General features: G+C 43.6%; 2 protein-coding genes across 8 annotated transcripts; both read right to left on the reverse strand.

Moving 5' to 3' along the window:
• Positions 1-11,306: 11,306 nt before the first annotated feature.
• Positions 11,307-17,147, reverse strand: LOC121576649 (transcriptional repressor CTCF-like). 3 transcript variants are annotated; one of them, XM_041889968.2, is made up of 12 exons: positions 16,785-17,147; positions 15,437-15,527; positions 14,704-15,207; positions 14,197-14,551; positions 13,910-14,080; positions 13,568-13,822; positions 13,323-13,472; positions 13,002-13,162; positions 12,560-12,742; positions 12,316-12,451; positions 11,921-12,166; positions 11,307-11,797 (listed from the first exon to the last, which is right to left on the reverse strand). In XM_041889968.2, the coding sequence occupies exons 2-12, from the start codon at positions 15,458-15,460 to the stop codon at positions 11,592-11,594; spliced, it is 2,391 nt and encodes a 796-aa protein (XP_041745902.1). In that variant the 5' UTR covers positions 15,461-15,527; positions 16,785-17,147; the 3' UTR covers positions 11,307-11,591. The 3 variants fall into 3 exon arrangements, with proteins under 3 accessions (XP_041745902.1, XP_041745900.1, XP_041745903.1); XM_041889966.2 differs by having other exon boundaries at positions 11,307-11,800; positions 16,785-17,146; XM_041889969.2 differs by lacking the exon at positions 15,437-15,527 and having other exon boundaries at positions 11,307-11,800; positions 16,785-17,146.
• Positions 17,148-17,457: 310 nt separating this feature from the next.
• On the reverse strand, positions 17,458-99,764 carry ripor1 (RHO family interacting cell polarization regulator 1). 5 transcript variants are annotated; one of them, XM_041889963.2, is made up of 23 exons: positions 99,260-99,764; positions 39,042-39,165; positions 37,707-37,856; positions 37,478-37,556; positions 37,344-37,367; positions 37,099-37,152; positions 31,071-31,220; positions 30,747-30,810; positions 30,547-30,590; positions 29,923-30,048; positions 28,626-28,774; positions 28,341-28,470; positions 27,285-27,443; positions 25,695-26,654; positions 24,937-25,079; positions 24,438-24,606; positions 24,148-24,283; positions 23,805-23,966; positions 23,277-23,435; positions 22,709-22,905; positions 22,475-22,558; positions 22,258-22,348; positions 17,458-18,958 (listed from the first exon to the last, which is right to left on the reverse strand). In XM_041889963.2, the coding sequence occupies exons 2-23, from the start codon at positions 39,137-39,139 to the stop codon at positions 18,858-18,860; spliced, it is 3,429 nt and encodes a 1,142-aa protein (XP_041745897.2). In that variant the 5' UTR covers positions 39,140-39,165; positions 99,260-99,764; the 3' UTR covers positions 17,458-18,857. The 5 variants fall into 5 exon arrangements, with proteins under 5 accessions (XP_041745897.2, XP_041745896.2, XP_041745898.2 ...); XM_041889962.2 differs by lacking the exon at positions 99,260-99,764 and adding an exon at positions 58,627-58,850; XM_041889964.2 differs by lacking the exon at positions 99,260-99,764 and adding an exon at positions 54,042-54,174.
• Between the last annotated feature and the right edge of the window lie 44,415 nt (positions 99,765-144,179).

The following is a 144,179-nucleotide window of genomic DNA, read 5'->3' on the forward strand; positions in this document are numbered from 1 at the left end:
CATTTGGTGTGACTAAATACCTGTAGACATTGTGGTGAGTGGTGAGTAAGATAAACACGATGCTGTTGCTGTCCTACACAGTCCTATGCTTCATAACACTTCAGAGCCTCCACTTCTGTTTTTAAATCATGTCTGTGGCCCTGAAGCCTTTTCAAATGTCAGGGTCAACTAATATTTCCAGATGATCCCTCACTTCCTTGTCACTGTGAGTGTGACAAAACCACAACACATCATGCATTCTCACCAGGGGTTCTACAGATTCTCACTGTCATCATGGTGTCACTAAGCGACAGCCAGAGAGAGAATGACAGTGTCTGCACATGCTCACTCCCCCCTGAGGACCTGAACCAGTGGTGGTGACTAATGTTTCCCATCACAGGACGGAGAGTTTTAACCTCTGAAGCGCTACAGAAGAGGAACCACCAGTCTCAGAGCCCTGACAAAAATCTGGTGACCTTTGACTGCATCCTGTGCATACGGACTGGGACCAGAGGTGTGCAGACAGAGGGGATTCTTCAGATGAGTGGATGGAAATCTGAAGTTTTGGTATAATAGTTACCATCTCCTTATGTGGTAGGTCCAATTGTCACATTCGTTCATGAACGGGTCAGACCAAGGCGCAGCGTGATATACATACATGTTTATTTGACTATTAAACACAACGACAAAACAAAAAACCGAAACGTGAAGTCCAAGGTACACAAACAACATACCTAACACGGAACAAGATCCCACAATTACACAGTGCCAATAGGCTGCCTAAGTATGGTCCCCAATCAGAGACAACGAGCGACAGCTGCCTCTGATTGGGAACCACACCGGCCAACATAGATCTACACATAATAGAACACCAACATAGAAATACACAACATAGAACATACACACCCTGACTCAACATATACGAGTCCCCAGAGTCAGGGCGTGACACCAATACTGATAGTAAACGGATGGTGATGGATTGCAGGACATTAGGAATGTTAGACTGTTCATTTTCTCTGATTCAGCACACTAATAATTTACATGATCAGCAGTGATCAGAGCTAGCCTATGGCCAATCAGGGCTGTTAATTTTCAAACGGACATAAATATTTTAACACCCATACAAAGGTAACCATGGTGGTAAGGATGTGCTCAGCCAGCAACACACTATCACTACCCCCTCCCTTTACATACTGTATGTAAATATGAAGTGGATTTAATCAAAATAAAGAGGAAAATGCAGTCCCTTACTTGCATCCTACTGCATGGCAGCTTTCAAATATGTCAATGAAGAACTAAAAAACACAGAATTCAAATCATTCAAGTAAGGAACGACATACTATAAAACATATGTAACTTCAGACATAGAAGAAGTTCATTTGTTTTACCTGATTGAGGCTCTCAATGCTGACAGCATAAATCTCTAGATACAGTAGCTGAAGGAGCTTTCCACCTGCAGGGAGAGACCAGACTGTGGTCAACAGTGAAGCACTGATACAAACACAGGAAAGGCATACTGACTCAAACAGGTTAACCCCCTAAGGTCGATGTCCGCGCCCCCCATGGACATCTAATTAGCATAATTAAAAAATCCCCATAAAATATGTCAGTTTAAGATAGAGACACACTACATGACCAAAAGTATGTGGACATGTGCTCATCGAACATCTCATTCCAAAATCATGGGCATTAATATGGAGTTGGTCCCCCCTTTGCTGCTATAACAGCCTCCATTTTCTGGAAAGGCTTTCCACTAGATGTTGGAACATTGCTGCGGAGACTTGTTTCTATTCAGCAACAAGAGCATTAGTGAGCTCGGGCACTGATATTGGGGCGATTAGGCCTGCCTCACAGTCGGCGTTCCAATTCATCCCAAAGGTGTTCGATGGGGTTGAGGTCAAGGCACTGTGCAGGCCAGTCAAGTTCTTCCACACTGATCTCGACAAACCATTTCTGTATGGACCTCGCTTTGTGCACGGGGGCATTGTCATGCTGAAGCAGGAAAGGGCCTTCCCCAAACTGTTGCCACAAAGTTGGAAGCACAGAATCGTCTAGAATGTCATTGTATGCTGTAGCGTTAAGATTTCCCTTCACTGGAACTAAGGGGTCTAGCCCGAACCATGAAAAACAGCCCCAGACCATTATTCCTCCTCCACCTAACTTTACATTTGGCACTCTGCATTCAGGCAGGTAGCATTCTCCTGGCATCCGCCAAACCCAGATTTGTCAGTCGAACTGCCAGAGAATGCGTTTCCACTGCTGCAGAGTCCAATGGCTGTGAGCTTTACACCACTCCAGCCGACGCTTGGCATTGCGAATGGTGATCTTAGGCTTGTGTGCGGCTGCTCAGCCATGGTAACCCATTTCATGAAGCTCCTGACAAGCAGTTATTGTGCTTACGTTGCTTGCAGAGGCAGTTTGGAACTCGGTAGTGAGTGTTGCAACCGAGGACAGACGATTTTTACGCGCTACATGTTCAGCACTCAGCGGTCCCGTTCTGTGAGCTTGTGTGGCCTACCATTTCGTGGTGAGGGAGATTTTTTAGTGGACTATGAGATAAAACTGAGTTAATCACGAACACATAGTTAGAATTCTCTGTTGCTAGGCAATAACTTCATTGGGTCATTTCACTGTGTGTGTGTGGGTGAAGTGGGAATCTGACCTAGGGTCGAATTGCTCGCTCTTACTTAAATCCATGGCTGTCCTACCTTATCAGAGACTGAAACCAGACTGTGGCCTAATGCAGCTCTCCTCAAACAAAGGTTCTGAGAGAGGAGCCAAAGTTGAACAGCGTTTAGACTAGTCATGAGTAATTACAGCATGGTGGGAGGGGAAGAGGGGTAGGTTTGGGTGTGTTTGAAAGATTAAGTGTGAACGTGTCATGTCCAACAATCAATCTCCAGGTCAAGCTCAGGAGAGCTGGGGTTGAACAGAGTTTAAACTAAACATGAGTGTTTTTGCAAGATAAGGGATTGATTGATTGTATTACTATTGATTCTGAACTGAATAAAAGTTGAATTTAGCCGCCATCATAGACAAAGGAAGTGGGCGGAGCGATAGAGAGTGGGAAACTGAAGAGGGAGGGATTTTAAGCTAGGATGTGTGTGAATGAGACTATATAGAGGGGGAGGAGAGAGAGAGAAAATGGGCTACTCTGCAGATCAGCACGGCTTTGTTTGAATTGTAAATAAAGTCAAATCTTGATTCTACAAAAACTCTGGAAGAACTTTGATTTTTAATAAAGTATAGTGATTATTTTTCACAACAGTGGCGGAGCCCTTGTTGCTCCTAGATGTTTCCACTTCACAATAACAGCATTTACAGTTGACCGGGGCAGCTCTAGCAGGGCAGAAATTTGACGAACTGACTTGTTGGAAAGGTAGCATCATATGACGGTGTCACGTTGAAAGTCACTGAGCTCTAGTGTTAAAAGACTCCTTTAGAAATCTCAACTTCTCCTTATATGGTTCCTTTTGAAACAAATGCTTTGTTTCTGAATGATGTCTGAGGGTTGGAGTGTGCCCCTGGCTATCCGCAAATTTAAAAAACACGAACAATTGTGCCAACTGGTTTGCTTAATATAAGGAATTTCAAATTATTTATACTTTTACTTTTGATACTAAAGTACATTTTTGCAATGACATTTACTTTTGATACTTAAGTATATGTAAAACCAAATACTTTTAGACTTTTACTCAAGTAGTATTTTACTGGGTGACTTTCACTTTTACTTGAGACATTTCCTATTAAGATATCTTTACTTTTACTCAAGTATGACAAATGGATACTTTTTCCGCCACTGGTAGGTGGCAGCATCGAGACCCTGAGGGATGACTGCTCTGAGAGATGAAGTCGCAGCTGGCCCCTATTAATTATTTTCGGCAGTAAACATTGTCCATATATACTGTACTTCCATTAATTTTTTCAACTGGTACAGACGACTCTTGTGAGGCCTGTAGTGTGTAGCCCAAACTGATCGGACGCTACAGACAGAAGTTAGCAGATCGGCTGTACTGACTTCAGACGAGTCCCAAGACGCTTGTGAGAAGACTGATTTTCGGGATGTCTCATCGTCTGACAAACACCGCTCTAGCTCTGCGACATAGGCAGATGCGGTGGATTGAGACGCATCCAATGCAAAAAAACAGATACAGTTTGTAATCTCTCAGTGGAGTGTATCTCTCAGGAAAAGTGGGGGTGTCGAAAGGAGTGGGCGTTTTGAAAGGTACCATATAAGGAGAAGTGGGGATTTTCTAGTCTTTTAACACCAGAAGCGCTGGAATTCCATAACCACTAGAAACGCCATGACTTGATACTTCAATTATTATTATTATTATTTTAAATATTCAATAACAAATAATGCATTGTAAATGTAATGCATTTTTCATAAGTTAAGGTAGCTAACGTTGGCTAGCATTTACATGTACGAAAAACTTTACATTACATACATGGCTACCGGTAGGAAACATTCAAAGACAAAGCTCACAGTGAGTCAATAGACATTTATTTTTGCATAACTGAAATTCCTTACTGTCATATCTGCAGACCAGGACTAACGGCCGATAACCCAAACGACGTCTTGAGTGGCACCTTTGGAAACCCCCACTTCCGCTTATACTGTATGGTTCCTTTCGAAACATCCACTCCTTTCGAAACCCCCACTTTTTCAGAAAAATGACATGTCAGTAGGTGGCAGCATCGAGACCCTGAGGGATGACTGCTCTGAGAGATGATGTCGCAGCTGGCCCCCTCTCAAAATAAGGGGTTAAATGCATGTCAATTATTTTTTTTACATGTTTCCCTGATCTTTGTTATATCTCTCAGATATAGGACAGACACTTCAGAACAAACTTTCTTTTGATTTTGTTTTTGGGACTATCTGTTGTTCCATGTAGTGAATCTGTTATTCAATGTGTTTGTATGGGCTAGCAGTTAGGCCAAAAATATTTATTCAGCAAATAATTATTGTTTATTTTTGGGATACTTCAAGGGGTCTTAAAATTCTAAATCAAATAGCTAAATGATCCTTGGTATGACCTTCTCAAAACAATGCTCCCTTCCTCTGCTCTGTAAGTTAATACTTGACTTGAGCCTGAGGTTTCCATGTGTTTGCTGTGTGTGCTGGGACTCTGTTTGCACTGGCTGGGTATTTATTCTAGAGGGAGATAGGTAACTGTAGTGTACCAAAAGTCTCTGTTTAAATAATTTCCTCATTCCTCTGTAAGCTATCAGGCTAGTACTGTAGGTCCTACTGAAGTTAGTACTGACTGATCACAACCAGGCTCAAGTAAGGATGTACGCATCTACAGTAGTTGGTTTACAGATTAACTTAGAGGGACAGTATTTAAGACACGGGTAAACACACAAGCACTCACAAATGTGTGACTTAACCTGACAGATTGCTTGCTATGGACAACATAAGAGTCATCACCTGGTGGGAAATTGTAAACAGAAACAAACCTTTGTGTGTGTGTGTTTGTGTGTGAGAGAGAGACATATATATATATATATATATATATATACATACTGCTCAAAAAAATAAAGGGAACACTTAAACAACACAATGTAACTCCAAGTCAATCACACTTCTGTGAAATCAAACTGTCCACTTAGGAAGCAACACTGATTGACAATAAATTTCACATGCTGTTGTGCAAATAGAATAGACAACAGGTGGAAATTATAGGCAATTAGCAAGACACCCCCAATAAAGGACTGGTTTTGCAGGTGGTGACCACAGACCACTTCTCAGTTCCTATGCTTCCTGGCTGATGTTTTGGTCACTTTTGAATGCTGGCGGTGCTTTCACTCTAGTGGTAGCATGAGACGGAGTCTACAACCCACACAAGTGGCTCAGGTAGTGCAGCTCATCCAGGATGGCACATCAATGCGAGCTGTGGCAAGAAGGTTTGCTGTGTCTGTCAGCGTAGTGTCCAGAGCATGGAGGCGCTACCAGGAGACAGGCCAGTACATCAGGAGACGTGGAGGAGGCCGTAGGAGGGCAACAACCCAGCAGCAGGACTGCTACCTCCGCCTTTGTGCAAGGAGGAGCAGGAGGAGCACTGCCAGAGCCCTGCAAAATGACCTCCAGCAGGCCACAAATGTGCATGTGTCTGCTCAAACGGTCAGAAACAGACTCCATGAGGGTGGTATGAGGGCCCGACGTCCACAGGTGGGGGTTGTGCTTACAGCCCAACACCGTGCAGGACGTTTGGCATTTGCCAGAGAACACCAAGATTAGCAAATTCACCACTGGCGCCCTGTGCTCTTCACAGATGAAAGCAGGTTCACACTGAGCACGTGACAGACGTGACAGAGTCTGGAGACGCCGTGGAGAACGTTCTGCTGCCTGCAACATCCTCCAGCATGACCGGTTTGTTGGTGGGTCAGTCATGGTGTGGGGTGGCATTTCTTTGGGGGGCCGCACAGCCCTCCATGTGCTCGCCAGAGGTAGCCTGACTGCCATTAGGTACCGAGATGAGATCCTCAGACCCCTTGTGAGACCATATGCTGGTGTGGTTGGCCCTGGGTTCCTCTTAATGCAAGACAATGCTAGACCTCATGTGGCTGGAGTGTGTCAGCAGTTCCTGCAAGAGGAAGGCATTGATGCTATGGACTGGCCCGCCCGTTCCCAGACCTGAATCCAATTGAGCACATCTGGGACATCATGTCTCGCTCCATCCACCAACGCCACGTTGCACCACAGACTGTCCAGGAGTTGGCGGATGCTTTAGTCCAGGTCCTGGAGGAGATCCCTCAGGAGACCATCCGCCACCTCATCAGGAGCATGCCCAGGCGTTGTAGGGAGGTCATACAGGCACGTGGAGGCCACACACACTACTGAGCCTCATTTTGACTTGTTTTAAGGACATTACATCAAAGTTGGATCAGCCTGTAGTGTGGTTTTCCACTTTAATTTTGAGTGTGACTCCAAATCCAGACCTCCATGGGTTGATAAATTTGATTTCCATTGATAATTTTTGTGTGATTTTGTTGTCAGCACATTCAACTATGTAAAGAAAAAAAAAATATATATATATATATATAGAGAGAGAGAGAGAGAGAGAGAGAGAGAGAGAGAGAGAGAGAGAGAGAGAGAGAGAGAGAGAGAGAGAGAGAGAGAGAGCGAGAGAGAGTATGGACCTCGTTGTATGTAGCCAACTGTGTATTGGAGGTTTATTCAAAGTTTCACCCATTCAAATAGCAGTGCAGACTGTCAACTGTCAGATTGAGCTAGAATCAGCTCAAGAGCTCCACTTGAAGGTGGAACCTGGTAACTTCAGCCACATTGCAAACAGATACAGTATTCACACCCCTTTACTTTTCCCACATTTTGTCTTGTTACAGCCTGAATTTAAAATGTATTACATTTAGATTTTGTGTCACTGATTTACTGATTTAGTGGAATTATGTTTTTATAAATGTTTACAAATTAATTAAAAAAATGAAAATCTGAAATGTCTTAAGTCATTGTATTGTATTCAACCCCTTTATCATGGCAAGCCTAAATGAGCTCAGGTGTAAAGATTTGCTTAATAAATTGCATAATAAGTTTCATGGACTCATTTTGTGTTCAATAATAGTAGTTAACATGATTTTTGAATGACTACCCCATCTCTATACCCCAAACATACAAATAATTATTTGTAAGGTCCATCAATCGAGCAGTGAATTTCAAGCACAGATTCAACCACAAAGACCAGGGAGGTTTTTCAATACAGATTGGTAGATGTATAATAATAATAAAAAGCAGACGCTGAATAGACCTTTGCTCATGGTGAAGTTATTAATTAGGCTTTGGATGGTGTATAAAGATTTCACTATGAGGCCAATGGTGATTTTAAAACAGTTAAGAGTTTAATGGTTGTGATGGGAGAAAACTGAAGATGGATCAACAACATTGTAGTTACTCCACAATACTAACCTAAATGACAGAGTGAAAAGAAGGAAGCCTGTACAGAATACAAATATTCCAAAACATGCATCCTGTTTGCAACAAGGCACTTCAGTAATACTGCAAAAAATGTGGCAAAGAAATGAACGTTTTGTCCTGAATACAGTGTTTGGGGCAAATCCAACACAACACATCACTGAGTACCACTCTTCATATTTTCAAGCATGGTGGTGGCAACATCATGTTATGGGTATGCTTGTCATTGGCAAAGACTAGGGAGTTTTTTTAGGATAAAAATAAATGGAATAGAGCTAAGCACAGGCAAAATCCTAGAGGAAAACTTGGTTCAGTCTGCTTTCCAACAGACACTGGGAGACAAATTCACCTTTCAGCACGACAATTATCTAAAACACAAGGCCAAATATACACTGGAGTTGCTTACCAAGACAACAGTTGGTATTTTATTAGGATCCCCATTAGCTGTTGCGAAAGCAGCAGCTACTCTTCCTGGGGTCCACACAAAACATGACATAATATAGAACATGAATAGACAAGACCAGCTCACGGACAGAACTACATCAATTTAAAAAAGGCACACGTAGCCTACATATCAATACATACACACAAACTATCTAGGTCAAAAAGGGGAGGCATTGTGCCATGAGGTGTTGCTTTATCTGTTTTTTAAACCAGGTTTGCTGTTCTTTTGAGCAATATGAGATGGAACGGTGTTCCATGCAATAATGGCTCTACATAATACTGTACGCTTTCTTGAATTTGGGGACTGTGAAAAGACCCCTGGTGGCATGTCTGGTGGGGTAAGTGTGTGTGTAAGTTGACTATGCAAACAATTTGGGATTTTCAACACATTGTTTCTTATAAAAAGAAGTGATGCAGTCAGTCTCTCCTCAACTCTTAGCTAAGAGAGACTGGCATGCATAGTATTTATATTAGCCCATTGAATGTTCCTGAGTGGCCTAGTTACAGTTTTGACTTAAAATTATATGGCAAGACTTGAAAATAGCTGTCATGCAATGATCAACAACCAACTTGACAGAGCTTGAAGAGTTTAATAAAAGAATAATGGGCAAATATTGTACAATCGAGGTGTGCAAAGCTCTTAGACTTACCCAAAAAGACACAGCTGTAATCACTGCCAAAGGTGATTCTAACTTGTATTGACTCAGAGTTGAATAATGATCTAATCAAGATTGACAAAAAAATACAATTACATCCATTGGCTATATTGTACAAATGTATGGATTTTGTTGTTGTTGCTTTTTGGTCTTAATTTAAAGTTAGGAGTGTGGTTATGGTTAGGTTTAAAATCAGATTTTATGATTTATGAGCTAGTGATCACTCCGCAGGGCAGCCTCCAGAACAAGATTCATGACAGAAAACAGTAACCTGCTTTAATTAGGGGTGAACAACCCTCCGCCTGGAAACCCTTCTGAAGCACTTTGTTCCAGATAACCAGCTGCTGCTCTTCTACACACTAAAACAAACACAGCTCATATAGTAGCCCCTGTGGTCAACATAAAACAAATGGCCAAAAAGATAAACAAGCCCCAGCCGATGCCATGTACCAGGGTTTGCAAAGCTGTCAATCACACTCAGAGTGAAACCACAGCAAGCTTGAAGCCCTGAGACAGGATATGACAAGCCTTTCAGTATCACCTTTGATAAAGATCCCTACATGATCTGCTGTAATAACATAGTAATATCAAGAGAAACATTTCCACAAAAAGAACACAGTAGGCCAATATCTTTTTATTAGCTGTACAGCAATACATTCCTCATACATGCCCTCTCAGCCCAACCCAGCCATAATACATGTATTTATGTTGGTTTTCAGATCATTGCAAAATTCACACAGTACAGCCAGGTACAAAAATGCATTAACCCAGAATTTAAGCGCTTGACAAAAAACAATTTCAATGCAATTACATATAGGAGGAAATGTCAGGTTGTATCAGCATTAAAATGTTGTGAAAGAAAGTAAATAGTCATCTTAAACGAGTAACAAACTTTATACAAAATATCCTTCCCTCATAGTTCTCTCCTCCCCTTTTTGAACTTCATTATCAGAATTTCTCAAGGCCCTCTGACCGCTCCTGTACACATCCCAAAACAAAACTATGCAGTTAGGACAAAACGGTCTGAGAAATTAACAGTGAACTGGGAGAAACATTCTGCTTCACAAGATTACCAAAGCCTCAACAATCATATTTCATTTACAGTTAAGACCTGAAGCTAGTTCAATTGGACACCTCCCTCTTCAAATTCAACTCTGGACCGCGAAGCCAGTTCCACTGAATTTGTTCATTGTTCCCCTCTAATCAGGGAGTGATTTAGACCTGGGACACCAGGTGTGTGCAATTAATTATTAGGTAGAACAGAAAACCAGCAGGCTCCGGACCTCGTAGGGTAAGAGTTGAACACAGATCTTGACTAAAGCTTTTAAGAATATTAACACATTTTACATCACTTTATCTCTTTACCTCATCTTGAAATGCAAAACAAGACATGGTCATCTTTCAAAAACTATAACATTAGTGACTGTGGTTTGGGATGAACAGTGGGATAAGAATATGTAATGTACCTCCATAACGCCACTACAAATATTCTGGCTAAAAAGCTCAAAACAGGGAAGGTCATATTGCCAACATGATTCTCAAAGTGGGCAAAGCCTCCCACATTAGAGATTAGAAAGCCACATAGGACCTGTGTTCCAAACAGCTACGGTTGAGTTCCTTTCCTCCAGCATTAAAGGTCTTTAAATCACTAGAAAAATATTAAAATGTTGGTAACAAAACTAAAATAAAAGTATTTACAAGCAAAACCAGCCCAGATTACCTTTTGTACAACATAACAACCGCGGTCTTAAACTTTGTGGATGGATGAATCCATTGTCCCTGGCCTGATTATAATAGTTAATTTGATGTTGATGTAAGGCTCTACAAACTTCATAATCTGTGACAAGTATAATAATAAGTCAAATGGAATATGCAGTAAATAAATGTCAAAAAAGAAAGGAGTTCCTTTCAAAAGTCAGTTTTAGTCTACAGCAGATATAAGGTTCTAGATTCCAAGGCTCACTTGGCACTCACTGTTGCCATGTCAAGGTCACAAACCGGTTAAGAGAATAGTTGTTAGAGTGAAGGGGGGGGGACACAACTGACCACTACAGTAAGTCCCAATGTCCACCATGTGTAGAACCTCAGCTACCACCCCTCCATGCACTAATAGATTACAGTAGAGAATGGATCCATTATTTCACCAATTTATCCACCCTCCAAAATCTACATTTCTACAGACATTTTTACATTTACATTTTAGTCATTTAGCAGACGCTCTTATCCAGAGCGACTTACAGGAGCAATTAGGGTTAAGTGCCTTAAGGGCACATCGACAGATTTTTCACCTAGTCGGCTCGGGGATTAGAACCAGCGACCTTTCGGTTACTGGCACAACGCTCTTACCCACTAAGCTACCTGCCGCCCCAGACCAAAGCAATTGGAACTTAAACTGTTACAGTGAATGCATGGAAGGATGTGGGTTTGAGAGTGAAAAGAAACACAGATTTGTTAAAAACAAATTATGAAAATAAAGAGTAAAGCGGAGTGGTTTGTAATATGGCAGATCATATGAAGAGGGTGGACTTGAAGGGAAATGTTGAGAGAAGGGGGAAGTCCTTGAGCTGTCTGTGTGGGCTAGATCACCGGTCCATCATGCTGAGGATCATCTCAGGGGTGAGATCTCCGTTGGACGCAACCTCTGCTACAGGCAGCGCCACCCCTGCCTCTGCCTCCTCTGACTGCTCAACCACCACCTCTATGGCAGCCTGCTCAGCCTCTGGCTCATTCTTCACTATGATGTTCTCTATGGCACCTGTATTCTCATCCTCCACCTGGATGATGGCTGCTGCTGAGGAGACAGAGGTAACACCAGGCATTATAACGCAGCATGAAATGGTCATTAACCTTGGCATAAAATGGGCATAGAGTTAGACATTCCATGACATAGGACCAGTGGGGTTTAACTCACCTGCAGCAGCCTTGCCCTTAGGGGTAGCCTTGCTAGCTTTGGCAGGTGAGGCGGGTTTGGGCGCATTCTTGGGGGGTCTACCGCGTTTCCTCTTCACGGGAGGCTCCACAGGGGCAGGGATAGGCTTGGTGGGTGGAGCCTGCTCCAACTCCATCTCCTCCTCCTCTTCTTCATCCTCCAGCAGTGCCGCCTCAGCCTCCTCATCCTCTTCATCAATGTCATCCAGCTCAGGATCAGCATTGTCCTCTGGAGATGGGAACAGTTAAAAAGAGTAACACTGATCTCATTACATTCAACAAGCAATAGTAAGTAGAGGTGTGAACTGAAAAAGCTTACTATAGCAAAGTTAATAGGCCACTACAATTAGATATGTTTCTGTAAAACAGGCCTCTCACCACTGTCGTCGTCATCATCGTCCTTCCTTGAGCGCATCTTCCTCTTCCTCCCACCTCGTCCTCTCTTGGGTGGGATTCCATTCTCTCCTTCACCAGGATCCCCGTTACAGTTCTCTGCATGTCTGGCCATGGTGTTCTAAGGAGAGGAACACAAAATGTAAAATAAAATAAAATGAAGGGCTATGTCCAAAACATAGGTGTATTCTTCCACTCAGTTAATTTGTGTTTGAGTAAGTGTCCATACCCTGCGGGTGAAGGTCTTGCCACACTTTGTGCACACAAAGGCAGTCGGCACAAAGTTGGGGTCATGGTAGCGCCGGAAGTGCATGTCCAGGAGCTGCTTCTGACGGAAGGTCTTCTCGCACTGGCTACAGGAGTAAGGCTTCTCTCCTGTGTGCGTGCGCCTGTGCATCAGCATGTGGCGCTCCTAGTCAATGCAAAGAAAGCAAGAAACACAGCATAAGGACAGAGAAACTGCTGGGAATTTTACCAACTCCATCACAAAACAATCAGCATAGAACCAATTTCCATAAACCCTTGCCTTCCTGCCAATGACCTTGATTGGATAATTACTGACAAAAGGGGCATTGACGCCATCGCCGTAGCTACCCAGCATCCTACACTGTACATTTACGCTGGTCTAGATCCATCAATCATCCCAGGTTACAGACAGCAGGCCCTCTTACTTGTCTGCAGCAGTAGTCACACTGGTCACACTTGAAGCGTTTCTCATTCTTGTGGGACTTCTGGTGCTGGATGAGAGCGTAGCGCTCGTGGAACACAGCATCACAGTAACGGCATTTCCTGCCCTGCTCAATGAACGAGTGCTGCTTACGCAGATGGACACCTGGAGGAGAGAGGGGTGTTAAAACCAGCTTAATGAGAGAGATGTCATCTGTATACACATTAGGCAAGTTCAAGCACGATTAAGTTTACGGTGGAAATGTCCAAATCATGCGGTCATCATATTGGGATGATCAGGTCAAGTCAACGTCTAGGTATCTAACCCAGGTCACTCTTGCGGGCGATAACTGTGTCACAGTGGGGGCAGTGGAACTTGGCCACGTTCTCTGTGTGCTTCTGCAGGATGTGCATCTTCATGGTTCCACTCTGGGTGAAACGGGCGTGGCAGATGTAGCATTCATATGGCTTCTCTCCTGGAAAACAAAGCAAGGAAACATGAGTGAACAAGTTCAACAATCAGGTCAGTCACTAATTGTGTTTACACAGTTTCCTTGTGGCTGTGCCTCACCCGAGTGTGTCCTCATGTGTCTCTTCAGCTTGTAGGTGTCTCTGCTGGCGTAGCTGCACAGACTGCACTGGAACGGACGCTCCCCGGTGTGGGAACGGATGTGCCGCTTCAGCTTGCTCACCTCCACACTGGCATAGTCACACATGGAGCACTTGAAGGGTTTCTCATGAGTGTGCTTGTAGCGACGATGTCGGACCAGCTCTCCGCTGGTCACAAAGGCCATGTCACAATCTTGACACTTGTGTGGTCTGGTACCTGTAGACAGAACAGTTATAACGGTATCCAACATGGACAGGACTAGCAATATAGGACCGTCCTTCAATGTGACTGATGACATCATACCTGTGTGTGTGTTGAGGTGGTTCCTCAGCAGGGTAACGGTCCTGAAGGCCCTTCCACACAGATGGCACTTGTGGGGCCTCTCGTCCGTATGGCTCTTCATATGTCGGTCCAGGTTGGAGCGGCGGGGACAGGTGTAGCTACACAGCTCACACTGGAATGTTTTCTTCACACCTGGAGCATACAAATGCCTAGAGTCAGCACTTGCAGAGGCAAACAGCACCACAACTTGAGTTACAACATTCACTATAAACAAAGGACACAGCAAGCAGGGGTGCTAGTAATCTCACCCTTCTTCTTGATCTTGGTGGGTTTGGGGGGCTTCATGTTGCCCACCACCTTCTCCGCGTTGACCTCAGAGAGCATCCCCTCCTGCTGCTCCTCCTCAAAGTCATAGACAGACACATCCATGTTGTCTTTGTCCCCCTCTGTGTTGTAGCGCAGCTTGCTCTTCTTTGCCTTCTTGGCAGTCTTCTTGGCTGGGGGCTGGTAGTCTGGGTCCGTGGTCCATTGTGGGTCTTCAGCCTGGGGCTCGCAGTGCAGCTCCTCCTCCTCCTCCTCAGGCTGGACCTGCTGCTCCTCCTGGTGCTGGAGCTCATCCTGCTCCACTGTCTCCACCTCACCATTCGCACCCACCTTCACCACCTGAAGAAGCAGTAGTGTTGAAAGTTTCTCTAGAACTAGTACATCTAGATATGCACCAGTGGCACAAAACTCTGCTGTACACCACTGGGAAAAGATGCTTCCATTAGCTCTGAATTATGTAATATCTAGTCTAGTGAAGTGCAGTCTCTTACCTGGAAGCCCTCTGGCAGGGGCAGGGTGTGGCAGATCATAGGATTTCCATCTTTGGGCATGGCCGTGGCGTCCACAAAGGTTCCCTGTAGCTCCTCTACAGTGGCCTGCGTTACGGGCACAGCAGAGACAGGCACCTGGACTAGCTGTAGCTCCCCAAGGCCTCCAAGCTGCTGCTCCTCCAAATTGACAACCTGCAGAGTGATGATCTGGGTCTCATCCACAGTGGTGACAGTGGCCTCGTGGGCTGTGACCACAGGGGCGTCCATCACCTCAGTCTTCATCTGCAGCAGGGCCGGGTCCAGGGAATCCATTACCATCATCTCCACATTGACTCCATCCACCAGCTGCTGGGGATCTAGACATGCCTCTCCCGCTGGCTGCTCGTCCATCACCCCCTCTGCTGCTTGCTGGAGCAGGTCTGCCACCACCTCCTCCCCCTCATAGGTGATGCTGTCCTTGGCCTCAACCACAACGTCAGTTGGTCCTCCGTCCATTGGTAATACCTGAGAGAGCCAACCCAAAACCAACAATCAGCACACAATCTAGCAATGTAATGTAAACTCATTTATTCATAAATGTTGAAACTGTATTTTCTATTTGCAGGGATTTTAAAACACTTTTCAGTACCTGGACATATGATCAATCTAGCTAGGCCTAACAGACAGAAAATGGCATAGTGTTCAGTTCACTCAAGATCTCAGATAAAGTTGATGCAACTTCCTAAATTGTTACCTGCACCAGAAAGGAATACTTCATCTTTCTAGACCTGCTTGGCTTCCTCAATTTCTGACTCAACTCTCCTGACTGTTACCTGACACTCAACCTGCGGGGAAGACAAACAAGTTGAACTTTCTACATAAACCTACTGCATGAATTGAATGCGCGCAGACATTCGTAGCTAGTACGGCCAGGCTGCAATTGCGGGCCGCAATTTTGATAGAGGACATGAAGTCATATAGCTAGCTAACGTTAGCTAGTCATGTTTTTGTACCGCTACCAGCCGGGTTGTAGAGGGAGCTCTACCCTGTTTTTATCAATTCGAGCTAGCTAGTGTCGTTGTAGCTCAAGGTAGGATTTGAATCAGACAACGGACACTGGATGGAACATGAACTGCAGTGAGCTTGCAGAAGACATTTCGTTAAAAATTCTAGATTACATGCGCATTAAATTTAGGGCGGAGGGAGACGTCGTTTTACTGGAAACGGCTATCGGGGTCATTTAGCTAGCTATGCATCTTCCTTGTTTTAATTCGGTCTGCGCAACAAGCCAATCTAGCTACCTAACGTTAGCTAGTAAGAAGCTGGCGCCTGCTAAAATTGTGAATCGTCTTGACTTGGACTTGTTTAATTGCTAGCTTTTAAAATATGATAATTAGTTAGCTAAACTATAACCTCTATCAAACTAACAGTTAGCAAGTTATCCAAGTCAATGGTAGGGGTTTGCTAGCTGTTGCGAAGGCCGTTGTGCTTGTGGGCGAAAACATTGACAGCAAACAGTTTTGTTACTGTACTTATAATTTCGATAATTGCTGGCTTTATTAGTTAACAATACTAGTTAGTGGCGTTGAAAGTAACGTTACATAGTTAACTTAGCGGTCTAGCTAACAAGTTATGCGTTGGACGGGTAGTTAGCTAGCTGTATACAACTAACGTTCGCTATGAGTTACTGTAGCAAAATTGTATGTGCGCTTTAGAAAATTCGTTGTTCTGGGCTGCAATCTGGCGCGCGTTGAGTTGATACGCAACCGCGAGTTTCCATCTCGACTCCGTGAAAAGGCAGGAAACAAAGACGAAGAAAAAGAAAATGGACGCCTGGCCTTAGAACTAAACCAACACGTTGAAGTCTTTATTGGTCGATCCTTTCCGAAATGCAAACTAATATAGCTCCAAAATGAGTCGTTATTGCAAAATTTCGTTGAACTTCTGGGTTATAAATGTTTTTTGCTAAATTTTCAATAACGATAGAGGGAGACAAACACCCCCCGTCTGCCGCCTGGACCGGGAGCCCCATCGTGACACCTAGAGGCCGATTAAAGCTCCTGCAAAGCTCCCCCCTTTTCTGGAAAGTACTCTTACTTTACCTGCTCTTCGCCGTTTATTTCCTCGCTGAATTCGATAGAAAGCCCAGAGTATGTTCTTCAATCTGACCGAGATGGCTGAGAATTTCGCCCTTCTCCTCCGGGGGTTTTAATCCTCTCCCGCTTTTTCAGAATAGGCTCCGCACAAAATGGCGGCCTTGTGAAGTTCGTGCGCCTGTGCAGAGTGAAGGGGGGCGGTGGCGAAGGGGTGGGTGTAAACATTGAATTATGGGGATTGGCCATGTGGGGCGCTACTTTTGAAATAAGGTACAGTCATGAATAGATCATTTGAGGTTATTTATCATAAATCTGATAGAATTTCTAACTTCATATGAATGTCAAGTTAAAATCTGTTGTCACAGGGTGTATTATATATTTATTCAACAGGCCTATAATAAATAATAATAAACCCTATCTGAATGTGTCTGCCTCTAATGTAGTTGTACCAAAATTATTGAAAACCTGTACATATAATTGAGCCATTCAATGTTAGTCATCAACTTTTTCCAGGTTTTTCTATCAGTTTGAACAATAATGTGTGTCTGCCCCTCATTGCTGTGCCAAAAGCCATGGCTACAGTTTCATTAGCTATGTGTCTGTTTATTTTAATATGACCAAATGTAATTAACATAGAAGGGTGATAATGTATAATTTCCCTATCACAGCAAAAGGAAACTTCATTTTTGAACACATTTTTATTAATAATTCGTTTACATTTGATGCCAGGCAAGATATCTGCCAGACTATACTCTTATAGAAAAAAAAAAAAATCTAAAGAAAATCACTTATTTTAATGCTGCACAATTTGAGTCATGGAAAATATACTTTGCTGCAGTGTTTCTATTAGCACTGCATCTCTTCATTCTTAGTCTCATCTCATGTCTCATTAAACCACTCTCCACTAACTTGAGGCACTTATACACTGAAGGAGCTTTTTAAGTTGTCTATTGTTATTTTGAAGTCCTATATAATAAAACGGATGACTCTGCAAAGTAAATAATATACAGTGAATGCAGGTTCTCATCACTCCCTAATTCCACACTATATTGCCAGCAGGTGGCCAGTCCTAGCACAGTCTGGTTGTCTGTTTAAGTGAGAAGTTGTCTGCTCCAAAAAGGCAAAGTCCAGTCCACCACAGTTTTAAGTTTTCAATAATAATAATAAAAAAAGAACTCCACCACCCATACAGCAGAAATGATCTTCAGTTATATCAACAGTGGCGCGAGTCCAAGGAAGTGCATGGTGACTTGAGGCATCAGCACTCAAACCAAATATGAATTTACTCAGATTGTTTCTACAATGGCAACCGAATTACACTACAATTATATAACATATACACTTCCAGTGGGAATATATGTTTCCATAAAGCATATAATGATAGTATGGAATGATGGCACTGTAATAACTTTCTTCAGACTTCCTTTCCCAGCCGGCATTTCAACAAGCTCCTCATCAGACCGTGGTCCTAGAATTTGGAACTGATGCACCACCATCATCTCCTGAGGAACAACCCAATCCTTCCATCCCCATGACTTACTTCAGTACTCCTACCACACACTCAGTCATTCTCAACACAGACCAACGCCAACCTGCTTCATCACAAATTCAGCAGATCAAAAGTGCATTTCCCCAGAAAAGTAATCATGTCACTTTTCCACTTTGTTCTATCAATGCCATGATCTGACACAATGATTGTTGTGTCCTACCATCCATTCATCATCCCAGCTATAATTACCTGACTCAGAAGGCAACACCACCAGACCAAAACATACTGTAAGGCAGTAAAATATTTCTACCACTCTTCATCGATTCTACAATTCCACAGTTCTTCATGAGTAGTTATCACTTATTTACACACAGGTTGGTAATATGCGAGTTTAGTTCACTGACTTCGTGTCAAGCTGTAGATGTCATCCCAGTGTTAGTGAGTGCATGTGCAACAGTCAGCATCCTCTTTGCATATGGGTATATTGTACCCTCTTTGACAGTGTATATTTTGATGTGTGTATGGCATAATGGCTCTGTAACAGTGTGTTGACATGGGCATGATGGTATCAGTATTCCGTTGTAGTGGCATTAGAAGGCTGTGCTGGCCATGCTGCCAGGGGAGAAGAGGCGTGGCACTCCCTCCTGCAGTGATGTCTCAACGTGTCTGTGGGCCAGCTTCCCCTCCTCACCTGGATGGAACACAGAGAACGTCAATCACACATACGTGTCTCTTTCCCCTCAAACATCTTATCCCATTATTCCCTCATTCACTAGATGCCTCCCACAGAAACCCCACCCTCTGTGCCCTTGTACCCCTTGATCAACGTTTATTGGTCACGTACACACATTTGCAGGTGCAGCGAAATGCTGGTGTTTCTAGCTCCAACAGTGCAGTAATACCTAGCAATAAAACAATACACACATAATCCAGAAATATTATTTTTTCTAAAGAAATATCAGAACGAGTAATGTCAGAGACATGACCAAAAGTATGTGGACACCTGCTCGTCGAACATCTCATTCCAAAATCATGGGCATTAACATGGAGTTGGTCCCCCCTTTCCTGCTATAACAGCCTCCACTCTTGTGGGAAGACTTTCCACTAGATGTTGGAACATTGCTGCGGGGACTTGCTTCCATTCAGCCACAAGAGCATTAGTGAGGTCGGGCACTGATGTTGGGCGATTAGGCCTGGCTCGCAGCCAGCGTTCCAATTAATCCCAAAGGTGTTAGATGGGGTTGAGGTCAGGGCTCTGTGCAAGCCAGTCAAGTTATTCCACGCCGATCTCGACAAACCATTTCTGTATGGACCTCGTTTTGTGCATGGGGGAATTGTCATGTTGAAACAGGAAAGGGCCTTCCCCAAACTGTTGCCACAAAGTTGGAAGCACAGAATCGTCTAGAATGTTATTGTATGCTGTAGCGTTAAGATTTCCCTTCACTGGAACTAAGAGGCCTAGCCCGAACCATGAAAAACACCCTCAGACCATTATTCCTCCTCCACCAAACTTTATAGTTGGCACTATGTATTGGGGCAGGTAGTGTTCTTCTGGAATCCGCCAAACCCAGATTCGTCCATCGGACTGCCAGATAGTGAAGCGTGACTCATCACTCCAGAGAACGTGTTTCCACTGCTCCAGAGTCCAATGGCGGCGAGCTTTACACCACTCCAGCTGACGCTTGGCATTGTGCATGGTGATCTTAGGCTTGTGTGCGGCTGATTGGCTATGGAAACTCATATCATGAAGCTCCCGACGAACAGTTCTTGTGCTGACGTTGCTTCCAGAGGCAGTTTGGAACTCGGTAGTGAGTGTTGGGGCGGCAGGTAGCTTAGTGGTTAAGAGCGTTGTGCCAGTAACCGAAAGGTCGCTGGTTCTAATCCCCGAGACGACTAGGTGAAAAATCTGTCGATGTGCCCTTGAGCAAGGCACTTAACCCTAATTGCTCCTGTAAGTCGCTCTGGATAAGAGCGTCTGCTAAATGACTAAAAAAAAAAAAAAATTAAAAAAAATTGTTGCAACTGAGGAAAGCCTCAGTTGCGCTACACACTTCAGCGGTCTGATTCTGTGAGCTTGTGTGGCCTACCACTTCGCGGCTGAGCCGTTGTTGCTCCTAGACGTTTCCACTTCACAATAACAGCACTTACAATTGACCGGTGCAGCTTTAGCAGGGCAGAAATTTGACGAAATGACTTGGAAAGGTGGCATCCTTTGACGGTGCCACGTTGAAAGTCACTGAGCTCTTCAGATAAGGCCATTCTACTGCCAATGTTTGTCTATGGAGATTGCATGGCTGTGGGCTCGATTTTATACACCTGTCAGCAACGGGTGTGGCTGAAATAGCTGAATCCACACATTTGTAGGGGTGTCCACATACTTTTGTATATATAGTGTATATACATACATACAGTGCATTCGGAAAGTATTCAGACCCCTTGACTTTTTCCACATTTTGTTACGTTACAGCCTTATTCATCAATCTACACACAATACCCCATAATGACAAAGCGAAAACAGGTTTTTAGAAATGTTTGCAAATTTACTACAAATAAAAAACTGAAATACCTTATTTACATAAGTATTCAGACCCTTTGCTATGAGACTCGAAATTGAGCTCAGGTGCATCCTGTTTCCATTGATCATCCTTGAGATGTTTCTACAACTTGATTGGAGTCCACCTGTGGTAAATTCAATTGATTGGACATGATTTGGAAAGGCACACACCTGTCTATATAAGGTCCCACAGTTGACAGTGCATGTCAGAGCAAAAACCAAGCCATGAGGTCGAAGGAATTGTCCGTAGAGCTCAGACTGGATTGTGTCGAGGCACAGATCTGGGAAAAAAATGTCTACAGCATTTAAGGTCCCCAAGAAGACAGTGGCCTTCAGTTTGGAACCACCAAGACTCATCCTAGAGCTGGCCGCCCGGCCAAACTCAGGGAGGTGACCATGAACCCAATGGTCACTCTGACAGAGCTACAGAGTTCCTCTGTGGAGATGGGACAACCTTCCAGAAGGACAACCATTTCTGCAGCACTCCACCAATCAGGCCTTTATGATAGAGTGGCCAGACAGAAGCCACTCCTCAGTAAAAGGCACATGACAGGCCGCTTGGAGTTTGCCAAAAGGCACCTAAAGGACTCTCAGATCATGAGAAACAAGATTCTCTGGTCTGTTGAAACCAAGATTGAACTCTTTGGCCTGAATGCCAAGCGTCACGTCTGGAGAAAACCTGGCACCATCCCTACGGTAAGTCATGGTGGTGGCAGCATCATGCTGTGGGGATGTTTTTCAGCGGCAGAGACTGGGAGACTAGTCAGGATCGAGGGAAAGATGAACAGAGCAAAGTACAGAGAGATCCTTGATGAAAACCTGCTCCAGAGCGCTCAGGACCTCAGACTGGAGCAAAGGTTCACCTTCCAACAGGACAACGACCCTAAGCACACAGCCAAGACAAAGCAGGAGTGGCTTCGGGACAAGTCTCTGAATGTTCTTGAGTGGCCTAGCCAGAGCCCGGACTTGAACCCGAACGAACATCTGTGGAGAGAAAATAGCTGTGCAGCGATGCTCCCCATCCAACCTGACAGAGCTTGAGAGGATCTGCAGAGAAGAATGGCAGAAACTCCCCAAATACAGGTGTGCCAAGCTTGTAGCGTCATACCCAAGAAGACTCGAGGCTGTAATCGCTGCCAAAGGTGCTTCAACAAAGTACTGAGTAAAGGGTCTGAATACTTATGTAAATGTGATTTCATTTTTATTTTTTTATATACATTTGTAAAAAATTCGAAAACCAGTTTTTGCTTTGTCATTATGGGGAATTGTGTGTAGATTGATGAGGGGAAAAAACAATTTAATACATTTTAGAATAAGGCTGTAAGGTAACAAAATGTGGAAAGAGTCAAGGGGTCTGAATACTTTCAGAATGCACTGTACATAAATAATCCCACTCAGTTCCCTATCAAACGTATACTTTTTATCTTTCTACTCACCAAGCACCAGCAGTGCTTGTTTGGCAGCATCCCTCACATCCTCCTTGTCTGATCGACAGAGATAGACCAGCTGGTCGATGCTCTCTTTGGCCTGCAGAACATAAAAAACAGAGTGGACTCGACAGTCTGACTCCAGACACTAGGGGAGGTAGAGGTAAAAGATAGCTGGAACACAGAGACTGTTGAAGAGATTTGAATATTAAGTGGTAAGACTGACCTTCAGACATGCAAGTGCTTTACAGCCACACACTCTCGTCTCCACGCTCTCATTCTCCAGAAGCTCCAGACAGCTTACCAGGGCCTGGGGTAAAATACCAAAATACACTATAATTTACCCAAACACACATACATCCACACTCGTGATCCTAGCATCAAGATAACACTTTTTAAGAGGTGCATTTCAAAAGTGCTACAGTGAGTATGGCCTGAAATTAATGCGTCTCGGTCTCACCCTCTCTCGATGGCGTGGCTGGTCGGCGAGGCTCCGGAGCAGGGAGCTGGCAGAGGCAGACACCTTCCCCCGCGGGTCCCTGAGCAGTAGGCTGACAGCATGCAGGCCCTCCCTCTTCAGGCTGCTCTCTGGAGGCCTCTTCAGGGCCTTCACCAGCACCTCCTGGTCCCCTGACTGCAGGCTCTGAACCAGCCACACTGAGGGGGAATAGGGGAGGAGGAGGAGGAGGAGGGTGGACAGGGAAACAGAGAAAGAAACAGGGTGTTGTGGAAGGAAGAGGAAAAGCACAGAGAGGTAGTAAAAAAGAGAGCGAATGAGGAAGGATGGGAATGGTGATAGAAAGAAGATAATAAAATGAGGTGATTATGTTATAGTGGGTGTGGTGAAACAACAACAATGAGAGCAATCAGCCATTTAAATGACCTACATTCACACATTCATCATGACTGACCATAGAGCCAAGTGGCTGTCTGTAACCTAGTAAGACACATTAATACATTCATTCACACTAACTCCAAGCAATTAAGGAGGCCCATTCACAACCATAGTCAATCTCCTAGACACTCACCCTCCTCTGCTAGTTCGATGATGTGTGTGTCCAGCTCGCTCACTCCCTCGGCCTCTAGGTAGCTCCAGAACTGGAAGAGGGTCAGCATCTCTCTGGCCGCCCCGCCCCCACGCTTGGGCAGCCTCCTCTCCAGAATCCTCTCCACCAGATGCAAGAACACTAGACACAGCACAGAGAGATGGGTCAGACGTGACAGGATAGCACATCACAGCTACCCTCTAATGTGTGTATATGTGACATCAGATAGGCCACTGGAATCAAAGTCAGGAGCATTGCTGATCCAAACTCCTCCTTAGGGAGAGTGTTTTAGACCATGTATCACTATGTTTAAATATTATATATGCCATTTAGCAGACGCTTTTATTCATAGAGACTTACATACATTTTATGCATGGGTGGTCCCGGGAATCAAACCCACTATCCTGGCATTACAAGCGCCATGCTCTACCAACTGAGCTACAAAGGACCATATTATGAATTATATAATGCATGATAGACACACACAGAGACACAACAACCGTATCATACCTGTGTCTGCCAGGCTAACTCCTCTCTCAGGCAGTCTGTTGGTGTAAGCAGCGGCCAGTGTTGTGAGGAAAGCCTCTGTGGAGGTGCTGTACACACTGCCATTATCCGTACACTGCTGCCAGAGCAATGTTGCCCCTTGGCACTGTTCTAACTGGGGAACCACTACTCCAGGAGAGATGGACAGTAGAAGGAAGGCAGACAGAAAAGAAAACAAGTTAGAGATGATAGTAATTGAATCATTTACAATTACAGTAGTTAGCCTTTGTCATTATAGCCTTAGCTCTGTCAGTGACTAAACTAATATGTTGTTTTATTGTCCTCCTTTCAGCCGTAATGAACTCACCCTCATCTGGCTGAGTGGCTCCTCCAGGGGTCTCCTTGGCAACACGTCTGATGAGCTCGAGGACGCGGGCCTCCCTGAGCAGGCGATCCAGAGCATACATCTCCCCACAGCGCAGAGGCCCAAAGGTCCCCAACCTCTGCAAAGAATACACACAGCACCAGCCATTAGGAGTCACAGGCATCACATAGACAAAACCGATACAACAAATCAGGACATTTGGTAAGACCACAGATGTCAATTTTTAAATTGTTTTATTACATTACTCATATGGAGTATGTCATGTTCCTCACCAGAAGTTGTGCACTGCAGTTCTTCAGATGGACCAGTAGGGCATGGTCTAGAGCCTGGCAGCCTGTGCTCACAGGTCCAGAGGAGTGGGACTCCCAGCATCTCTCCTCACAGCACTCATCCTCCCCTGCACTCTCCTCTGGTGGCCTACCAGGGGCGCTGTGGCACTCACTAAACACAACAACCACACAGGAGCACAGGCATGAGCACATCAGGAGAGTTGTTACCCTAGAGTGGTACCCCAGAGAGCCATGGCGCTACATATCATGCCACCTTTAGACCAGGTGAGGGAATTATCATTCAGAATACCAATTAACTTTTCTTATCATTACAAACATCTAGCATGAGAGCATATTTAAATATGTGTTACAGTGGCTCACCACTAGATGGCAGTAAGTAACCACACCGAAATACAACTAGCTCCTTCACCAGCAAAACTTCTCATCTTTAAAACTGACTGTGATGGAACATAGAGAGGGAGGCCATTTTATGGACCCTGACCTGTCTGTCACACTCCTCTTCTCCCCATCCTCCTCCTCTTCATCCTCGTCCTCCAGGTCTGAGGTGTTGAGGAAGTCAAAGCTGCCGAGGGCTGTCTCCACCGCCAGACTCTGGACACTGGACGAACAACTGCATGTATGGCCCTTCAGAACACACACATAGACACGTGATATAGAGAGACAAACACACATGCACACACGTACTCAAACATACAGTACACACACAGTAACAAAAGCAAACATTCTTCAGCAATCCACATCAACGCCATATAAGTCCTGATTGTAAGTGTACACCCCGTATTTGGAAAAGGATCATCTGAGGAAAGTGTCTGGGAACAAAACAGTGTGTTCTTAAAATTATGACATGATGAAATGAAGAATAATTCAGAAGGTCAAACATTTTCTGTGTTTCCTATCGCCTTGTCAAAGGGTTTGGCTGAGTGAGCTCTGATGCTTATCTGTGTCTCAGTTGGGAAGAAGGTGGGTGTGTGTACGTTTAAGAGGCTGACGGCCACCCAGCGACAGTACACACATCTCCCGCTGCAGCATTGTGGGATGGAAACATTTAGACTGAGCTAAAGGGCAGGAAGTTCCGCACCCTGATTCCAATCCCGCAGGGAACTGTGGGATTCTGGAACTATGAAATCTACTCAACCCCCACCAACGCCCCCCTCACTCTTATGAAGTGGTCATTTCCATTGTCAGGTGCAACATAAAACACATGAGTCAGAGCCATATACACACACAGCTATAACTCACTGTTAATGTCTCCTCCAGTAGTCTGAGCTCCTGCTCCAGGACCTGTAACTCAGGAAACTGTCCCCTGTAGTCATCCAGAGAGGCGATGACTGCACTCAGGGCTTCCTCAACTCCATTGTCTACAGCCTGCTGCTTCTCACCCTCTGTGGGCCTGGCCTCTACTACAGGCCTATGCTTCTCGGCCTCCACCACCACTGCCCTGTGGGCAGTGTATGATATGTCCTCTGTGCTCTGGGCCTGTGCTTGTAAGTCTGCCCTGAGATCCAGAGAGGCACCTTGCTGAGACACGGCATCAGTCCTAGTGGGTGCAAAGCTCTGAAGTTCTGGCTCTACCTCTGAAACAGCGCCTGAAACAACCTCAAACCCAGTGTCTGACTCTATAGACACTGCAGAATACCTTCTCTCCGGCCTGCTCTCCTCCACAGTCACAGTAGCTGGGGCGAGTGGCTCAGAGGGGTCCCCGACCACCACAGTCTCAGCTGGGACAGGGGCTGACTCTGCCCTGGCAGGCATCTCCATCTCAATATCGTTTATAGAGATCCCAGACTGCAGGGAGGTGGCCTCAGAGGGCTCCACTGATTCGCCAGTTGACCTGTCCGTCAGTACGCCATCGGCACTGTTCTCACTGATATGGCTGAGGGAGCGTGAATAACGTGCGTGGCCGTTAGGCACAGCCTGTTTCCCAGAATCCTCCTCTTTCCCTGCTGCTCCAGTGTCTGGCTCATCCTTCTGCACATCCTCCACTTTGGCTGAGCGGGTAGGGGTGGAGGTGGCAGAGTCTCTGGGAGCAAAGGAGATCTCAATGGAGGGCGCGGCGGCCTGGACCTCTAGCTGGACCAGATTCTTGTTGGCGTGACGCAGCCCCAGGGAGGGCTGGGGGCTGGATGAGTCGTCTGATGACTCCGAGGAGTTAGACCAGGCTGTGCCATTCTCCATCTCCTCCTGCCTCCTCAGCATGTTCTACATTGAGAGAAAAAGAGAGACAGAGGGAGGGAGGAAGAGCACAAGGGTGACAAAGTAAAATGGAGACACTACCATCACATTTTGAAGATGGGACTAGTCCAGCAGACATTCAGTATGATAACTGAGAGTCAGACAGACAGACAGATGGCTGACGGCCCCTGTAAACCCATGCCAACCATTATAGACCAGAGCAGAGCAGAGCTGCCTGGCCTCTGGCCCAGAAAGCAAACAGACTCCCTGCTCCCTTTAATTAACTTCTCATTTATCAGGCCTCTGCTTCGCTGGGCATCCAGGCCTACCTCACTGGAACAATAAGAACAAATACAGGCTTCATATTGAGAGCTGGAAGCTGTGTCTGTTTCCCAGCGCTCTCTGTCATTGAGAATACTACTAAAGACTATTTAAAAACCCACAAGGAACACATCTAACCATCAACACAGAGATTCTACAGTGGCCAACAGTACAGAGGTTCTAAACAACAATTGACAGCACAACACAATCTACAAAGATCTACTGTGAGTTCTTCTACGGAGGTTCTATTACCATGCTCTACCACAAATACCACACCTTTAACTAGTAACTACTGAGGGGTCTAGTGGGATGTCTGTAGTGGCTAGCAGCACTTACGTCAGTCTGCATGTTAGCAGAGCCCACGCGGACTGAGGAAACGTCACTGCAGGAGCAGCTCTGAGACAGTCTCTCAGCCAGAGTGTCACGGAACACATCCAGCAGGGACCAGCGCTGTTTGGGGGACATCATGCTCCTTGACAGGCTCCTCGGAGCAGTCTTTACGCCACCAGGTAAAGCAGGAGAGGGCCGTGAGAACGGTCCACTGGTGGACCAATGCTATTACACATCACAGCTAGCCTACACAGTCATTCTCTTCACCGCAACATGGAATTCTTTTTTTCTAACTCAATCAAGTTATTTAAGTAAGACAAATAGATGCTGGAAGTATTTAGCTTGCCCATTGACAAAACAGACCAATACATCCTGTTAGCTTTGTGAACCAGCGGATGTGTACAGAAAACCTCCTGACGTTCTAATGCTGCATCTTAACAGCACAACAACCACCGCTGACAGACAACGTGTTGCATTACAGAGAACAGAACATGTCCTGGATACCTGGCAGCAGATTAACCTGGCGGCAGACTATCAGTGAGTCACCAGGGAGGAAAAAGATAAGGCTCAGTACAGCTGGTAGAACTGTACCAGGCTCTGTGCTCTATGTGCCATAATGAACAGAATGATCTATAGCTGAGACACCCCCTTAAAGGAAAACTCCACCCAAAAACTATTTTGGTATTTTGGTTTCATTAGTCCATTGTTGATATAGTCTCAAAATGTTTCGCATGACAGCAATCAAGTTTTCAAGATATATAACTTTAAAAATACAGAAATACAGCCGGTATGATGCATTTTGCATCATATGATGCTGCGTTTTGAATCATATGACAGTTACTGTCTCAGATGGAAAAATCATTAATCAAACTGTGCCTCTGAGGTAGACTGGATGAGATGACAGCAGGAGACTTTGGTGCCATGGATGGAAATGAAAAATGGGTTGAGAGAGCTATCACTCAGATTCATTCGAATAACCATTCCTCAATTACAGCTCATCACTCCATGGATTATGGATCATATTAAGAAAGAGGACACTGTTTAGAGGACTGGGTTACTCACATAGAATGCCTGTTCCCGTAAGGAGGGGGTATCAGGAGGACTCTGGTTGTAGGTGGAGAAGCGTTTGTTCACCGTGGGGGGTTTGTTGACCGTGCTGGCGGCCGAGGCTTGGTCATCCTTGTCGAAAGGGCTGACAGAGAGATAAAAAGGGCACAGAAACTTAATACTAGACCCACACACAAATATATGCGCACCACACATACACAAATACACAAAGACGTGTTTGTGCACTAGTGGTGGTATCCACTTAAAGCAGTTCACCACACTGATGTGATAGCCACTCACTTCCAGGTGACCTCCAGGCTCAGTTTGATGGTCCCCAGGTCATTGATGTCCACGGCCACCGTCCGGGGTAGAGCAGCAAACAGATCTTTGGTCTCACACGACACGTTCCCCACCACCACGTGATTGGCCAGGCTCTTCAGCTCTGTCACCTAGGAAACCATAGTAAGACACATCACAATCAGTGATTCGGGTATGATCTAAATCTCTCCAAACCCCACTCCAATGCCTGCTTTTGATAAGCATTAGCTCTCAAAATGATACATTATTCTCCATGGCAAACTATTTCTCCCGCTCTCTCCCTCTCACTCCCTCCCCCTTCCCCTCTCCCTCCCTCTCCCTCCCCCTTCCCCCTTCCCCTCTCTCTCTCCCTCCCCCTTCCCCTCTCTCTCTCTCTCCCTCCCCCTTCCCCTCTCCCTCCCCCTCTCCCTCTCCCTCCCCCTCCCCCTCTCCCTCTCCCTCCCCCTTCCCCTCTCTCTCTCCCTCCCCCTTCCCCTCTCTCTCCCTCCCCCTTCCCCTCTCTCTCTCCCTCTCCTTCCCCTCTCCCTCCCCCTTCCCCTCTCCCTCTCCCTCTCCCTTCCCCTCTCCCTCTCCCTCCCCTTCCCCTCTCCCTCTCCCTTCCCCTCTCCCTCTCCCTTCCCCTCTACCTCCCCCTTCCCATCTTCCTCTCCCTCTCCCTCCCCTTCCCCCCTCTCTCCCTCCCCCTTCCCCTCTCCCTCCCCCTCTCCCTCCCCTTCCCCTCTCCCTCCCCCTCTCCCTCCCCTTCCCCTCTCCCTTCCCCTCTCCCTCTCCCTCCCCTTCCCCTCTACTCCCCCTTCCCATCTTCCTCTCCCTCTCCCTTCCCCCCTCTCCCTCCCCCTTCCCCTCTCCCTCCCCCTTCCCCTTCCCTCTCCCTTCCCCTCTCCCTCTCCCTTCCCTCTCCCTCTCCCTCCCTCTCCCCTCCCTCTCCCTTCCCCTTCCCCTTCCCCCCTCTCCCTTCCCCTTCCCCTCTCCCTCTCCCTTCCCTCTCCCTCTCCCTCCCCCCTTCCCCTCTCTCTCCCCCGTTCATTCATTCTGTGTCTCCTGACTTTCCGATCCCGTGACATGATTGGGCAAAGTAATGAAATCAGTGAGGGAGAAAAACAAGTTGATATCCAGCTGCTCTCCTCTCTCACTGAGCTGTTATATCCATTACCCCTGAGCCCTCGCTTCACACACAGATGTGACAAAGTGAATGTGAGTGAGAGTGACAGACGGTCTGTGTGTGTGTATGTGTGTTCATCTGTATACTAGTTTTAGGCCAGGATTTGCTGCTTCATACCTTTATTGATAGGAACTCTGTGATGAGAGGCAGGAAGACCATGTCCTCGCTGTCCCACACCTGCTTGCCGTTGATCTCCATCCTTCCCCTCAGCTTCCAGCGCTGCCGCCCATACTTCATAAAGATCTAAAAGGTCAGGGGTCAGGTTTAGGTTCAATATGGAATAACAGAAACACACAATGAGCCAGTCACTGTCACATTCATCTTGGTCTTCACACATTTCCTTATTCTTAAGTCTTCGCTGAGTCATTTGTGTTTTGCTGCAAGCGGAGTTAAGCTCTGGAGGTTCTGTTTATAGGTGCCTTCCCCCTGCGAGGTAACGGAGTGTGCCACTGACTCACATCGATTATGCTGTCAATCATCACTAAATCTATGCATGTTAAAACAGATGGAGGCAGTACTGACACATTAACACCTTTCCTTTTCCAATGACCCTCCTCCTCCTGCAGATAGCCCAGCTCTGAGAGCCCATGTTACGGTAGCATATACACTCCCTCCACCAGCACTAACACTTAGAATGATGATGCTGGGGCAGCCATGCAGAAACTACTCCTGCAAGGACAGCAAGAGTGGAGGGAACAGAGACAGAGAGAGAGACAGAGAGAGAGAAATAAATAAACTCACCTCATATGTGTCCCCAGCACAAAGCCGTGCGAACCCTGCTAGACCTACAACAAACAAAAACATTTCAAGGCCACATACAAGCAAACAAACAATCTCACAATGCAACCGTTTGATTGGACTAGACCAACAGGAAGCGAAGATACACTGGGGCCCGGAGTCACAACAGACGAAGAGGATGGAGTTGACTGATATGAACATACCCTTCATCTTAACATGGAACTCCCCTAGCTGGTTTTCCAGCTCGCTCTCCAACATGCACATGTTCTGCAAAGAGCAGGAGAGAGAAAGAGAGAACGTTATGGAAAAGCCTTAGAAACATTAGGCAGTCAACACTACAATTATTGTACTAATATCATAGAGCAAAGCCCTGGGAGAACGAGAGCATCTGTTCTTAGTCAGGTTACCCTGCAGTCTTTGAACTCTGTCTCGGGACAATTACTCTGTCCTCGGCTTCCTGTACATCTTATCCTGGTACTCCCTCCCTTCTTTCCCTCACTGATCAGCTCTTCTCTCTCACCCCTCACCTCTGTGTACTCTTTGTAGCCCTTGTTGGCCTCAGACAGGCTCTCTCTGGCCTCGCGGCTGCCCTGGGAGGCTGTGTAGGCCTTCACCATTTTGTTGGCCCCATCCCTGAGCCGGTGCTGCATACAGTAGGCCTCATACAGCTCGTCAATCTGAGGAAGACAAAACACATGGATGGTTACATTCATTTGTCCTTTACAGTAGTTATACAATTGTATATCTTTATTATACATTTTTTTAAATGTTCGTTTATTTTATTTTATTCACCAAACATTAAAACATACACCGTACACCCTAAAGGTCTCTTCATTAATCTTTTTCAATAGTAGTAATCCATTTAGTCGTGACACATTCTATTTCCATTATCATGGAACCATAAAGCATGTAATTGCACCATAATCCTTCCCTTGGTTCTTGACACTTTAACGACCTCTGAAAAAAGTGTGTCTGTAAAATTAAGAAGCGACTGCAATACAGTGGAAGTCCAGATGGTGACATTCCACTGGCCTCACTGCACCTCATACACACACACACATATATAAATATAAGTAATAACCTCTGCTTCCTGTTGTTGGCCTTGTTATTGGTCTACGACTTCCTCCTGCACCTCATTTTCCCACATATACACTATGTATACAAATGTATGTGACACCCCTTCAATTTAGTGGATTTGGCTATTTCAGCCACACCTGTTGTATAAAATCGAGCACGCTGCCATGCAATCTCCATAGACAAACATTGGCAGTAGAATGGCTTTACTGAAGAGCTCAGTGACTTTCAATGTGGCACCTTCATAGGATGCCACCTTTCCAACAAGTCAGTTCGTCAAATTTCTGCCCTGCTAAAGCTGCCCCGGTCAACTGCAAGTGCTGTTATTGTGAAGTGGAAACGTCTAGGAGCAACAATGGCTCTGCTGTGAAGTGGTAGGCCACACAAGCTCACAGAACGGGACCGCTGAACACTGAAGCATGTAGCACGTAAAAATCATCTGTCCTCGGTTGCAACACTCACTACCGAGTTCCAAACTGCCTCTGGAAGCAACGTCAGCACAAGAACTGTTCGTCGGGAGCTTCATGAAATGGGTTTCCATGGCTGAGCAGCGTCGGCTGGAGTGGTGTAAAGCTCACCGCCATTGGACTCTGGAGCAGTGGAAACACGTTCTCTGGAGTGATGAATCACGCTTCACCATCTGGCAGTCCGACGGACGAATCTGGGTTTGCCGGATGCCAGGAGAACGCTACCTGCCTGAATGCATAGTGCCAACTGTAAAGTTTGGTGGAGGAGGAATAATGGTCTGGGGCTGTTCTTCATGGTTCGGGCTAGGCCCCTTAGTTCCAATGAAGGGAAATCTTAATGCTACAGCATACAATGACATTCTAGACGATTCTGTGCTTCCAACTTTGTGGCAACAGTTTGGGGAAGGCCCTTTCCTGTTTCAGCATGACAATGCCCCCGTGCACAAAAGAAAAGTGGAGGCTGTTATAGCAGCAAAGGGGGGACCAACTCCATATTAATGGCCATGATTTTGGAATTAGATTTTCGACGAGCATGGGTCCACATACGTTTGGTCATCGAGTGTACATCCCCCCTCCAAGGTGCTTCTCTCCTGGCTATCATACTGGTAACACGGCCTCCGTTGCGTTGCTGTTTTGAAGGGCCCCAGCATTTAAATCGCTTTGAGTGAGTCACCACTCTCTCCTTGTGTTGTTATGCTGGCGAGTTCTGTGCCTTGGTTGTGTTTATTGTGGGTCCTAGTGCTGGCTGGTTTCTAGTCTGTGGTTGGGTTCTGGCTTGCTGCCTCTAACTGTGGTGATCCTACAAACTGTGTGATTCAATCTAACTAACTATTACACTGTGTGGATTGATTGACTTTTAGCGGATTCCTTGCCAACCTACACTATTTTATTTGTGGGGATTTTAACTGATTTTTTCCAAAATAGTGTCTACCACTTTCTGCCATACAGGGAAACTGACTTTTTCCAGATTGGCGGCTACCACCTTCAGAGACTACGGTGATCGTTTCATACCATGTAGGAGCTGCACCTATTTTTCACAGTTCCGGGATAATATTGACTGGCCAAATTTTCAATGTGGAAACTGTCAGCTTATTGCGGAATATACATGTCTGTCTGAGCTGGACATCCAGAGTAAGCAAATTGAGACATTGCAGCGTATCCTGGATAGGTCCCACTCTAAGGCCTTATCCTTTCTACTGCTCAGCCTGGTTGTCGTGCCACTGCCTCGTCACCATGTTGCCACTCTCTGACTGACTGGCCAGAGCTGCCCTGCAGAGACCCCTCCCTATTGAAGTCACCTCTTCGTGACAGAACTCAGGCCATCGTGATTGATGGGGTTACGTCTACATTTTTTGAAGTACATAAAGTGTACAACAGGGATTTTGGGACCTGTTCTCTTCACTATTTATATAAACACCATTGGTCAATCTCATAAAAATGGTCAACTTCATCAATATGCGGATGATGCTATTGCCCTGACTGTTGATACGGGCAAAATTAAATACATGTTGTTTTCAAACTCTCGTAAGAATGTTTCAGATGAACTACATGTTCACTCATTCGATGGTTCTCCAATCGAACGTGTTCCCGCATATAAATACTTAGGCATTTGGATTGATATGGATTTGACGTTTAAAAAAAACATATAGATGAGCTAGTTAACAAGCTAAGATTTAAAGTTGGCTTTTTCTACAGAAACAGATTGTGCCTTTCTCTATGCAGTAGGAAGCAGATTATTCAGTCAACCTCTTTATCTGTTATTGATAATGGTGACATTCTTTATCAAATTGCAGCTGCTATTACTCTTAAACCTTTGGATGCCATCTACCATAGTACCCTTTGTTTTGTTACTGGCGACAGTTTTGATACTCATCACTGCATCCTGTATCAAAAGGTTGGCTGGACTTCGCTAAAGACCCATAGATCTCTACATTACTCCCTTTTTGTTTACAAGCCCCTACTTCATAAACTTCCATCTAATCTGACTTTGCTGTTGAAGTATAGACACCTGAGTTTCCTAACCTGTTCACTGGGTTGGTTAACTCTTGAGGTTCCTAGGGTCTCCACCGAGCTAGGTACATTTTTAATGCGCCATATTGCTGGAACAAAATTCTAAATACATTTCATCTCGATGTTCTGGTGCAGTTCGGGCAATTTAAAGTACTGATTGGGGACTTATTTGTGGAGGAATGTAACAGTTTTTCTGGGTGATTTGTGATATTTTATTTGTGCTTTTGTGTTTTAATGTGTATATATATAGAGAGTTTGGGTATAATGTGTATAATTCTGTTGTATATACAGGGAGCATTTGTAAAAGAGACCTAGAATATGTCTTCCCTGTTCAAATAAAGGTTCAATACAACCTCTGACACACACAAAAACAACACTGTCTGCATGTCCCATCAAATAACATTGTAGCAGACTCTCACAGATTAAACTTTCATTCACCTTGTCCAGAACATCACAAATTGTTTTCATTCACAGGAGAAGTGTGTTATTGTGTGTTTTTACTTTGTCCAGGTTTTCTGAATCAGTGCACATCACTTCCAGCGCGGAGACTCATTCACTAAATGATGCCCCACTCTTTCTCCCCACTTTCAGACACCCTGATTCATCACAGTGAGTGACCCATAATGTCAGGCCCACACTGTGTCTGTGTGGATACATAAGCTGAGCTGCTGCTCACACGCCAGCCTGAATGAATTAGTTAACAGACAAACACCATGAGAGCTCCATTCACTAAAGCTGACTCCACGGGAGATGTGTTTTATGAGTGAGTGAGAGGGTGCATCACAATCCTTTCATTCTGATAGCATTGAGAGCTCCACTCCCTTCAACTTCTACACACTTCTGTCACATTCCCTCAATTTACTGATGATCACAGAGGGCTAGCTCCACCTGACTGGTCTGGTCCACTTAGCCACCACTCCACACAACAGCACTCTGTAACTGCATTCCTGATGACCCACTCATACAGTCTCAACATGTTGTTCTGAAGACTATCCTCTTTGTTACATAGAACTACCCTCCATGTGTGTTTACGATGAAACACTAGTTGATGTGTGTTTAAGATGAAATAACTGATTTTTGGAGTGAGTAACGGTGTGTGCCTCCTTTAACTTCACTCACAGCAGCCAAAAACAAAGCCACCTGCTAGACTACTAGCTAGTGAAACACAGTTCCGGACAGCCTGGACAACCCATCAGCGGTGGGAGAGAGAGGTTAACCTGGAATAAAGCTACACTAGGTAGGCAATATGCATAGGTCAGAGGTCACTCTGTGTAGAGGTCAAACAGGACCAAAGGTCAGACTAGCGGAAAATCACCATATTTAACAGGACAAGTCTGCAGACGTCCAGCAGGGCTGGTTTGGCCATTCCCTAAATGCTTCTCCATTGAGATGTGATGATTAAAGCTGAAGTGCTCCCCTGTGGAGCTACTGGGAGACTGAGAAGGATGCAGAGGGGGAGAGGGAGAGCAACCAAATCCTCTGCATTGCAGAAGCACTGAGCAGAGCAGAGCAAACTGAAGGATTACAAACAGTAAATGACTGCACTCTGGCACAGTCCTATTCCTGGAAGTTTACATACGTAGGCTCACATATTGCACTTTCAAACACACGCTCATATAGTATAAACATGAGCACGTAAACATACACACATGCACACATATCGGGCTGGCCACAGAGACGCCATTGCTCCCCAGGGGGGAAACGGGGTAAAAAAGGAAAGGAGGAAAAATAAAAAGAATGCAGCTCTTTAAAGTTTTAATGCAGAGGGAGAGGCCAGGCCAGGCCAGGCAGAACTGGAGTGAGAGGGAGGGAGAGCCAGATTGATTCCTCTGTCATCCCAATCAGCCCCCTCTATCCATCTGGAGGTGGTTACTGACTGTTACTGACTGTTACTGTGAGGCTGAGGCAGTCTCAGCAGGGCAGCCTTCAACTGCATCGCTCACTAACTGCTCCAGCTCAAGTTTCTCTCCCTCCCGCTCTCTCTTTCTCCCAGAGGAACTATGTGCCCCACAAGGGAGGCCCTGTTCAGGAACATCTAAATTATGACACATCTGTTGTAGTCTAATCTGTCGATTAAAAGCAGTTATCACCGTTATTTTACCAGAAACATTTTAATATCTCTAGGGGATTGCACATCTGCCCTCGACCCAACCCCCCCAACCAGCCCTGAGACAGACCGCTCAAGGAACCTTCAGAATAACAACCAATCACTGCTGTTACCTTCTGGAGGGGCAATCAGCCTAACTGTCACCAGTAAGAGGAAGGGCATGTCAACAAGTGGTTAAGTTTACTTTCAAATTCAAAAGAAACCCTCTGCTCTCCTTACCTAGGTGATGGGCCATGACATTTGACCCCTAGGGAGGTCAGAGGCTCCCTCTGCTCGTAAAACAAAAACTAATCGTACATCAATAAGGTAGGAGGAGGAAGACGAGGAGGAGGAAGAGGAGGAGGATGTGTTCCTGTGCTGCTGCAGCTGTGTCAGGTTAACAGCCTGGCCAGTATCCTGCTCTCCCAGGATAGGGTTAAAACACTCAGAAAACAAACCAGGAATGTGAGACAAGCATGAGGCCGCCCCCTGCTAGTGAACCATGTCCAGGGATACTGTGTGTGAGTGTACAAACACAGGGCTTATTTTAAAAGCTAGAGAGCAGCACTCAATGTTCACTAATTCATAAGCACAGTGAATAAGCCAAGAGCTGCTGGACCTTACCCCTAGACTGAAGCCTGCCAGTTACACCCACACATAATCATTGTTAGAGGCCCTTTCTGTATGTGAGGCCTGCTGTAGTGTGTGGGTACTCAGTTGTAATAAAATGAAAACCTACCTACATAATGTATGTAGCTTACATCATTTTTCTTAACACGCCTTTCCACGTCTATTTCTATCATCTGACACATCCAAGATAACTTAAACAAGCGCACAGTTTATTTACCAATCAATCACACAATCATTTTCTGTTTTCTCTCACACACACACACACACACACACACACACAGGGCTCACCTTGCTTAGATGGAACTCAAGCCGTCGCATGAACCTCTCAATCACTTTCACTTGCTGTTGGAAGAAACACAAGGAGGACTCTTTCAAATTGATGCTCAAATAATGAATAGAATGTAATCTGGGACCAATGGATTGCTGTCTGATTGTTTTATAAGACCTAAACTTTTGGATAAAGCTCATATGATTACTGTGCGATACTGTACAATGGAGTGGGTGAATAACATAGAAGAGAGGGTCAAACTAACCTTATCCAGCTCATAGAGAAACCCCTGAAAAGGAACAAGAAGATCACATGACTATACTGTCCAGTAAAAACCATTACAAGGTCAAGTGAGCGTACGTCCATTTTAAGGCAGATTCAAGACATGGTGGTACCTACCAGACGAGAGTTCCTCTTGGACTCCCTCATCTGTCGGCTCAGGCTGTCCAGCTCTATCTGATGCACCTGCAGGTAAGACCTGAGACAGACACATGGCAGGTCAATTTCCTGTCTGTCTGAGCAGGCATGCATGACAATAAAGTTTTGTGCAAAAGTGCTTTCTGTGTGTGTGTGTGTGTGTGTGTGTGTGTGTGTGTGTGTGTGTGTGTGTGTGTGTGTGTACACTCACTGCAGGCCTCTCTTCAGAGCCTCATAGACCTCGTCCAGCCTCTCTGGCTGGGGGACCTTGGGCGGTGGGGATTTGGCGGAGAGGGTGAACATCCTGCTGGCTCTGGAGGGATTCCTGGTGACCCTCGGGGTGCTGAACACCGACAGGTTCCTAAAACACAACGCCTTTTACTAACGGCACTGCTGAAACTGTAGCGCTTCAATCACCGTGACTGTTGGTGAGTTGATGGAATCAATGCTTTTCTAATCAGTAAGAGGGATTTAAACATTTAATGCTATGGAGATAAGTATCATTCATACAGAACAGGCCATCTCCAACCCACCCTTCCAGAGAAGGTTTTATTGCAATGTGTGCAAGCATGGATGTGCACAGTCAGGGGTGATGATAACATTCTGAGTTGATGAATAAAATAATAAATATAACTTCATAAAATGCAACAGGTAATCGATGTGAGGCAAGACTCCTCTTTCACAGATGACAGGCCAGTCAATATGCTACGGAAGAGAGATTATGTGTCTGTCTAGGCTGCTCATGTTCTCTTCAGCTGTGAAAAAAACTAAAGCAAGATACTGCTTGATCAGAGTCAACACACCTTTCCTCCAGACATATAACTCTAGTAACTGCTTTATATTCATGTATTTCTGATATGTAGGCTGCAGAAGGAATATTTGTATTTTTTCTGTAATGTGCCAAATGTAAGAGAGAGATTGATTTCCTCTCTTCCTCTGTATCTCTCTTTACTACAATCACAAACTCATGCTCCTTTTACTCAAGCATACACACTCCATTCTCCTCTCTCTGTCCTTCCTTAAATATTTTGACGCCATTCTGTCCTGTTTTCTAGCAGATGGACTCCAGAGCCCTTCATTTTCCTACATTCTACCTGACAACAGGGAACACTTTGAAAATCACTTTGTTGATAGACCAAAGCTTCCCCCACATGCATGCACACACACACACACACACACACGTGTATGCAGACCATATGCCCCTATTAAACTCAGCTTTGAAGGCAGGAAAATTACAATGAACACTAAATCTTTTTCCCTCGTCATGAAAGGAGAGGCCTCCAATACCGCCGCCTCAGGAAGTGTGGGCCTTACAGGACGTCCTGTCGAGGTGGGGCTCCACATGAGACACACAGTCTGTGTGTGTGTGTGTGTGTGTGTGTGTGTGTGTCAAATAGATAAGTGTGTATCACAAATCTTCCAATGTCAAGAACAGTAGCCTAGAGCTGCATTGTTGTATGTGTAGAAAGTCAACGCAGAAGTGTGCTCACCAGTAAGGTCTATAACAGTAATGTACACTTGACCTTATCAGACGGAGTGTCCTCACCTGTAGGGCTTATCGTAGGAGTTGACCCCGGCAAAGGACTGGCTCCTAGTGATGGATCTGGAGATGACTCGGCGCGATGGGCGCACGGAAAGGGACATGGTGGACACAGCTCTGGAGGGGCTCCCTGCAGAGGCAAAGGAAGGGGAAGGCTTTAGAGGTTGCACAACGACAGACAAAAGGGGGCCAGTTTGGCTATTCTGTCCGGGCACTGCAGGAAAACACCACATCAAAATGAACAGAGCAGAATCTTTATAATTGAACCCTGTTTCCACTGGCATTGTTCTTTCACAGGAACTCTTATGCAATGTTTTTTTCTCAAATACAAGTTCCTGAAATCTTGTTAGGTCCATGCACTCTTGGTTCGGTGCACCTTGAGCCTTGTGAATCAAACTGGATTTTTTTCCTAAACGTGTTACCTAATAAGCTGCAGGGGCTGCACCCTCCTGGGACAAAATACCCGTTCTTCACATCAAAGCATTTTATTATCAATCCACCCCTGAGAGCTCTTGGAGAGATTATGTAAGAAAAATGAAATTTAGTGCCTTGCAGAGATGTTGCTCTGTGCATCTCTCTATTGCATGAACAGTGATGTCCAAAAGCCACTCAAACATAAAACACAGAACTGCATTGCAACATCAATTATTTGTTGTTTTTGGATTTAAAAAGTACAAGCAAGTAGTCTAATCGTCTGACAGATCAGTTCGTTTTGGTTTGTAGGAAATCTGCAGATTCAAATGATCTTACATGTCAACATCCATTCGGTTATCTAACTTTCAACATGCCATAATTTTCCTTAATGCATTAAGCAACTAAAATGTTAAATATCAAAGGCAGTCAAAGTGTTTCTGTACTGTAGGCCTACCCTCCCACTACCCTGCCTCTCACCCTGTACCCTCTACTCTGTGCACCTCCATATTCCCTCTCTCTTGCTGTGGTGAAGCAGCGAGGGTACTGTGTGTCACTGCTTCCACACTGGAAACAAAGGCCAGTGAAGATCCAGGGATAACGGAGACACAGTGCAGACTGAAAACACATTACTGCTGCCTGCCCACTATCTCTGTTCTCTACCACCCACGTCCTTCCTCTAGAGCTGCCTGGGCACAGCACAAAGTTACAACCATGTGATCTGCACTTGAATCAAGGAGGATGGTAGTGCGGGGGACGGTAGAGAGAAAAATAATTGGTCTTTCATCGTCTAGATAAACTGCCAGTGCGTGAGTCTCTCTCTGAGTTCATTGTGAGTGATCAGCAGTGGTGCTCCAGGCCCTGACACTGGGGACTTTGTCGCAGCATTAGTGACATCTCCATCACACAGGGCCCCAAACAAGGTCCTCTTTGATAGAAGAAGAAAAGGGAGTGATTGAGACTAGATTAAACACACACCAATCACCGGGGACTCAGCCAGGACAAGAGACCAACACAGAGAGACACAGGCCCTGTGAGGTTAGGCAGCCTCGGGTGAGCCAACTACGGGCAGGCCTCAGGCATAGATATTTTAGCTTCAAGACACAGGATCAGCCCGGCTGTTACCCATACATTAAATGGAATTGTAAACTTTTCTCCCCAGGAGGAAGTGGTTGTTTTTGTCTGTGGTAGCTACAGTTCTACTGAGCAGTGGGGTTTTGGCCATCCCCTTTAGTTTGATCAGTGTTGTCTTGTTTGGTCAGCAGCACTGATATCAGTTCCTTAGATACAGCGATGCATCCCGGCCCCAAGGAAGGAAGCCAGGGTTTATTTTAAACTTGCAGGAGTGGTAGTCAGGAAACAGCAGTCACAGCTGGTCATTTCAATGGAAAAGGAACCATGAGCACCAACATGTGCAGTTCATAGGAGCATGTCAAATTGGGTGTCAAATGAAAGCTAAGAGTTTATATTTTTTAGAAATTAAGGCACATATACAGTACATTTTCAAACATTTTCCATCCTAAAAATGTTGAATAAGCAAAGACTTTGATTTCTGGTTAAATAGATGGGAAAGGGGTCTTAGAAAACATCTACCAGAAAAGTCTTAAAAGGTATTAGAAATACATCAAAACAAAATAATGTTGCACTAATAGCAACACATATTTATTTTTTGTGCCTTGAAATTCCGTTACCAAAATCCAAAATATCTTTAAGATATTTTCTAATTTCCCTCCCTCATGAGGAGTGAGGATAATGAAAGTTCACAGAGGTAAAGGTAGACCTATCAATTAGTTAGTTTTGTTTATTAATTATTAAGTGAAATTGAAAAGGAAATTCCTTTACATAATCGCTAACGGAATTTCTGCAATTGAATTGGCTACAACGGGAAATCATAGTAGTCATAAACCACAGTTGGGTTCACAAGTTTGGACAGTACAGTACAGCAAAGAAACGTAGAGCATAGTTCAGTACATTACAGTAGAGTCGAGTTCAGTACACAGTAGAGTACAATAGAGTTGAGTACACTATAATATACTGCAAACTGAACTCTACTGAACTACAGTGCATTCGGAAAGTATTCAGACCCCTTGACTTTTTCCACATTTTGTTACCTTACAGCCTTATTCTAAAATTGATTAAATTATGTTTTTTCCTCATCAATCTACACACAATACCCCATAATGACAAAGCAAAAACTGGTTGAGAGACAATTTTGCAAATGTATTAAAATAAAAAACAAAAATACCTTATTTACATAAGTATTCAGACCCTTTGCTATGAGACTCGAAATTGAGCTCAGGTGCATCCTGTTTCCATTGATCATCCTTGAGATCTTTTTACAACTTGATTGGAGTCCACCTGTGGTAAATTCAATTAATATGACATGATTTGGAAAGGCACACAGCTGTCTATATAAGGTCCCACAGTTGACAGTGCATGTCAGAGCAAAAACCAAGCCATGAGGTCGAAGGAATTGTCCGTAGAGCTCCGAGACAGGATTGTGTCGAGGCACAGATCTGGGGAAGGGTACCAAAAAATATTCTGCAGCATTGAAGGTCCCCAAGAACACAGTGGCCTCCATCATTCTTAAATGGAAGAAGTTTGGAACCACCAAGACTCTTCCTAGAGCAATCTGAGCAATCGGGGGAGAAGGGCCTTGGTCAGGGAGGTGACCAAGAACCCGATGATCACTTTGACAGAGCTCCAGAGTTCCTCTGTGGAGATGGGAGAACCTTCCAGAAGGACAACCATCTCAGCAGCACTCCACCAATCAGGCCTTTATGGTAGAGTGGCCAGACGGAAGCCACTCCTCAGTAAAAGGCACATGACAGCCCGCTTGGAGTTTGCCAAAAGGCATCTAAAGGACTCAGACCATTAGAAACAAGATTCTCTGGTCTGATGAAACCAAGATTGAACTCTTTGGCCAGAATGCCAAGCATCGCGTCTGGAGGAAACCTGGCACCATCCTTACGGTGAAGCATGGTTGTGGCAGCATCATGCTGTGGGGATGTTTTTCAGCGGCAGGGACTGGGAGACTAGTCAGGATCGAGGGAAAGATGAACAGAGCAAAGTACAGAGAGATCCTTGATGAAAACCTGCTCAGGACCTCAGACTGGGGTGAAGGTTCACCTTCCAACAGGACAACGACCCTAAGCACACAGCCAAGACAAAGCAGGAGTGGCTTCGGGACAAGTCTCTGAATGTCCTTGAGTGGCCCAGCCAGAGCCCAGACCTGAACCCGATCTAACATCTCTGGAGACCTGAAAATAGCTGTGCAGCGACGCTCCCCATCCAACCTGACAGAACTTGAGAGGATCTGCAGAGAAGAATGGGAGAAACTCCCCAAATACTGGTGTGCCAAGCTTGTAGAGTCATAGCCAAGAAGACTTGAGGCTGCAATCGCTGCCAAAGGTGCTTCAACAAAGTACTGAGTAAAGGGTCTGAATACTTATGTAAATGTAAATTTCAGTTTTTAATATTTAATACATTTGCTAAAATTTATAGAAACCTGTTTTTGCCTTCTCATTATGGGGTATTGTGTGTAGAATGGAGAGGGACAAAAAACTATTTGATCCATTTTAGAATAAGGCTGTAACATAACAAAATTTGGAAAAAGTCAAGGGGTCTGAATACTGTACTGTAGTCTACTCTACTGTACTCTACTGTGCTGTACTTTGATGTTCAAACTTGTGAAAGATCGACTATGATTGGTTCAGATTTGGTCCAAACCAACCAAATTTGCCCTGATTTGGGGGCAGAGCTCATTAAAATAATAGCCAGTGTGTAGAATAATACCCAAATATCCAAAGGAGGATTTTGCATATTTCTACATTTGTGTACCTATTTAGGATACATCACCATGAAGAGAATGACATTCATATCCATAATTATTAGGGATGTAACGATTCACTGATAGGCATCGGTCCCCCATTCAAATGTTTAAGATATGACTGCATCGGTCTGCAGACAAAAAACCTATCCAAATGTAACTAACACGCATAGGTCAGAAAATCGATTCATACATTGCTGATTCACATTTTTTTGGGCTCCTTCTTTCTACCTTCTGAAAATACATATTATTTCTGTGTCGAACTAAGCATGTAACTGTGTTGACAGTCATTGATCTACAAGTCATTTTGCATGCCGAACAACCCCAGGGAATATCAGTAGCCTATTCAAACTGCACCCAGCTTCGGGCCCTGTGCCCAGCTTTGTGCACTGACCAACGCGAGGTAGGTGGCCTGTTCCTAATCTTGCACATATGCACGGCACCATCAGCATTCAAATCCAAAAATTACTTGTGCGATATTAGGCTTTATTAAGTGAGTGACAACCTATGCCATTTGCTAGGTTATTGTTATCTATGCGCTGTTGGAAATGTTGTTTTACTGGAATAAAAGTAAAACGCTACCAGAGACAACTCATCTGGCTATAACCTGCAGAATGGGGCTTACAATAGATTTTATTTTGATTGTTCAGCTTCACCATCAGCAATAGATTTGGTTGTTTTGCTTTAAACAATCAGTGTATATGCTAATTTTTAGATGTACAGGTTACAGTTGATAATTTCATAACAAGGACAGCAATCACTTTGCGAGGCGCAGTGCATGGCCAAAGCAGGAGTAGAAAAGAAGCTCATTGAAAACTTCTAAACGGTCAAAACCATTTGATTTTGAGATGGGGGTGAAATCCTAAATTGTGCTATGTATTCATTGGCTATGTCATAGCTAATTTGTAAATGATAAACAATGATACATTACTAGCTCAAACACTTAATCTGCAAAAATGACCCGTTAATTAGTGGGTGATGGTGATTTCAGAACCAAACATATGCTTCATTGCCCCCCCCCCCCTAATCTGATAGTGGGATGGGTAGGTAGATGCCAAGTCTCCCTTATGGCTCAGCTCAGGTGCCTACATAGTACATTCACCATATACATACATAATTATCAGACACACCCCCAGCTCAGAGAGGCCCGGCTCATGAGCTACATCGTATATGTTTTATTTAGAATGGAAAATGAATGTGTTTCACATCAAAACGATTTATTTTTTTATTTTATTTAACCTTTATTTAACCAGGTAAGCCAGTTGAGAACAAGTTCTCATTTACAACTGCGACCTGGCCAAGATAAAGCAAAGCAGTGCGATAAAAACAACAACAGAGTTACATATGGGGTAAAAAAACATAAAGTCAAAAATACAACAGAAAATATATATACAGTGTGTGCAAAGGTAAGGCAATAAATAGGCCATAGTGCAAAATAATTACAATTAGTATTAACACTGGAATGATAGATGTTAAAGAGATGATGTGCAAATAGAGATACTGGGGTGCAAATTAGCAAAATAAATAACAATATGGGGATGAGGTAGATGGGTGGGATAATTTCAGATGGGCTGTGTACAGGTGCAGTGATCGGTAAGGTGCTCTGACAACTGATGCTTAAAGTTAGTGAGGGAGATAAAGAGTCTCCAGCTTCAGAGATTTTTGCAGTTCGTTCCAGTCATTGGCAGCAGAGAACTGGAAGGAATGGCGGCCAAAGGAGGTGTTGGCTTTGGGGATGACCAGTGAGATATACCTGCTGGAGCGCATAATACAGGTGGGTGTTGCTATGGTGACCAATGAGCTAAGATAAGGCGGGGATTTGCCTAGCAGTGATTTATAGATGGCCTGGAGCCAGTGGGTTTGGCGACGAATATGTAGTGAGGACCAGCCAACAAGAGCGTACAGGTCACAGTGGTAGGTAGTATATGGGGCTTTGGTGACAAAACGGATGGCACTGTGATAGACTACATCCAATTTGCTGAGTAGAGTGTTGAAGGCTAGGATCGGTAGGATAGTCATTTACGAGGGCATGTTTGGCAGCATGAGTGAAGGAGGCTTTGTTGCGAAATAGGAAGCCGATTCTAGATTTAACTTTGGATTGAAGATGCTTAATGTGAGTCTGGAAGGAGAGTTTACAGTCTAACCAGACACCTAGGTATTTGTAGTTGTCCACATACTCTAGGTCAGACCCGTCGAGAGTAGTGATTCTAGTCGGGTGGGCGGGTGCCAGCAGCGTTCAATTGAAGAGCATGCATTTAGTTTTACTAGTGTTTAAGAGCAGTTGGAGGCTACGGAAGGAGTGTTGTATGGCATTGAAGCTTGTTTGGAGGTTTGTTAACAGTGTCCAATGAAGGGCCAGATGTATACAAAATCGTGTCGTCTGCGTAGAGGTGGATCTGAGAATCACCAGCAGCAAGAGCGACAACATTGATATACACAGAGAAAAGAGTCGGCCCAAGGATTGAACCCTGTGGCACCCCCATAGAGACTGACATAGGTCCAGACAACAGGCCCTCCGATTTGACACATTGAACTCTATCTGAGAAGTAGTTGGTGAACCAGGCGAGGCAGTCATTTGAGAAACCAAGGCTATTTAGTCTGCCAATAAGAATGTGGTGGTTGACAGAGTCGAAAGCATTGGCCAGGTCGATGAAGACGGCTGCACAGTACTGTCTATTATCAATCACGGTTATAATATCGTTTAGGACCTTGAGCGTGGCTGAGGTGCACCCATGACCAGCTCAAAAAACGGATTGCATAGCGGAGAAGGTACGGTGTGATTCGAAATGGTCGTTGATCTGTTAACTTGGCTTTCAAAAACTTTCGAAAGGCAGGGCAGGATGGATATAGGTCTGTAATCGTTTGGATCTAGAGTGTCACCCCCTTTGAAGAGGGGGATGACCTCTGCAGCTTTCCATCAGCTGTCTGAATTTGTGTGAAGGAGAAGCGGGGGGGGCATGGGCAAGTTGCAGCGGAGGGTGCAGAGCTGGTGACCGGGGTAGTGGTAGCCAGGTGGAAAACATGGCCAGCCGTAGCAAAATGCTTGTTGAAATTCTCGATTATTGTCGATTTATCGGTGGTGATAGTGTTTCCTAGCCTCAGTGCAGTGGGCAGCTGGGAGGAGGTGCTCTTATTCTCCATGGACTTTACAGTGTCCCAAAACTTTTTGGAGTTAGTGCTACAGGATGCAAATTTCTGTTTGAAAAAGCTAGCCTTTGCTTTCCTAACTGCTTGTGTATATTGGTTCCTAACTTCCCTGAAAAGTTGCATATCGCGGGGGCTATTCGATGCTAATGCAGTACGCCACAGGATGTTTTTGTGCTGGTCAAGGGCAGTCAAGTCTGAGGAGAACCAGGGGCTATATCTGTTCTTAGTTCTGAATAATTTTTTGAATGGGGTATGCTTATTTAAGATTGAGAGGAAAGCACTTTTAAAGAACAACCAGGCATCCTCTACCAGGATACCTGGACCAGGTCAATTAGGAAGGCCTGCTCGCTAAAGTGTTTTAGGGAGCGTTTGATAGTGATGAGGGGTGTTCGTTTGACCGCGGACCCATTACGGACGCAGGCAATAAGGCAGTGATCGCTGAGATCCTGGTTGAAGACAGCGGAGGTGTATTTGGAGGGTAAGTTAGTCAGGATGATATCTATAAGGGTGCCCATGTTTACGGATTTAGGGTTGTACCTGGTAGGTTCCTTGATAATATGTGTGAGATTGAGGGCATCTAGTTTGGATTGTAGGATGGCCGGGGTGTTAAGCATATCCCAGTTTAGGTCACCAAGCAGTACGAACTCTGAGGATAGATGGGGGGCAATCAATTCACATATGGTGTCCAGGGCACAGCTGGGGGCTGAGGAGGGTCTGTAGCAAGCGGCAACAGTGAGATACTTATTTCTGGAAAGGTGGATTTTTAGATGTAGGAGCTCAAACTGTTTGGGCACAGACCTGGATAGTATGATAGAGCTCTGCAGGCTCTCTCTACAGTAGATTGCAACTCCACCCCCTTTGGCAGTTCTATCTAGACGGAAAATGTTGTAGTTGGGGATGGACATTTCTGAATTTTGTGTGGCCTTCCTAAGCCAGGATTCAGACACTGCTAGAACATCAGGGTTGGCGGAGTGTGCTAATGCAGTGAATAACTCAAACTTAGGGAGGAGGCTTCTGATGTTAACATGCAAAAAAACAATGCTTTTACGGTTACAGAAGTCAACAAATGATAGCTCCTGGGGAGTAGGAGTGTTACTGGGGGCTGCAGGGCCTGGGTTAACCTCTACATCACCATAGGAACAGAGGAGGACTAGAATAAGGATACGGATAAAGGCTTTAAGAACTGGTCTTCTAGTGCGTAGGGTACAGAGAGTAAAGGGGGCAGATTTCCGGGCGTTGTAGAATAGAGTCAGGGCATTATGTACAGACAAGGTCATGGAAGGATATGAGTACAGTGAAGGTAAACCTAAGCGTTGGGTAACAATGAAAGAGATAGCATCAATGGAGGCACCGATTGAGCCGGTCTCCGCGTGTATGGGGGGTGGAACAAAGGAGCTATTTCAGGCAGTTTGAGAGGGACTTGGGGCTTTACAGTGAAATTGTATAATAAGAACTAACTGGAACAGCAATAGGCAAGGCATATTGACATGGGAGAGAGGCATAAAGCAATCACAGGTGTTATTCGAGAGAGCTAAGACAACAACTGGTAATGGCGATGAAAGGTTGGGCTGAGGCTAAAAGGACAGGGTACCGTGTAAAGGAACAGTCCAGCAGGCATCAGCTGTGCAGCTGAGTGATCATAAGGTCCAGTGAACAGCAATATGTGAGTCCGAGAGCAGTTTGAGTTGGTGCTACAGCACAGGCTAGCAGGAAGCACGGCTGTTGTTTGCGTGTGCTAGCGGGCAGGGGCTAGCAGATGGATCTTCGTGGTCGTCGCAACGGGAAGCCTGTTGAAACCACAGACGATTACGTCAGCAGACCAATCGTGATGGATCGGCGGGGCTCCGTGTCGTCTCTAGGAGGTCCCATCCGGTTGAGAGAGAGGTAGATAGCCGGGAGATGGGCCTGACTCGAGGCTAGCTCAAGGCTGATTAGCCAATAACAACATCCATTTGGTTGCAGCTAGCTAGTTGCGATGATCCGGAGTTAAAGGTCCAGTGATTCAGTGATTCCGGCAGAAAAACCGATATGTTCTGGGTCGATAACGCACTGTGCAGACAGTGCAGACTGGCCGATAATAGTCCAGGTTAGAGCTGGCTGGTAGGTAGTGCAGGCCACGGACAATGGTGAAAAACCGCTAACGGTGGCTAATAGCAAGTAGCTAGTTAGCTGGCTACTCCCGTCCGGTAGACAGAGAGGTAGATAGCCGGGATATGGGCCTGGCTCGAGGCTAGCTCAAGGCTAACTGGTGCTTGCTTCAGGGGCAGTGGTGATTAGCCAACAGCAACATCCATTCGGTTGTGGCTAGCTAGTTACGATCCGGTTTTACAAAAAAAAAATACAAAAAACAGGCTATTTACACGGACACACACAGAGTACACGAACGCACTGCTACGCCATCTTGGGTTCAATAACATACTGAAAGGTACCATTCTTGTACCGTATTGGTGCCCACATATTTAGATACTGTGCGTATCGAATTGTCTTGAAAGGGAAAGATGCATATCCCTAATACGTATGCATTTCTGTGTAGTACAGATCAGGGACCCATGATGAAATTCCGTTACCACAATTCCATTACCGGGTGTAAATCCACTTCACTTACTGTAATTCAATAACCAAAAGAGATTTTTTCAAAGTGAATGTGTCATGTCATAGCTGACACCCCATTCTTGGAAAACCGAGGACACATAAAAAACAGAGGGAGATTTTACCAAAATTCTTTGCATCTGCACAGTTCTTCCAGAAAATGTGCTATTATAAAGTGTTCAGTGTAAATTGCTAAAAGAAGCCCTTGTGCATAGAGTTAAATGGTTTGTTAAACTTTGAAATTAATGTTTATTGTTAAAAAAAATCTGTTTCGTTACTGTGGAACTGCCCTGAGTCAACTGTGCTACTGCAAACCGCAGAGAAACCCAGAGAGACACCTAGCCAGCCACACTCAGGGCAGAGGAAATGGTGCCATTCTACAGGATGTCTGAAGTCTGGAAACTCTAAAAAGGAAGATAATTGAGAAAAATAAAAACATCTTGAAAGGACTAGAGACTGAGCTGGACGGAGCCTTCTGCCTCCCCGCCTGGACTTTTGACTTAACACGTTTTCTTTTCATTAGAAACGTAGACAGAAAGAGGCGAACCAAGCCCCCCAAAAATGAACAAGACTGGGCAGACAAATAAATAGTTGCGCCTCTTCAATATAAACTGGTAAATTCCATTTGATTTACACAGTGTATAAAACATTTTATAAACAAGGGTGGTTCAAGCCCTGAATGCTGATTGGCTGATAGCCGTGGTATATCAGACCATATACCACGGATATGGAAAAACATTTATTTTTACTGCTCTAATTATGTTGGTAACCAGTTTATAATAGCAATAAGGCACCTCAGGGGTTTGTGGTATATGACCAATATACCACGGCTAAGGACCGTATCCAGGCACTCTGCGTTGCGTCGTGCTTAAGAACAGCCCTTAGCCGTGGTATATTGGCCATATACCACACCCCCTCGGGCCTTATTGCTTAAATGAACACCTGTTCTTTCCATGAAACAGACTGACCAGGTGAATCCAGGTGAACTCTATGATCCCTTATTGATGTCACCTGTTAAATCCACTTCAATCAGCGTAGATGAAGGGGAGGAGACCGGTTAAAGAAGGATTTTTAAGTCTTAAGACAATTGAGACATGTATGTGTGCCATTCAGAGGGTGAATGGGCAAGACAAAATATTTAAGTGCCTTTGAACGGGGTATGGTAGTAGGTGCCAGGCGCACCGGTTTGTGTCAACAACTGCAACACTGGTGGGTTTTTCACGATCAACAGTTTCCCATGTGTATCAAGAATAGTCCACCACCCAAAGGACATCCACCCAACTTGACACAACTGTGGGAAGCATGAGTCAACATGGGTCAGCCTCCCTGTGGAAAGCTTTCGTCACCATGTAGAGTCCATGCCCCTATGAAGCAATGGCGCCGGAGGAGATGGCTGCCATTTTACGGGCTCCTAACCAATTATGCTATTTTGTGTGTTTTTCCTCATTGTTTGTAATTTATTTTATACATAAATATTTCTGCCACCTTCTCTTATGACCGAAAATAGCTTCTGGATATCAGAACAGCGATTACTCACCTCGAACTAGATAAATATGTTTCCTTTAACGAGTCGGACGCAAATGATTTATTGCTGATACCAGACCAGGCCCAAATCCTCATCATTCGCATGAAGAAGAGACACAAACAGGGGACGCAGGTCCGGGTGCCTTGTGAGAATTTGTTGGTGAGTGGGTAACACGTCTCTACCCTCCGTCCTATTGGCCAACGTGCAATCATTGGAGAATAAACTGGATGAGCTCAGTTCAAGACTATCCTACCAACGGATAGTCTTAAAAACGGACATTAAACAAATAATATCTTATGTTTCACAGAGTCGTGGCTGAACGACGACATGGATAATATACCGTTGGCTGGGTTTTTCCGTGCATCGGCAAGACAGAACAGCTGCCTCCGGTAAGACAAGGGGTGGCGGTCTGTGTCTATTTGTCAATAACAGCTGGTGCGCAAAATCTAAAATTAATTAGTCTCGAGATTTTGCTCGCCTGAGGTAGAGTATCTCATGATAAGCTGTAGACCACACTATTTACCAAGAGAGTTTTCATCTATATTTTTCGTAACTGTCTATCTACCAACACAAACAGATGCTGGCACTAAGACCGCACTCAACAAGCTGTATAAGGCCATAAGCAATAAGCAAACAAGAAAATGCTCATCCAGAGGCGGTGCTCCTAGTAGCCGGGGACTTTAATGCAGGAAAACTTAAATCCGTTTTACCTCATTTCTACCAGCATGTTACATGTGCAACCAGAGGAAAAAATCTGACCATAATTCCTCCTGATTCCTGCTTACAAGCAAAAACTCTAGCAGGACGTACCAGTGACTCACTCAATATGGAAGTGGTCAGATGACGTGGATGCTAAGCTACAGGACTGTTTTGCTAGCACAGACTGGAATATGTTCTGGGATTCATCCGATGGCATTGAGGAGTATACCACAGTCACCAGCTTCATCAATATGTGCATCGATGACGTCGTCCCCACAGTGACCGTACGTACATACCCCAACCAGAAGCCATGGATTACAGGCAACATCTGCACTGAGCTAAAGGGTAGAGCTCCCGCTTTCAAGGAGCGGGACTCTAACCCTGACACTTATAAGAAATCCCGCTATGCCCTCCGACGATGCGCGATTTGAGTCAAGCAACACTGAAGCATGCATGAGAGCACCAGCTGTTCTGAACGACTGTATGATCACGCTCTCCGTAGCCGATGTGAGTAAGATCTTTAACATATCAACATTCACAAAGCCGCAGGGCCAGATGGATTACCAGGATGTGTACTCCGAGCATGCACTGGCCAACTGGCAAGTCTGACCGAGTCTGTAATACCTACATGTTTCAAGCAGAACAACATAGTCCATGTACCCAAGAACACGAAGGTAAATTGCCTAAATGACTACCGACCAGTAGCGCTCACGTCTCTAGCCATGAAGTGCTTTGAAAGGCTCACCAAGGAACTTGAAGCTCTCAACCTGCTCCACTACAGCCCCATCGATTAGAATGGGGGCGTGCTCGGCCCTCCTTTTCCTGTAGTCCACGATCATCTCCTTTGTCTTGATCACGTTGAGGCAGAGGTTGTTGTCCTGGCACCACACTGCCAGGTCTCTGACCTCCTCCCTATAGGCTGTCTCATCGTTATCTGTGATCAGGCCTACCACCGTTGTGTCGTCGGCAAACTTAATGATGGTGTTGGAGTCGTGCTTGGCAACGCAGTCATGAGTGAACAGGGAGTTCAGGAGGGGACTAAGCACGCACCCCTGACGGGCCCCCGTGTTGAGGATCAGCGTGCCAGATGTGTTGTTGCCTACCCTTACGACCTGGGGGTGGCCCGTCAGGAATTCCAGTATCCAGTTGCAGAGGGAGGTGTTTAGTCCCAGGGTCCTTAGCTTAGTGATGAGCTTTGAGGGCATAATAGTGTTGAACGCTGAGCTGTAGTCAATGAACAGCATTCTCACGTAGGTGTTCCTTTTGTCCAGGTGGAAAGGGTAGTGTGGAGTGCAATAGAGATTGCGTCATCTGTGGATCTGTTGGGGCGGTATGCAAATTGGAGTGGGTCTAGGGTTTCTGGGATGATGGTGTTGATGTGAGCCATGACCATGGACACCAACAAACTATCATGGTCCAAACACACCAAGACAGTCGTGAAGAATGGGGGCGTGCTCGTGAAGAATGTGGTCCTCTGTAGCTCAATTGGTAGAGCATGGCGCTTGTAACGCCAGGGTAGTGGGTTCGATACCCGGGTCCACCCATACGTAAAAATGTATGCGCACATGACTAAGTCGCTTTGGATAAAAGCGTCTGCTAAATGGCATATTATTATTATATTATTAAGAAGGCACGACAACGCCTATTCCCCCTCAGGAGACTGAGAAGATTTGTCATGGGTCCTTAGATCTTCAAAAAGTTCTGCAGCTGCACCATCGAGAGCATCCTGACTGGTTGCATCACCGCCTGGTAAGGCAACTGCTCGGCATTCGACCGCAAGGTGCTACAGAGGGTAGTGCGTACAGCCCAGTACATCACTGGGGCCAAGCTTCCTGCCATCCAGGACCTCTATACCAGGCGGTGTCAGAGGAAGGCCCTAAAAATTGCCAAAGACTCCAGCCACCCTAGTCATAGACTGTTCTCTCTGCTACCGTACGGCAAGCGGTACCGGAGCGCCAAGTCTAGGTCCAAAAGGCTTCTTAACAGTTTCTACCCCCAAGCCATAAGACTGCTGAACAGCTAACCAAATGGCTACCCGGACTATTTGCATTGACCCCCCCACCTTCTTTTTTTACGCTGCTGCTGCTACTCGCTGTTTATTATCTATGCATAGTCACTTTACCCCTACCTACATGTACATATTACCTCGACTAACCTGTACCCCCGCACATTGACTCGGTACCGGTACACCCTGTATATAGCCTCATTATTGTTATTTTATTGTTGCTCTTAATTTTTTTTACTTTAGTTTATTTAGTAACTCTTATTTTTCTTTAAACTGCATTGTTGGTTAAGGGCTTGTAAGTAAGCATTTCACGGTAAGGTCTACACCTGTTGTATTCGGTACATACAATTTGATTAGAATTTAGGTTGTTCTGAGGGCAAAAGGGGGTGCAACTCAATATTAGGAAGGTGTCCCCAATGTTTGGTACACTCAGTGTATATAATAGTTGTTGAAGCACTACCAGAGTGCCATATACAGAAACTAGTATTTCTTACACACTAATCATATACTGTGTCAAAACATATTTAAGTATATGCCTTTGCATCTGGTATTACACGGCACTAACTGCACACACATCCACAGACACAGACACAGACACAGACACACCTTCAAGAGGATCCTTCTCATGGGCATCACGTAGTAAACAGGAAACAGGTAAGCGACACATTCTCCTTCCTTTACTCTAGTGTTCAGCCTCGGATGGTTACCCTGCTACACTCCCCACCCACACACAGATCAGCGCAGTGAGGACCCAGTCAGCCATCCTAACAATACCTCCAGTCTGTCATGCCTGGTTCCTACCTGTCCCAGAAGAGATGGGTCAGCCCAGGAATAAATACAGTGAAATCACACGATGCGGAAATCTATTGAGAGTGACATAAACATAAAACCATGCGAGCTGTATGCCACATAATTACAGGCTTCCATTGGTTTCCATGATGAGTGTGGTTATGGCTGGACACTGTCCGAAGCCCATAGACACGATCACGCCCATTGTTCTGCTGCCTGGCTGGTCTCGTTCCAGGACAGTTCTAGAAAACAAAGCACACTGGGGCCAGCCACTCCACTATCCCCCACCAAACCCTGACATCACTGCATCTTTCACACCCACTCTGATCACGCTCAGCATTGTGATGCACATCAAAGCCACACTGTTCTCAACATCTCATCTCTAATGTGCATATTACACCTGCAGGTTATGCATGGGTGTTTATAAACAAGGTGTTTGTTTACATGGTGTCTGTCTTGTGTTGTGAATGAGTGTGAGCGAAAAACACACCGGCTGTTTTGTGATCAGCCACAGAGAGAGGCACAGCTGGGGTAACAAAAGCCCTAATGATACTGCCAATGGAGATGGAGCTAGGCTTCGGATACAGGCTGCACCCCTCATCAACCAGCCCGTCTCCCCCCTCTACTATGACATTCCAAACATGGTTTTTTTTTTCTTTACACCGTTCAGAGGGGGAGGGGAGCCGCCTGGGTCGCAGAACTGAACAGCAACAGCAGTGGGGGTAGGATGACGGGGTGGAAGGGCATGCCAGTTCCCTAATACAACGCTGAGCTGATGGACAGGGAAAGGGCTAGTTGGCTCTAAAAACAACACTGGGGACAGACAGTGGCGCAACAAGCACAAGAGTAGAGGAGCACTTAGCACCACAAAACACAGCCGGTAGACATTTCTGGGGTCACCCAGTAACTCCACATGCACTATAAACATAACTTACTGACCTTATCATAACCATTAAATCTCTGGATTATAGGAAATAGACTGGAACTATATAACACAATAAAGCATGATAAAATGTCCAAGCAGTAGGGCTAGGCATCAGCTCTCTGTAACCACTGACATTTGGATAAACTTGAAAAAAGAAAGAACAGGAAAGCATAACAAGCTAATGAGGAACCTAATGAGTATTTGATGTGCATATTGAAATGACTGGGTTTATGAGAGGCTGCTTGTTGCTCGCTCCCTCCCCCGATCCAGGATATGATCTCAGGTTGGTTCCTGATCCTGATGGCCCCCAGCCAGGCGTCATGTGTCTGCTTTCTCTGAGAAAGCCCCTAAACACACGTGTCCCCTTCCTTCCCTTCTGTTCTCTCTGCCAGCACCTAAAAAAGACCCACTACATCCCTTCTCCATCCCTCCACGTCTGCTTGACTCTTATCCAACACTTCCACTAAATTAAGATTTATAACACTGTTTACGACTCATCTCAGTACTACGACTCCGTACTCTGACTCAGTCAAGCCCCCTAGTCACTGTTCATTGTCTCATGGGTATGTTTACAACACTGGTCATGAGGGACTGGTTTGAAAAACTGTGAAATAATGCTCTTCAAATCTCCACAGCAACAGGCCCTGACCAGAGTGTGACCACACCTAAAGTGAGGGGAAATCACGCCACACACACTTATGGACGTCCCCTAGGGATTATTAGTACGTCACTGACAGCCACAGCACTGCATGAACACTGAGGTGTCCGTGTCCACACACCATCCCTGGGAACAGCTGGTCTACCTCAATGCCACCAAAGATAGATCTGTGGGGCTAGCGTTGTTTTTCCTCCCCACAGACCGAATTAAACCACATTCATTTGGACATGCAGTGGGAGACCACCTGGATGTTACTACAAACTGCAGTCAGCCCCCTCGCCCACAAACCAGAGGCCTATATAGACCAACACCAGGGACTTAGACTGAGACAGTGTGGCCAGAGCTATTAGGAGGAGGAACACTATCATTCTCCAACTCCAGGGATTTCAGTTTCATAATGGTCCCCTATCCTCCCGGCCGGCTCGGTCCACCCCTCCAGCTCCGTGGCTTGATGACTCATTGCGAGCTCACAGAACAGAGCTCCGGGCAGCTGAGCGGAAATGGAAGAAAACTAGACTCCCTGCGGACCTGGCATCTTTTCACTCCCTCCTCTCTACATTTTCTTCATCTGTTTCTGCTGCTAAGGCCACTTTCTGCCACTCTAAATTCCAAGCATCTGCCTCTAACCCTAGGAAGCTCTTTGCCACATTCTCCTCCCTGCTGAATCCTCCCCCCCCCTACCCCCCCTCCTCCCTCTCTGTGGATGACTTCGTCAACCATTTTGAAAAGAAGGTTGACGACATCCGATCCTCGTTTGTTAAGTCAAATGACACTGCTGGTCCTGCTCACACTGCCCTACCCTATGCTTTGACTTCTTTCTCCCCTCTCTCTCCAGATAAAATCTTGCGACTTGTGACGGCAGGCCGCCCAACAACCTGCCCGCTTGACCCTATCCCCTCCTCTCTTCTCCAGACCATCTCCGGTGACCTTCTCCCTTACCTCACCGATCAACTCATCCTTGACCGCTGGCTATGTCCCTTCCGTCTTCAAGAGAGCGAGAGTTGCACCCCTTCTCAAAAAACCAACAACTACAGACCAGTATCCCTTCTCTCTTTTCTCTCCAAAACTATTGAGCGTGCCGCCTTTAGCCAACTCTCTTGCTATCTCTCTCAGAATGACCTTCTTGATCCAAACCAGTCAGGTTTCAAGACTGGTCATTCAACTGAGACTGCTCTTCTCTGTGTCACGGAGGCTCTCCGCACTGCTAAAGCTAACTCTCTCTCCTCTGCTCTTGTCCTTCTAGACCTGTCTGCTGCCTTTGATACTGTGAACCATCAGATCCTCCTCTCCACCCTATCCGAGCTGGGCATCTCCGGCGCGGCTCACTCTTGGATTGCGTCCTACCTGACCGGTCGCTCCTACCAAGTGGCGTGGCGAGAAGCTGTCTCCGCACCACGTGCTCTCACCACTGGTGTCCCCCAGGGCTCAGTTCTAGGCCCTCTCCTATTCTCGCTATACACCAAGTCACTTGGCTCTGTCATATCCTCACATGGCCTCTCCTATCATTGCTACGCTGACGACACACAACTAATCTTCTCCTTTCCCCCTTCTGATAACCAGGTGGCGAATCGCATCTCTGCATGTCTGGCAGACATATCAGTATGGATGACGGATCACCACCTCAAGCTGAACCTTGGCAAGACGGAGCTGCTCTTCCTCCCGGGGAAGGACTGCCTGTTCCATGATCTCGCCATCACGGTTGACAACTCCGTTGTGTCCTCCTCCCAGAGTGCGAAGAGCCTTGGCGTGACCCTGGACAACACCCTGTCGTTCTCCGCTAACATCAAGGCGGTGACCCGATCCTGTAGGTTCATGCTCTACAACATTCGGAGAGTACGACCCTGCCTTACACTGGAAGCGGCACAGGTCCTAATCCAGGCACTTGTCATCTCCCGTCTGGATTACTGCAACTCGCTGTTGGCTGGGCTCCCTGCCTGTGCCATTAAACCCCTACAACTCATCCAGAATGCCGCAGCCCGTCTGGTGTTCAACCTTCCCAAGTTCTCTCACGTCACCCCGCTCCTCCGCACACTCCACTGGCTTCCAGTTGAAGCTCGCATCTGCTACAAGACCATGGTGCTTGCCTACGGAGCTGTGAGGGAACGGCACCTCCGTACCTTCAGGCTCTGATCAGTCCCTACACCCAAACGAGGGCATTGCATTCATCCACCTCTGGCCTGCTGGCTCCCTACCTCTGCGGAAGCATAGTTCCCGCTCAGCCCAGTCAAAACTGTTCGCTGCTCTGGCACCCCAATGGTGGAACAAGCTCCCTCACGACGCCAGGACAGCGGAGTCACTCACCACCTTCCGGAGACATTTGAAACCCCACCTCTTTAAGGAATACCTGGGATAGGATAAAGTAATCCTTCTACCCCCCCTTACCCAACCCCCCCAAAAAAAAATTTAAAAAAATAATGTAAAGTGGTTATCCCACTGGCTATAAGGTGATTTGATATAACCTATTTGTAAGTCGCTCTGGATAAGAGCGTCTGCTAAATGACGTAAATGTAAATGTAAAATGTCTCCATGAGAAGGAAATGGAGGAAGGTTTTCTTCCCCCTGCATTCAGGGCAGTGTAAGGCAGATCCGACTTCAGTCCTGACAAACAGGACAATGTGAAGCCGAAGCAAAGGAATTTAGACTCAAACAGAGAGATAATGAGGGAACATATATTGAGGGTGTAAGAAATCACACAGGCTGATAAAACACTCCCACAGAATGAAAACTAAACCCTCACAATCAGATGGGAACACACACACTGGTGGGGGTTAAATGGGTGGTAACATTTTACAAGATACCTCATACTGAGTGAAATACTTCAAAACCCAACACAAGCAGTGAGCAACTGATGTTTGACTCACCACAATCACCACCATTCCAAAACAAGAGTAACACTACAGACAAAACTAACATCCTGTACTTCAAAACTCCATCCTACCCTAGAACAAAATAGAACTATAATATGTGTATGTCTACAAGCCCCACTTTAAATCAGATTAAAGGGGAAAGGGTACCTCCATATCCACTGTACATCTTTTTGTCGATATCTGGCTTCCTTCCAGTGTTGACAACCCAGACCAGGAGAAGGTTCCTTGGGTTTAATGAGAACCACCTCAAAGAGATAGAGATAGATAGATAGATCCACGGACGGAGATCCAGCAGCGTCTACTCGTCTGAAGTTTCATCTCTGGCACCTCTCTCAAACTCCGAGGAGAGAGAGAGAGAGAGCGCAGAGCAGAGGCGCCGCCAGGAAATGGGAAGGCGGTCAACCTCCCAGCAGCCCTCTCCTCCTCCTTCTCTGGCTTCCTCTACTCTTCCCTGACTGACATCACACTCTTCCTGCCTCTCCCTCTTCCAGCAAGACCAGCGCATTGTTTCCAACTCATAAATTACATGTATGTAATTATACATTTGTGTTCTCTACTACTGCCATTACATATCATGAATAGGACCCCAAAATAGCTTTGTGTTAAACTGTGGCAACTCAAGGGATCCTAAGAAAAGAAAGTGTTTTGAAACTTCTCAACTCTGCCCTTAATATATTTTTCCTAAGCACTACTAAAGTCTGAAATAACAGAACACAATGAGAGATGATTCTTATCAGCCTTGAGTCATTCATCCATGACAAATACCTACTTGTCTTAGCGTGACAGACTGTCTATCGATGTTGTAAACAGTTTACAATAAATACCCAGACACCCCAGAGCACGATGCACCAAATGGGAAATGAACGCTCATAACCACTTCAGAAACACTGTTCTTACTCTATATCGTCATCATAGATTCTGAGGCTCTTGCCTGCATAGTCTCACTCCGCAAGACAAAAACATCTAGCGGATCTGCTTTTTGTCGGCTCAAGCCTGTAACTAAAATTACAGAGATGAGTGACTCCGTGAACCTTGTGTGATCAGGTCAAAGTTGTGTGATGACCCCAAGTCTCATTCTTAACAGTGCACCTTGAAAATGTTTAACAGAGGACAGGACTGGCAAAAGGGACTTGAGAACCTAGCTGCAAGCTTATGATCAAACTCAAGGTGACACTGCTCTAGTTCAAGTACTTAACCTGATTAGGTATACGGCTGCACTTTACGCTGAGGAATGAAAGTAATGTCAACAATAATCTAAAGGGACATCCGTCACTGTCAGCAGTACGCCATCAGAAAAACAGCAGGATATTAGTCAAACTGTTGCAACAACATGCTGAAAACTACAGTGACTAATAAATCAGTAGAGCATGGAAGTGGACTGAGAATAGATGGGTATATGCAAATACAAACAGCTCGTAAGACAGGTTTACGCATCGCTGTTCCTCATTGGGCTTTTCCCCATAACCCAGGCCACTGCCTTTCTCCTGGACCTTTTAATGTCTTCAACATGACACACACACACACACACACAGTGCTCCCTCCATATGTGCTGCACATTTACAGGGAGAGGGAAGCCTTAAACGACATGTTAATTCAGCTATTATTTTCAGCCCAAGCTTCTCTCGCTGCGCGTTCAGCTTTCACTCAGATTAAACTCGAATGACATTCATGTGTTCCCCTTAGATCCAAATGTACCACTTCATTACACACATGGGGAGACATTTTGTGTTTAGTTCAAAATATGTGCACAAATATGCACACAAACCTAGTTTTCCTAAAACACGCCCACAACCACACAAGTAATTAAGTAAACAAACAAAGACACTTAATAGAAGTTTTTACCCCCCCCACATCACAACCATGATTGTCACCAAGGGTTTCTAACAGGTCCTGACATAACCAACCTCATCAGAATCACATTCTGCACATTTTAGATTTGTGTGTATTGTTGTGAATTGTTAGATATTACTGCACTGTTGGAGCTAGAAACACAAGCATTTCGCTACACCCGCAACAACATCTGCTAAATATGTGTATGATACCAATCTAATTTGATTTGATGACGTGCAGGAGAACTAGCTGACATTGATACTTGATGACAGTGATTGGTATCAGAGCCAGTAAATGGAGTAACCGAGGCAGTCGAGGTGAATCAAATCAAGGTCTGTTAACCACATCGGATCAGCTCATTAGCATCAAGGGGAAACCCCACACTGAGTCTCAGCCTGGCTGAGACAAAGAGGAACATAAGACCAGGAATCAACATGGATCAACATACACCAAATAGACATAGGCCTACACAATGAAACAGAGCGTAACAAGAGATCAGGGGATCAGCATCCAACGTACGAAAGACACATACAGTACCAGTCAAAAGTTTGGAGGTATACAGAAGATAGCCCTATTTGGTAAAAGACCAAGTCCATATTATGGCAAGAACAGCTCAAATAAGCAAAGAGAAACAACAGTCCATCATTACTTTAAGACATGAAGGTCAGTCAATACGGAACATTTCAAGAACTTTGAAAGTTTCTTCAAGTGCAGTCGCAAAACCATCAAGCGCTATGATGAAACTGGCTCTCATGAGGACCGCCACAGGAATGGAAGACCCAGAGTTACCTCTGCTGCAGAGGATAAGTTCATTAGAGTTACCAGCCTCAGAAATTGCAGCCCAAATAAATGCTTCACAGAGTTCAAGTAACAGACATCTCAACATCAACTGTTCAGAGGTGACTATGTGAATCAGGCCTTCATTGTCGAATTGCTGCAAAGAAACCACTACTAAAGGACACCAATAAGAAGAAGAGACTTGCTTGGGCTTGAAACACGAGCAATGGACATTAGATCGGTGGAAATCTGTCCTTTGGTCTGAAGTCCAAATTTGAGATCTTTGGTTCCAACCGCTATGTCTTTGTGAGACGCGGTGTGGGTGAACGAATGATCTCCACGTGTATTTCCCACCGTAAAGCATGGAGGAGGAAGTTTTATGGTGTGGGGGTGCTTTGCTGGTGACACTGTCTGTGATTTATTTAGAATTCAAGGCACACTTAACCAGCATGGCTACCACAGCATTCTGCAGCGATACGCCATCCCATCTGGTTTGGGCTTCATTTGTTTTTCAACAGGACAATGACCCAACACACCTTCAGGCTGTGTAAGGGCTATTTGACCAAGAAGGAGAGTGATGGAGTGCTGCATCAGATGACCTGGCCTCCACAATCCCCCGACCTCAACCCAATTGAGATGGTTTGGGATGAGTCAGACCGCAGAGTGAAGGAAAAGCAGCCAACAAGTGCTCAGCATATGTAGGTACTCCTTCAAGACTGTTGGAAAAGCATTCCAGGTGAAGCTGGTTGAGAGAATGCCAAGAGTTTGCAAAGTTGTCATCAAGGCAAAGGGTGGCAATTTGAAGAATCTCAAATATTAAATATATTTTGATTTGTTTAACACTTTTTTGGTTACTACATCATTCCATATATGTTATTTCATTGTTTTGATGTCTTCACTATTGTTTTATAATGTTAAAAATAGTAAAAATAAAGAAAAACCCTTGAATGAGTAGGTCTGTCCAAACTTTTGACTGGTAGTGTAATTCTACATCTCCTTTAGAGCACTTCTAGTCAGTGCACCGATAACAAACATACACCAGGACATTCGCACACACACTACATGACCAAAAGTATGTGGACAACTGCACGTCAACCATCTCATTCCAAAATCATGGGCATTAATATGGAGTTGGTCCCCCCTTTGCTGCTATAACAGCCTCCACTCTTCTGGGCAGACTTTCCACTAGATGTTGGAACATTGCTGCGGGGATTTGCTTCCATTTAGCCACAAGAGCATTAGTGAGGTCGGGCACTGATGTTGGGCGATTAGGCCTGGCTCGCAGTCGGCGTTCCAATTCATCCCAAATGTGTTCGATGGGGTTGAGGTCAGGGCTCTGAGCAGGCCAGTCAAGTCTGGAATGTCATTGTATGCTGTAGCGTTAAGATTTCCCTTCACTAGAACTAAGAGGCCTAGCCCGAACCGTGAAAAACAGCCCCAGACCATTTTTCCTCCACCACCAAACTTTACAGTTGCCACTATGCATTTGGGCAGTTAGTGTTCTCCTTGGATCCGCCAAACCCAGATTCGTCTGTCAGACTGCCAGATGGTGAAGCGTGATTCATCACTCCAGAGAACGTGTTTCCACTGCTCCAGAGTCCAACAGCAGCGAGCTTTACACCACTCCAGCCGAAGCTTGGCATTGCGCATGGTGATCTTAGGCTTGTGTGCAGCTGCTCGGCCATGGAAACCCATTTGATGAAGCTCCAGACAAACAGTTATTGTGCCGACGTTGCTTCGAGAGGCAGTTTGGAACTCGGTAGTCAATGTTGCAACAGAGGACAGACTATTGTTATGCGCTACATGCTTCAGCACTCGGTGGTCCCGAGCTTGTGTGGCCTACCACTTCGCGGCTGTGCCGTTGTTGCTCCTAGACGTTTCACAATAAAAGCACTTACAGTTAACCGGGGCAGCTCTAGCAGGGCAGAAATGTGACAAACTGACTTGTTGGAAAGGTGGTATCCTATGACGGTGCCACGTTGAAAGACATCGAGCTCTTCAGTAAGGCCATTCTACTGCCAATGTTTCTCTATGGAAATTGCATGGCTGTGTGCTCACTTTTATACACCTGTCAGCAACGGGTGTGGCTGAAATAGCCGAATCCACTAATTTGAAGGGGTGTCCACATACTTTTGTATTTATAGTGTACACGTACGACATATTTGCACGCACATACGGGAACAGCCACCCCCACAGTTGCACACACAAACCATATATTCTCCCTAGCCAGACTAGATTCCGACCTTACGCTCATTGTAAGTACACCTTACCCTGTTAAGGTTGGACAAGGCTTCTGTTTTGATTAGGACACAGCAGAGCAGTCGCGAGATAGGGCTTGAAAAATGTACCTCAATCCAGGAATACTCCATGGCACTGTCTTTTTCGTCATTGTGCTAGGTCCCAGAAGCCACAGCAGCCATTTTGGAATGCACATCACGTTGAATAACAAGGGGCCTGATCAGTGGTGGAAACATTACCCAATTGTCATACTTGAGTAAAGGTAAAGAGACCTTAAAAGAAAGTCACCCAGTAAAATACTACTTGAGTAAAAGTATAAAAGTATTTGGTTTAAAATATACTTAAGTATGAAAAGTAAAAGTATAAATAATTTCAAATTCCTTATATTAAGAAAAGCAGACGGCAACATTTTCTTGTTTTTAACATTTATGGATAGCCAGGGGCACACTCCAACATTTACAAATAATGCATTTGTGTTTAGTGAGTCTGCTAGATCAGAGGCAGTAGGAATGACATGTGTTCTCTTGATAAGTGCGTGAATTTGACCATTTTCCTGTCCTGCTAAACATTGAAAGTACTTTTGGGTGTCAGGGAAAATGTATGGAGTAAAAAGTATGTTATTTTGTTTAGGAATGTAGTTAAGTAAAAGTAAAAGTTGTCAAAAATATAAATAGTAAAGTAAAGATACCCCAAAAAACTACTTAAGTAGTACTTAGCATGAGGATGATGTAGCTTTTTGGATAATGGGGACAATGTAGCTTTTTGGATAATGGGAAAATCTGGAGTACAGTGCCATGGACTATTCCTGGATTGAGGTACTTTTTCAGAGCCATATCTTGCGCCAGCTCCGCAATGTCCGAATCAAAACAGAAGCCCTGTCCGACCTTACAGGGTAAGGTGTACTTTCAACGAGCGTAAGGTCGGAATCTAGCCTGGCTAATATTCTCCCCTGCTCTTACAGCACTGTGCAGAGTACCTGCAGCTGCATCATTCCGTGGGAGACAGGCACAGAGTAACCTACTGGGTATACTCAATGTGAGGGCAGTGGAGGTGTGAAAAGGGGCTCAGTGCCACTTGACCCCAGAGTGCTGATGGTGTGATTATGGGATGGAGGATAAGCAGGGGATCGGGAGAGGAGCAGCCGCCCGGAGTGAGAGGTGGGCTGGGGATTTAGGGAACCGTTTTCCTGGGAGGCAGTTGTCCCCAAAAGAGACATAAGGCAGACTGGGACACTACGACTCTGAGCTACACAGTCATTGCACCTGTGCCCGCACACCAAGAGAGATGAGAGAGAGACAGACAGGGGGGCGCGCACATGCACAGTAAAGAGTGCATTCACGGTTTCTCTCTTGTACGACCTCCCCCAAGCTTCACCACTATTTACGGAATGCACATTTCCTTCACTGCTCTCATCTCATACAAAGCCTTCTCTGCAAAAGCCCATATGCACTTCCATATCGGCTTGGGATTCTGTTCTGACCAGAAGGTCTGGAACTCTCCCTGAAACTTCAAAATGTTTATTGAATGGTTTAGTAATATTAAAGAGAGGTTATGCAGCCATGGTGATAGATTTGCCTGCTACTGTATCACTGCCTATTAGAAAGCAGGTAGAGACAGCTATGCCACACAAGAGGCAGCCACAGGACATAAATATCCCAGGACAATGTAAGTCATCTGGGTCATACTTAGAGACAGGGTTATCAGACACACACAGGCCTGACAACTGGATCCTGGATTTCGGTGCATGTCCAAGGGGATTTACCCAACTAGCTGTATTTGTTTAGTCTACGATTAATCATTACACCAAACTCACGTACACAGTCCAAAGTGTAGGGGGTGAGAAAAACTAAATATATCAGTACTTCCTTGCTGTTGCACCTGCGCAATTCTGGAATTGAGCAGGGACTCAGATGTATTTCTCTTAAAATGTATACCAAACAAGCAACTCTATGCACAACGACTACTTTTAACAATTTACGGTACATGGAACATTTTACAAAAACACATTTACTGGAAGAACTGTGCAGATGCAAATTTTGGTAACAGAATTTTTGTAAAATCTCCCTCAGTTTATGTGACCACGTTTTCCAAAACCTCTTAAATATCTTCTCCGAATTAAGATTCAAAGATGTCTGCAGAAACAAAATGGGGTGTTAGCTATGACATGACACCTTCAGTTTGAAAAAATCAATTTTGGTTATTGAACTACAGTAAGTGAAGTGGATTTACACCCGGTAACAGAATTACGGTAACAGAATTACATCATGGGTCCTTGATCTGTACTACACAGAAATGCATAATTATGGATATGAAAGTAATTCTCTTCATGGGGATGTATCCTAAATAGGTACACAAATGTAGAAATATGCAATATCCTCCTTTGCATATTTGGGTATTATTCGCCTGTTTCACAAGTTTGGACATCAAAGTACACCACTGTAGAGCTCAGTAGAGTACAGTAGAGTTCAGTACAGAATAGTCAAGTAGAGCAGTGGTTCCCAACTTGGGAACCCCTTAGCGTGATCTCATTTGCTTTGAGGTTAAACATGCATAAAATGTTCCACTATAATGTATTTGTCAAATTAATACAATTTAAAATGTCATTAAGATCATATGCTTGCAATGCCAAGGCCAATCTAAAAAATTATAATAATGTCAGAGAAATGTAAAAGCGGTAATTCCCCGGAAGAAAGTGTGCACGTCAATGACCTGCGCTCAATCAGTTTCAACTAGCAGCTCGTTTTTCCTGCAGTCAGAGCATCACTATTTTATTAATAAAACAACATATCTAAGAAACGTAAAAGTGCTGATGACTCATCATCAAAAAAGAAAGTAAGGCTATATCGAGAGAGTTATCTTAACTTCGGTTTTATTGAAGGACAGAATGTGTCATTTGTGGCGAGAAGCTAGCTAATGACAGCATGAAGCCAAGCAAAATGCAACAACACAAGGAAACAAAACACCAGGAGACTATTGGTGAAGGTCAGGATTGTTTTGAGAGGAAGAAGCAGTTGGCACTATCAAAAAGATCCACAGACATCAAAAAAGCATTTGAAAGAGCAGGCAGTGATTTACACAGAGCCGTCATTTGAGTGTTCGCTATTAATTGCCAAGGCTAAAAAGCCACACAATATTGGAGAGCAGCTAATCAAACCCGCCTGCCTGAAAATTGTAGAGAGGGTGTGTGGCCCACAGGTGGTGGATAAAGTCAGAACCGTCCCACTCTCTGACAACACTGTCAAAGACAGAATTGATAAAATGGCTGGAGATTGTCAAAACCAGCTGCACAAGAAGCTTAGGAATGTTCCCTTTGCCATTCAGTTGGATGAAACAACAACAGTGTCAGACGAATCCGTGCTCATCGTTTATGTGCAATATATTGACGGTGATGACTTGAAACAAGACATTCTTATGTCTACCAATCTAGCCACAACAATAACAGGCCAATATATTTGTATAGCTATGGACTCATATCTCTCGTCCAACAATCTGCCCTATGAGAATATTGTTGCATGCTGCACTGATGGGGCTGCAGCGTTGATGGGCAAAAACAAGGGATTTAACAGCGGATTGAAGGAAAAAGCCCCGGGATGCGCAATTTTCCACTGCATGCTACATCGCCAAGCATTGGCCAGTAAAAAACTTTCGGGAAGACCTTAGTAACACCCTGGCAACTGTTGTTAAAGTTGTAAACTTTATTAAGGCTCACCCTACTAAGAAGACTGCTTGCCCAGCTGTGTGATGGAACTTATATTTGCAGTCCCGAGGATGTGGAATACCTCGGCTGTGAAAATGAGCTTGCTGACCTACAAGCCGATTCTATGTCAAATACATATTTCCACGAGAACGGATACAAAACGTTTTGGATTGTCAAAGGACATAATGTTGCACCCAGACTGGCCAAACACGCAGCTACAAGGGTTATTCTACCATTCAGCACTACGTACCTGTCTGAGACAGCCTTCAGCGCACTTGGAACAATAAAAACAAAAGCCAGTAACAGGCTCCATGTCCACCAGGACTTTAGGCTGGCTGTCACTAGCATCACACCTGACATCCCATCCCTGGTCAGAGGTATGCAGGACGAAGGTGGCCATACGTTTTTTAAGGAAGGAACAAGTTATTGATTGTAACGTACTGTTTGTTATTGTTACTTATTGTTATTTTTATAACACATACATTATAGCTGTGTCAAAACCAGTGTTCACATGATGTGCATGTGTGTATGCAACAAACTGCCCCGTTTCAGTTAATTGGTCTGAGGGAGATCTAGGACAGAGCTATATACGGTTGAAGTCGGAAGTTTACACTTAGGTTGGAGTCATTAAAACTCGTTTTTCAACCACTCCACACATTCCTTGTTAACAAACTATAGTTTTGGCAAGTCGGTTAGGACATCTACTTTGTGCATGACACAAGTCATTTTTCCAACAATTGTTTACAGACAGATTATTTCATTTATAATTCACTGTATCACAATTCCAGTGGGTCAGACATTTACACTAAGTTGACTGTGCCTTTAAACAGCTAGGAAAATTCCAGAAAATGATGTCATGGCTTTAGAAGCTTCTGATAGGCTAATTGACATCATTTGAGTCAATTGGAGGTGTACCTGTGGATGTATTTCAAGGCCTACCTTCAAACTCAGTGCCTCTTTGCTTGACATCATGGAAAAATCAAAATAAATCAGCCAAGACCTCAGAAAAAAAATTGTAGACCTCCACAAGTCTGGTTCATCCTTGGGAGCAATTTCCAAACGCCTGAAGGTACCACGGTCATCTGTACAAACAATAGTACGCAAGTATAAACACCATGGGACCACGCAGCCATCATACCGCTCAGGAAGGAGACGCGTTGTCTCCTAGAGATGAACGTACTTTGGTGCGAAAAGTGCAAATCAATCCCATAACAATAGCAAAGGACCTTGTGAAGATGCTGGAGGGAACAGGTACAAAAGTATCTATATCCACAGTAAAACGAGTCCTATATCGACATAACCTGAAAGGCCGCTCAGCAAGGAAGAAGCCACTGCTCCAAAGCCGCCATAAAAAAGCCAAACTATGGTTTGCAACTGCACATGGGGACAAAGATCGTAGTTTTTGGAGAAATGCCCTCTGGTCTGATGAAACAAAAATATAATTGTTTGGCCATAATGACCATCGTTATGTTTGGAGGAAAAAGGGGAATGCTTGCAAGCCGAAGAACACCATCCCAACAGTGAAGCATGGGGGTGGCAGCATCATGCTGAGGGGGTGCTTTGCTGCAGGAGGGACTGGTGCACTTCTCAAAATAGATGGCATCATGAGGAAGGAAAATTATGTGGATATATTGAAGCAACATCTCAAGACATCAGTCAGGAAGTTAAAGCTTGGTCGCAAATGGGTCTTCCAAATGGACAATGACCCCAAGCATACTTCCAAAGTTGTGGCAAAATGGCTTAAGGACAACAAAGTCAAGGTATTGGAGTGGCCATCACAAAGCCCTGACCTCAATCCTATAGAACATTTGTGGGCAGAACTAAAAAAGCATGTGCGAGCAAGGAGGCCTACAAACCTGACTCAGTTACACCAGCTCTGTCAGGAGGAATGGGCCAAAATTCACCCAACTTATTGTGGGAAGCTTGTGGAAGGCTACCTGAAACTTTTGGCCCAAGTTAAACAATTTAAAGGCAATGCTACAAAATACTAATTGAGTGTATGTAAACTTCTGACCCACTGGGAATGTGATGAAAGAAATAAAAGCTGAAATAAATCAATAATTCTCTCTACTATTCACATTCTAAAAATAAAGTGGTGATCCTAACTGACCTAAAACAGGGAATTTTTTACTAGGATTAAATGTCAGGAATTGTGAAACTGAGTTGAAATGTATTTGGCTAAGGTGTATGTAAACTTCTGACTTACACTGTAGGTGCTGTTAATCACTTATTACGCTGATAATGAATCATGATTATTATTTTGGTAACAATGTGTGTGTATATAGGCCTACAGTTAATTATACACAAAGATAACCAGGGCAAACCAAAGAGAAAAGGAAAGAAAAACTATAATTGATGTACATTTTTGCCAATAAAGATTTGGATTGAATCACAATTTATTAAAAAAATAATAATAATTGGGGGGGGGGGCTCAGCTTTTCTTAGATACAAGTAGGGGGGGCTCCAAGGAAAAAAGGTTGGGAACCACTGAAGTAGAGTATAATTCAGTAATAATAATACAACTTCTGTGGGTGCTTATATTTGTCCTGTCATTGGCAATGTAGTCCTTTTCAGAAGAACCTATGGGTACCATTTCACCTTTGGAAAAGGTGACCCAGGCTGGCCTGTCCTTTCCATTTTTTAACTCCAGGACCTCTGAATTGTATTATCAACACAACACCCAGAAATGTTCTTATCACTATAATAATACTTTTTTTTTTAAATTTTTTGGTGGGTGCTTATATTTGTCCTATTTCACACATGTACAAGTGTTTATTATACACGTGTGAATTGGAAATGTGTTTTTTGCATATCCCAACTCCCCCTGAGACACACTCGGAAAGAGGGGTTACAGCCAGGGTCAGCCATTATCAACGACGACACCCGGAGCAATTAGGGAGCCTTTCTCAAGGGCACCGACAGATCTTATCACCTTGGCTCAGGGATTCGAACTAGCGACCTTTCGGTTACTGGCCCAACGCTCTAACCGCTAGGCTACCTGCCGCCCCCCAGTAGAGTACAGTAGAGTACAGTAATGAAAAAACAAAATGTACAGTGCATTCAAAGTATTCAGACCCCTTGACTTTTTCCACATTTTGTTACGTTTCAGCCTTATTCTAAAATTGATTAAATTATTTGGTTTTCCTCAATCTACACAATACCCAATAATGACAAAGCGAAAACAGGTTAAGACATTTCTGCAAATGTATTAAAATAGAAAACAGAAATACCTTATTTACATAAGTATTCAGACCCTTTGCTATGAGACTCGAAATTGAGCTCAGGTGCATCCTGTTTCCATTGAGCATCCTTGACCTTGTTTCTACAACTTGATTGGAGTCCACCTGTGGTAAATTCAATTGATTGGACTTGATTTGGAAAGGCACACAGCTGTCTATATAAGGTCCCACAGTTGACAGTGCATGTCAGAGCAAAAACGAACCCATGAGGTCGAAGGAATTGTCTGTAGAGCTCTGAGACATGATTGTGTCGAGGCACAGATCAGGGGAAGGGTACCAAAAAAATGTCTGCAGCATTGAAGGTCCCGAAGAACACAGTGGCCTGCATCATTCTTAAAATGGAAGACGTTTGGAACCACCAAGACTCCTCCGAGAGCTGGCTGCCCGGCCAAGCTGAGCAATCGTGGGAGAAGGGCTTTGGTCAGGGAGGTGACCAAGAACCCGATGATCACTTTGACAGAGCTCCAGAGTTCCTATGTGGAGATGGGAGAACCTTCCAGAAGGACAACCATCTCTGCAGCACTCCACCAATCAGGCTTTTATGGTAGTGGGGCCAGACGGAAGCCACTCCTCAGTAAAAGTCACTTGACAGCCCGCTTGGAGTTTGCCAAAAGTCACCTAAAGGACTCTCAGACCATAAGAAACAAGAATCTCTGGTCTGATGAAACCAAGATTGAACTCTTTTGCCTGAATGGTAAGCATCACATCAGGAGGAAACCTTGCAGCGGCAGGGACTGGGAGACTAGTCAGGATCGAGGGAAAGATGAACGGAGCAAAGTACAGAGAGATCCTTGATGAAAACCTTCTCCAGAGCGCTCAGGACCTCAGACTGGGGCGAAGGTTCACCTTCCAACAGGACAACGACCCTAAGCACACAATCAAGTGGCTTCGGGACAAGTCTCTGAATGTCCTTGAGAGGCCCAGCCAGAGCCCGGACTTGAACCCGATCTAACATCTCTGGAGAGACCTGAAAATAGCTGTGCAGCGACACTCCCCATCCAACCTGACAGAGCTTGAGACGATCTGCAGAGAAGAATGAGAGAAACTCCCCAAATACAGGTGTGCCAAGCTTGTAGCATCATACCCAAGAAGACTCAAGGCTGTAAATCGCTGCCAAAGGTGCTTCAACAAAGTACTGAGTAACGGGTACTGAGTAAATACTTATGTAAATGTATATTTCAGTTGTTTATTTTTAATACATTTGCAACATTTTCTAAAAACTTGTTTTTGCTTTGTCATTATGGGATATTTTGTGTAGATTGATAAAAAAACAACCACATTTAATCAATTTTAGAATAAAGCTGTAACGTAACAAAATGTGGAAAAAGTCAAGAGGTCTGAATACTTTCCAAATGCACTGTATACATCAGTAACAACGAACTAATTGATAGGTCTACCTTTACTTGTTACTTCTGTGAACTTTCATTATCCTCCCTCCTCATGAGGGAGAGAAATTAGAAAATATCTTAAATGGAATTTCAAGGCACAAGGCAATATTTCTTACATTTACAGAAGGGACATTTTTTAAAATAAAATATAAGTGTTGATATAAGTTGGCAGGGGTCTTTACTTCAACATTATTGTGTTTTGATGTATTTCTAAGACTTTCTCTGGTAGACCTTTCCTAAACCAAGAAATCAAAGCCTTTCCTTATTCCTAATGTTTTGTATGGAAAACAGACTACTTTCATTTGCAACCGAATTTGACATGATCCTATGATCTTCACATTGGTGCTCATGTGTCCTTTTACATGGAAATGACCACCTAAGTGCAGCTCAATCTAAGATAGACCCCCACCTCTCCATAGCTTCACTCAACAGCAAGCACTTTACTCCCCAAAACCACCCCACGATGCAGAGGACACATTCTTTCCATTCTTAACATGCCGCTAGCTTTCTATTTGTCTCAAACACAGCAGGCATGCTTGTTTTCCACACCCCATCCCCTGATTGTTAAATCAAAATGAGCTTTACTTATTTAATCTGCTGTTTGAGAAAGTGCCAGGGAATTTCATATGCACAGCGAAAACTACAGGTATACCAGAGGAGCTACACTGGGATTACGGGTGCGCAAACCGTGAACAGGACGTCTGCGCAGTAATATTTCCTGCTACCCCAGAGACGTAAACAGATTCGCGCGTGGAAGAAGAATCAGTAGCACTCGGTCTCTTCTGCAAGGAATCTATTGACTTTGGGTCCGATATGAGCAGCCTATATGACAACCATATTTCTCATTACATCAAAAATAAAGTTGAATAAAAAGTATACAATAGAACAGTAGCTGGCTGGCTGTCTGTACTTTGCAGGCCAGAACAAATGCACATCAATAGATTTTGTTGACAAAACCAGAGAGCAAGAAGCGAAGCGAGAGCTCCACTCCCGTCAAAATCTGTCCATGTGTAATGCAGCGACAAGCAGAGCGATAAGCAGACCGTTAAGCAGACCACATGCCTGCCACCTTTGGGACAACGACTCCCACTGTTAGGGTGGAGACAAGATCATCTCGTCATTATATACAGTTTCTCTGACAAAACATCTGGTTCAGAAATCAAATCAAATAACATTTTATTTGTCACATACGCCGAATACAATAGGTGTAGACCTTACCATGAAATGCTTACTTACAAGCCCTTAACCAACAATGCAGAGTTTTTTTAAGTAAGAAAGAATATATTTGCAAAAAAAAACAATTACATAAATAAAAGCAACACAATAAATTACAGTAACAATAACGAGGCTATATACAGGGGGTACCGGTACCGAGTCAATGTGCGGGGGTACAGGTTAGTCGATGTAATATGTACATGTAAGTAGGGGTAAAGTGACTGTAGTCCACGATCAGCTTCTTTGTCTTGCTCACGTTAAGGAAGAGGTTGTTGTCCTGGCATCACAATTCCAGGTCTCTGACCTCCTACCTATAGGCTGTCTCATCGTTATTGGTGATCAGGCCTACCACCATTGTGTCGTTCGGCAAACTTAATGATGGTGTTGGAGTCGTGCGTAGCCACACAGTCGTGGGTGAACAGGGAGTACATGAGGGGACTAAGCACGCACCCCTGAGGGGCCCCCGTGTTGAGGATCAGCATGGCAGATGTGTTGTTGCCTACCCTTACCACCTGGGGGTGGCCCATCAGGAAGTCCAGGATCCAGTTGCAGAGGGAGGTGTTTAGTCCCAGGGTCCTTAGCTTAGTGATGCGCTTTGAGGGCACTACGGTGTTTAACACTGAGTTGTAGTCAACAAACAGCATTCTCACGTAGGTGTTCCTTTTGTCCAGGTGGAGAGGGCAGTGTGGAGTGCAGTAGAGATTGCGTCATCTGTGGATTTGTTGGGGCGGTATGCGAATTGTAGTGGGTCTAGGGTTTCTGGGATGATGGTGTTGATGTGAGCCATGACCAGCCTTTCAAAGCAATTCATTGCTCCAGACGTGAGTGCTACGGGGTGGTAGTAATTTAGGCAGGCTACCTTGGCGTTCCTGGGCACAGGGACTATGGTGGTCAGCTTGAAACATGTAGGTATTACAGACTCGGTCAGGGAGAGGTTGAAAATGTCAGTGAAGACACTTGCCAGTTGGTAAGCGCATGCTCCGAGTACGCATCCTGGTAATCAGTCTGAATGTTGTGAATGTTGACCTGTTTGAAGGTCTTACTCACATCAGCTACGGAGAGCGTGATCACACAGTCGTCTGGAACAGCTGGTGCTCTCATGCTTGATTCTGTGTTGCTTGCGTCGAAGCGAGCATAGAAGGCATTTAGCTCGTCTGGTAGGCTCGCGTCACTGGGCACCTCACGGCTGGGTTTCCCTTTGTAATCCGTAATAGTTAGTCCTGTATTGAAGCTTTGCCTGTTTGATGGTTCGTCTGAGGGCGTAGCAGGATTTCTTATAAGCCTCCAGATTAGTGTCCCGCTCCTTGAAAGGGCCAGCTCTAGCCTTTAGCTCAGTGCGGATGTTGCCTGTAATCCATGGTTTCTGATTGGGATATGTACGTACGGTCACTGTGGGGACAACATCGTCGATGCACTTCTTAATGAAGCCAGTGACTGATGTGGTATACTCCTCAATGCCATCGGATGAACCCTGGAACATATTCCAGTCTGTGCTAGCAAAACAGTCCTGTAGCTTAGCATCCACGTCATCTGACCACTTCCGTATTGAGTGAGTCACTGGTACTTCCTGCTTGAGTTTTTGCTTGTAAGCAGGAATCATGAGGATAGAATTATGGTCAGATATTCCAAACGGAGGGTGAGGGAGAGAATCTCTGTATGTGGAGTAAAGGTGGTTTAGAGTAGTTTTTTTGGTTGCTCATATGACATGCTGGTAGGAATGAGGTAGAACAGATTTACATTTCCTGCATTAAAGTCCCCGGCCACTAGGTGCGCCGCTTGTTTGTTCATGGCCTTATACAGCTCGTTGAGTGCGCTCTTAGTGCCTGCATCAGTTTGTGGTGGTAAATAGGCGAGCAAAACCTTGAGACTTCCTTAATATTAGAGATCGCGCACCAGCTGTTTTTGACAAATAGACACAGACCACCACCCCTCGTCTTACCGGAGGTTGCTGTTCTTTCTCGCCGATGCACGGAAAACACAGCCAACTGTATATTATCCATGTCCTCGTTCAGCCACGACTCGGTGAAACATATAAAATATTACAGTTTATAATATCCCGTTGGTAGGATAGTCTCGAACAGAGCTCATCCAGTTTATTCTTCAGTGATTGCATGTTCGCCAGGACGGATGGAAAAGGCGGATTATCCACTCGCCAACGAATTCTGAGAGAACACCCGGATCTGCAGCCCCTGTATCTGCGTCTCCTCTTCATGCGATTGACAGGGATTTGGGCACGGGAGAGTTGAGCATGTTTCAGTGTGTACGTGTTGCACTCTTTCACCAAGTTGTAAAAGGTAGCAGAACAGAAACGGACTACTCTTTAGTTGACTGATGTAGCTGGCAAGGTAACTGCTGTTTAACTTAACAGAAAAATAAATAAACCAGTGTTTATTCGCAGTGCTGAGCTAGTATTGTAACTGACATGTAACGTTAGCCAATGTTTTATCCCCTCTCGACTGAGGTGAATGAAGAAGCTACTCTAGTGAGTAGCTACCACAGCCAGGTCAGCTCTAGCCTCTAGTTATCTGTCAGATGGTAATAATAGCCACCTCAACTGACAGCAGTTGTTTGTATGGAAATGTTTTGTAGCCTTTGTTTTGTCCCGATTCAGAAGTAAATTAACTTGGCAAGCTTTCGCCAGTTGATGTACCATTAGAGAGAGAGAGAGCTGGCCAAAAGTTGGCTTACATTAGCTATTATTTTTGCCTCAATCAAACTAGACCTGAATCAAACCATTGAAGATTGCACTGAAAAAACTTCAGAATATCAATGTGAGTTGTATTAGTCAGTATGGCAATGTAACTTTATTGATCTGTCAGTTTCCATAGCTAATTCCCTACTTTTCACACTGACACAGTCAGTAATAAACAGCTCTAACATTACCGATTTCTTCATCCCGCTCCAGCCCGCACCGCTACCGCAAGAACTGGTCTCAAACCCAACCGCAGTCCCGCAATGTTATTTTAGGCGTTTGTGACGCAGCTCACTTGCCAGCCATGGTCCCAGCAATATTGCGCCCTATAGGCAATATAAAATGTGCAAAGATAACTTAAGAAATAGGTTAAATTATCTGAGATTCTCACATGGCCCTTACATTGTATGAGCTATTTTTATAGCCTACCTTTTAGGAGTGGGAAGATTCCCAGCAGGGTCAGACAGCCAGGGAAGTCCAGTCTCAGGAGCTCAGGTGAATTTTACAGTATATTCAGTGAATGATACAAAGTTACATCTTGAATTGAGACCCTACAGTAGCTAAATGACAGCAGTATAAGCTTAAAGCTACAGTCTGGGATCTGGGAATAATGGTCATTTTAATTATTGAACCATTTATTCTATTCTTGGATAATATAATGTATAAAATGTACACCAAAGTAATTATTTGTCATGCCTCATTTTAGGAGGATCAGATGGTGACAGGGGTCTCAGCAGGATCAGGCAGCCAGGGAAGACCAGTCTGACAGAGTTTAGGTAAATTCTTTCAGATGCAACACTTTATTCTCTCTGTCCAGCAAACACTGGACAAGCCAGAGGCTATTTATTTTAAGGCAGTCTGACAAACCTCCAAAGTTGACTTCCAAACTGTATCAAGGGTTGAGAGGCTTTTCCCGACGACACAAAACAAAAATATGAGGAGGACCTGGGAGGCGCTATTGATGATGATAAATGGATACAGATATGTTAGAATGCCCAGTCATGTTCATATAATCTCTGACATAAATTACTGCAGTTTAAGACCATCCATAGAACGTACTATATGCTAGTGAAACTGCATATCATGCACTCAGAAATTGTACTATTCTGCTGGAGGCGTAAAGCACAAAAGGGGACATATTTGCATATGTTGTGGGCTCGTAAAGGCTGGCTGAATTCTGGCAAAGAGTATGTTCTTTTATCTCAGCATGTCTACAGATTCTTCCTTCTCCCTGTTTTTGTTTGCTTGGAAATGTTGATACTGGAGACTGTTTTCAGAAGAAACTGTGTAACCTAGCATTTATAGTGGCTAATAAATGCATTGCCATTAATTGGAAGGACGGTTATCCTCCCACAATATAGGGAAGAAATGTCAAGTTATGTACAGTATCACTAGATCTTTTTTAAGATTCAGGGTATACTGTGCAACTTTCATAAGGTCTGGATGCCTTATATGGAATACTGTACAACAAAAGGAGTCTGTATTGAAAACATGTCCACGTCAGGGGAGATACCTATTTAGGCAATCCTTATCTGCTGGGCTGCTCAGTCCTGGCCCTGGGGGTCTGCTGTACTGTTGTCACTCTGGCCTTGGCCTAACACACCTGAAACCAATAATGAATGTTTCACTAAGATCCTAAAGTTGAGTGGGTTGTGTTGGGTTAGGGCGCTACAGGGTCGTGGATTCCTAGGGGCAGGACGGGGCGACCCAGCTATATTGTGTGCAAGTAAAAAGAGCTCTACAGTACTATTAGGCCTATGATATTAATTATATGAAAGGTGTACTGTTTCTGTGTGTTAATGTGTAGGTGTATGTGTGTTTTCATTCAACATTTGCTTTCCAAACCTTTCCCTTAAGACATAAAAAAAAAAAAGATGGGAAGGAAGTTGTGTTGGGGAGAGAGTTGAGTTATTGACTAGACTGGTGGGGGTCGGGCATGTAGGCGGCTCTGGTTGGCTGGGCGGTCTGGCTGAAACTTGATACAGAGGATGTCTTAAAGACAATCAAAAGTTAAGTCTTTGTACCTTATTTGTAAGAGTTGTTCATTTGTTAGGCTATTGGTTAAAGGTGCAACACAATATTGATTATTGAATTATCATGGATCTAGTTCAGTCTTATCAATCACATAAACATATTTAATAATATCTTACCTAGCTTGATGACTGTAGGCATTTTTTCTTACTTTTTGTTGTTCTAAATAGATGGCTAGAAAGGCCATGGGTCATATTAGATTGTGTAGAAATGCAGGAAATGTGCTTTAGATGCCCCCAAAAATGGGAGGACCCCCAGACCCCCTGCCAAGTTATGTCCCCCTCTGCAAATAGCACTGCTGGGTGATTTAAAAAGTAGCAACATTTATTTTATTTTATTTACAACATGTAGAATCTATGAGAATAGAAAGGTTCTGAACTTTTGTGAAACATCACAGCACAGTTGTTCAGAGATAGATGAGAGGGGTTGAGTGGAGCTGAAGGATGGGACTAAAAACTAACAAAAGATAACTATTGTAAAATATACTGTGTCTGTAAAATGTATATAGCATGTATAAGCTGGAGGTACACTAATCAAAAAAATAAAGGGAACACTTAAACAACACAATGTAACTCCAAGTCAATCACACTTCTGTGAAATCAAACTGTCCACTTAGGAAGCAACACTGATTGACAATACATTTCACATGCTGTTGTGCAAATGGAATAGACAACAGGTGGAAATTATAGGCAATTAGCAAGACACCCCCAATAAAGAAGTGGTTCTGCAGGTGGTGACCACAGACCACTTCTCAGTTCCTATGCTTCCTGGCTGATGTTTTGGTCACTTTTGAATGCTGGCGGTGCTTTCACTCTAGTGGTAGCATGAGACGGAGTCTACAACCCACACAAGTGGCTCAGGTAGTGCAGCTCATCCAGGATGGCACATCAATGCGAGCTGTGGCAAGAAGGTTTGCTGTGTCTGTCAGCGTAGGTCCAGAGCATGGAGGTGCTACCAGGAGACAGGCCAGTACATCAGGAGACGTGGAGGAGGCCGTAGGAGGGCAACAACCCAGCAGCAGGACCGCTACCTCCGCCTTTGTGCAAGGAGGAGCAGGAGGAGCACTGCCAGAGCCCTGCAAAATGACCTCCAGCAGGCCAGAAATGTGCATGTGTCTGCTCAAACGGTCAGAAACAGACTCCATGAGGGTGGTATGAGGGCCCGACGTCCACAGGTGGGGGTTGTGCTTACAGCCCAACACCGTGCAGGACGTTTGGCATTTTCCCAGAGAACACCAAGATTGGCAAATTCGCCACTGGCGCCCTGTGCTCTTCACAGATGAAAGCAGGTTCACACTGAGCACATGTGACAGACGTGACAGAGTCTGGAGACGCCGTGGAGAACGTTCTGCTGCCTGCAACATCCTCCAGCATGACCGGTTTGGCGGTGGGTCAGTCATGGTGTGGGGTGGCATTTCTTTGGGGGGCCGCACAGCCCTCCATGTGCTCGCCAGTGGTAGCCTGACTGCCATTAGGTACCGAGATGAGATCCTCAGACCCCTTGTGAGACCATATGCTGGTGCGGTTGGCCCTGGGTTCCTCCTAATGCAAGACAATGCTAGACCTCATGTGGCTGGAGTGTGTCAGCAGTTCCTGCAAGAGGAAGGCATTGATGCTATGGACTGGCCCGCCCGTTCCCCAGACCTGAATCCAATTGAGCACATCTGGGACATCATGTCTCGCTCCATCCACCAACGCCACGTTGCACCACAGACTGTCCAGGAGTTGGCGGATGCTTTAGTTCAGGTCTGGGAGGAGATCCCTCAGGAGACCATCCGCCACCTCATCAGGAGCATGCCCAGGCGTTGTAGGGAGGTCATACAGGCAAGTGGAGGCCACACACACACTACTGAGCCTCATTTTGACTTGTTTTAAGGACATTATATCAAAGTTGGATCAGCTTGTAGTGTGGTTTTCCACTTTAATTTTGAGTGTGACTCCAAATCCAGACCTCCATGGGTTGATAAATTTGATTTCCATTGATCATTTTTGTGTGATTTTGTTGTCAGCACATTCAACTATGTAAAGAAAAAAGTATTTAATAAGATTATTTCATTCATTCAGATCTAGGATGTGTTATTTTAGTGTTCCCTTAATTTTTTTGAGCAGATATATATATATATATATATATATATATATATATATATATACATATACACACACACACACACACACACAGTGGGGAGAACAAGTATTTGATACACTGCCGATTTTGCAGGTTTTCCTACTTACAAAGCATGTAGAGGTCTGTAATGTTTATCATTAGGTACACTTCAACTGTGAGAGACGGAATCTAAACCAAAAATCCAGAAAATCACATTGTATGATTTTTAAGTAATTAATTTGCATTTTATTGCATGACATAAGTATTTGATACATCAGAAAAGCAGAACTTAATATTTGGTACAGAAACCTTTGTTTGCAATTACAGAGATCATACGTTTCCTGTAGGTCTTGACCAGGTTTGCACACACTGCAGCAGGGATTTTGGCCCACTCCTCCATACAGACCTTCTCCAGATCCTTCAGGTTTCGGGGCTGTCGCTGGGCAATACGGACTTTCAGCTCCCTCCGAAGATTTTCTATTGGGTTCAGGTCTGGAGACTGGCTAGGCCACTCCAGGACCTTGAGATGCTTCTTACGGAGCCACTCCTTAGTTGCCCTGGCTGTGTGTTTCGGGTCGTTGTCATGCTGGAAGAACCAGCCACGACACATCTTCAATGCTCTTACTGAGGGAAGGAGGTTGTTGGCCAAGATCTCGCGATACATGGCCCCATCCATCCTCCCCTCAATAAAGTGCAGTCGTCCTGTCCCCTTTGCAGAAAAGCATCCCCAAAGAATGATGTTTCCACCTTCATGCTTCACGGTTGGGATGGTGTTCTTGGGGTTGTACTCATCCTTCTTCTTCCTCCAAACACGGCGAGTGGAGTTTTGACCAAAAACCTATATTTTTGTCTCATCAGACACCATGACCTTCTCCCATTCCTCCTCTGGATCATCCAGATGGTCATTGGCAAACTTCAGACGGGCCTGGACATGCGCTGGCTTGAGCAGGGGGACATTGCGTGCGCTGCAGGATTTTAATCCATGACGGCGTAGTGTGTTACTAATGGTTTTCTTTGAGACTGTGGTCCCAGATTTCGTCAGGTCATTGACCAGGTCCTGCTGTGTAGTTCTGTGCTGATCCCTCACCTTCCTCATGATCATTGATGCCCCACGAGGTGAGATCTTGCATGGAGCCCCAGACCGAGGTTGATTGACCGTCATCTTGAACTTCTTCCATTTTCTAATAATTGCGCCAACAGTTGTTGCCTTCTCACCAAGCTGCTTGCCTATTGTCCTGTAGCCCATCCCAGCCTTGTGCAGGTCTACAATTTTATCCCTGATGTCCTTACACAGCTCTCTGGTCTTGGCCATTGTGGAGAGGTTGGAGTCTGTTTTATTGAGTGTGTGGACAGGTGTATTTTATACAGGTAACGAGTTCAAACAGGTGCAGTTAATACAGGTAATGAGTGGAGAACAGGAGGGCTTCTTAAAGAAAAACTAACAGGTCTGTGAGAGCCGGAATTCTTACTGGTTGGTAGGTGATCAAATACTTATGTCATGCAATAAAATGCAAATTAATTACTTAAAAATCATACAATGTGATTTTCTGGATTTTTTTTATTTTTTAGATTCCGTCTCTCACAGTGGAAGTGTACCTATGATAAAAATTACAGACCTCTACATGCTTTGTAAGTAGGAAAACCTGCAAAATCGGCAGTGTATCAAATACTTGTTCTCCCCACTGTATATATATTTACAAAAAATATATATGGGGGATTGGAAATGATGCAGAGAATTACATTGATGGAAGCCACAATCTATTTGCAATATTAAAGCAGATCAATTATTTCAGGCACTTTGAATGGCGCGTGGATCTGAGAAAAATAGCAGCCGCGCAACGTCTACGCTTCACACACAAACCTGTAGCAGGTAACATTGACTTCAGTAAGACTATCAACTCCATATCACGCAAGTCTCACGGACATGGATTTCACGCGCGTGGTGTAGCTGGGCCGTAACACTTCATGTGTGGAGTAGCCCTGCACAGCGCAGACCTGAACCTCCACACATACACCTATAGAGTGTTGCTAACCTTGTCTCCAGGCTATTTGGGGAGGAAGTGTCTGGTGAACGAGGCTAAAGTGTAGAGAACACTGTTTCAGTTGATTTGTTTTGCCCAGACATAATGCTGATCATATTATGTGAATGGATAATGCATAACTAATATAGTATATGTTACTCTCCCTATCCAGCAGAAATGTGTGTAGCCCCCATTGAGGAAGAGCAGCCATTTTGGCCCTGAGAGCTCATCGTCACACAGCTATCACGGTGGAGAGGATGGGAGTGACTGGGCTAAATGTACCTTAGGGATGATTCACTAGCCATTATAGTGTGAAGGGCCAGGATTAGAATTTAGTCAGGACACTGAGGTCAACTCCTGACAAAAAGTGCAATGGCTACAGAGTTAGGACCTTGGTCATCCAAGGTCTGGCACCCTGACCAGGCCCAACCCAGCTTATCTTCAGCCATAAACAAGGTTGGTAGGGCTGCTGGGCGAAGAGTTGCAAATTCCATTTCTCCAACCTTGGCTTGAAAACAGCATTTACGGTATGTATCTAAATACAAACATAATTTATATTACGCTGAAGATACAGTATGTCTGTCACTTTGAGATTTAGGATCCAGCCATTCGACTGATCCCTCTTAACAAGGCCATTAAAGTCACTGAATAACGATCTGCCAACAGAGCATAATTTCCCCCATGCCTGCTCCCAGACTGATAAGGGAGAGAAGGAGCAGGAAAATGGGGCCAACACATCAATACTGCTCTAATTTACTGACCCTTTAAAAACGTGTTGAGTGGCAAAGGCTTACCGTGCTTTGCAATTTTATTCATTTCATGTGCTAAGGTCTTTTCCCCCTCGTTACTGCTGAGCTAAGTTTGGATCAACCACTGCAAAAGCATTTAATAGTTGACAACAAAATCCACTCAAATCCAATGACATAACAGTGTCTTATTTGTATTAGCTCATTCAACTAACTCCAGGTCCTGTTAGTTACTTTAGCAAAATAAATGTGGCGGTGTTACTATTTTTCCTTTAGTTTATTTAGCAAATTTTTCTTATTTTTTAAAAACTCTGCATTGTTGGTTAAGGGCTCATAAGTAAGCATTTCACGGTAACGTCTACACCTGCTGTAATCAGCGCAGGTGACAAATACAAAATTTGATAATTGGGCTGATCCCTGAAATGGCAGGCCTTACGGCATCAGCACGCTTCAGTTCGGCTGGCGCCTAGCCAAACCGAATGAGTGTGCTCGCATACTCGCTTGAAAAACGAGAAAAAAGCGGCAATAGTACTGTTTGTCCATTTTGAGATGCCGTAGCCAGTATATAATTCCTCAAAATAGTCATAATTAATCGAGGAGATCTTAGTCACGCAATTTTACATCTAACTAAGATGTTTGGTGCAGTATTTCTCAATGAAAAACATGTGCATGAAAACGAGTCGTCTCTCGTTGAAAACTTTATTGAAGAATCCCTAGTGTTGACCAATCACAGACGAAGGGGGGTAGACTTCGGTTCTGAACTTCGGCTTGCCTCCAGAAAAAATGTAGTGTGCCCAAACAGCTTAAAAAACCCTCACCGAAGTCCAAAACGTCACATATTGTCGTCATAATATATGCACAAACTCTTCTGAACTGTTTAGGCTGGGAAGCATGAGGACACCTTTACAGATCTACAGACATGCTCATGAAAGGGGGATGGGACTGTATGGGACCAGTGGGACTGCAGAATGTCAAGTTTAACCCTGTGGTTATTTCCATCGTCCAGTGACCGTGGTAGAGCAGCGCAGCTGACCGTTGCACAGTGAGGGACTTGGACCTCCCTGAACTCAAGACTTCCTGTTTAATCCCGAGCTGGCCACTAAGAGGCTTATGTGTCACTCGATGCTGTGGCACTACAGTCCTGCTACTCTACATGCAGCCTGGACACACAGAACCAGGAGAGACTAATTGCCCAATTACTACGTACATCAACACACCATTCTCTAACTCTGTTCATGTTATTTTCTTAAACTCTTTACTATGTCAATTAGAAATGGAAATCACTGCCCATTTACGATTCCCAGGACAGAGAGACTTTACCCATACAACCCTTTCTGTTGTAATTTCTTATCATGGGTGGCAGGTAGCTTAGTGGTTAAGAGCGTTGTGCCAGTAACTGAAAGGTCGCTGGTTCTAATTCCCGAGCCGACTAGGTGAAAAATCTGTCGATGTGCCCTTGAGCAAGGCACTTAACCCTAATTGCTCCTGTAAGTCGCTCTGGATAAGAGCGTCTGCTAAATGACCAATTATTATTTATTTATTATTATCATATAATGACTTGGCTATGCCTTTAATTGGCTTCGATCTATGCATATAAACGTGGACGTCACTGCTCATCACGTCAGTAAAGGTTTACACAAGAAGGTTCTGGAGGAGGCTGTTGGTGGTGTAAGGCAGTTCTCCACCAATAAATTCACATTGGCACTTTTCAGCAGTTGAATCTAACAATCTAATAAGTAATATAAAACATGGCAGCAGAATTTCACAAAAATTCCATGGTAACGGAATCAGTTTTTTTTCCACAGAAACATTTACAAAAACTAATTTAGTGGAAGAATTGTGCAGATGCAAACTTTGGTAATGGGATTACAGTAAAATCTCCCTCAGGTTTTCATGCGACTACGTTTTCCAAAAACTCTTAAATATCTGCTCTGAATAAAGATTCAACGATGTCTGCAGAAAGAATGGGGTGTCAGCTATGACATGGCACCTTGAGTTATTGAACTCGAGTAAGTGAAGTGGATTTACACCCGGTAACGGAATTACAGTAACATAATTACATCATGGGTCCCTGATCTGTACTACACAGAAATGCATATTTATTGATATGAATGTAATTCTCCTCATTTTACAAGTTTGGACATCACGCAGCACAGAAGAGTACAGTGTAGTACAATATAGCACAGCGAGCACAGCAGAGCAGTGTATAGTCCAGTAGAGTTAAGTACAGTAAAGTAAAGTATAGTATAGTACAGTACAATGTACTATACTTTATTGTACGGTAGTATTCAGATTTGGCCCAGTCCGGTCCGTCTGTGGACGTTAACATCAAGGCCAGGTTGGACCAAATTTCAACTACTTTTCAATGTCTATGGACGTCCGGTGCACAGTAGGTGCTGGTTACAGTAAATGGAAGGAGAGGGGGCTGATGGTTAGGTGTCAGTAAGAGCTGGGAGAGGTGACATTAACTGGAGAGTGAGAGGCAGAGAGAGAGAGAGAAAGGGAGGGGTTGTCCAGACTCAGACTGTTTGACCGCCAGACAACAGAAAGACAAAGAAAACAGTTATGAGCTGAACATAATAGTATGCCAGTGGAAGGGAGGACAGTAGCAGGTGACCCAACTGTGGTTTGTGACTATTATGATTTCCCATTCTAGCCAATTCAGTTTCAGTAATTCCGTTAGATTTTTTGCTAATTCTTAAGTGTTTTAATCACTTAATAATTCATCAACAAAATGTATATTAGTAAAATTACTATAACTAATTGGTTGGACTACCATTACTTGTTACTTCTGTGAACTTTCATCGTCCTTCCTCAAGAGAAAGAAATTAGAAAATATCTTAAAGATATGTGGGTTTTTGGTAACGGAATTACAAGGCACAAGGCAATATTTCTTAAACTTACAGAAGGGAAACAATTTCACCAAACCTAAATACTGTATAATTGTTGACATTACTTGGCAGGGGTCTTTATGACAACATGATTGTGTTTCTGATACCTTTTAAGACTTTTTCTGGTAGATGTTTTCTAAAACTCCTTTTCCATTTGTTTATAAAAAAATCAAAGCCTTTACTTATGCAACATTTTAAAAATGGAAAATGGTTGAATAATGTATTTATGCCTTCATTTCCCCAAAATATAGACTGTTAGCTTTCATTTGACACCCAATTTGATATGCGCCTATGAACTTCACGTTGGTGCTTATGGGAAATACCCTTATGTTATGATAGTCAAGTTCCAATCACCAATGTGGAATGCTGTATACCTCTCACTTTGTTGACCCTGACATGTGACCTGAAACACTGACCTTAAATCTATAAGAGCATTACAGGATGGGCGTGGTCGAGGGGTTTTGACCTAGTCCACTGCTGCCAAACACACCCCAAGATGAACTCCAGAATGTAAAGAGTACACAACAAGAATGAAGCTAGGAGCTGAGGAAAAGATAAGACTTTTCTTGTATTAAAATAACGAAACATCTAGTTGTTCATATTGTAGCAAATAATTAACTAATCAATGATATGGTCGACACCTGTACTTAGGGTGGTCAAATTACATAGACTACTGTGTGCCTTCATTCTCTACATTGACTGATCACTTCAAATGATAGTCACTTCATGAAGTCACTTTAATAAATGTTTACATATTGCTTTACTCATTTCATATGTATATACTGTATTATATTCTACTGTATTTTAGTCAATGCCACTCCGACATTGCTCGTCCTAATATTTATTTATTTCTTAATTCCATTCTTTTACTTTTAGATTTGTGTGTATTGTTGTGAATTGTTAGATACTATTGTACTGTTGGAGCTAGGAACACAAACATTTTGCTACACCCGCAATAAAATCTGCAAAATATGTGTATGTGACCAATACAATTTGATTTGATTCGATCATGTTGAAGTCTCCAATTACCATGACATCATATCTCTAAGACATCTACAGTGGGGAGAACAAGTATTTGATACACTGCCGATTTTACCAATTTTCCTACTTACAAAGCATGTAGAGGTCTGTAATTTTTATCATAGGTACACTTCAACTGTGAGAGACGGAATCTAAAACAAAAATCCAGAAAATCACATTGTATGATTTTTAAGTAATACATTTGCATTTTATTGCATGACATAAGTATTTGATACATCAGAAAAGCAGAACTTAATATTTGGTACAGAAACCTTTGTTTGCAATTACAGAGATCATACGTTTCCTGTAGGTCTTGACCAGGTTTGCACACACTGCAGCAGGGATTTTGGCCCACTCCTCCATACAGACCTTCTCCAGATCCTTCAGGGCAATACGGACTTTCAGCTCCCTCCGAAGATGTTCTATTGGGTTCAGGTCTGGAAACTGGCTAGGCCACTCCAGGACCTTGAGATGCTTCTTACGGAGCCACTCCTTAGTTGCCCTGGCTGTGTGTTTCGGGTCGTTGTCATGCTGGAAGACCCAGCCACGACCCACCTTCAATGCTCTTACTGAGGGAAGGAGGTTGTTGGCCAAGATCTCGCGATACATGGCCCCATCCATCCATCCTCCCCTCAATATGGTGCAGTCTTCCTGTCCCCTTTGCAGAAAAGCATCCCCAAAGAATGATGTTTCCACCTCCATGCTTCACGGTTGGGATGGTGTTCTTGGGGTTGTACTCATCCTTCTTCTTCCTCCAAACACGGCGAGTGGAGTTTAGACCAAAAAGCTCTATTTTTGTCTCATCAGACCACATGACCTTCTCCCGTTCCTCCTCTGGATCATCCAGATGGTCATTGGCAAACTTCAGATGGGCCTGGACATGGCTGGCTTGAGCAGGGGGACCTTGCGTGTGCTGCAGGATTTTAATCCATGACGGCGTAGTGTGTTACTAATGGTTTTCTTTGAGACTGTGGTCCCAGCTCTCTTCAGGTCATTGACCAGGTCCTGCCGTGTAGTTCTGGGCTGATCCCTCACCTTCCTCATGATCATTGATGCCCCACGAGGTGAGCTCTTGCATGGAGCCCCAGACCGAGGGTGATTGACCGTCATCTTGAACTTCTTCCATTTTCTAATAATTGCGCCAACAGTTGTTGCCTTCTCACCAAGCTGCTTGCCTATTGTCCTGTAGCCCATCCCAGCCTTGTGCAGGTCTACAATTTTATCCCTGATGTCCTTACACAGCTCTCTGGTCTTGGCCATTGTGGAGAGGTTGGAGTCTGTTTGACTGAGTGTGTGGACGGGTGGTTTTTTTACAGGTAACGAGTTCAAACAGGTGCAGTTAATACAGGTAATGAGTGGAGAACATGAGGGCTTCTTAAAAGAAAAACTAACAGGTCTGTGAGAGCTGGAATTCTTACTGGTTGGTAGGTGATCAAATACTTATGTCATGCAATAAAATGCAAATTAATTACTTAAAAATCATACAATGTGATTTTCCGGATTTTTGTTTTAGATTCCGTCTCTCTCACAGTGGAAGTGTACCTATGATAAAAATTACAGACCTCTACATGCTTTGTAAGTAGGAAAACCTGCAAAATCGGCAGTGTATCAAATACTTGTTCTACCCACTGTACAAGCAAATGCGAGTGAGTTCAAGATTTGAACTAGTCTCATTCCCATAGTTCTTCTTCCAGATATAGGGTTAATTAATTTGGGGCTTACCCCATGAAAGGGGAGCTCTGAAAAGAAAACATCTAACAGAGAAATGTTCACTTCCTGTTTTGAATGCAGACATCAACTAAATTGAGCTAAATCTGATAAACATCTGACAGTCTGGTATCCTGCAGAGGGCCCTGTTCACTGTGCTGTCTGTACTGCCAGAGAACAACAGGGTTACTAGAGATGATAAACAAGGGGCTCTAGGAGGCACGGCCCACAGTTTGGGAACCCCTGCTCTACACTATACTTGCTTGTTTTGTTACATAAACTGAAATTAGGCTTACTACTACAATTTTAGCAACCAGGAAATGGCGGAGCGATATCTGCATAGTGCATCTTTAAGATAATTGTCAGTGTGTGTGAGCCTACCCACACACACTTTGGAACAAAAGTCACAAGCCTTAGATCTAAACACTCAAGTGTAGTACAAGACCCAGAGAGGATAGGCACCTTGCAGCCCCACAAAATAGGAGTTTGATTTCACTGGTGAACGTATTGGAAGTGAAAAGATTTGTATGATTTCTCCGGTCATTATTAGACATGCATTTCAGTGAGCTCTTCATACAATGGCTTGCGAAAGTATTCACCCCCCTTGGCATTTTTCCTATTTTGTTGCCTTACAACCTGGAATTAAAATTGATTTTTTGGGGGTTTGTATCATTTGATTTACACAACATGCAAAATATGTTTTATTGTGAAACAAACAAGAAATAAGACAAAAAAACAGAAAACGTGAGCGTTGATAACTATTCACCCCTCCAAAGTCAATACTTTGTAGAGCCACCTTTTGCAGCAATTACAGCTCCAAGTCTCTTGGTGTATGTCTCTATAAGCTTGGCACATCCAGCAACTGGGATTTTTGCCCATTAGTCAAGACAAAACTGCTCCAGCTCCTTCAAGTTGGATGGGTTCCGCTGGTGAACAGCAATATTTAAGTCATACCACAGATTCTCAATTGGATTGAGGTCTGGTCTTTGACTAGGCCATTCCAAAACATTTCAATGTCTCCTCTTAAACCACTCGAGTGTTGCTTTAGCAGTATGCTTAGGGTCATTGTCCTGCTGGAAGGTGAACCTCCGTCCCAGTCTCAAATCTCTGGAAGACTGAAACAGGTTTCCCTGTATTTAGCGCCATCCATCATTTCTTCAATTCTGATCAGTTTCCCAGTCCCTGCTGATGAAAAACATCTCCACAGCATGATGCTGCCACCACCATGCTTCACTGTGGGGATGGTGTTCTCGAGGTGATGAGAAGTGTTGGGTTTGCGCCAGACATAGCGTTTTCCTTGATGGCCAAAAAGCTCAATTCTAGTCTCATATGACCAGAGTACCTTCTTCCATATGTTTGGGGAGTCTCCCACATGGCTTTTGGCAAACACCAAACTTTTGCTTATTTTTTTCTTTAAGCAATGGCTTTTTTCTGGACACTCTTCCGTAAAGCCCAGCTCTGTGGAGTGTACGGCTTAAAGTGGTCCTATGGACAGATACTCCAATCTCCGTTGTGGAGCTTTGCAGCTCCTTCAGGGTTATCTTTGGTCTCTTTGTTGCCTCTCTGATTAATGCCCTCCTTGCCTGGTCCGTGAGTTTTGGTGGGCGGCCCTCTCTTGGCAGGTTTGTTGTGGTGCCATATCCTTTCAATTTTTTTATAATGGATTTAATGGTGCTCCATGGGATGTTCAAAGTTGCAGATATTTCTTTATAACCCAACTCTGATCTGTACTTCTCCACAACTTTGTCTCTGACCTGTTTGGAGAGCTCCTTGGTCTTCATGGTGCTGCTGGCTTGGTGGTGCCCCGTGCTTAGTGGTGTTGCAGACTCTGGGGCCTTTCAGAACAGGTGTATATATACTGAGATCATTTGACAGATCATGTGACACTTAGATTGCACACAGGTGGACTTTAACTAATTATGTGACTTCTCAAGGTAATTGGTTGCACAAGATCTTATTTAGGGGCTTCATACCAAAGGGGGTGAATAAATATGCACGCACCACCTTTCCGTTATTTATTTTTTAGATTTTCTTTTAAACAAGTTATTTTTTTCATTTCACCAATTTGGACTATTTTGTGTATGTCCATTACATGAAATCCAAATAAAAATCCATTTAAATTACAGGTTGTAATGCAACAAAATAGGAAAAACGCCAAGGGGGATGAATACTTTTGCAAGGCACTGTAGCAGGAAAATCACTTAACACACGTCACAAAGTACTGAGCCATAATTCATGTAGTTTCCCCCTGAATAGTGAAATACCATTGTCACACAAATTGCCCTGAGGAAAGGAGAACAGACATAAAAGGTGCAAAAAGCCCTGAAGAAGAAATATGCCATTTACACTGAATGACTGACACACTGAACAACAGCTCATAGACTTGATGATCACAAGACACTGTTGTCCCCCAGCGCCCTGGGGTATAAACACAAGAGAAGCAACATTACAACAGCAAGAAGGTATTTCAGTCAGTGAGGAGCTGCTTCCCTTACGATTTCAGTGTGTGACGTGAGGATGAGGGTGACTTGGACACCTTCCTCTCAACTCAACAGTCAAGCTATTAGCTACACAGAGACTGTAAGCTGATTACCCAACCATACCTGCTGCTGCCTGCGACCGAGAAAACCTGCCAAGACATGCAGGCAGGTTTCTGTTTTATATAATAATAATAATAATAATAATAATAATAATAATAATAATAATAATAATAAATAAATAAAAAATATACACTAAGTGTACAAAACATTATGAACACCTGCTCTTTCCATGAGAGACTGACCAGGTGAATGCTACGATCCCTTATTGATGTCACCTTTTAAATCCACTTCAAACGGTGTATATGAGGGGAGGTAACAGGTTAAAGAATGATTTTTAAGCCTTGAGACATGCCATTCAGAGGGTGAATGGGCAAGACAAAATATTTAAGTGCCTTTAAAACGGGGAATGGTAGTAGGTACCAGGCGCACCGGTTTGTGTTAAGAACTGCAACACTGCTGGGTTTTTCACGCTCAACAGTTTCCCGCGTGTATCAAGAATGGTCCACCACAAAGGACAACTTTTGGAGTCAACATGGGCCAGCATTCCTGTGGAATGCTTGACACCTTGTAGAGTCCATGCCCTGACGAAGTGAGGTTATTCTGAGGGCAAAAGGGAGCGTGCAACGCAATATTAGGAAGGTGTTCTTAATGTTTTGTACACTCACAGTATGTATGTGTATATACACACACACACACACACACACACACACAAACAGTCAAAAGTTTGGACACACCTACTCATTTAAGGGTTTTTCTAATATTTTTACTATTTTCTACATTGTAGAATAATAGTGAAGACATCAAAACTATGAAATAACACATATGGAATCATGTAGTAACTAAAAAAGTGTTAAACAAATCAAAATATATTTTATATTTGAGATTCTTCAAATAGCCACCCTTTGCCTTGATGACAGCTTTGCACACGCTTGGCATTCTCTCAACCAGCTTCATGAGGTAGTCACCTGGAATGCATTTCAATTAACAGTTGTGCCTTGTTCAAAGTTAATTTGTGGAATTTCTTTCCTTCTTAATGCGTTTGAGCCAATCAGTTGTGTTGTGACAAGATATGGGGGGGGTATACAGAAGATCGCCCTATTTGGTAAAAGACCAAGTCCATATTATGGCAAGAACAGCTCAAATAAGTAAAAGAGAAACAACAGTCCATCATTACTTTAAGACATGAAGGTCAGTCAATACGGAAAATGTCAAGAACTTTGAAAGTTTCTTCAAGTGGAGTGCAAAAACCATCAAGCGGTATGATGAAACTGGCTCTCATGAGGACCGCCACAGGAATGGAAGACCCAGAGTTACCTCTGCTGCAGAGGATAAGTTCATTAGAGTTACCAGCCTCAGAAATTGCATCCCAAATAAATGCTTCACAGAGTTCAGGTAACAGACACTGTTCAGAGGGGATTGTGTGAATCAGGCCTTCATGGTCCAATTGCTGCAAAGAAACCACTACTAAAGGACACCAATAAGAAGAAGAGACCTGCTTGGGCCAAGTAACACGAGCAATGGACATTAGACCGGTGGAAATCTGTCCTTTGGTCTGGAGTCCAAATTTGAGATTTTTTGTTCAAACCGCTGTGTCTTTGTGAGACGCGGTGTGGGTGAACGGATGATCTCTGCATGTGTAGTTCCCACCGTGGAGCATGGAGGAGGTGGTATTATGGTGTGGGGGTGCTTTGCTTGTGACACGGTCTGTGATTTATTTAGAATTCAAGGCACACTTAACCAGCATGGCTACCACAGCATTCTGCAGCGATACGCCATCCCATCTGGTTAGCGCTTAGTGGGACTATCATTTGTTTTTCAACAGGACAATGACCCAACATTGCTGTGTAAGGGCTATTTTACCAAGAAGGAGAGTGATGGAGTGCTGCATCAGATGACCTGGCCTCCACAATCCCCCGACCTCAACCCATTTGAGATGGCTTGGGATGAGTTGGACCGCAGAGTGAAGGAAAAGCAGCCAACAAGTACTCAGCATATGTGGGAACTGCTTCAAGATTGTTGGAAAAGCATTCCAGGTGAAGCTGGTTGAGAGAATGCCAAGAGTGTGCAAAGCTGTCATCAAGGCAAAGGGTGGCAATTTGAAGAATCTCAAATATAAAATATTTTGATTTGTTTAACACTTTTTTGGTTACTACATGATTCCATATCTGTTATTTCATAGTTTTGATGTCTTCACTATTATTCTACAATGTAAATAATAGTAAAAATAAAGAAAAACCCTTGAAATAGTAGGTGTGTCCAAACTTTTGACTGGTACTAATATATATATATATATATATATATATCTCCATATCCAACGCGATTTACAGTCATGCGTGCATACATTTTACATATGGGTGGTCCCAAGAATCGAACCCACTACCCTGGCTATCATCTGAGCTTCAAAGCCTAGAGCATCCACACAGGTACAGGCAGGGCGAAGACAGAGGGAGTCTGATTGAGGAATAGAGAGAGACACACAAAGAAAGGAGGAAGTAACAGCAGGCATGTCTGTCATTGGCAATGTAGTCCTTTTCAAAAGAACATATGGATACCATTTCACCTTTGGAAAAGGTAACCCAGGCTGGCCTGTCCTTTTCATTTTTGAACTCCAGGACCTCTGAATTTGATCATAAACACAACACCCAGAAATGTTCTTATCAATATAATAATAATAATAAATAATAATAATTTGGTGGGTGCTTATATTTGACCTATTTCACAATATACAAGTATGTATTATACACATGTGAATTGGAAATGTGTTTTTTGCATATCCCAACTCCCCCTGAGATACCCTCGGAGAGTGGGGTCATGGCCAGTGTCAGCCATTATCAACAGCGACCCTGGATCAATTAGCGTTAAGTGCCTTGCTCAAGGGCACATCAACAGATTTTTCACCTTGTCGGCTTGGGGATTTGAACTAGCGACCTTTCGGTTACTGGCCAACGCTCTAACCGCCCTACATAGGGGCAATTTTTTAAAAGTAGTCCTTGTGCATGGAGTTTGTTTGCTTAACTTTGCAATCAGTTATTTTTGTTAGGCATATATTTTATTGTGAAATATCTTAGTCTCAGCCTCATTCTGTTACCTTGGAATTGCCCCTATGTAGAGTTGTATGGTTTGTTTAACTTTGCAATCGTTATTTGTTTCACATACAAATCTGAGTCTCAGCATCATTCTGTTACTGTGGAATTGCCCATTGGCATCAGAGAATATAGTGCACTTAAAGTTGTCTGGACTCTGGATGTCAATACCTAGTTAATCTGTGTTTAAGCTTACACTTGTTCTGTTCTGTTGTACTTCTGTACATGAACACGTCTAGCCTTCGTATGTGCAGCATAACCATGGGTGTACAAAGCATTGAATGTGTCTGTATGCATCTGTCTGTATTTGTATATTTAAAAAAATTATACATACATATATAAATGCAACATGCAACAATTTAAAAGATTTTGCTGAGTTACAGTTAATGTAAGGAAATCAGTCAATTGAAATAAATTCATTATGCCCTAATCTATGGATTTCACATGACTGGGCAGGGGCGCAGCCATGTGTGGGCCTGGGAGGGCATAAGCTTTATTACATACAGAAATACTCCTCTGCACCCCCCTACCCCAAATTGCACGCTCCCTCAAAACTTGAGACATCTGTGGCATTGTGTTGTTTGACAAAACTGCACATTTTAGAGTTGCCTTTTATTGTCCTCCAAATGGTAGACCTCCACAAGTCTGGTTCATCCTTGGGAGCAATTTCCAAACACCTGAAGGTACCACGTTCATCTGTACAAACAATAGTACGCAAGTATAAACACCATGTGACCACGCAACAAAAAGTATCTATATCCACAGTAAAACTAGTTCAATATTGACATAACCTGAAAGGCCGCTCAGCAAGGAAGAAGCCACTGCTCCAAAACCACCATAAAAAAGCCAGACTACGGTTTGCAACTGCACATGGGGACAAAGATCGTACTTTTTGGGAAATGTCCTCTGGTCTGATGAAACAAAAATAGAACTGTTTGGCCATAATGACCATCGTTATGTTTGGAGGAAAAAGGGGGGTGCTTGCAAGCCGAAGAACACCATCCCAACCGTGAAGCACGGAGGTGGCAGCATCATGCTGTGGGGGTGCTTTGCTGCAGGAGGGACTGGTGCACTTCACAGAATAGATGGCATCATGAGGAAGGAAAATTATGTGGATATATTGAAGCAACATCTCAAGACATCAGTCAGGAAGTTAAAGCTTGGTCGCAAATGGGTCTTCCAAATGGACAATGACCCCAAGCATACTTCCAAAGTTGTGGCAAAATGGCTTAAGGACAACAAAGTCAAGGTATTGGAGTGACCATCACAAAGCCCTGACCTCAATCCTATTGAAAATGTGTGGGCAGAACTGAAAAGGCGTGTGTGAGCAAGGAGGCCTACATACCTGACTCAGTTACACCAGCTCTGTCAGGAGGAATGGGCCAAAATTCACCCAACTTATTGTGGGAAGCTTGTGGAAGGCTACCCGAAACATTTGACCCAAGTTAAACAATTTAAAGGCAATGCTACCAAATACTAATTGAGTGTATGGAAACTTCTGACCCACTGGGAATGTGATGAAATAAATAAAAGCTTAAATAAATCAATCATTCTCTCTACTATTATTCTGACATTTCACATTCTTAAAATAAAGTGGTGATCCTAACTGACCTAAGACAGGGAATTTGTACTAGGATTAAATGTCAGGAATTGTGAAAAACTGAGTTTAAATGTATTTGGCTAAGGTGTTTGTAAACTTCCAACTTCAACTTTACCTTGTAGTTAAGCCATATGACGTAGCCTGTCATTGACCCGCTCTGCACGATCATGATGTCATTATCAGCGGCCCCACGCTGTGTGCTCTAAGCAGCAGTGAGTTATACAATTCAAACTTCTCAAAATAACATTTGGATTACATTGTTGATCTCTGTCTCCTATTTTTGATTTACTGTGTTTTACAACTGGAATGAACACAGTATTTCGAACTACACTCATAGCATAGATAATGTCAATTCATTATTTATCATTCTGTATTCATTTCTTTACTCCCCACAATCAGATATTGCTCATATAACATACTGCATTATCTAAACAATTAAGCCCAGTAAGAAAAACACTGTAAACAACTACACGCAGAACAGAGCTCATGTAATTAGGGTATCTGAGTGCAGGTTAGCTGCACAGGGCTTTTATACAGCTGTCATACTTCATAGCCATCACCGCATCGCCACCACATAACTGTAATTCCTGCAGCTTCCTGTTTGAACAAGCTCAGGGAGCTTGACAGCTACACTGTGGTCTCTTATTTTTTCTGTGAGTTCTGAATAATACTCTTGGCTGCCTTATTGTAGCACAGTGTTCTGAAATAGACTAGACTGGGCTGGGCTACCCTGCACTGTCGCTTCCCTGCACTCTGTCGCTTCCAAGATGTTCTGAGCAGAGCATTCATTGTTCCCCCCAATGTCGCAGAACTAGAGGGTTTGTGCCAATAGAATAATAATAAAGAGATTAGTATTGTGAAGTAATGACTGACAGTGAACCAACAACACCCAACCTCGTAACACTCAACAAGAGCCAAACACATCAACAAACACTAATTGTGTCCTTAATTAAAGTGGTTGATATGACTGTGTGTGTGTACGCAAGCAATTATACTGTGGGTGAGCTTGGGTGCATTTGAGTGTGTGTGTGTTTTTGGTTTTACTATTCTTGTGGGGACCAGAAGTTCTCACAAGGATAGTAAAACAAGGGATATTCTGATAATTGGGGACATTTCGCTGGTCCCCACAAGGAAAAAGGCTATTTTAGACTGATGGGTTAGGTTACGGGTTAGGGTTAGAATTAGGGTTAGGTAAAATAGGATTTTGAATGGGAATCAATTGTTTGGTCCCCACAAGGATAGTAAAACCAACGTGTGTATGTGTATGAGAAAGAGAGATCACATTTAATTGGCTGCATGTCCGATTTCAGGAACACAGCCAGGGCTATATGCTGACCTTTTTTTACAAGAACATGGTGCCTAAATTGAAAGATGTAGGCACACACAAAGAAATTTAGTAGCACAATGACAAATATTTGAGGTAATAAAGCTAGGATCCTTCATATTTAGGCGCATATGCGAGTAAATTGGTCGCACTGTAGAGCCCTGACAGTCACCCACAGGAAGTCATTAACTGCAGAGGGCCCGGTGGCGAGGAGCAGAGGGCATGCTGGGAGAAGAACGTTAGGCCAAATGCACCCTACTAAGGTTGACAGTCGGGCTGTATATTTTATGTGTGTGGATGGTAGTTCAAGGACCCTAAAGTGCTCTGGCTGGTTCCTCATTACTGACTCACACAGCAAACAGAAACCAGGTGCATGACATTGGAACATCATGTCTTCCTCCTACACAACCTCAAAGATTCATCTAAGCTCTGTTAGACGGTTTCCGCTTGACCCTATTAAACACGGTACGTGTATACTATACCATAATAGGAGTATTGCTGAAGACATAGTTGGATTGATTTATCCACATACAAATCTCCAACAAAACAGAAAGTCTACATACAATCCTGCAATCTTTGCCTCACATTCTATGTTTTGTTGCATGATCAACAGGTCTCTGTTCCTAGTGGGCATCGCAGATTCATGGGAAGCAGCATAGCTGGTCTTTATTCTACCTCGGCCACAAGCATAGCTATTTTCAGTATGGCTGTACAAAAACAAACAACAACCTAGCTGTGCACAAAGTGTTTGTGTACATTCTGACACATTCTGCAGGGTTAAGGCGTCAGCATGCTTCAGTTCGGCTGGCGACTAGTGTGCTTGCATAATCCCTTAAAAGAGATTCTCTTGAAAAAAAAAACAGCAATAGTACTGTTTGCCGAAAAAACCCTTACCGAAGTCCAAAACGAACAAAAATGTCACAAATTTTGTCATAATATATGCACAAACTCTTGCTTGGGAAGCATGCAGACACCTTTAGAGGGAAGCAGGGCCGGAGACAGGGAAGGGATACTGAGATCTGTGGACAGGGCGATGGGTGTGAGAGACTACCACAACAACAACCGCATGGATGACCAGGGTGAATTGCAACAGGCCATAAAGATATATGCTATGTGTCTGTGCAAGACCAACACTGACGAACACATGCACATGGTGTAGACAGACAAGACAGAAAGACAGAGAGACACATTCCTCATATCCCAACATAACCCCACTCATTCCTCCCCCGACCCCTGTCGCTGCAAAACCACTACATGCTATCATGTTCACAAAAAAAACATTTTCTGAAGGTTGAGGGATCTTTTACTGCCCTACCAGCCTTGTCAGCCTCTTGTGTGTGAGTGTACAGACCACTGAGAGAAAAAGACTCCTAGTCTACTTCCTTCTGCATATCCCTGTCATCATAATAGTTTTTGTTGATCAAATCATCACCTAAATTAGGCCCCCTGACAGCGGTCGAGCCCTTGCACAAAGGGCAGATTGTGTGGAACATTTTGGACTTTTTGATTATATGCCATAACTGTTACATTAGGCCTAAAACCTTCTCAAGAGTGAGTCAACTTCACATCAATGACTATATCCATTTAGATTATGAAGGGAGGTTAGTTATTATTGTCCAATGTCCTCCACATGATGATGGTTTTACATTAGGCTACTACTACTACTACTACTACACTGAATTGAAGGAGACCATTTATCAAGTGAATATTAGTTTTCTGGAAACTTCTATGTTTACAAGCAGAACCTTTACTATAAACAGCTTCACTCCAAACTTGGGATGTGGTTGCCTATTTTATCCAGATGCTTTTTCTATCTATTGAAAACGTAGAAATCTGCACCCAGTGTAAGGCAGTTTCATCACTGGCAGAAATAGGTTACATTCCCTAGCATGGGTGTAAAAAAAAAAAAGTCAACAGAAGGATTAGATTGTTGGAGATTAACTATATAAGAGGGATATCAGCAAGCAGCAGCAACGAAACAAAGACAACGAGAAGATTCGCAAAACAAAATGTTACAGTGTAGCGCCAGAAGTGATTCACTTGCAGACTGACAGCTGATACACTAACATTTAAAAGGCATTGGTGCTTCCATAAACATATTAACACATGATTGTTTAGTGACATGCTGTGTATGTCGACCTCTGTTTCATAAAAAGCCTGAATTATTTTCCCGTTGCTTGAGTTATTAATACCCGTGGTTACCCGGCATTTATCTCGCATTCATTTCAAATATCAAACAAAGCCCAGTTAACAGACAAGGCTCTCTTTGTCATCATGACACTGGGCAACTATAAGCCCTCTCCGTGTACCCTGCGGTCATCATGGGTCTATCACAGCTGCGTCACCCATGACAATCTGCTGGAGGATTCCACCAACACACAACACAAAATAGACCAAAATGTCTTATAAAATAACACTTGACTGTAAATAGCCAGGCCTCTAGTCTACATACAGTCCGTTGTGTGCTTAAATGGTCTCAAAATTGTGCTTCACATGACTTCTTGTAGCCGGGCTATGCAGAAGACTGCAAAAAATCGTGTGAAAATAGAATTAAAGATACACACTTCTTAAATGCACACAGAAATGCCATACTTGGGACACAGGGTTGAACAATAAGATAAACACAAAGTCAACATACATGTCTGCCGCCAGGGTAGGTAGCCTATCAGCCGATGTTAGTCCCGATGTTAGTCACTCCAAATCTTTGAATCCGAATTTCAAATGAAAATGTCAAATCAATAAAAAGTAAACTAATTCCGCGAGTTCCTTCATCAGAAATAGGCAAATTATACAAATAAATTCCAAGAGACTTCTTCACGCGATGCTGTGAAGCTCCGTTGTCATTTGCCCTCCAATTTCTCGAGTGTCACTTTCTCCCTCTGCTGCAAGCGAAGATGAAGGCTTCCTTATTACGGAAGGGGTGTGGACAAACCAATGAGGATGAAAAAGTCGTCCATAAACCGACCTGGGTCCGTGACTTCTCAAGGGCTTTTTGGAGAAATGGCGAAAACAGGCACCAATATCATAAAAGGCGCCACCGTTTTGCGCCTTGTAGCCTACCAACTCCTGTTGAGCGCTCGAGAGTTCATCCGCGGGTGTAACTGCAAACACAGACCGACACACTCACTCAACTAGGAGGTGCTGGGTATGGCAGCAATGTGCTGGTGAAAGGAGGGAGGGCCACGGGGGATTTTCAGCCGTGTGCGCCTCTTGCGTCTTGTGAGTTGGAATATAAATGTCTCCCATTCACCCCCTGCGCTTACCCAAATGGGCTTTGGCATGCAAGCTGCACTTGGAAGTAAAGGTCTTCATGGGTCTACCCAAACCCCAATTCCTGAGACCCGAACCGGGACCTCAGCTGGTCCAGGACAGGTCCAAAATTCAATTTTCCCTCAGGTCCAGGTCGGGTCCTGTTTGATTGTTATCGGGTCTTGGGTCTATGTAACCACAGCTGATAGACCAGAGTGGACCCGAATGGACCCAACCACGGCTCTGAATAGCCTATAGCATATTTATGTTATGCTAATAAGCTGAATGTATTGACTTATAGAAGGCCTAGCCAACATATAAAGAGCTATTTGTTAACCAGAAGCGCAACTTGGCTGATAAACATTATTTTTTGTCACTCTGGTCCAATCGGTTCTGGTCTAGATGTTAGGGTACAGGTCAGTTCGAGGTCTGGTTGTCGTCGGGTCCATTCTGGTTCAGGACTGATTGGCCTCGGGTCGAACCTGAGAAGACCTCTCTTTGGAAATACACACAGTATATAAAGTTGTTGACAGGGAATGTGTAGTCTATGCTCAAACTAATGTCCCAGAAACTGATTCCATATCCTAAACTGGTCACATCTCCACTACAGGAACCACAAGGTAAGGTCGGTGCCCACATTTTCTTGACAGTTTATTTCTCACCATAATTTGCTCATATGCAGGTTTAATTATAGACTGATTAAGCTGCACAGTCCTCCGAGGTGAAGTTAGTAGGGAGAGAGAGTAAGCCTATGTGATATCTAGAGGAGAACTCCACTAGGGTGATCCTTCCTATGGACTGGGGCATATGATAACTTTAATCTCCACCAAAAGCAGTTACTAACAGCTACCATGATAACATTTGACATTTTAGTCCAGGGGTGTCAAACGTCCGGCCCGCAAACGGGTTTAATCCGGCCCGCGAGATGATAAAAAAAAAAAAAAAATTTAATAATAATTTTGTAAAGTATAAAAATGCGCTGCAATTTTTCAATAAAATAAACTGCTGTTCCAATTGCGTCCACTGGATGGCGCAATAGCAATTGTGTTAAGCAAGTAAACTGTTTATACCGGGGCAGAGCAAGTAGGTCAAGCACGTGCAGCCAATGAGCTACTTTGTTTTGCCCGGGATATTTATTACGGCTTCTACTTTTAACATTATGTGCTTTGGCACCCTCATTGCCCCAATATGTCTCTGTCAAAAAAGGGAAAAGTGGACGCTGAGTGCAGAGTGTTCCAAGAAAAATGGTCAACCTATTTATTCACGGAATTGAATGGGAAAGCTGTATGTTTGGTGTGTTCAGAGCATGTTGCAGTGCTGAAAGAATATAACCTTTGTCGCCACTATGTGAGTCTTCATGCCGACAAATATGACAACTTTCAAGGACAGCGGAGATGAGAGAAGGTGAATGAACTGTTGGCGGGTCTGAAGAAACAGCAGTCTGTGTTTACTCACAGCCGAGACATCAGTGACGCTGCAGTGAAAGCTAGCTACCTCATTGCTAATGAAATCGCAGTGGCTTCAAAACCATTTAGTGAGGGTGAATTTGTAAAAACATGCATGATGAAGGCAGCGGAGATTGTGTGCCCTGAAAAGCGGCAGGCTTTTGCAAATATCAGCCTGACAAGAAACACAGTTGCAGACAGGATTTCCGATCTTTCAGTGGATTTGGACAGCCAGTTGAAGCAAAAAGTAAAGTCATTTATTGCGTTTTCGGTTGCAATTGATGAAAGCACGGACATTACAGATGTTGCACAACTGGCCATTTTCATCCGCGGAGTTGATGACACATTGACCGTCACCGAGGAGTTTGTGGAGTTGGTGCCGATGACAGATACAACGACAGCAGCTGATATTTTTACCGCACTCGTCGGGCGCGCTGGACAGGGTCGGAGTGGACTGGTCCCGCGCTGTCAGCCTGGCTACAGATGGTGCGCCCTCAATGATCGGGAAAAAAGCAGGCGTTGTGACAAAGTTCAGAGAGAAAGTGCAATCTGCAAATGGAGGACGTGATTTTTTGACTTTTCACTGTATTTTGCACCAGGAGGCTTTGTGTTGCAAGTTATTAAAGATGGATAACGTCATGAAGGTGGTCATCCAAACTGTTAATTTCATCCGATCCAGAAGCCTGAATCACCGTCAGTTTGACAGCCTTCTCAGAGAGAAAGACCACATCTATGGCCTGCCATACCACACTGAGGTAAGATGGTTAAGCCGAGGTGCTGTGCTGAGGCGTTTCTTTGATTTACGATAAGAAATTGAACAGTTCATGGAAGAAAAGGGCAAACCAGTGTTATAATTTCATTCCGCAGAATGGATGCAGGACCTTGCATTTATGGTGGATGTTACAGAGCACCTGAATAACTTGAACAAACAGCTGCAAGGGCGCAACAAAGTTGTCACGCAGTATTATGACAGCATACGTTCTTTCAAGTTGAAGCTGTCATTGTGGGAGACGCAACTTGCCGGTGGTGATGCAGCTCACTTCCCCTGTCTGAAAAATGTGTGCGCGACCCAACATGTGGCAGACATGAAGCGGTTCAAAGATAAAATAACGGGACTGTTACGGGAGTTTGAGCAACGCTTTCAGATTTATGTTTATATGTTTTTATGTTGATGTGCTATTGTTTTTAATTGATTTTATTTTATTTGTATATTTAACCTATTCTTGACTCTGTGGTTCTTGCACTTGTTTGGGGAACAGGATTTCATTATTTTTATCTACATTTCTGCCTGAGAAATGACACCCTGATATAGTTCTGTGATCTGTGAAACAGTTCTGTTAATCACTGAGGCATTGTGTGTTTGTGTGTTCTTTTTCTTTAGAATTTTCAAATAAACTTGACGTGTTTTATGATTAATAGTGATGTTGTGCTTGTACTATTTTGGACACACTGTCCTCAGGCTCCAGCTTTATGTTGTATGTTGATCGTATTAAAACAAAGAAAACAATCTGAAGTTGTTGTTTTTAAGTTATATATACCATTATTTTTCCGGTCCGGCCCACTTGGGAATAGATTTTCCTCCATGTGGCCCCTGAGCTAAAATGAGTTTGACACCCCTGTTTTAGTCATTTAGCAGATGCTCTTATCCAGAGCGAATTACAGTAGTGAGTGCATACATTTTGTACATACATTCCACATTCTTATTTTGTACAAAGATCTCTATCAATCTGTGGATGATATTGCCCCAAGAGTCAGATACTTCAGTGAAGAGAACATCATGTTACTCTGATGCTGACAGTATTTCTCCTCAAACACTCCATCCTCTGAAAAGTGTTGTGAAGGCAGTGTGATGGAAAATTATATTTTTGTGCTTTTCTAATAACCAATTTCTGTGTTCATGCAAGTGACTGATTGAACGAATCCTCACTATCAGTATCTGCAATTTGGCAGTATGCCCAGACCCTTGTTTTGAGAATGAAAGATGTCTCAGCTTAGAGAAGAAGCCTTGTGAGGTGTTGGTCTGTCACATGCATGACCCAGTATTGGTCGGTCATATGAATGAAGCAAACGTTAATGATTAATTATGAATGATAAATAAGCTAAATCATGCAAATATAACTTGTCAGTATACAGTGGGGGAAAAAAGTATTTAGTCAGCCACCAATTGTGCAAGTTCTCCCACTTAAAAAGATGAGAGAGGCCTGTAATTTTCATCATAGGTACACGTCAACTATGACAGACAAAATGAGGAAAAAAAATCCAGAAAATCACATTGTAGGATTTTTAATGAATTTATTTGCAAATTATGGTGGAAAATAAGTATTTGGTCAATAACAAAAGTTTCTCAATACTTTGTTATATACCCTTTGTTGGCAATGACACAGGTCAAACGTTTTCTGTAAGTCTTCACAAGGTTTTCACACACTGTTGCTGGTATTTTGGCCCATTCCTCCATGCAGATCTCCTCTAGAGCAGTGATGTTTTGGGGCTGTCGCTGGGCAACACAGACTTTCAACTCCCTCCAAAGATTTTCTATGGGGTTGAGATCTGGAGACTGGCTAGGCCACTCCAGGACCTAAAAAAATGCTTCTTACGAAGCCACTCCTTCGTTGCCCGGGCAGTGTGTTTGGGATCATTGTCATGCTGAAAGACCCAGCCACGTTTCATCTTCAATACCCTTGCTGATGGAAGGAGGTTTTCACTCAAAATCTCACGATACATGGCCCCATTCATTCTTTCCTTTACACGGATCAGTCGTCCTGGTCCCTTTGCAGAAAAACAGCCCCAAAGCATGATGTTTCCACCCCCATGCTTCACAGTAGGTATGGTGTTCTTTGGATGCAACTCAGCATTCTTTGTCCTCCAAACACGATCGAGTTGAGTTTTTACCAAAAAGTTATATTTTGGTTTCATCTGACCATATGACATTCTCCCAATCCTCTTCTGGATCATCCAAATGCACTCTAGCAAACTTCAGACGGGCCTGGACATGTACTGGCTTAAGCAGGGGGGACACGTCTGGCACTGCAGGATTTGAGTCCCTGGCGGCGTAGTGTGTTACTGATGGTAGGCTTTGTTACTTTGGTCCCAGCTCTCTGCAGGTCATTCACTAGGTCCCCCACGCGTGGTTCTGGGATTTTTGCTCACCGTTCTTGTGATCATTTTGACCCCACGGGGTGAGATCTTGCGTGGAGCCCCAGATCGAGGGAGATTATCAGTGGTCTTGTATGTCTTCCATTTCCTAATAATTGCTCCCACAGTTGATTTCTTCAAACCAAGCTGCTTACCTATTGCAGATTCAGTCTTCCCAGCCTGGTGCAGGTCTACAATTTTGTTTCTGGTGTCCTTTGACAGCTCTTTGGTCTTGGCCATAGTGGAGTTTGGAGTGTGACTGTTTGAGGTTGTGGACAGGTGTATTTTATACTGATAACAAGTTCAAACAGGTGCCATTAATACAGGTAACGAGTGGAGGACAGAGGAGCCTCTTAAAGAAGAAGTTACAGGTCTGTGAGAGCCAGAAATCTTGCTTGTTTGTAGGTGACCAAATACTTATTTTCCACCATAATTTGCAAATAAATTCATAAAAAATCCTACAATGTGATCTTCTGGAAAAAAAATTCTCAATTTGTCTGTCATAGTTGACGTGTACCTATGATGAAAATTACAGGCCTCTCTCATCTTTTTAAGTGGGAGAACTTGCACAATTGGTGGCTGACTAAATACTTTTTTCCCCCACTGTATAAGAGATCTAACGGGACTGCTCCTGATCGACATATGTACTTGGTGCATTGAGTTGGTTGGAACCTCTCCAGCACGCTAATAATAAAGAATGATTCATTTAAGATTGACTTTGAGTGTCCCTGTGTAGAATTTCCACGACAGCAGCCTGATTTCCTGTCTTCTCTTTTCCTTGAGGCTTGCAAATCTAGACTTCAAAGAAAACTAGCTCCATGTGCCTTTTGATATACTGCACACCGAATAGCCTGGTTTCCAGTACAGCCGTGTGCACATCAGATAGATATGTAGTTCACGAAAGTACAATCAGTAAGGCTGGTCTGAATGGATCGTCACTTTTCATTCATCTAGTAAACTAATATAATTCACATCGCTTCCTATCTCACTCATCAGCATACTGTAGCAGGTATTTATATGGTAGTGTCTACAATGTTACCTCATCAGCATTGCACGTATTTATAGGTTAGTGTTGTAATGTTACCTCATCAGCATAGTGTCACGTCTCTCCTCCTCTTTTACTATTAGCAAGCGTGCGGAATGTCATTCACCTATTAACTTCAGCCTATGAGCATGGCACACTAAGGCAAATCCACCAAGATTGCTGATTAACCTATGGGCTCACTCGTGGTGCAATAATTAATAATAAAATTCTTTCAACCAATGGGCATTAATCTAGGAGAGTATTAATATGTCAACTCAAACCATGTGGGGGGGTTCGATGCCAGCTGCCCAGCATAGGGCAACCAGCATCTGGCTCTGAGGAGCATTCCCCAAACTATTCAAAAGAATTCCATATTGTATGCTGTCTCTGTTGTCATTCAGTTAAGCCTGTACTCGATTTGAATACTCATCCTCACAGCACACTCAGTGAAAGCATTGGAAAAGTTTGAGTGTGAGATATAAGTCCGTCTAGGGAAGAGATTTCTCAGGACCTGCATCTCCTCCTACTCTTCACACACACACACACACACACACACACACACACACACACACACACACACACACACACACACACACACACACAGTCATCAGAGTAAATGTATATGACAGTGACAAAAGCCCCCGACCCCTTAAAGACTGCGCTCTCCCAAAAGAGATGAATGACTCCTCTCACGGGCCCTGGGCAGTTGTTAACCTGGGTGATGTCATGCATTTGGAAAGTGAGTCTGCACGGCCGCCTGCCTGTGTGAGATAGGCCAAGAATGGAAAGAAAGATCAATAGAGGTCTGCCATTCACCACAATGCCCCGCCACCCCTCCACACTCCCTGCACCCTCTATTGAAACCCACCAGCCCATTATTCAGTTATCTGAATTCTTCTGTCGCCTTCAATCACCACCACGACCCCTTCAACCCACATCACCCCCCATTTACTCCACCTCAGTGCAATCCCAGCAAACCTATTTAATGTCCAAGGGATTGTAGGACATAATGCAGTACTATGCTGACAATTATTCAGGCAATGTAATGAGAACATGGAGCTAATCTCTTTTTATTAGCCAACCCCCTGTGTGGTTTACTTTGGATTAAAATTGTACATATTATTTTAAGTTAGATATAGTATGATATGAAGTATTTTTGAGTCCAAGCCAAGGAAAGTATTTTCAGTCTTAATTTGTGGATTAATTTAATATAAGGATTTGCGAATTTGACGTATGCTTTGGTATGCTTTAGTTCCGAATGACATTTTCAAATAGACATGATAAAAGTACATTGTATTCATATTTAACATGGTGAGTAACTGAATGAATGGGTTTCTGAATGAATGATTCAAGTAAAAGGACAGGAGTATTGGTGGGGAACATAAAGGAAAATGTTAATTAATAAATATCTAATATCTTAATCTCTCTCTCTTCCTCCCTCTTTTTGAGTGAAACCACGCTGATGTGTTCATTGTGTCCTCCACAGAGGAGCAACCACAGATGTTGGTCACTCACTGTAAAAAAAAAAATGTCTGTAAAACTAGACTCTGTGACTGTCTGGGCATCATGTTGACAGGTTTTCCAGGCTCCCTTACTGATCGACCCCCATGCTCACTGAACCCCTGAACCCTATGTGCAGCCCTGTCTCTGGGTCCTGGGGGAGGTGCAGCCCACTCTGGGTCCTGGGGGAGGTGCAGCCCTCTCTGGGTCCTGGGGTAGGTGCAGCCCTGTCTCTGGGTCCTGGGGGAGGTGCAGCCCTGTCTCTGGGTCCTGGGGGAGGTGCAGCCCTGTCTCTGGGTCCTGGGGGAGGTGCAGCCCTGTCTCTGGGTCCTGGGGAGGTGCAGCCCTGTCTCTGGGTCCTGGGGGAGGTGCAGCCCTGTCTCTGGGTCCTGGGGGAGGTGCAGCCCACTCTGGGTCCTGGGGGAGGTGCAGCCCTGTCTCTGGGTCCTGGGGGAGGTGCAGCCCTGTCTCTGGGTCCTGGGGGAGGTGCAGCCCTGTCTCTGGGTCCTGGGGGAGGTGCAGCCCTGTCTCTGGGTCCTGGGGGGGGTGCAGCCCTGTCTCTGGGTCCTGGGGGAGGTGCAGCCCTGTCTCTGGGTCCTGGGGGAGGTGCAGCCCTGTCTCTGGGTCCTGGGGGAGGTGCAGCCCATTCTGGGTTCCAGGGCTAGAGGGACTCTTTGATCACCATTTTCTGCTCATCTCTGGCTCCCACCTACACCCCCTTCTCTCTCTCTCTGGGGTCTCAGTTTAAGTGGTCTGCCATGCCTCTCATGCCGCTGAGGGAAAGACGGGCCCTAGTTTCTATCCCACAGGGCCACATGCCTTTTTCTAATCTGTCTGGGTGTGTCAGAGAAAGCCATGAATCTGAATGTATTTATAAACACGCAAGTCTCTCTCTCTCTCTCTCTCTCTCTCTCTCTCTCTCTCTCTCTCTCTCTCTCTCTCTCTCTCTCTCTCTCTCTCTCTCTCTCTCTCTCTCTCTCTCTCTCTCTCTCTCTCTCTCTCTCTCTCTCTCTCTCTCTCTCTCTCTCTCTCTCTCTCTCTCTCTCTCTCTCTCTCTCTCTCTCTCTCTCTCTCTCTCTCTCTCTCTCTCTCTCTCTCTCTCTCCTCCTTTCTCCTTTCTCCTTGAATCATTTCTTCCCTGTAGAAAAATAGAGAGGAGAAAGAATGAGTCTGTAGATATGTTACATAAAAACTCAACGGAGGAGAACAAGCAGAAAGATAAATCCATGAAGTGTTCTGAGAAAGAGTGCTCACAGTTATTATGAAGCCAACCATTTGTATGCAGAGACCTTTGAAATGAAGGCCATTCGGAATAACAGAATGTCCACGCAAACGCCCACCAAAACATGGTGATACACATGAGCGAACAGGCATACTTCGCTACATGCACTATATGCCACCTGTTTGCTCCATCTGTTCGTAATAAAACACACACACACACACACACACACACACACACAGTCCCTCTCTCTATACACCCTCTATATCCCACTGATTTGTTGGCTCAGTTGGGAGCTGTGTGTTAGGGACCCTCCCTGAGGCATGGGGCTCCCTATTTGGGTCAAGCAGTCCTAGGGCCCTTATTCCAGGACTGGAGGAAAATGTGCATGTAGTCTCAGAGAATACTCGCTCACGAGAGGACAGGAGAGGACACATGTCTGAAGGAATACAAAATGCACACTCTACCCCCACGTTGTCATATTCTCAGTGGGAAACAACATTTGACATTCTGGAAAATCTGGTAGACTCATCTGCTTCTGTTTGGCTCTGACTGTGCATGATTCTCTAGTGCACACGTTACATAAGTGTACCGTAATCATATCAAGGAGAATAGACTTCTGGAGCATTAACCATCCTGAGAGTCTGCTCTGCCAATGGCAATGTCCTGACCCTATGAGTCTAAACTGGACTGTGCGTGCAGATAGAGGAGGAGGAGGAGAAAGACAGGAGGAAGAGGAGGCCAACAACAATAAAGAGGAGGAGGAGGAATGGGCTTCATCACTCTCTCACTCTCTCCTCTGTGAATAATTCAGGATGTCTAATGAATAACGGAGTCTCTCTTAACTGAGACCGGCCAGAACACCCTGCAGGGCTCTACAGACCCTATGATAAATGGCTGCTGTGGTTACAGATTATGGGTGTTTAATCTATTTTATGCTAAGGTAGGCTCTCTCTCAATTATTAATCACTAAACTAATATGATTAATGGGCAAATGAATTCAGTTTGTACATACATGAATAGACAACCTTATTAAAATAACTAAAACTGATAATCAGCTGATCCAATTAACTGTTTTTTCATGGTAATCATTTAGGAGTATAAGCCAATGGGTTTAACATCTCCTAAAGCAGCACACAAACACAGATAAACACACATATGGAGAGAATTAGCTGTCCCTGAGCTGTACAGCCTAAAGACATGTTTATCTACTTCTAAGAACAGAAAATCAAAGGCTCTGTATGACACTTTGTAGAACAGGGGGGTAGAATGCAGGAATTCAAAAACATTTAAAGAAACACAGAGACAGTATTTACATGTTTGTTTACCGTGTAAAGTTTGGTTCTCTCTTCATGAGGGCCGTTTTTTACCACAGAAAGACCTCACTAAAAGGCAGGAGCTGCAGATCACTTCCCGTCAGCAGGCACCTAAAACATAGTCAAAGACTTGAAAACTATTTAGTTTGACTGAATTTGATAAACACTTTGGCAAAAGGAAAGGAGTATGATCGGTAGAGAGGAAGGAATGGTTCCTCTCCCAACCCAGCACATCAACACTCCCTTTTCCTTTATTTTCCCTATTGATCCTCCTGAGGCCAACAGCTCAACATGTATACAGTATCTTGGGCTGACTCATAATGGAGGAGGACCACTTTGTTACATATGACTGAAAGTCATTTGTAACAATCTGTAGCTGTGCCAGTTGTAACAATCTGTTTCTTTACATTGAGACACAGCAGGGGGAGACATGGGGTTGGGGCTTTGTCCCCGATTTCGACAGTTGCTCTAGGGAAGTTGGCTGACAGTGGCTAGTGGCAGTCTGGAGGATCTCCACACGATGACACTAGTCGCCCTTTACACTTCCAGCCCATGCTTGGGGTACAGAATCCCCCTGCCCCACAGCCCTGGCTAATCTCTCTCCCCTCCCTACATTCCTCCCCTCTCCTGACCTGAACCCATTAGAGCAGGGTGGGACCACGTCGGCTCAGGTCTGATCTCCTGATTACCACTATCCCCCAGCCATGCATCTCTGCGGTAGGAAGTGGAAGAGATGGCTTCTCATCTACGCTGGCCTTGATGAAGGGGGAGGCGCATGTATTCACTCTGAGCATATGGTCACATCAATCCACCTCCTATGTATTTGTTGGTAAAATGCTAATGATGTATTCCTGTGTGGACCTGTCTTTCTGAGGGAGGTTTTGTCAGTGTTCCACCTCAGTGGGCCTGGTCAGTGGTGCTGGGCCTGGGTCCAGTCCAGTCTGACCTCCTCAGTGGTGCTGGACCTGAGAAGAGAAGCATGGAGCTGCTTCAGAGACCTGAGGTAATTAAACGCCAGCTAAGGGCCTCTCCCTGAAGCTCCCATTCAAAGATCCCATTCAATCCACTGAAGAGTACTGAGTGTCAGTTACACTGAGGGGAGAGAAAGAAATAGAGAAAGAAGAGAGAAGTAGACAGACAGAAAAGATGGCATCAAAGATGCCTAAACCAGTGGAGGCTGCTGAGGGGAGGACGGCTCATAATAATGGCTGGAACGGCGCAAATGGAATGGCATCAACCCATGTGTTTGATGTATTTGATACCATTCCACTTATGCCACTCCATTACCACGAGCCCGTCCTCCCCAATTAAGGTGCCACCAAGCTCCTGTGGCCTAAACATGCTCCTGGTTTCCATTCCAGCAAACACCACCAGCGATGAGATCATTGCTCAGTGTTTCTTTTACTTCAGCTGACCATTTAATCAAAACACAAACCATTCAGTGGAGACAAAGAAACCTTCATGCATTTGTAGAAAAGCATCAAATTGAATTCCACCTCCCTCCCTTTTAGAGACTCAGCCCGTGTCTGTATGGCTAGTTCATCTGCACAGAGGCTGTGATATCTACTTATTTCTGTTTTTAGAATCCCTCTGCAGCACATGGCCCCAGCTGCTGATAATGTAGTTGTGGCCAGTAAACAACTGTAAATAAGGAAGGCAACACAAAGAGGCTATTGGTTTTTTTTGCTCGTTTCCTGGAGCTGACGTTTCCTGCTCATTCTGAACCCTGTAGAGCCCTTATTCAGACGCATATGACAATGCGCCAGCAGCAGCCATGTAAGGAAGTAAACTGTCCAAGCAAGTTATATAGTGTGTTTCTTTTGTCACAAAGGCACATACAGCAATTCCTGAATTTCCATTCCTGACTGAACAGCCTTAGCACTTCCACATTTCTCAAATATACCAGGCAGGGTTGGGTTACTCTTTAGGGATACAATTAATGCAAATGTAGCTGTAGGTTATTTACACTGTGTGTACAAAACATTAGGAACACATTCCTAATATTGAGTTGCTCCCCCTTTTGCCCTCAGAACAGCCTCAATTCGTTGGGGCATGGACTCTACAAGGTGTCGAAAGCTTTCCACAGGGATGCTGGCCCATGTTGACTCCAATGCTTCCCACAGTTGTGTCAAGTTTGCTGGATGTCCTTTGGGTGGTGGACCATTCTTCATACTGTAGACATGGGAAACTCTTGAGCGTGAAAAACCCAGCAGTGTTGCAGTTCTTGACACACTCAAACCGGTGCGCCTGGCACCTACTACCATATCCCGTTCAAAGGCACTTCAATATTTTGTCTTGGCCATTCACCCTCTGAATGGCACACATACACAATCCATGTCTCAAGGCTTAAAAATCCTTCTTTACCCTGTCTCCTCCCCATCATCTACACCGATTTAAGTGGATTGAACAGGTGACATCAATAAGGGTTAATAGCTTTCACCTGGATTCACCTAGTCAGTCTATGTCATGGAAAGAGCTAATGTTTTGTACACTCAGTATATAAGGTTTACCTTCCGTCAACCATCTGTCCGTGTCTAATTTGTTGCTGTTAATGTGTTCTTTAATGTGAGTAATGTGTATTTGTTCTAGGTACAAACAGAACGACCCTCTCCTCTCTCACCTCTTAAACATATAAACAATGTGTGTGATCTTTGCTCTGCTGAGAGGGCTGGAGTGGCGCCCACACACACAGCTCGCTGATGATGAGGCCTGATAATTACCTCCATGCTCTCTGACACAGGACCAGGAGGGAGGAAAGAGGACAAAGAGGAAGAGAGACAGACAGCTAACATTTACTACAGCTGGAGCGCAGACATTCAAATACTATGTACTTCTTTGAATGTGAAAATACTATATACTCATTTGAATGTGATTTAGGCTACTGTATAATTGAGAATTGGGATAAACATGATTAAACATGACGTATGTAAATATGCTACGTTATCACATTTGTATGTTGATGGAGAAAAAAACAGTCGGAAAGGGGGATACCTAGTCAGTTGCACAACGGAATGCATTCAACCTGAAATGCGTCTTCCGCATTTAACCCAACCCCTCTGAATCAGAGAGGTGTGGGGGGCTGCCTTAATCGACATCCACGTCATCGGTAGTAGTCATGTAGTCAACGGCTTCTTGATTGTTCCAGAAAAGGAATGTTTAATCATTCTCACCAAAACGTAAAGAGAGACAGGTCAACACAGTTAACTGAAACTCTATCCCTGTTAAACACTGCCCTCCTATGGATGGAGAGTGACACTGTGGCACTATGCAGAGAATGCCTTGATAGTGATTTTCTGGTTTCACTGGATTTACAGGACACCAGGGGTCTCTCTTTGGGCACAGAACATATGGAAGCTATGAAAATTTAATTTTTCCAACTTTTGCTGACCCTTTATCATTGATCTAATTTATAGGATTATGTCAATGAGCTTCACTTGCTCTGTGCTTACAATAAATGTCGATAGTCAATAGTCACCACAAAACATCAATAGTCACCACAGAGTTCACTGCAGCCTGTAAACTGGATCCATAGGAATAATAGATAATATTCTCTGAGGAGAGGAGGGCATGTGGCTATCCTCTAACCCTCTCCCTCCCTGCTCATTCCCAGAGTAGAACAACCTCACTGGGCTCTGGGTTCACTGCATGTTGACAAAAACGGTGGAAATAAAATAAAACAAATGATCATACTGAGGGTAAGAGAGACACACAGGCTACTAACCTGGATTCCCATAGGTTGATGACTAAACTATATTCACAACAGCGCCAATCACCAGTCATTCACTATTCATCTACTGTAGATGTATGCACAAGGATTAACTCTGCCATTACACACTATTAGTAAGGTTAGTGGAGTTCATCTTGTGCAACCCTGATATATAAGCAAACAAGGTACTGAAATAATGTTGATAATATAACAAAATATGTCAGTTACGTATATTAACATTCTTAGTTGTTTTGCTTCTTTAACAAAGCATTGACACATAAATCAGTTGGTATCCTGGGCAGAGGCAGATGTTATGGTGTGCAATGATTGGCTCGTATAATAAACTAGCCTACAACCCTGTTACTGAGAAAAATACTGTACATCCCTTAAATCAACTGTGAGCCTGGACGAGAACATCGCCACTGTAAATCAATAAAGAGATGTTAAAAGGGTTCCACGTCTGCCTGAGTCTCAGTAGACTCAGAGTGCTTTAAAGAATTTTAAAAGAATCGCCTCCCAAACTACAAATGTTACCCGTGGATAGAATTGTATCAATGTTATAATCAGTGGTTAAATTGAGCTGGAGCTACCCGGAGACAGGTTCCTGCACCTTGGGTTAATGATAGACACAAAGGCAGAGCCAAGCTCTAGCACCTTACAGGTCCAAAGAGGAAAGTAGGATAAAAAGTGGGACAAAAGTACAATAAACCAGGGTTAGAGTTTCAGCTCTAAGTGCACTGTAGTCCTAATCTAGTAGTCTCGGAAACATTGGTAACATTGTGGGAGGCAACCCGTCTTTCTAGAGAGACTATCGAGTTAGGATTAGGGTTTCAAACTGTAAGTGCAATGTATTACGAATCTCAGGTTAGGGTTAGGGTTTCAGCTGTAACTTCAATGTATTTCTTCTTTTTTTTATTTATTAAATGTTATTAACTCATCCTCTTCGGAGGAGACATATATTTTGGGGGTTTTACAGCTTTTCTGCTAAATATACATATAATTTTACATAGACATTTTACATCTCCATTTTACATACATGGTACTTTTATATCAAGCAATCACATAACAATAGTACATTACCAAACCTAAGCTCTTTAATCCCACCCCTCAACCACTCTCAGCCCTTCACACTTATCACCATAGACCACCCTCGTTTGGTTACCATGTGCCATATATTTTTCAACTGTGCTGTGATGTTTTACATAAATGTTGAACCTTTCTAATCGTATAGTATCCACAGATTGTGAGCTAAAGATGAAAACCTTTCCTACGAGTATTAATACACTGCTCAAAAAAATAAAGGGAACACTTAAACAACACAATATAACTCCAAGTCAATCACACCTCTGTTGAATCAAACTGTCCACTTAGGAAGCCACACTGATTGACAATACATTTCACATGCTGTTGTGCAAATGGAATAGACAACAGGTGGAAATTATAGGCAATTAGCAAGACACCCCCAATAAAGGAGTGGTTTTGCAGGTGGTGACCACAGACCACTTCTCAGTTCCTATGCTTCCTGGCTGATGTTTTGGTCACTTTTAAATAAATAAAATAAATAACATTATTTAGCAGACGCTCTTATCCAGAGCGACTTACATGAGCAATTAGGGTTAAGTGCCTTGCTTAAGGGCACATCGACAGATTTATCACCTAGTCGGCTCGGGGATTAGAACCAGCGACCTTTCGGTTACTGGCACAACGCTCTTACCCACTAAGCTACCTGCCGACCTTTTGAATGCTGGCGGTGCTTTCACTCTAGTGGTAGCATGAGACAGAGTCTACAACCCACACAAGTGGCTCAGGTAGTGCAGCTCATCCAGGATGGCACATCAATGCGAGCTGTGGCAAGAAGGTTTGCTGTGTCTGTCAGCGTAGTGTCCAGAGCATGGAGGCGCTACCAGGAGACAGGCCAGTACATCAGGAGACGTGGAGGAGGCCGTAGGAGGGCAACAACCCAGCAGCAGGACTGCTACCTTCGCCTTTGTGCAAGGAGGCGCAGGAGGAGCACTGCCAGAGCCCTGCAAAATGACCTCCAGCAGGCCACAAATGTGCATGTGTCTGCTCAAACGGTCAGAAACAGACTCCATGAGGGTGGTATGAGGGCCCGACGTCCACAGGTGGGGGTTGTGCTTACAGCCCAACACCGTGCAGGTCGTTTGGCATTTGCCAGAGAACACCAAGATTGGCAAATTCGCCACTGCGCCCTGTGCTCTTCACAGATGAAAGCAGGTTCACACTGAGCACATGTGACAGACGTGACCGAGTCTGGAGACGCCGTGGAGAACGTTCTGCTGCCTGCAACATCCTCCAGCATGACCGGTTTGGCGGTGGGTCAGTCATGGTGTGGGGTGGCATTTCTTTGGGGGGCCGCACAGCCCTCCATATGCTCGCCAGAGGTAGCCTGACTGCCATTAGGTACCGAGATGAGATCCTCAGACCCCTTGTGAGACCATATGCTGGTGCGGTTGGCCCTGGGTTCCTCCTAATGCAAGACAATGCTAGACCTCATGTGGCTGGAGTGTGTCAGCAGTTCCTGCAAGAGGAAGGCATTGATGCTATGGACTGGCCCGCCCGTTCCCCAGACCTGAATCCAATTGAGCACATCTGGGACATCATGTCTCGCTCCATCCACCATCAATCAATCAATTTTATTTTATATAGCCCTTCTTACATCAGCTAATATCTCGAAGTGCTGTACAGAAACCCAGCCTAAAACCCCAAACAGCTAGTAATGCAGGTGTAGAAGCACGCCACGTTGCACCAACGCCACGTTGCACCACAGACTGTCCAGGAGTTGGTTGATGCTTTAGTCCAGGTCTGGGAGGAGATCCCTCAGGAGACCATCCGCCACCTCATCAGGAGCATGCCCAGGCGTTGTAGGGAGGTCATACAGGCACGTGGAGGCCACACACACTACTGAGCCTCATTTTGACTTGTTTTAAGGACATTACATCAAAGTTGGATCAGCCTGTAGTGTGGTTATCCACTTAAATTTTGAGGGTGACTCCAAATTCAGACCTCCATGGGTTGATACATTTGATTTCCATTGATCATTTTTGTGTGATTTTGTTGTCAGCACATTCAACTATGTAAAGAAAAAAGTATTTAATAAGATTATTTCATTCATTCAGATCTAGGATGTGTTATTTTAGTGTTCCCTTAATTTTTTTTAGCAGTGTATATTATTTATTGACTGACTATGGCTTTCCAAATCGCCCAACACTGCTATTTGTAAGGTTTATTTTAAGTGAATGTTGTGATTTTTTTTACCATTCCTGAACCTGTGACAAGAAATAGGCTACATAGGGGCAATACCAGAATTAATGTTCTAGTGATTTTGTCTCTTCGCAGAAAAATCTACAGAGCTGAGATTGTTTTATGTCCCATATACAGTTGAAGTCGGAAGTTTACATACACCTTAGCCAAATACATTTAAACTCAGTTTTTCACAATTCCTGATATTTAATCCTAGTAAAAATTCCCTGTCTTAGGTCAGTTAGGATCACCACTTTATTTTAAGAATGTGAAATGTCAGAATAATAGTAGAGAGAATCATTTATTTCAGCTTTTATTTCTTTCATCACATTCCCAGTAGGTCAGAAGTTTACATACACTCAATTAGTATTTGGTAGCATTGCCTTTAAATTGTTTAACTTGGGTCAAACGTTTCGGGTAGCCTTCCACAAGCTTCCCACAATAAGTTGGGTGAATTTGGCCCATTCCTCCTGACAGAGCTGGTGTAACTGAGTCAGGTTTGTAGGCCTCCTTGCTCGCACACGCTTTTTCAGTTCTGCCCACACATTTTCTACAGGATTGAGGTCAGGGCTTTGTGATGGCCATTCCAATACCTTGACTTTGTTCACCTTAAGCCATTTTGCCACAACTTTTGAAGTATGCTTGGGGTCATTGTCCATTTGGAAGACCCATTTGCGACCAAGCTTTAACTTCCTGACTGATGTCTTGAGCTTCAATATATCCACATAATTTTCCTTCCTCATAATGCCATCTATTCTGTGAAGTGCACCAGTCCCTCCTGCAGCAAAGCACCCCCACAGCATGATGCTGCCATCCCCGTGCTTCACGGTTGGGATGGTGTTCTTCGGCATGCAAGCACCCCCCTTTTTCCTCCAAACATAACAATGGTCATTATGGCCAAACAGTTCTATTTTTGTTTCATCACACCAGAGGACATTTCTTCAAAAAGTACGATATTTGTCCCCATGTGCAGTTGCAAACCGTAGTCTGGCTTTCTTATGGTGGTTTTGGAGCAGTGGCTTCTTCCTTGCTGTGCGGCCTTTCAGGTTATGTCGATATAGGACTCGTTTTACTGTGGATATAGATCCTTTTGTACCTGTTTCCTCCAGCATCTTCACAAGGTCCTTTGCTGTTGTTCTGGGATTGATTTGCACTTGATTCGCACCAAAGTAAGTTAGTCTCTAGGAGACAGAACGCATCTCCTTCCTGAGCAGTATGATGGCTGCGTGGTCGTATGGTGTTTATACTTGCGTACTATTGTTTGTACAGATCAACGTGGTACCTTCAGGCGTTTGGAAATGGCTCCCAAGGATGAACCAGACTTGTGGAGGTCTACAATTTTTTTTCTGGGGTCTTGGCTGATTTCTTTTGATTTTCCCATGATGTCATGCAAAGAGGCACTGAGTTTGAAGGTAGGCCTTGAAATACATCCACAGGTACACCTCCAATTGACTCAAATGATGTCAATTAGCCTATCAGAAGCTTCTAAAGCCATGACATCATTTTCTGGAATTTTCCTATCTGTTTAAAGGCACAGTCAACTTAGTGTATGTAAACTTCTGACCCACTGGAATTGTGATACAGTGAATTATAAGTGAAATAATCTGTCTGTAAACAATTGTTGGAAAAATATATTGTGTCATGCACAAAGTAGATATCCTAACTGACTTGCCAAAACTATAATTTGTTAACAAGAAATTTGTGGAGTGGTTGAAAAACGAGTTTTAATGACTCCAAATTAAGTGTATGTAAACTTCTGACTTCAACTGTATATAGCATTCTGCTGGTGGCAAGAATTTTGTATAATAATTTAAATTGAAAAACTCTTAAGTGTTGAATCAAGTGTTGTTATTTGTACCAGTTCATAAACCATGTGCCATGGAATCGGTACATCGAAAATCTCTTCAAATTTATTTTGCAACCTGTACGGTGCAGCTGTCAACATTTTTGTCCTCAAATGAAACTGGTATATTTTTCTATTTATGCCAATTCCTTTCAGCCAATTTGTATCTTTAATATATGGCAGGCAAACAAGTTCTCTACCTTCTCCCTTTTCCACTCCTCCATTTTTGTGGTAAGTCTGTAATCAGTTGGTTGTAAGTTTGGATTGAGCAGACATTCCCATATATTTTCGATTGCTGCATATGTGACATAACTCCACCATTTCTATTGATAATATCATTAATAAATATAATACAATTAAATAAATAAAAATCCATAAAGAACGTTTTTTTTATTAATCAGTATATATGAGTTTAACCATAACATTTGTTGTAAAATTTGTTATATATTTTCTGGAGGATAATTGTAACCAGCTTTGTATGGCTTGTTTAAGAAAGGGCGATACTTTAAACACAATTTCATTTTCAATTAGTTGGAAATGAGAAGCTGTAATCTGCTCATATGATTTAAAAAACTAGTCATCTGGAGTAGGCAGCGCCATTAGTAAGTAAGTAAACTGTGATAGGACCAAAGTGTTAATCAATGTGATTTTTTCCATAAATAGACAAGTATTTATCTCTCCATGGTTGCAGAATCTTATCTATTTTTGCAAACTTTCTATTGAAATTGGTTGTGGTAAGTTCATTTATATTTTTTGAGATGTGAATACCAAGTATGTCTACTTCACCATCTGCCCATTTTATTGGTAAACTACAAGGTAGTGTAAACACTGTGTTTTTTTTTACGATCCAATATGTAATATGGTACACTTGTCATAATTAGGTTTTAATCCAGAGAGGCTAGAAAAGTGATCAAGATCTTCAATGGGACTGTGCAGGGATCCAGATTGCGGACTTGAGAAAAAACTTGAGTCTTCAGCATACATTGACACTTTTGTTTTTATCCCCTGGATTTCTAACCCCTTGATGAAAATGGCCCTCGAACCAATTGTGCTCCTATGTGTGTTTTTTCGTGTTTTTTGTAATTTATTCTGTACAGAATGTTTCTGCCACCGTCTCTTATGACCAAAAAAGAGCTTCTGGATATCAGGACAGTGATTACTCACCTCGTATTGGACGAAGATTTTTTCTTCAACGAGTCGGACGCGAAGGATATTCTACAGACACCCGACAAGGCCCAAATACCCATCATTCGCATGAGAAAGAGATGGACGTAGGTCAGGGTGCCTTGTAAGGATCCAACAGCGAGCGAGTAAACTGTCTCTTCCATCAATCCTATTAGCCAACGTACAATCATTTGAAAACAAAATGGACGACCTAAGATCAAGGATATTCTACCAACGGGACATTAAAAACTGTAATATCTTATGTTTCACCGAGTCGTGGCTGAACGACGACATGGACAACATACAGCTAGCGGGCTATACGCTACATCGGCAGGATAGAACGGCTGACTCCGGTAAGACAAGGGCTGGCGGTCTGTGTATATTTGTAAACACAGCTGGTGCATAAAATCTAATACTAAGGAAGTCTCGAGGTTTTGCTTGCCTGAGGTAGAGTATCTCATGATAAGCTGTAGACCACACTATTTATCAAGAGTTTTCATCTATATTTTTCGTAGCTGTCTATTTACCACCACAAACTGATGCTGGCACTAAGATTGCACTCAATGAGCTGTATAAGGCCATAAGCAAACAGGAAAACGCTCATCCAGAAGCAGCGCTCCTAGTGGCTGGGGACTTTAATGCAGGGAAACTTAAATTTCTACCAGCATGTTAAATGTGCAACCAGAGAAAATAAATATTCTAGACCACCTTTACTCCACACACAGAAACGCGTACAAAGCTCTCTCTCACCCTCCATTTGGCAAATCTGACCATAATTCTATCCTCCTGATTCCTACTTATAGGCTAAAACTAAAGCAGGAAGCACCAGTGACTCGGTTAATAAGGAAGTGGTCAGATGACGCAGATGCTAAGCTACAGGAGTGTTTTGCTAGCACAGACTGGAATATGTTCCAGGATTCTTCCGATGGCATTGAGGAGTACACCACATCAGTCACTGGCTTCATCAATACGTGCATTGATGACGTAGTCCCCACAGTGACCGTACATACATATCCCAACCAGAAGCCATGGATTACAGGCAACATCCGCACTGAACTAAAGGGTAGAGCTGCTTCCGATGGAGCAGGGCTGATGGTGGTGAAATAGAGGTCCAGCTGCAGGAGGAAACCCTGGCAGCGGGCCGCTGTCCCGTCGTATTCCCTCGGTCGAGACAGCTGAATACCTCTGGGTGCTGGGGTGTGGGTGGCTGGATCTGGTCGCTCAGCTGGTTCCACAAGGTCGGGTCCTCTCCTCTCCAGGCGCTGGACGGCCTGGAGTACCTGATCCATCGCTTCGCCCAAGCTGGCTAACATGTTTGTTATGATGAGTTTCTGGTATTGAGAAGTTCAGAATGCAAGAGAGTATGTTACACAGATGGAGATTGGTTTCAGTCATCATTTAATATTATATTCAATGACAGGGGGTACAGACATAGCCTCCTGCCATCTGAATGACTTCCATAGAAAATCTCTCAGCTTATATAATGCACTTGCACTCTATTATTATCTAACACAGTTGCTAACCATCATTGAGTGTCACTCATCTACCACAATAGCATCACCCTACATGGTATAGTGTGGCACCTTAGCCAGGCCATTCCATCACGCACCCATCCTAAGATTAGCAACAGTGGCCCCAAATCAATCTTGGCACAATGACCTTCTGTTACTCACTCGTGACACCACTAACACATGGCTTGTCCTTGTTCTCTGTCCACATACACACAGTGGGGGGAAAAAGTATTTAGTAAGCCACCAATTGTGCAAGTTCTCCCACTTAAAAAGATGAGAGAGGCCTGTAATTTTCATCATAGGTACACGTCAACTATGACAGACAAAATGAGGAAAAAAAATCCAGAAAATCACATTGTAGGATTTTTAATGAATTTATTTGCAAATTATGGTGGAAAATAAGTATTTGGTCAATAACAAAAGTTTCTCAATACACAGGTCAAACGTTTTCTGTAAGTCTTCACAAGGTTTTCACACACTGTTGCTGGTATTTTGGCCCATTCCTCCATGCAGATCTCCTCTAGAGCAGTGATGTTTTGGGGCTGTCGCTGGGCAACACGGACTTTCAACTCCCTCCAAAGATTTTCTATGGGGTTGAGATCTGGAGACTGGCTAGGCCACTCCAGGACCTTGAAATGCTTCTTACGAAGCCACTCCTTCGTTGCCCGGGCGGTGTGTTTGGGAACATTGTCATGCTGAAAGACCCAGCCACGTTTCATCTTCAATGCCCTTGCTGATGGAAGGAGGTTTTCACTCAAAATCTCACGATACATGGCCCCATTCATTCTTTCCTTTACACGGATCAGTCGTCCTGGTCCCTTTGCAGAAAAACAGCCCCAAAGCATGATGTTTCCACCCCCATGCTTCACAGTAGGTATGGTGTTCTTTGGATGCAACTCAGCATTCTTTGTCCTCCAAACACGACGAGTTGAGTTTTTACCAAAAAGTTATATTTTGGTTTCATCTGACCATATGACATTCTCCCAATCCTCTTCTGGTTCATCCAAATGCACTCTAGCAAACTTCAGACGGGCCTGGACATGTACTGGCTTAAGCAGGGGGACACGTCTTGCACTGCAGGATTTGAGTCCCTGGCGGCGTAGTGTGTTACTGATGGTAGGCTTTGTTACTTTGGTCCCAGCTCTCTGCAGGTTATTCACTAGGTCCCCCGTGTGGTTCTGGGATTTTTGCACACCGTTCTTGTGATCATTTTGACCCCACGGGTGAGATCTTGCGTGGAGCCCCAGATCGAGGGAGATTATCAGTGGTCTTGTATGTCTTCCATTTCCTAATAATTGCTCCCACAGTTGATTTCTTCAAACCAAGCTGCTTACCTATTGCAGATTCAGTCTTCCCAGCCTGGTGCAGGTCTACAATTTTGTTTCTGGTGTCCTTTGACAGCTCTTTGGTCTTGGCCATAGTGGAGTTTGGAGTGTGACTGTTTGAGGTTGTGGACAGGTGTCTTTTATACTGATAACAAGTTCAAACAGGTGCCATTAATACAGGTAACGAGTGGAGGACAGAGGAGCCTCTTAAAGAAGAAGTTACAGGTCTGTGAGAGCCAGAAATCTTGCTTGTTTGTAGGTGACCAAATACTTATTTTCCACCATCATTTGCAAATAAATTCATAAAAAATCCTACAATGTGATTTTCTGGAAAAAAAATTCTCAATTTGTCTGTCATAGTTGACGTGTACCTATGATGAAAATTACAGGCCTCTCTCATCTTTTTAAGTGGGAGAACTTGCACAATTGGTGGCTGACTAAATACTTTCCCCCCCCACTGTACATCTTATGAGTTGTACATACATTAATGAATCTTGTATCACAAATCATCATAACAATGTTGGAATGCTCCCGGACCCGCTCAAAGACTCCAGGCATATTCCCCTCTCCTGCTGACTCCATGCTGTTGGGTGTGTGATTCTGTAGCGGGTGATTTGGACGGAGTCAGGCGCAGGAGGTGTAAATCACCGAATAATGGTTTATTCGGCCAATACAGCAGTTGGCAGGTGTAACGAATACTCAGGTAGAAAAAGGTGTAGATTCACGCGCAGAGAGCGGCAGGTGTTTATTACCCCTTCGCAGAAGGCAGGAATCGTGGTCACAGGCAGGCAATTGTCATACACAGGAAAGCAAACAGGCAGGTAAAACAAAACTAGGACTGAAGGCTATAACTGGGTCTCACAAATGAGCTAGGAAAAGGCTTAGTAGAGTCAAAACGAACAATACCTCACAAGACACAAACAGAATGAACTGAACTAAATAAGGAGCTGATGAGACCAGGTGAGTAACTAACACAGGTGAAATTAATGAACAAAAATTAAAGACAGGGCTACGTTCAAGAACACAAAGTAATAGGGCTAGGTTCAAGAACACAAGGTGAACTAAGAAAATAAATGCAGAACCTTACAGCAGCAATGCGTAAAACAACTACTGTGCGACTTTAACGGCGCACTGGGGAAAACAAAACACACAGGTGAATATCCTGCCGATAAAGTACATAATGCTCCACCGAGCTATCGACACCTCCACATGGAAACAATCACACACAAAGACATGGGGGGCAGAGGGAATACTTATACAGGGACTGATGAGGGGATATTAACCAGGTGTGTGTAAAAAAACAAGACAAAACAAATGGAATGATGACAAGAGGAGCGGCAGTGGCTAGAAGGCCGGTGACGACGAACGCCGAAGCCTGCCACGAACAAGGAGAGGAGGCAGCTTCGGAGGAAGTCATGACAACCAGGCCTGGTATCTTTGATGTTTCATGATGTTCAATTGTTTCAAGTAATTGTCGCATATTATTTCCAGTATATCATCCATATCAAAAACCTGTCTGATCAGGATGAACAATATCTGGTAAAACCTTTTTTATTCTATGTGCTATGCATTTCGCCAGGACTTTTGCATCACGAAGTGTAAGAGGCCTCCTGTTTTTAAAATGACTGGATCTTTATACTTACCACCTGGGTCCTGTTTTAGTAGTAATGAAATCAGACCTTCTTGTTGAGTACCCGAAAGTCTACAATTTTTATAGGAGTAATTAAAACATGCTAATAATGGATCTTTGAATACATAAAAAAATTGTCTGATATACCACTACTGGTATACCATCAAACCCTGTTTTCCCAGACTGAAAATATTGAATTGTCTCAAAAAGTTCCTCTTCTGGAAGTTGGCCTTCACACGGGTCTTTCTGTACATTTGTTAATTTTACATTATTATTATTATTAGGAAATAAATCTTTACGGTTAACATCATTCAGTGGAAATGGAGGAGACTGAAAAGAAAACATATGCTTAAAATGTTTTGCTTCCTCTTTCAAAATATAATTTGGTAAATCATGGATGACTCCATCATTTGTAACGAGTTTCTGTAAATTATTTTTGGTAGCATTTCTATGTTGAAGATTCAAGAAAATGTTTGTGGGTTTTTCACAATTTTCCATCCAATTCGCTTGATTTTTGTAATACATTACACTTGATCGTTCTTGAATAAGTCCCTCCAATTCTTTTCGTTTTTTCTCTAACCTATTTTATGCCTCTATAGTACAGTTTCCATTACCATCTATCTACCTGCGCTGTTATTTCCTCTATTTCCTTTATTAGTCTAATCTCTTTTTATCTAAAATGCTTTTGTTTTAATGATGAGTATTGTATTGAATGGCCTCTAAAAGTACATTTAAAAGTGTCCCATACAATAAGGAGATCTGCTGTACCTATGTTGTGCAGAAAAAAGTCAATTATTAATTATTTTGTCTTAGTTAAGAACAAATTGTCATCCAATAGGCTTTGATAAAATTTCCAATATACCCATCTACATGGAAATTCTGTAAGAGTTATATGGAGGCCAATTAGATGGTGGTCCGATCACATTCGGTCTCCTATTAATACTTTATTTTACTTTTGATACCAGCAAGAATGAGACCAGGAAGTAATCAAGATGTCTAGCTTGATTAAACCTCCTCCATGTATATCTCACTAGGTCAGGGTTTTTCAGCCTCCATATATCCACTAGTTCTAATGTATCCATGATATTCGTGATCTCCTTAAGTGCTTGAAGGTGATAGTTTGTAGTGTGATTTCCTTTACGATCCATTGAGGTACTTAAAACCGTATTATATTATGTGAGCTCAATAGATTATTACATTTTCAAAGAAGTGTGGCTCATCATTAGTTGGCCCATATAGATTAATTAGCCAGATCTGTTTTTGGTCCAATAGCATATTTAAAATAATCCATCTCCCTTGAGGATCTGTTTGCACAGTTTGCACAATCGGATCAAAATTGTTATTAATTAGTATAATCACCCCTTTTGAGTTTCTTTGCCCATGACAAAATTATATTTCTCCCTCCAGTCCTTTTTCCACCCAACCTCATCTATATTTGTAGAGAGAGTTTCCTGTAAACAATATACACTGCTCAAAAAAATAAAGGGAACACTAAAATAACACATCCTAGATCTGAATGAATGAAATAATCTTATTAAATACTTTTTTCTTTACATAGTTGAATGTGCTGACAACAAAATCACACAAATTATCAATGGAAATCAAATTTATCAACCCATGGAGGTCTGGATTTGAAGTCACCCTCAAAATTAAAGTGGAAAACCACACTACAGGCTGATCCAACTTTGATGTAATTAAAACAAGTCAAAATGAGGCTCAGTAGTGTGTGTGGCCTCCACGTGCCTGTATGACCTCCCTACAACGCCTGGGCATGCTCCTGATGAGGTGGCGGATGGTCTCCTGAGGGATCTCCTCCCAGACCTGGACTAAAGCATCCGCCAACTCCTGGACAGTCTGTGGTGGATGGAGCGAGACATGATGTCCCAGATGTGCTCAATTGGATTCAGGTCTGGGGAACGGGCGGGCCAGTCCATAGCATCAATGCCTTCCTCTTGCAGTAACTGCTGACACACTCCAGCCACATGAGGTCTAGCATTGTCTTGCATTAGGAGGAACCCAGGGCCAACCGCACCAGCATATGGTCTCACAAGGGGTCTGAGGATCTCATCTCGGTACCTAATGGCAGTCAGGCTACCACTGGCGAGCACATGGAGGGCTGTGCGGCCCCCCAAAGAAATGCCACCCCACACCATGACTGACCCACCGCCAAACCAGTCATGCTGGAGGATGTTGCAGGCAGCAGAACGTTCTCCACGGCGTCTCCAGACTCTGTCACGTCTGTCACATGTGCTCAGTGTGAACCTGCTTTCATCTGTGAAGAGCACAGGGCGCCAGTGGCGAATTTGCCAATCTTGGTGTTCTCTGGCAAATGCCAAACGACCTGCACGGTGTTGGGCTGTAAGCACAACCCCCACCTGTGGACGTCGGGCCCTCATACCACCCTCATGGAGTCTGTTTCTGACCGTTTGAGCAGACACATGCACATTTGTGGCCTGCTGGAGGTCATTTTGCAGGGCTCTGGCAGTGCTCCTCCTGCTCCTCCTTGCACAAAGGCGGAGGTAGCAGTCCTGCTGCTGGGTTGTTGCCCTCCTACGGCCTCCTCCACGTCTCCTGATGTACTGGCCTGTCTCTTGGTAGCGCCTCCATGCTCTGGACACTACGCTGACAGACACAGCAAACCTTCTTGCCACAGCTCGCATTGATGTGCCATCCTGGATGAGCTGCACTACCTGAGCCACTTGTGTGGGTTGTAGACTCCATCTCATGCTACCACTAGAGTGAAAGCACCACCAGCATTCAAAAGTGACCAAAACATCAGCCAGGAAGCATAGGAACTGAGAAGTGGTCTGTGGTCACCACCTGCAAAACCAGTCCTTTATTGGGGGTGTCTTGCTAATTGCCTATAATTTCCACCTGTTGTCTATTCCATTTGCACAACAGCATGTGACATGTATTGTCAATCAGTGTTGCTTCCTAAGTGGACAGTTTGATTTCACAGAAGTGTGATTGACTTGGAGTTACATTGTGCTGTTTAAGTGTTCCCTTTATTTTTTTGAGCAGTGTATATTATATTCTTTCTCTTTTAGCCAGGTAAAAATTGATCTTCTTTTTTTATGATTTGCTAAGCCATTACAATTGTAGCTGGTTATACTTATTTCCCCACTTACCATAATGATACCCAAGTTTCAAATTATAATTACCACAATCAATGTTTGTAAACTTACCATTAAAAAGCACCATGATAATTAAGTGTCCATATACTGTACCTGTACCATAATATTTGCTCTGTTAAGCATACTGTAGCTGCAACTTTGTAAACCTCCAATTGTCCTAATATTCCACCCACTAAAACCTCCCTCATATCAAGATCTGTTGTCACTAAGACCATCAGACCATCTCCCTGACTAATCACGCACCTTTGTGTTCTAAGGCAAACCCTTGGCCGCCAATTGGCGTAGGCCAGAGGAAAATATGGGCAGTCCCATGATAACATAATTCAGTACTACCACCCTTCACAAACACATTCAAAGCCCCGTAGGTCTATTGCATATCTATGAGGGTGATTTTTAAGAGAACTAACCAAATAACATGGATTAAATTAATAATAACAATAATAGATCATATTCAAAAAAGGAAGAAGGAAAAAGGAACATAGATTGTAACGACCGCTAATGACTGCCAGTAAAAATGTGTCTTACGCATCACACTACCCATAAAGGAATACCTAAGTTTAACTTACAATTGATCCTGACACAGCCATGGCACGATAGCCAAGAATACATGCAGTACTGACAATCCAGAGCGAGTAAACCTGTAAAACCTACCCTCTCTCCACCCACACACATTTTGTTTTTATTCCAGGGTCGTTGCTCTATCACCTCAGCTGTTTTACACCTAGGCCTATATCATTAGGATCGAGAATATAAAAGGTAGCATAAATATCTAATATATATATATATAATATACCTCTCGCTTAGAGAAGTGCTTCCATAAGCCAGTTATTGTGTTGGTTCTACCGTTAACTTTAATCAGTTTATCCCAGTGTTAACCAGCCCGCCACACACTAATAGAGACAACAACCCTGTTGACAATACCTAATCCATTTGCCGGTGTGTATTTTTTATATTGAGATATATTTTTTAATGTAAAAGGATAATGACAACTATTATTTTAGGATTGTATAGGCCTACTCCAATAGTGAACCTAGACAGGTTATGTATAGGCCTACTCCAATAGTGAACCTAGACAGGTTTTTAATTCTATAATCCTTTATCCTAGCCCTACATTAGATATATTCATATTTATTACGTTTTTATCTTAAAAGCTAATCGTTCTGATTCCCATCCGCGAACAAGGGCCACACTATATAACAGCTTTTAAGTCATAACATACCCGACCTGTACAATTAGGCCATATCATATCAAACAAAAACAAAACAACTTGGTATTTCTAATGTACTACTGTGCAATCTTTAAATTAAATAAATAAACAATAAAAATAAAAAAGGTCAGCCTTACCCATCTTCGCCTTCCCCTAAATCAAAACCTGATTTTAAGTCCATATAGTCCGAAGTTCCATACTGCCTAAATAAAAAAAGTATAAGTTCATCATACCCATTTTGCATTACCATAAGTCCAACCTTATTTTAAGTCCACAAGGGAAAGCTTAAAGATCATGTAGGTTTTCTGAGAGTGTGAGACGTCATTGGTCCCAGATTTCAGTCTGTTTCAAGAGGAGATTCTTGAAACTGATTGAGCCATGTTGTGAAGGAGCTGGTCCCAATGCATGAAGTTGTATCTTTACCTTGTCAGCTCAGACAGGACGACATAACAGTGGAGTTTACGATGTATTGTAACTTCAATGTATTACCAATATAGGGTTAGGGTTACAGCTGTGCAATGTATTCATGTTCTATTAGCACTTACAGCTGAAATCATAACCCTAACCTCCACCATAGATTGGTAATACATTGCACTTACAGTTGAAACCCTCACACCAAACCTAAACTCCTCCCACTTTTAACCCAAGCAATGCTTGGTTAAGTTGTATCCTTGAACAGATTGTTCTCAAACAAATAAGAGATAAGATCATTGTTCTGCCTGCATTTCAAGCATCTAGTGACAAGACCAGCTACTCTGCTTGGAGACAGATGATGAGATTTACATCCCAGCATGTCACTGTGTAGTTAGTGTGTGGAGAGTCCTCCAGACAAGATGTCCCTACTCTGATGAATGTTTTATCAGGGCTCATCACACATTTTTACAGGGACGGGGACCAAACAGTTCCCTGGGACATCCCTCATCAATTCTGCAACACCCCTAAATGGAGAGGGCAGACACCAGCGGCCAGGTGGGAAAAACACTAGCTCTGAACAGACATCTAAACTTCATCCATCTCACACAGAGACTCACACATCACAATCAAACACTCATATAATGAATCATACAATGTTTATGATAAAGGTATTACATATCTTACTCTGTCGGCTATAGTAAAACAAACATATAGGAAGTGTGTAGGATCTGTAGGGTGTGGGTGCTATACCTCCCTCTTTGGTACCACAGTGCCCTTTCACCAGGAAGTGCCAGCCAGACCCACACAGACATTCAAGAGCAGTTCAGTGAGCGGAAACACTGGCCACTCATTTCCTGTGATTGTACTATCATCACAGCCCTTCAGAACATACCCTCTATCAACATCATACATGTATGGCTAGATTATAAAATACAATACGCATATGTAAAATCACCCTAAAATGCTTGTTTTTGCTGGAGCATCGATAACATGATTATATTTGCATTTCTCATAAAGAATGTTGGTGTCAAAATGAATTTAAAGGGCAACATTTGTCCACATGTGTACAATATAACCTCCCCTGTCTTTTCCTGTGATTGTGAGGTCATGTTGCAACCCAAAGCCCCATCTGAATTGATGGGTGAGGTCAGTAGAGCTACTAACAGGTCTGAATACAACAGCCTCTAATTCTGACAGTCAAGTCAATGAACTGCGACCCCCTCCTGTAACATTTAAGATTACATTTTAAAGATTTATCGACATGATTTATGACCATGGTAAGGCACCTTACCCAATAAAGGTTTTTACTTTAAACCCACCCAGAAACCTCAGTGGAATGCATGATTCATGGTCTTCCTATAGTCTACATGGTTTCTATGGCTTCGTATGCAGCACTCAACATTCAAATCAACTCAGTATTGTATAATATGATCATAAGATAAATAACACACACACACACACACACACTGACATTTGTGAGTATGAGACACATTCAATGCCCTATGCCTCATTCTTGCCATTTGGCAACCTCTCAGACAGGAAGAGGAGCATCCCTAACACAACTTTCTCTCTCTCTCTCCATTACAGACCAAGTACATCTGTACTAATAAACACTTCCCCTTTCCCCATTGATAGGCATCTCTGTATCTCTTACAGACAATGGAGGTTTTCCTGCCAACTTTCCTTGAGACTATTTTGTGTATGTGTGTTTGTGTCCAGATAGAGGGTGAGAGGAGGATAGAGCTGATGTGAGTGGGACTGAGTGAGGAAAGAAGAGGGCAGAGTAACTATGTGTTAGAAAACAGAGAAGGGTTGGGACTGAGAGACAGAGGCCACGCAGAGATGGCAGGTTCAAAACAATGTTTTTAACAGGATGGGTGAATACTTTGTTACATAATCAACACTGCTGGCAGCAAAAACTACTCTGCTGACCAGAATATGTAATAGTTAAACTGGTGCACTGGGTCCCAGTCCACTGGTTCTCTTAGGAGTTTTGTACCAGATGAGCAAAGGTCTAGGGTTTTCAGTGTTTGTATGGGCTTTGAAAGCACTGATTTGGAATGAATTACTTTTCCCTATATATTTAACTCATTGGAGCCTTGGAGGGCCCAGCGGCCCAGGACAAACACTACAGTGGGTGGAGGTGGTAAACATAAACACTCCTCCATCCTGAGGTTGGCATGTCGTCAGGGGTCAATGCACGCAGGACACAGAGACTAAGCAAACCAATCAACAACCAGTGAGTAACTGACTGATGTCAAACACTGGTTACCAACTCTTCACACTCCAAAGCCAACCATACATATCACTTCCCTGAAAAGCTAGCTTCCAATCCAGGGGCGACAGTTGACTTTCTCAGTCTCAGGCAAGTTATTCATCGTCCAAGGCTGCATGGCCACACACACACTGTTATCATTTGATCAAGGAATCAATCGGCTATTTCACCAGCAAAACAAAAAGGTTCAAGGTCTTTACTCACGTGCTCTAGTACAGTGAAATGCCTTTCTTGCTTGCTCTTTCTCAACAATGCAGTAGTACTATAACAAATAAATAAAAAAGTAAAGTAAAACAAAAACACACGAGAAATAGAAATAAGAAGAACACGAGAACGTAAGTAAGGTATATACAGGGTCAGTGCCATTAACATATTTACAATGTGCAGGGATACAGGAGTGGTAGGGATAGATATGTACAGTACAGGGGTAAGGGGACTAGGCATCAGGATATATGATAAACAGAGTAGCAGCAACATATATGATGATTGTATGTGAGTGTGTGCAGTCAGTATGAATGTGTGTGCGTGTGTCACGGTCGTTGAAGAACGGGTCAGACCAAGGCGCAGCGTGAAATGCATACATGTTTATTAAACTGAATAAACATACAAAAGGCAACGAAACGTGACGTCAGAAGGCTATACACTAACAAGCCCAAACTTACCGAACACAAACAAGATCCCACAACACAGGCAGGGAAACTGGCTGCCTAAGTATGATCCCCAATCAGAGACAACGAGCGACAGCTGCCTCTGATTGGGAATCACACTCGGTCAAACATAGAAATGCAAACATAGAATGTCACCATAGAATCAACACACACATGATATACACACCCTGACCAAACTAACTAGAGTTCTATAGGTCAGGGCGTGACAGCGTATTATGTGTGTGAGAGCAAATTAAGTGTGTGTATGTGTGTGTGAGTGTGATTGGGTGTTTGTGTGTGTTGGAGTGTCAGTGTGAGTGAGTGTTTATAATGTGCATAGAGTGAGTGTGTGAGTGAGTGTGCCTAGAGACAGTCTGCAAAAATTGAAATAAAATGGAAGGGTCAATGCAAAATGCTCTCAATGGTGCAGCTGTATAACTTTATGAGAACTCTACAATAAGGTTGCTGCCTGTAAGTAACCTAAAACAAGCTGACCCACTGGATGATCCAGGAAATATGTATTTGAACAAGGTAGATGCAGGAGGCTGAGCCCATATGTAATGGTGCATACAGATTTTACCCCTTTCATCGCAGGAGGAAAATAATCCTGCAGCAGGAGGATTTGAATGACTATTGAATATTTAAAATCGCTGCCAGGGGGCAGCTGGAAGCTGTGTTTGTAGCAGACCCGGCGTGGATCAAATTCTGTGGATCAAATTCGACCCACATAAACAATTAAGCAATGCCAGCCTACCATAAATATGTTTCCAATACGTACAGTTCCATTTACAACCACAAATACCAATAGGCTACCAAGAAAACCATAATATCTATTTCTGTGATGAAACATACCGATATGTAACTATGCCCAGGGGCATCATTTGAGTTCTTGCATTGGAATTATATTGAATTCTGCTTATATTACGCTATACCACAATAAACATAGAAGTTCAAATGCCGACGCCATTGAGTGCTTTTGACCAAGAAGTGGTGCTACGCTCTATCAGCACCATGGACAGTGCCATATACACTAAAAAGCAAGGCTGTTGAAAAGTCATTTTGCCATTCCATACCCTAGATTTTTGCTGAAATGATGCCATTGGCTATACCACCAAGATTTTGATAAAAACCAACCAGCTAGATTTTTCTTACCTCTTCAGAAGAGTTGCAGACTCCTTGATGCTCTGTGGAACTTCCTGAGTAGTAGATCACTCCATTCTTCCCGAAATCTTCTAGTAAGATCCCCCACAAATGCCAGTTGTATTAGTTGAGCTTTCCTCAGGTGTAGCATGCTTCTTCTGTGCTGACTGAACACGTTTGTCAAAGTAGAAAATTAGTTCTCGCATTTAGCTGTGGACACCCCACTCATGAGCCCTATGATTTCATTTGGAATAACGTGTGACATGTCTGTGGCATTGTGCGGTATTGTGCTAAACACCTTGGCAAGTTCCTTGTCTTTTTGGAGAGTATATTCCATAATTGACAGAAAAAGTCCACTGCCCTCCTCCCGTCTTGACTCTATCGTGTCCAATGTCCCCCTCAGTGGTTACTGGTTTGAAACAGGAACGTCCACAATCGCGACAAACACATGCGATTTCTTGCCAGCTGTCCATCACCAATGTTCCCATAGCACTTCAAACTAGTTTTTCTTTCCACAGTGCAGTGCATTTCAAATGCTCTTTGCTTGATGCGTGCCTAGCGAATCCTTCGGTATTATCAATAGAAGTCTTCCAGTTAGAATAGCCAGCTTGGGTGAAGGCCTTGTCTGCATTAGCATTGGACCCAACAGAACTCTCGACATGGAAAACAAAATGCAGTAACCGAGCATTCCAGCTACTCTCTTCCTATGAACCAGTTGACATTAAATTAATGTTTTTGAACAGAAACCCGGCGGCTAGGGTAGGATTCTAGGCTAACCTGGGTTGGCTCCTCTGTTCCAAGATCGTCAGGAACAGTCGGAGGTGGAGTGGGCTGTGGAGCCATTATCCTGGTGGCGCTTGTGGAAGGGTGGGTAGGCTCTGCAGGCAGAGCTAGCTGAAGCTCAGCAGCATCATTGCTGCTGGGCTTGGTGGCAGCCTCTGTGGTTTGATGCTGCTGCTGCTGCTGCTGCTAGTCACTCTCCTTCTCCTTTGGCTTTGTTTGGGTACTTTGGCAAAGCCAATTTCTGATATCCATCGTGGCAGTGGCAGATTAGCTGGTTCGAGCTAGCTAAATAGGTCAAGGCTAATAACACGTTGCTCTTCACAGCTCGCTAAGAAGCTAACTAAACTGTGTAGTGGTGGGGCGTGAGGCAGAGTTGAGTGAAGCAACTTCAACAGTAAACTTGACCCCACCCTTATAAATCAAAATAAAATATTACAGGTGGAGGCGTATCACGTTATTCACTTAGCCTACCACAGAGATGAGAAGCGTTTTTTCCCACTTTTTATGGAAACCCAAAGGAGTCATACCTAACCACCCCAGTGGCTTTCCATAGCCCACCTACACACACCGCAGCATGCTCTGTCCATTGTGCTGACCAGTGGTGTAAAGTACTTAAGTAAAAATACTTTAAAGTACTACTTAAGTAGTTTTTGGGGGTATCTGTACTTTACTATTTATATTTATGACAACTTTTACTTTTACTTCACTACATTCCTAAAGAAAATAACGTACTTTTTACTCCATACATTTTCCCTGAGGCCCAAAAGTACTCATTACATTTTGAATGCTTAGCAGGACAGGAAAATGGTCCAAGCACACACTTATCAAGCGAACATCCATGGTCATCCCTACTGCCTCTGATCTGGCGGACTCACTAAACACACATGTTTCGTTTGTAAATGATGTCTGAGTCTTGGAGTGTGCCCCTGGCTATCCATAAATTACAAAAACAAGAAAATGGTGCAGTCTAGTTTGATTAGTATAAGACATTTGAAATTATTTATACTTGTACTTTTACTTTTGATACTTAAGCACATTTTAGTAATTACATTTACTATTGATACTTAAGTATATTTAAAATCAAATAATTTTAGACTTTTACTCAAGTAGTGTTTTACTGGGTGACTTTCACTTTTACTTGAGACATTTTCTATTAAGGTATCTTTACTTTTACTCAAGTATGACAATTGGGTAGTTTTTCCGCCACTGGTGCTGACACAGCACAGCGGAGATACAGATTTTGCGCCAACCTATTACTCAATTATTTGAACCTTTTTGCTATTTTTATATAGGGTCATAAAACTACAACTGAGGGGGCACAAGTATTAACTGAGGGGGCTAAGCGAGCTAGTTAGCTTTGGCTAACCCAGAATCTGTCAGACAGAGTTTAATCTCCTGTTTTTAGCTCTGCTTGTTGGCTAACTAGCCACCATGTCATTGGCCATAAAGAGTGAACAGATTAATCAGATGTGTGTACGTATGTTGTTTTTGTGTGTGTGTGTGTATGTATATTTTTTGTGTGTGTCTTTTTATTTACAGTGGCATAACCAAGGGGGGAATATAGGCCAGCCAAGAAAATAAAATACCCTTCAAGTGGAAAGGAGAGGTTCAACATGGGCCAGCATCCCTGTGGAACGCTTTTGACACCTTGTAGAGTCCATGCCCCAATGAATTGAGGCTGTTCTGAACTCAATTTTGACAGTTCATTCGTAACCTTAGGATACACTCCACACTTGCATGTCTTAGCCTAGTGGAGACCAATATCTATATTGTGCTATTAAGCTATACAAAACAAAGGTTGTTTATGTGTATGGCTGCATTTCAGATACATTTTTGTACATTTGAATGTTGCAGTAATAGGGCCTAGACCTAGCGTTTGTGCAAGCTAGAGAGAATATTATTTTGACAGCAGGCCTGATTCCAATGATTCAACTGCCCCCGCATGGAAAGAAAGAGAACTGCTACTTTTCAAGGAATCACAAGGCTCATTTGAATTTCCTGATGCAACAGGAAAATTATCCACAACAAAAGAGTGATCAAGTTAAGATCCGACATCTGTAATACTCACTTACAGTTTTTTTTTAATCGCTTTGATGCTATTTTCACAAGCATGTAGTGAATTTTTTAACTCTTATTATTAAACTCCAAACTGGTAACACTTGTAACGCAGTCTTATATTCAAAATATTTTATTGTGCATTCATTTTGTTTGGAGACATATTTCACCACACAACCATTGATTGAAAATATACATTTATTGTGAAATACCATGAGAACATTGATTTAATCATCAAAACAAAACATAATTGTATCTTCTCAATTTAGTTGTTTTAACAACCAGTTAATCCAATTGCAAATAAATGCTTCAGAATTTCCCTTTGAATGTAGTACAGTACTGTAAATTACAGGATAATTACAACATAAGTTTACTGTAATCAAATGTAACACATGAAATGAAACAAATGAAATGAATGAAAGAAACATTATGTTTAGCAGGCACTAGTTTGCATCAAGCTTGTATTGAGCATTTGGCCATAGGTTCTCATCTAAATGTTTCCCCCACATTGTCCAGGCACTTGAATAATGAGCAGTCATATTTATTGTAATCATGTATTATATTTTACAGTATTGTATTGTAATTATGTATTGTAGTGGTCCTGTGTGGCTCAGTTGGTAAGAGCATGGCCAGGGGCGGACTTTGGAGGCCCCAGGCAGAGGCCAGTCTGAGCCCCCCACACCTCCTCCACACATTCTTTTAATGGGCTTTATAGTAAATACATGTAATTTAACTGTAAACATGTATTACCTTTTAATGTGCCATGAACACAACCAGTCATGATGTTTTCATCTGATTGTCAAACAAATCGCTTCAAAAAGTAGGTTACCTTAGACCGTTCATCTAAAATAATTCCAGCATCCAAACAGTGCACTGTGCATTCACCAACTTTCCTTCAATTGGCAAGTGGATGAAACTATCTCACCGGAGAAAGCATCCGAGCGAGCGAAACAGCGCCTCTCTGTCTTATTATATGTAGCCCATGTATCTGATGCTGTCTGGCCAAAAATAGTAGGACATGCCATGCTCTTTTTGGCGAGACAGCATCAGATCCAAGTTTCAAGTTTCAAGTTGTATTAGTCGGTTGTACGGGATACACATGGTATACACCGTCCAATGAAGTGCTTACTTGCAGGTTCTTTCTCGACAATGTAACAACAATAAGAAATAATAAAATATAAGAATATGAACATAAAGTAAATGGCTCAGTAGAATAGAATAAACATTTCAGCATTAGTATAATACAGGAAGGCACAATTTATAGTCCAATATTTACAGGTGGGGATTGGGGGCAAGTGTTTAAATTGTGCAGTATTTAGCAATCATAATAAGAGTCTGGTAGCAGCAGTGATCTGTGTGTAGCATTAATGTATATGTGTGTGGATGTCCTGGATGGGTGGGAGCACGGTCCCGATGGTGCAGCGATAGTATTTGGAGAGGACACGGGGTGGCATGCCAAATATCTTCAGGCGCCTTAGGAAGTAGAGACGCTGTTGCACCCTCTTGACAAGAGCGATGGTGTTGCTGGTCCATCTCAAGTCCTCGGTGATGTGGACGTCGAGGAACTTAAAACTGCTGACTCTCTCTACTGCAGTCCCATTGATGTGGATCAGGGCAAGTTCTCTCCTCTGCTTCCTGAAGTCAACAATCAACTCCTTTGTATTGCTGACGTTGAGGGTGAGGTTGTTATCCTGACACCACAATGCCAGTTTACTTACCTCCTCCCTATAGGCTGACTCGTCGTTGTTGGTTATCAGGCCTACAACTCTGGTGTCATCAGTAAATTTGATGATGGAGTTGGTGTCGTGCAAATCCATGCAGTAGTGGTTGAACAGGGAGTACAGCAGAGGGCTGAGGACACACCCCTGGGGGGGCCCTGTGTTAAGAGTCAGTGTGGAGGAGGTGTTGTTGCCAATCCCAGTTTTTCAGAAGTTATCTATCTGGATTGCGCCTTACGGATAGGATTAAATGCATAGAAATATAATGAATAGACCAGACAAATCATTGACTTCAATGGGGACTCTCGTTCTTTTAATTTTATATGTATGCATTTAATCCTATCCGATAGCTGAAATACGGATAGATAACTTTGGAAAAACTGGGCCCTGGGTTGTGGATTCGATTCCCACTGTGGTCACATATGAAAATGTATGGACTCACTTTGGATCAGTGAAGGCTCTTCAGAGGAGGAAGGGTAGGACCATCCTCCTCAGTGAATTTCAGAAATGTTTTAATAGTGAAACATAAAAAAAGTTATCCTTTTTAGATGAAACTATACTAAATATATTCACGTCACCAAATAATTGATTAAAACACACTGTTTTGCAATGAAGGTCTACAGTAGCCTCAGCAGCACTCTGTAGGGTAGCACCATGGTGTAACCAGAGGACAGCTAGCTTCTGTCCTCCTCTGGGTACATTGACTTCAATCCAAAACTTAGGAGGCTCATGGTTCTCACCCCCTTCCATAGACTTACACAGTAATTATGACAACTTCCAGAGGACGTCCTCCACCTATCAGAGCTCTTGCAGCATGAACTAACATGTTGTCCACCCAATCAAAGGATCAGAGAATGAATCTAGTACTGAAAGCATAAGCTACAGCTAACTAGTACTGCAGTGCATAAAATGTGGTGAATAGTTGACTCAAAGAGAGAGAAAGACAACAGTTTTGAACAAATTAATTTCTTCCTAAATTAATGAGATGCAAGAGAGAGAGAGAGAGAGCTAGCTATATTTCGTAGTATATATTTCTTTGACTTTCATTTTCACTTACAGCTAGCTAGTTTAGCCTACTCAAACACCCAGCTCAAACAGAGAGGAAGGGGAAGGGGAGGTAGCTGGCTATGGCTACCCAACACTGGAACTCTTCCAAGTCAAGGTAAGCTTTTGATTGTATTAATTTACTGCCACCGGGGCCCACCGGTGTAAACTGCTTGCTGCTGACTGTACTGCATGATTGATGATTGTAGTGGGTTTACTAACGCGTTAGTTTTAGTAGCTACAGCTGAAGTCGGAAGTTTACATACACTTAGGTTGGAGTCATTAAAACTCGTTTTTCAACCACTCCACAAATTTCTTGTTAACAAACTATAGTTTTGGCAAGTCGGTTAGGAGATCTACTTTGTACATGACACAAGTAATTTTTCCAACAATTGTTTACAGACAGATTATTTCACTTATAATTCACTATATCACAATTCCAGTGGGTCAGAAGTTTACATACACTAAGTTGACTGTGCCTTTAAACAGCTTGGCAAATTCCAGAAAATGATGTCATGGCTTTAGAAGCTTCTGATAGGCTAATTGACATCATTTGAGTCAATTGGAGGTGTACCTGTGGATGTATTTCAAGGCCTACCTTCAAACTCAGTGCCTCTTTGCTTGACATCATGGGAAAATCTAAAGAAATCAGCCAAGTCTGGTTCATCCTTGGGAGCAATTTCTAAACGCTTGAAGGTACCACGTTCATCTGTACAAACAATAGTATGCAAGTATAAACACCATGGGACCACGTAGCCGTCATACCGCTCAAGAAGGAGACGCATTCTGTCTCCTAGAGATGAATGTACTTGGTGCGAAAAGTGCAAATCAATCCCAGAACAACAGCAAAGGACCTTGTGAAGATGCTGGAGGAAACAGGTACAAAAGTATCTCTATCCACAGTAAAACGAGTCCTATATCGACATAACCTGAAAGGCCGCTCAGCAAGGAAGAAGCCACTGCTCCAAAACCACCATAAAAAAGCCAGACTACGGTTTGCAACTGCACATGGGGACAAAGATCGTACCTTTTGGAGAAATGTCCTCTGGTCTGAGAAACAAAAATATAACTGTTGGGCCATAAAGACCATCGTTATGTTTGGAGGAAAAAGGTGGACGCTTGCAAGCCGAAGAACACCCTGTGGGGTGCTTTGCTGCAGGAAGGACTGGTACACTTCACAAAATAGATGGCATCATGAGGAAGGAAAATTATGTGGATGTATTGAAGCAACATCTCAAGACATCAGTCAGGAAGTTAAAGCTTGGTCGCAAATGGGTCTTCCAAATGGACAATGACCCCAAGCATACTTCCAAAGTTGTGGCAAATGGCTTAAGGACAACAAAGTCAAGGTATTGGAGTGGCCATCACAAAGCCCTGACCTCAATCCTACAGAAAATGTGTGGGAAGAACTGAAAAAGCGTGTGCGAGCAAGGAGGCCTACAAACCTGACTCAGTTACACCAGCTCTGTCAGGAGGAATGGGCCAAAATTCACCCAACTTATTGTGGGAAGCTTGTGAAAGGCTACCCGAAATGTTTGACCTAAGTTAAACTATTTAAAGGCAATGCTACCAAATACTAATTGAGTGTATGTAAACTTCTGACCCACTGGGAATGTGATGAAATAAATAAAAGCTGAAAGAAATCATTCTCTCTACTATTATTCTGACATTTCACATTCTTAGAATAAAGTGGTGATCCTAAATGTATTTGGCTAAGGTGTATGTAAGCTTCCGACTTCAACTGTATGTTGACTATGACGTGACAACGATGTAGGCTGTGTGTAGCGGTTAGCGGTCATGATATGAAGGCTTGGAAAGGTTTTTTTCGCCTGGTCACAGACAGCTGATGTGTTGTGCACTGAAGTCCACAAACGAAGGGAAAAGGTGAGAGGTAGAGAGTGCGTAGATGGATGCGAGAAGGAATTATATATACAACGAGCTGTTTGTATGTGGCTGCTATGAAAGTGAACTGTTTGCGTGTGATCAGGGGTGTATTCATTGCGCCGATTCTGTTGAAAAATATTTCTTAAACGGAAGCAAATGGAACAAAACAGAGATAAACATACCTGAATTTGTCCAATAGAAACTCTCGTTTGCAACTGTTGGACTAATGATTACACCCTAGATCAACTAGATGCAGGAAAGAATGTGCAACGCACTATTGAATGTTTCACTGTCTGTCACCTTGATCACTCAAACTTCTCTCGACCTGTGAACCTACGTTGTAAACTTTCATTCATAGGCTAGGTTGTAGCAACCTCATAATGGGTACAGGGAAAATTAGAGTATCATGTAGTAGCCTAAACCTATTGATGTTACATTGGTCAGCCTGCAGGCCCCTGGCCTGCCACAAGGAATTGCTAGAGCACGATGAGCCAAGTAAAGTCCCACCGTCCAAACCCGGACAGTGCTGGGCCAATTGTGCGCCATACTATGGGACTCCCAGCCAAGGCCAGTTGTGGCATAGCCTGGGAATGAACCCGGGTCTGTAGTAATGCCTCTAGCACTGCAATGCAGTGCCTTAGACCGCTGCGCCACTCGGGAGGCCCATCCTCACTCATCTTAAACGGCACCAACCACCACTGCTTTGGATAAAGGTGTCTGCTATGTAAATGGCATATTTTAAGGTATAACAGTATGGTATTGGCCATTGCAATGTGAAAACCCCGTAGCCAAAAGTTCCCAGCAAATTAATTTTGGATACATGCTTACTGTATAAGAGATGCGTTTGTTACCTTCAGTACATTTCTCTTCCTGTCAATTTCAGATTTGATTAGTTTTTACTCTAAAGTCAAATCATAATAGTCATCATCATTATAGAATTGCAGTATATATCATGCTTTATATCTTTATACTTTACAAACATACATTTTCATTGTGTAGGTCTCAATATCTATAGTACACAAACCAGTTTAAAATGTATAGGTTTACCAAATGGTTTAGTGATTATCAATTAAGAGAAGTTGGATTAAGTAATAGTAAAATGTATTAACAAATGAGAAGACAATCATATCAAAAGTAATGTGAGCATTGCATTGTGAAAAGCAAGTACTCTATGAACATGTATTGCAATGTGAAACACGTATTTCTGATGAAACAATGATTACGTTTGGTGAAAAAGTGACTTTGTGTGATGTACTCAGTCAATTGAAAATGTGCTTCGAGTTTTGAGACCACTGCCTTTTTGATGATCTGTTTTGATTTTTGTACTAAGAGTTGTGAAAACTGACCAAATACTTGTGAAAATTGCACCAAAGTGATTTTTTAAAAAACTGTAAGGTACAGTTTTCATGGATACAGTTTTCATGGATACAACATATATTCGCTTGGACACAGCACAGATTCCCTGAATGAAAGCAACTTTCTGAATGTTATTTTGTCCATGTGGGAGGCTGGAAGACAGGGTGTCACCCTTTCTCCTCCATGAAAGCCCACCTGATATTGAGAAACCCTCCCCAAAAGCTATCCGTTGTCCGGGCAACGAAAGTGCTTGTGGACAACAACGAAAGTCTGGGGAGGGGTGAGGTGGGCACTGTCAGTCCAGTTTCTTCCACTGGGACTCCAACGGGAATGTCCCAGGCTGGCTCAGAACCACCCAGTATCAATGAGCTAATGATTAAACAACAGGACTGTGGGACAGAAAAACAGTCCCATTTCTCAGTTACCACATAGTTAGTTAAAGGGAAATTCCACTTAAAAACGATATTTTGGTATTTGTTTCAATAACAAAACGTAACATACTGTGACACTTTCTGTATTTTGACATTTCTATATCTTGAAAACTTGATTGCTGACATGCAAAACATTTTGGGACTGTATCAACAATGGACTAATGAAACAAATACCAAAAGATGGAAAGCCATAAGAAAAGTGTAGGCTACTGTGTTTAGGTTGTTTGATGTCTGAATAGCAAAGAATACCTTTCTATCTGGGATCTGGGTATCTGTTCAATGGTATTTTCGATTGTTGATATTTAGGCCTACCAATTAATTTTGGAAGAATACAACTAATAAATGCCCCATGAAATTGTTTTCCTAGCATAACCCCAAATATGGTTTAATTGTTTACAAACATCAAACAAACAATATAGAGTGACAGTCCTTGTATCTAGACGAGAGCACAACTGTCTGTGAATCCTCAGCTGTCAACCAACACCGAGGTATTGTATGGCACTAGACACAACACATGCATGGTGCGCTTAATTTTAGGAGCACATCACAAGCTAGGTTTCCATCCAATTGGCGACAGATCTTAATGCAAATATTCTAAAATCCACATAAAAACAATATGCGCATTTTCCCACCAGAGGTGTTTCCATCAAATTGATTTGTTACAGATAATAGGCTGTGCGTGATGACGTAGTGCACATAAAAATAACTTTTTAGGTTAAATTCCCATGTACCGAATGAAAAATACAAGTTAAATGGGTTTCCATCGCATTTCAACTCTACTGATGGTTTTGTCACAAGAAATGTTGCGTTATATAGCGAATATGCCCACTCCGGTCTTGAATGTGCCCACTCAGGTCTTAGCATGTGCGCTCTAGCCAACAACTCGCACTCGCCGATACAGTGTGGGTATAGCCTACACCTACAGTGCCTTCAGAAAGTATCTATTCCCCTTGACTTACTCCACATTTTGTTGTGTTACAGCCTGAATTCAAAATGGATTAAATATATTTTTTTCTCACCCATCTACTCTCAATACCCCATAATGACAAAGCGAAAACATGATTTGGGAAATTTTAGCAAATATATTGAAAATTAAATACAGAAATATCTCATTTACATAAGTATTCACATTTTAGTCATTTAGCAGACGCTCTTATCCAGAGCGACTTACAGTTAGTGAGTGCATAAATTTTTCATACTGGCCCCCCATGGGAAACGAACCCTCAACCATGGCGTTGCAAGCACCATGCTCTACCAACTGAGCTACAGGAGGCCTTTACACACCCCTGAGTCAATACTTTGTAGAAGCACCTTAGGCAGTGATTACAGCTGTGAGTCTTTCTGGGTCTCTAAGGGCTTCGTGCAACATTTGCGCATTATTATTTTCAAAATTCGTCAAGCTTTGTCAAATTAGTTGTTGATCATTGTTAGACAACCATTTTCAACTCCCCAGTCGATTTCAAGAAATAACCATAACATGATGCATCCACCACTATGCTTGAAAATAAGGAGAGTGGTACTCAGTAATGTGTTGTATTGGATTCAGGACAAAAAGTTATTTGTTTTGCCACATTTTTTGCAGTATTACTTTAGTGCCTTGTTGCAAACAGGATGTTTTGGAATATATATATATATATATATATATATATATATATATATATATATATTTGTTTTTTTCAGGCTTCCTTCTTTTCACTCTGCCAATTAGGTTAGTATTGTGGAGTAACTACAATGTTGTTGATCCATCCTCAATTTTCTCCTATCACAGCCATTAAACTCTGTAACTGTTTTAAAGTCACCACTGGCCTCATGGTGAAATCCCTGAGCGGTTTCCTTCCTTTCAGGCAACTGAGTTAGGGAGGACGCCTGTATCTCTGTAGTGACATTTTGTGTAATTTATAACTTTGCCATGCTCAAAGGGATATTCAATGTATGCTTTTTTATTTTTACCAATTTACCAGTAGGTGCCCTTCTTTGCGAGGCATTGGAAAACCTCCCTGGTCTTTGTATATATATATATATATTATTATTTATTTTTATTTTTTTTCGGGAACTGCGGTCCGTATTGACCCTGTTCTGGGTCGCTGAGTATGGAGGGCGTAGGGAATCATTGTACCATCTAAACCTCTGTGAAATCTCTTTTCC

The sequence above is a fragment of the Coregonus clupeaformis genome, chromosome 11 (genome assembly GCF_020615455.1).
Source record: "Coregonus clupeaformis isolate EN_2021a chromosome 11, ASM2061545v1, whole genome shotgun sequence".
NCBI classification, from domain to species: Eukaryota; Metazoa; Chordata; class Actinopteri; order Salmoniformes; family Salmonidae; genus Coregonus; species Coregonus clupeaformis.

Coding starts and splice junctions, on each gene's coding strand:
- LOC121576649 (XM_041889966.2), bottom strand. CDS start 15,460: ATGAAGTATTCCTTTCTGGTGCAG. Junction 15,208..15,436: donor AGTATTCCTTTCTGGTGCAG/GTAACAATTTAG, acceptor TGGCTCTCTCAG/GTATTACCAATGGACGGAGG. Junction 12,452..12,559: donor GCAAGACCTTCACCCGCAGG/GTATGGACACTT, acceptor TCCTCTCCTTAG/AACACCATGGCCAGACATGC.
- ripor1 (XM_041889961.2), bottom strand. CDS start 53,907: ATGTGTCGCTTACCTGTTTCCTGTTTACTACGTGATGCCCATGAGAAG. Junction 31,221..37,098: donor TTGAGTTCCATCTAAGCAAG/GTGAGCCCTGTG, acceptor TGTCTTCCTCAG/ATTGACGAGCTGTATGAGGC. Junction 24,607..24,936: donor AAGAGGAGTGTGACAGACAG/GTCAGGGTCCAT, acceptor TGTTGTGTTTAG/TGAGTGCCACAGCGCCCCTG.